This window comes from Passer domesticus, chromosome 1 (assembly GCF_036417665.1).
Source record: "Passer domesticus isolate bPasDom1 chromosome 1, bPasDom1.hap1, whole genome shotgun sequence".
NCBI lineage: Eukaryota > Metazoa > Chordata > Aves > Passeriformes > Passeridae > Passer > Passer domesticus.
Genome location: NC_087474.1, coordinates 125689580 through 125833758, shown reverse-complemented (window position 1 = coordinate 125833758; position 144179 = coordinate 125689580). Strand labels below are relative to the sequence as shown.

Sequence of the window (144179 nt, the reverse complement as noted above, 5' to 3'; positions counted from 1 at the left end):
AACTTCTTGTTTTGTGTTTCTGGACTCTTTTCCCTTTGAATAACTGTAGAACACTAAACAGGCAAATATGATATATATTCAATTGGGAATAAAGAAAATTCCTCCTGATATTAATGTTTTCCTTGGTAAGGACTGTTGATACAATCAGCCTTATGAATTGTAATATTTGTATACTTACAATGTATCTAACTTCATTTATCATGACATGCTACTTTCATACATAATACTCTCATGTGTGTTGTACAACATCAGAATAATTCAAGCCATTGAATATTCCATGTAAAAGCTGTTTTGAAGATTCAATTGTGTTAAAACTGTGAATGATTAAAGAACAAAAAGAGTAGGTGGACCTGAAGCATTGAATAGGGAACTGACTTAAGAAATGCTATGAGAAGCTGACCATAAAATGGTAGCCTATTTTTAAAAAGTAAGAATCAGTAACTTCTCACAATATAACACTGGAAGAAAACCCCCAGATCCTTCTTTCCGTACGTCTACTCTAACATTTTTTCTTCTGCTGTCTAAAATATAGGGAAGCACCTCCCCAGCACAGTTCTGGTTACCTGCAGTTGCGTACAAATGGGATTTTTTCACACCACTTTTCCAGTATATATCAAAACTGTCTCTAGAACTTGAAATTAGTATTTTCAAAGTAACTTACAGGATTTAGGCATCTACAGCCCTTGGATTTTTGTTTGAAATAACAATATTATGTTTGGTGGTTTTTTTTTTTTTAATTTTGACAATTTTAGCCTGAAATCTTCAACTCCCACAATACAGCTGTGGTCAAAAGTAAGCTTTTTTATTGTTGTTGTTGCTGTTGTTGTATAACAGTGAGTCATCATTCCATTTAATTTCTATGAAATGGACATGCATCATGAAATGAAGTTTATCTTCAAGCTCTCAATTAAATGCACAGGTATAGCCATTTGTCCTTGGACTGAGATGTTGGTTTAAATTCTTCTGCCTGATAAATTTTTTTAGATATTTCTCATTCATCATGAGTCATTCCCATGCCTCTAGGTAACTAGCTAAATGTTGTTGAAGTAAAATTACCACTTGAATGAATGTCTTGATCTAGTGTACTGGCATAACTGCAAGGCTACATAACACTGACTCTTTAGTCAGCTGGTCATCTGTTCTTTCTTGTACTTTGATTTGGATGCAATGAACTGAATTTTATAAGAAGGAAATTAAGTAAAAAGACTGCTCATGGGTTGCTTGTAAGAAGAGCTTAGCATAAGAATGTCACCTGGCTGGGCTGCAACTTAATACTTTATAGGATTGCTTGCATGTAATCGTGTCAATAGCTTGAATACGTGGTCATAAGGTTGAAGTTTCAAAGTGGTGCTACTTCTGGATCATGCCTTCAGTCCTTGTTTGAGCACTGTTGACAGAAGGCACTCAAGAAAGCAACAAAGTAGATGGAAATCTCCCTAAATGAAAGGGACTACCTTAGAAAGAGTTAAAGCGATCAACATTAATTTACTTTCACTATCAATCACTGGTAAATTTAGCTACTACCAGCTGCTGGGTGAGTTTCCTAACTACCTACTTTTACAGCTCACAGCTTATAGCAGCCCATGGGCTGTTTTAGCCTGTGACAGCCTGATTTTCTTTGGCTTCTACTCAGTCCTCCCCACTGCTTAGGCAGATCTTCACTGGTCTCACAGACTTACAGACATACTGTTCTGAAAAGTTTAACTATTCCCACTTGTAAAAGGCTAAGCTGTCTAATCTGGAGCTGTTGATGTCAAGATGCTGAAGATGTCAAGATGAACGACACCTAATGATTTTTGTCTTGTCAAATGTTTAGCTGAACTACTCTTCAGCTGCAGGTAACCATTCTATGGTAAAGATACCTGAGTGCATCCTCTGAGCATTCTCAGAGGGTCAGTTTGAAACCAGGAGGACTCCCACACAAGTTGACTATATCCCTCAGTAGCTGAGTGCTTAACAGATCTTTCCTACCTTGTCTGCAGTCAGTCAGTCAGGGTTTGTCTTAGTTGAAAGGTCTAGTCACGAGGTCTGAGCTCTTGCGTGGACAAACCAAGAGGTGGAGATAGCAAAGGAACTGTCATCTGGGCTCCCTCTGTACAGGAGTTTTGCAAAGTCACCCTTACAGAAAACAAGGAGTAAGGAGGATATGAAGACTCTACCTGACAGTAGATTAAGAGTTTTTTGTTAGGGTATTTTAAATTAGACAGACTTAGTCAAACAGAGGCTTACCTCACATAAATATTCAAAATGAGAAACAAGATGTTGTGTTGTGCTGCCTTCAGACTGATGGAGCAGTAAGGTATTCAGTGAAGTAAGTCTTAGAGTACCAAACAAACAGGAAGGTACCTGAGAAGGCCACGGATCAGAGGTTTGATTGTTGGAGAACCTGTCTTTCAAGCTGCTTATCTGTGCTAAAAATTGGTTTGAGCACTTCAAATTGTAAGTGCCCAATCTGCACAAAGTGGAAGTAATATGCTGACGACGTCCTGTGCAGGTAGCAATCAGCATTATCCTGGATGAGCTACAATATTACTAAGATGTTTTAAGGAGGACCTGCCAGAGAAGCATTACAGTAATTAACCCAGATTGTCAGAACGTTGGGCAGGCCTGAGTCTCAGAAGCTGAAGCATTCAAATAAATAAATAAATACTTGATGTGCATCACTGCTTAGGGATGACAAGTCTGAAACCAGCATCCTGAGTCCATAAAGATAATAGCTCGCTCACAGTTGATGTGAATGCATGACAACAGGAAACTTTAGAGGTGATTTGCAAAGGCAAAGGAAAAATAAAAAAAGGGGAAGGGGGGGGTTGTACCATTTTCACTTTTTTTGTGATGACTACAGAAGGCTTGAAAGCCTCTGCCCCTCCTCACATTTCATATCTTATGTGATCTGTTTTCCTGGATGATTCTACAACAGAGTAGAGGGAAAGTATAATCATGATGCCACATCATACCATGGAAATAATACTGAGTTAGGAGAGAAAAGGACAATTTTTTTTCTTTTTAAATTAAAACCACTGAGCTCTTTATGGTTTTTTAATGCATATTTTGGGGAGCAGGTAGATAATTCCAAACTCCTTTCTTAGAGGTTTTACTTCTATCTCCTTCAAGATTCAGTACTTCCACATCTACAAACAAATACAGAAAAAAATGCTAATCCATTTCTTTGTGTACTCCACAGATATCTCCCAGGAAATAAAATGAAACCTGATATTACCAGTATGTTTAGTCAAAAAAAAAAAAAAATTGAGTATAAAATAAGTGTGAAGCTGCCACTCTGTTTTGTCACACAGCAAAATAAGGAATGATGGTAAGTGACATAATGCCATTCTCTCTGCCATCTTTGAATCTGTAAATGCTGCAACATTAAAAGATGTGTGTTTAAGCTCTTAAATGAGATATCGTGTAAATAGCATCAATATCTGACACATTAGCATGCAGAAGTTGCTACAGCAGCCTATTTAGCATGAGTAAGTCAACAGGATTGAAAGAAACTTGGAGATAAAAAAAAACAAAAAACAAAAAAAACAAAAAAAACCAAACAAACAAAAAAAAAACCATAGGACTGGGGTTTTCTGGCAAATTGTATTCTTTTCTGTTATCTCACAAATCAAGATTGGTTTGGGAGAGCTCTTTTGTGACTAAAGTTATTGCTCAGCAACAGCCTTTATTGCCAGAGAGGGAGAAGGAATAATCAAAGCTGACCCAAACAATGTAAGCAGATATTCCACATGGGGTAAAATTTTGAATGATTTATGATAAACAAAGCATTCATTAAATCTCTCAGAAAATAAGCATAGATAAGGCAACAGTCACAGATGGCCAAAAGATCAATCAGAAAATAACCCAGAGGAAGCTTAGTGCCAAAGGTAATTGACATAATTATCAAATCAGTTTCTGATGGTACAAACACTTCTGCATTCAGTCTGATTCCCTGTGCTGTAGATCATTTGTTATGTCATTCTGATCACTGTTGCCCAATATAAGCTTGTAACAGTTTTGAGAAGCTCAGGTACTTTCTGGAGTTTAGTTTCCACATGATCAAAAGATGCCAGCTGGGGGCCAGGTTACTGTTTCTGGTAAGTGAGCACTCATATTTACTTTTGAGATGTAGCTTTATCCCCACTTGTTGTCCATTTTTGTATAAAAATAGAGAGCCTTGGGACACAGTGGGCCTTTATGCAAGATGTCCCTTCACAGTGATTACAAGGGAAGAAGTGCACAGACCTGGTTGTGATGAGGGAGGGTTTCAGGCTAAGCCTTTATGTCATTAGTCAGAGCAATAGCAATGTCTTCCACAGTTCAAAGATTACTGCTCAAAGTCATAATAGTGACCACTTTTCAGGAAAAAAAAAATCAGTATAACTAAAGCACTTTTCAAAATGTGAGAGACTTAAAAGTAAAAATTGGGTATGTTGCCATATCTACCAGAGTGAAGGAGAGAGAAAGGAATTCTATCTGGAGATACACACACTGCGGAACTGAATCAGAGTTTAATGTTTCTCTCAGGCAGTAGATTGCCAGCTGTGAGTAGGAGAATATTTTGTTTGCTGGTATGATCAGTAGAAATCATATGTTAGTAATTTAGAGCTGTGTACCTGCCTATAAAGTGCTTATCTGTGTACTACCCAGAATTTTAAAGTTGTTTGGAAGCATAATAGTCAAAAAGTGTTTGAGGTATTGATGGATATTTATGTCTGTTCAGCTAAGGAAAGGAGTCCACTGAGTACAAAACTACAATGTTATTTGTGTGCTTGTGCAATATAAGTGACGTAGTGTCTTAATTGTGGTACATAATTCAGAAATATTTTATAAATCTAAGAATCTGATATCTTTTGTTACTAGTGGACATTTCTTAGACCTTCACAGAAAAGAGAGTATCATTTGGAAATGCCTAAAGGAATCAAGCAAGAAGTATCTGAAAGGGAACTTTTGGGTTTTGTTTTTTCTTAACATTCAGATCCTTTATTGGAGTAAAGAAATATACAATGGATATGATGCATACAGGCAAAGGAGTAATGCTGTAAATGATATGTAATTCAGGTCTATATTCGATTTTTGTCTTTTCACTTATATTTGAAGCCCAGGCTGATCAATGATGAGTACTGACTTTTTATGTACAAGATGAAATACTGTAATTATTCAGTGTCTGGAAAATCTGAGCTGAGACCCTTTCCTGATTTCTTCCATCCTCAACCCTTCAGCCACTTTCCTGATTTATTTCTTTTAAACACAAGTCAGTAGTTTCTTCCCACATCTCTCTATCTGCCTGTGAAGACCTCCCTTTACAATCACCCGCTGCTGAGGGGATATCTCAGTTCACAGACTCCTCAGTTCCCTCAGAGCTACTGCACTCTATTATTATGTCAGTATTGTTTCCTGACACAGTAAATATGAAAACGAAATTTCTTACAAGGAGTTAGATAGTACGGTGTCCTTGCTAGGTTAGTGAATGAACTAACTCCCTCCTCTATAACTAGTAATAAATAGTAATAAAACCTTTTGCTGACATTTTAAAGAACAGTGCAGAATGCAGGTAAAACACTGCAGAATTGATTTTGCACTTATCAGACAAGAAGAAATGTAATTATATTGCATTTCCCCAAGGACTGTTTTCTTTTATCTAGCCTCTTTATTTAAAAACAAAACAAAAAACCATGTAAGAATTCAGTAGCCTTTCTATGGATGGCAGAAGGAATCCAAGCCACTGCAATTCCTGGACTTTTTTTAGAGAGGCCTGTGCTATATACCACTGTGGTTCTCTATTTGTATGCTATTATTTCAGCAAAATTCCAAATGGACCCAATTTTTCTGTGGAACTATGGGTTATAAAGTGAAGTTCTTAGATCTCCTTTGACAGACTGCTGCTCTGCAGAGCATTGTGCCACTCTGCTAAGACAAAATCAAGCAAATTTCGTCCTCTTTTTTTCTTGACACTGGTCAAGTAATCTTCTTCACTATTTTTTGGACTGCATGCATGCAGAAATGCACCTGTGTTTTATATTTCTGTAGAAGATGTTTTTTATCTTACTCATTCTTTTAACTGCATTTTCTTCCTGGAATGAATGAAATTGTAGGAGATTAACCCCTCACTGATATGAAGTAATAGATTAAAACCAGAAACATTTTTGGTTCCTATTGTTAAATGTAATTTCTCTGTATTCCTAAATTTTGCTCATGTCATACTGTCAGTTGATGATTAACAAGGCATCTTGATGCTCAGAGAAAAGATCTGTACCTGTGAAATGGTGTTGGACTAGAAAGCCAGAAAATATTTTTTATCTAAATAAAGGTGAGGATAGCTGACCCCTTGGAAATATAGTACCACTTCCAGGCCCTTCTTGGTGGTGCCAAGCAACAGGACAAGAGGCAATGGGCAGAAACTGATGCACAGAAAGTCCCACCTGAACATGAAGAATAACTTCTTTACTGTGCTGGTGAGTGAGCCTGGTTGACAGGTTGCCCAGAGATGTTGTGGAGTCTCCCTCACTGGACATATTCAAGAGCCATCTGGATGCAATCCTGTGCCATGTGCTCTAGGACACGGAGGTTGAAAGAGATGACCCACTGTGGTCCCTGTAAACTTTACCCATTCTAAAATTCTAAAACTGGTTGGAAAGATAACCACTGACCTAAATGAATGCTCGCTCTAGCCTGAGGAATAGCCAAATAAACTTTGATGCTATAAGATTTCAAATAATAAATTCAAATGCCAACCATCATTAAAAGCCAAACTATTTCAACCCAGTTATCCCTTTTAGTGCTACTTTTCAGTTTCTGCAGCATCATGGCGATGGCCCAATGAGTGGAGTTAGAAAATAATAGATTATTTTAAAAGTCTTAAAAAAAATAATTTAATTACTATTCATTTCTCCTACTTGCACTTGATAAATGAACATATTAAGCTGTGAAGACTCAGGAGCCTCCAAAAGCCTTTGAAGTGTATTAGAATTATCTAATAATTAACCTCAGGATTCACCAGCATGACTCATTGAGGTGAAGTGAAACAGTGCTTATGATGAAGGGAATTCCAGATCTGCCAGCCCGAAGGAACCAAGCCAGCTTCATTCTCCTACACTTTGTCATGAGGAGCTCTGAGCCCCCCTGATCTACCTTTTGCTGTGTTTCATTCTTGATGAGAGTCTCTTTTTCAGTGCAGCTTTTTGTTAAACAGCTGGGTGCATCATTTTTAGAAGTCAATATTGAGAAATGTTTGCCTTACTTAATATATATGCAAAAAGAAGATGTGTTTTCTCTGGACTGTTTTTCTCCCCAGTACCTGATATTAGAGAGTATTGTTCAGCCTAGGGTAACTATTAAATACTTTTTATTGATATGGTTACCTGAACTAAGAGTGAGCCCTCTCTTTAGGGTGAGAAAGCTATGCTCACAACTTCCTCTGCATCTTTGGCTATTACAGCATGGGTACCAGTCTAACCTCTGCTCTACAGAAGGACTGTACTTCAGCTCCTACAAGTACCATTGAAGAGGTGATGGTTTTGTGTTAATAAATTGCTCCCCTTGCCTTTAACTGCAAGCATAACGATCATAATAATGCAACTTCTTATTTGTGCCGGGTCAGAAGTGTTCACTGGTTTTATGTACTCAGATTAAGTAAGTACTTTCATCCTGAATTTGTAGTGTACTGGAAAGCATCAATGCCAATTGGACCGAATGGTTAATGAGGACATCAGAAACTCCCTGAAAATGAACACTCAAAACCAGGAATTGATTAAAGAGTGGACATTTAAAAACCTGGGCAGCAGTTTCCCTTGTCTGTGACTCTCTGAGTGCTTTTATAATGTGCTGTGGGAGCCCAGGTAGACGTAGACTCAGACTCACTGAAGATGGAAACAGTGATGATTCATCAGCCAGGGTCACTGTATTATTTTCATTCACAGGAGGGAGGGTGTTGACAGAAATGTCTATGGATTTGAGCAGTAGCAATACTAAAAAAAAAAAAATTACACAAGGCAATGCTTTAATCTACTGTTTAAAGGCTCCCTCTCCATAAGCATATGCTGTCTTAGAGCTGCATTTCCAGAGCCCCTTCCAGAGTAAATTAAAATAGTCACTGGAACAAGACTCAACAATACTCCTTACTTTGCAGTTTCACAGGTTTTACCTAAGTCTTTGGAGGGATTTCTAGGAAAAGACAGGGTGAGGAAGGACAGGTCTTCCTGAACCAAGGAAGAACTTACCAAGGAAGTAAAGCCTTTTGAGGTGTCCTGACAGTGCCCCATATTCTTAAACACTAAGCAGTAATTTCTCAATGGTAATAAAGGATGTCTTCAACCTATAGTCACAATGTTGTATCAGGAAAGGGGCAATATATGTAGCAATATATTATCATAGAATCACAGAATTGTTTGGGTTGGAAGAGACCTTAAAGCTCATGTGGTTCCAACCCTCTGTCTTGGGCAGAGGCACTTTCCACTAGACCAGATTAGTCAAAGCCCCACTCAGACTGGCCTTGTATGCTTCCAGGGAAGGGAAATCCACAATTTCTCTGGGCAACCTGTTCCAGTACCTGGGTTGCTCACAGACATTTGTCTTGCTTCCCCAGCAGACACCTGGGTGGTTAAAATGCCCCCTCAGGTTGAGAGCTTGCGACCAGGATGCCTCCTGTATCTGAAGTAGAAGGCTTTGTTAACAAGATCCCCCTGGGCAGGTGCCCATAGCAGACCTCAACAGCAAAGTACCTTTTGTTGGTCCTGCCCTTGATTTTTACCCTCAAGTCCTCAAAATGTTTGCAGCTGGTTTGTGCTCTTAACCTTTCTTCTCAGTCAAGGGTTCACCAACAGTGACCAACACTTTCATTTGCAAAGAGCAAATGAATTTAATTTTGCCTTAAACTGAGAGTCGAAGTCTCACAAAATATTCTGAAAGTACCTCTCAGGAAAGAGGAAGCATGCTCCCTCTCTCTGACATGACATATATCTTCACTGTACATTCACTACATTGCAGGGCACTTCCAAGTCCAGATTTTCAAGATCACTGACACGAAAAATTAATCCATGTGTTTTTCCAACACTTACAGGCCTAAAAGCATTTATGTCTTTTAAAAGCGCTGCAGCCTATCCAGGCTAAAGCTGGTATGTTTCTTCTGCTGAAGTGAAGCAGCAGATGTATTCAAAATATTACTTGTATTAGTGCAACCTGTGATACAACTGCCTGGGTGAAATTTCCTTCCATCTGTAGCAAGTCTGGCTGAGTCATACTGAAACTGAAGTTATAATTTATTTATTGCTGTCAAAGGAGCTCCCTTTCCTTTTAGTACTTAAATGCAGTGAAATGTCTCAGATGAACTGTAGTTAATAATAGTTTGTGGTCAACCTGGGGAGGCACTTCAAGCCTATTTGCTCCTATTTGCTTTTGACCACGTTCTGTTCAATACTCTCACTGCTGATGTGGCCAGTGGAGCAGGGAGAGCACCTACATTAATTAAGAGGTTCAGCATTTGAAAGACTTCAAATACGATTCAAATCCTACATAGGATTTAAAAGCCAGTTTAGCATCTGCAGTTTGAAAGCAGAAAAACGGAGATTTGTAAAGGACAAGTGGAGCCTTGGAACTGGGGAGGAGGATTTAAAATGGTCTGGTAGCAATTGGGTGGAAAATAATTCCAAGTTTACAATGTGCCACAATTGCATATGAGGTTGCTTCAAAAGAACGAATCACATTCTGGGATGTTCTAAGAACACTGTTGGCTGCAAGACAGAGGAATGAAATTATTCTGCTCTACTTGCCACTGAAGAAGACTCAGTCGAAGTACTGTATCCAGTCTAGGGCGTTGCACTTAAAGACAAATGGATACCAAGTGAAGGTAGAAGAAAGCAGCAGGAATGATCAGCCAAGGAGTAAAGTCTGAATGAAATAGCCTTATGTTTTTGATAAAAAGGAAAAGCAAGAAAGAAGGCTGATAATGACCTCTGATCTCATAAAAGTTTTTTTGGTAAAAATGGAGGTGGTCTGTCATCTCCTGAGTCCAAGAGAGGGAGGCTCAGAAGAAATAAGCTTGCTTCTCAACATATCATATTTAAATTAATAAATATAAGGGAGAACAATCTAGTCACAAGATTTATGAAAGCACTAGAGCAAGATAACAAGATAAAGGTCAGATTTCAATTAGTGAAGATTTTTTAAGGACAATTTGGGCTTAGGTGTGGTGGGTTAGGTGTAACTGAACCTTGTTCTTTGAAGGGATATGAAGAAGTTGACCTCTAAATGCCCCTTCCAACACTGAAACTTCAAAAGGGTGAATTCCACCTTCCCATTTCTCTTCCCATTTGCAGTGCTGTAAAATGGGGGTTCAGAGGTGGTGCAAGTAGACAGTTATTTAACTTTAAAGAAAATTATCTTTTGCCATGTTTGTCTCAAACATGCTGGCTCTTTTCATGGCATCGTAAAAATTGACAAGAAATTTGGACCAGGGCAACAAATGCTGCAAGATTAAGAGCTGGAAGAGATTTATAATCCAGATCCCTATAATCTGAGAGTCTGAATTCCTCCTGGTTGCCTTTTCTAACTGAAACAATAATTAAAAACATATCCTGATGCTGTGATGTTACCTTTTATTGTTCTGAATGGGAAACAAAAAAAAATAGCATTAGTCGTTTGTGAGAGGATTTGGGCATGAATTGCACAAACTTTTCACACTGTAATCTAAAACTTCTTCCCCCCACAAATTGCCCTTATGAATTTATTGTATTGGAACACTTTGCCATGAGATTAAATCATATTATCATGAAAAAAACAACCTACAGTGACCAAACTAGGCTAAAGTTTACAGCATTACTTTCTAGAGCAGGGATCTTCCACAAGGAAATCTCCACATTTCATAATCTCCACAGCCATGTGACTATGAAAAGAAACTTGAAAATGCTTCCCTTCTTATTATTCAGCAGACAAACATGGAATCTCTGACTCAGCACAATAAAGCCTTTTTCCAATCAACACAAAATAATGATTAGGAAGGCTTGGAAAGAGTTATGTAGGATTATTCTGAAAATTGCTGTCTGAGGATGCCTTAATGGGGACATGACTGGTTTTGAATAAGGATGTGTAAGTCACTATCAATTTTCATCAAGATGGCCCAGGCCTGTTTATCCTCTTCCTGTATGTGATGACACACATTGCAGCCTAGGTGAAAATGTCCTGTCCATCTCCTAGAAAAGCTTAATAATTTATTTGTAGCCCAAATCATTCTAGACTTGTGCACAGTGCTCATTCTCTACACTGCCCAGCTGTCTCTTAAAGCAGCAGTACTGCATGCTTCAAACAGCTTTGCCTGACACCCTCCTGGTTTTCATTATATTCTTGTGTTATGTTTCCAAAACAAAACAAAATGAAGAATCGATACTGAGGATGTTTGGCAGAGATATCATGACCTTGGTTACAAGTGGTACAATTCAGCAACCAAGCTGCAAAGGCAATTTCACCCCTCACCAAGGTAAGGACACAGAAAGGAAGAGGAAAAGGAAGGTTGCTCATGACATAACTGTCCTACAGGGCGTTAGGTTAAATAAATATAAGGTGCTGCTAAACTAGCAGCATCTCATTAGCTTTCTTCTCTTTTGCTGTTTGGAGTCAATCTTTGCTGTATGATAATGCATATGGCACAGGAAAACAACGTTTCCCCTTTTTTCTCTGTTAAGGAGTTTATGGCTTTACTTTACAAGACCAGGATGATGCTGCCCTCCACCAAGAGATGGCTTATGTCACACCTGAAATCACAGGTGGTCACACTCCTCAGGCTTTCTGTTGTTCCTTTGCTTGCTTTTCTGCTGGAGCAGGCAGTCCTATATTCAGCTTCAGTCTGTAATCATCAGCTCTGCATCCAGATTTTTGAGCTATTAAGGTGCAGCTGGTCTGTGACTCAGCAGTTCTGCTTGCACTAGGTTTGCAGGATCAGTTCCACTGTAGCTGAAGCTGTCTTGTTTGTGCTGTATCCAGCAGCATCCAGCTGCTGTGCTGCCAGGGATGCCATCACATGCATGCTGCACTGCTGTTGATCAGAAGCCTCCTGAAATCTGAATTACCTGTGAATTTATCCCCATTGTTGCTTTTAAAGCATAGTATACAATATTGGGAAGTACAACTCTTGCTTCTGAGGAGAGGAGGTGCTGAAGACCAAGAAATCAGAAGCAGGTGAGCATATCTGAATTAGGCAGGATAGTCTGGGACTGCAAGACTCAGCTGCAGGGAGGCACGTACAGTCTCACACCCAGACTTCCCCCTTGCATCAAATGAAATTGGTAAATAAAGAAAAAACAGACTGGCAGCTTTGATAATTATATGGGGCTGGCTAACTCCAACTATACAAGCAGGAAACCTTTTTCACATTGTTAAATTCCCACTCTGAAATCTGTGAGCTTCCTATACTCTGCCTCAGTTTCTTTGCACCAAACTACAGTTCTGCAGATTATCTGGGCATTTTCCTATCCAGGCTCTCCCTTTCTGTGGCACACTGGGATTTTTAAGGTTTTGTTCTTCTGTACCAAAGGATCTGACATTCTATAGTCTTTTTGGAAGAATTTAATGGCTTGGGATGGCTAGGACCATGTCCTAGATGCAGACTGTAGATTTTGTCTGCACATTATGAGATTGGATTAAGTGGCAATTTATAGACTCCATGAAGTTACTTCTCAACCCACATTCCCCCTCACTCTCAGTGTTTTGAAACCTTTATGCCAGTTTCTGGACTGATCAGTGGTGTCTTCTACAATGTTAGAGAGCAAGCAATATGTATGTACCATTACACGGAAATAGGTTCTAAAATTCAGAGAATCCAGGTTACCTTTTTCTACCCCATGAGTTTGACTGTTCTTTTGGATCCAGACCCAGACTATGTTCCTTCTGATAAGGAAAAAAAGGCCAGGGCATTTTTCTCTTTCCCTTTATAGCCAGGCAAAAAAAAAAAAAAAAACAACTGCATATTTTCTTACACTCCAAAATAGATTCAAATTGTCTCATGGGAATAATTTCTGGCCTGTGCTACCTCCCAGCTGTGTCCAGCATTACTGGTGAGAGAACCTGACCAAAACAGCAGCGGGATATGGCAGTGACTCGACCGTATGGACAAACACATGGCCACACCATGTGTCTGTCTGCTTTATTACTACAAATGTAGCCTGGGGGAGCCAGAGATGGCTGAGCCTGAGATATGCAGATACCAGGAGGCCAGCATGAGAGAGGAACCCACAGATCTTGAGGAAAGGGTGCATGTCTATATGAAAATGCAGACATGCATCTGTTACACAGCATATAAGGAGTGGTAGCAATGGGCACACAGTCGCATGAGCATTGGCTTTGCTAAAAGCCAGAGGAGATACTGAGAAGGTCCTCAGCAACAATAGGTTCTGATTTGCATTTTGTAGAGCCAGTGCTGTTGTGCCCTCAGTGTTCTTTGTATGTATACCAGTCTTGGCAACCAAGCAGAATATTCTTTCTCTTGCTCTAATTGAGCCCTCATTTTGCCACACAGACAGAGGAAATGCTGGAATACCTGCAATGCCAGCAGGAGCTGCCTCATAAGAACATACTGGCTCAAACTAGAGGTCCCTTTAGTCCATTTCTCTGTCTCTCATAGCCCCCCCACAGCAGATGCTCAGGGAGTAGCAGGGCATGCATCATATATCCCAAAGACAGCAGCTGAGCAAATCTGGGACAAGAAAGACTTGAACAAAGAAGTGTGTTCATCGTTTTTACAGTATGGGCTTCATCCATGTGCTCTGGCAAAGGAAAAGGGTTTTCTGTTTACGTGCATCACATCACTCCTGCTGTAAAAGCAAATGGCTCCTTCTGGCCTATTGCAATGAAGAGCAGAAATGGTACCATCCAAAGCAAATTCTGCTGTACAGACCCCCCCCACAGTTTTGCCTCTAAAAGCCTGGCACTGTGCAGGTTCTTACAAGCCACTGAAACCAGAGAGAAGCCTTGATTATTTTGTAACAAGACCTATAAGAGTAATCAGATCTTGTGGCACCTCCAGATCTGGGGATCACCCAGTCCACGTGAGGCTGAATGGAGAGCATCCTCCTCCAGCATGCTTTACCTCCAGCACAGCCCAAATAAGAAGCACAGACATCTCTTGCTCAATGTGTGGGTGTCACACATCTCACTGTGGCCCTGGAAAACCTTGCAGTTCTTGGTTCCTCTGCAACAACCATGTGATACAGTCCTGCTACCACCTTGTGGGCCCCAGTTTTCTCATTGCTCTGGGGAACTGATGGCAGATGTCTCATCAAAAATAGAAAGGTTACCTGGGGATGGTCCATCCACTTTGAAATATTCTGTTTTTTTCTCAGAAATTAGGTGTAAGCAGAGCAGGCCAAAGAGGCTTGCCTGAATATACAAGAGCTTCTGCTACTACTAAGCTTCTGAGCTCACCCTTGAGAAGCACATTCAACTAACAGAGGAGAAAGGAGGACAGAAAGTGGATGAAGAAAAGAAGAAAGAAGGCACCAATGGAATGAATCAGTTTCCTAGGACCTAATGGCAACAGCATATTTACACAGCTAAACATGACCTTTGAGTATCCCCCGTAACATGTCAGCCCCCCAAAAGATCTTCAGCAATTGAACAGACTTTACTCTTTGTCTCACTTGTAGTAGTAGTAGCAGAGAGTACTCTTTGTCTCAAAGAGTTCTTGCCCAAACATAAATGTGCAGAAAACATTTTCATCTATGTGTGCATTTCTGCTGTGGTGGCTCCCTGGAATATTTGTGCTGTAACAGCACAAGGTTGAGCTTTAACTCAGCTTCACTAAGTGGAATGCTGCAAACCTTCAAAAACACCATAGGTTTGAAACTGCCTCTGGCCCTCCCAGACAGCTTCACTATCCTCCAACACAACATATTTGCAAGAGCATGTAGTGATAGGACAAGAGGGTATGGTTTCAAACTAAAAGACAGAAGGTTTAGTTTAGACATTTGGAAAAAAAAAAATATTGTAAGGGTGGTGAGGCACTGGAACAAGTTGCCCAGATAAATTGTGAATGCTGTGTGCCTTTAAGTGTTTAAGTTCAGGTTAGATGGGGCTCTGATCAACGTGGTCTAATGAAAGGTGTCCTTGCCTATGGCTGGAAAGTTGGAACTAGATGAACTTTGGGGTCTTTTCCAACCCAAACCACTCTGTGATTCCATAAACATTCCTATAGCTCACATTATACACATAGCCAGTATTAATTGCCTCACTATAACAAGACAGGCAAAACTAGTATTGAAGAAAACAGCAAAAATTACAGAAGACAGCACTAGAGCCTGCCAGGTGCAGCCCTGTGGCTGAGAGGGAGGCCCAGTTTGTGCTGGAGGCTTGCAGAGCAGAGAGCCAGGAGCACTTGTTCGTCCTCATTGTCATTCAGAGCGGGATAGTTTGATACAACCACGCTGCCGATGCTGTTGTGTCAGAAGGCTCATTTCTCGTGTGTGCCCTACAGCCCCTGTTCCACGTGTGACTCCCACCTCTGTGCACGGGCTGGCTGTGGGGAGGCTCAGCCCTTTGTGCACCATGTCCTGCCGTCCTGGCCCTTCAGCACGAAGTCATGATGCCTGCAGTTGTTTCACGCCATTCCCTGGTGGGCTCAGACTTCTTCCTCTAGAAGAAGGAGGTGTCCATCCTGGAAGAAAAGAAGGATGGACACCTGTTTAATATCAGCGCTTGGCTGCGAGTGCCCCCCTGCCTGCTGTCAGCACTGCTCAGCGAGGTTTGCCTGGCTGCAGCCAGCATCCCTGTGCTGCACTGAGCCCTGAGCTCCAGTCTTCTTTAGTCTTCCCTGTCCCCTGTGCCTTTATGCTCTCAGCTCTCTTGTCTTTCTCTTTTCTTTCCCTGCCTCTCCCCTTTTCTTTTTCCTTTGGGACTTCTCTTTGCCTCTCCCCTTCAGGCTTCCTGTCTCCCCTCCGAGCCAGCACTTCCGACAGCAGGAATTTCAAGATATGGTACGGCTCATGCATTTTGTATTAGCTCCAGGGGCTCTTAAGCCTTCTGACATCACGGGGTTACACAAACCAGCAAGCACTGCAGTCCAGGAAAGCACCTGGAAGTAAGAGAAAAGGAGGGGGGCAAATTAAATGCTTAGCAACAGGAATGCCACACTTTTGAAGTATTAACTAGCTGTTCATTCAATCGCAAAGGGTTATTGCATTAAGAACTCACATTAGAATTAAGCAGGGGAGGAAAAACACTTGCTGGCTAAAGGCTGAGGATAAACCCAGCATTTCTTTATCACTGCCTAGGGTAAAGAAAAACCTTAATTACAATACTTGTCTTTGAATAATATTTCAGTCATAACAGCACATTTCTCAGATTCTGCATGATAAGTGCATTAATATTTATTCATTTTCTATGACCTTTAGATAATTCCTAAGGGTCCTATTTTGCTAGCATTGATGTTTTCTTGTTTTATTATGCTTCTTCTTTACAGTGGTCCAAAGCTTCATCACCATATAACAGCATCTTTCTTGTATTTGGAAACCTATTCCTGTGAAGAAGGTGAAAAAAAATGTGCTGCTGTTCTTGTCCTCAAACCTCAAAACTAATATTTAGCAGTAGAGACCTTTTGCTATGGTAGACTCTGATGGACCTCAGACTTAGTATAGAGACTTATAAAGTACAGAAATTTATTCCTGTAGAAACACTTGGGACTGGAAAATACTTGCAGTCACTCTTTTTTCACTAGTTTTCCTTTCAGTCTCAAATGTTTGTCATTCATTGGTGTGTATTCCCTTTGTCAGCCTGAATACACATCCAGCTTGCTTTTCACAGAAGGGCTGCTCTGGAGACTACTGGAGTGAGACTATGTCCCTCTGATTTCACTATTTAAAAACATACACTTCTTTAAAAGCACTTCTAACACATTAGGAATGCTTTCTACACTCTAAAAACTTCTAAAAATACTTAGAATTTGTCTTATTCACCCACTGACATTCAAACTGAAGGAGGTTTGGTGAATTTTCATAATTTAACATATGGCCAGGTGAACATTCTTTTTCAGTGTTCAGGCTACCCTCTTTTCAAAACATTTGATTTCTATGAAAAAGTTAGAATTTCAAATTATATAAAATCCTGTAGTTTTCCAGTTATAAAAATATTCAATATTCACACACTGGCACCTGGCCAGTGGATTTTGCTAAACTCATTTATGTGTTGCATTTTTGAACAAAACTCTTGTATTAAGAAGTATGAACTAGATATGATCACTAGCTTCTGAACAGTTTACAGGAAAATAAAAATCTGTAGTTCTTCACCCAATGTCTGAGTGCATATTTGCAAAAAAAAAAAAAAGAGCACTCTACATTTCTGGAAGCAAGTACATTTGAATGAGACTATGTCTCTCCTTTTTGGTATGCCAAATACTGAACTCCTAATCATACTGTTCAGTCATTGGGGATAAAAATGCAATTCTGAGAAGAGTGTAAATGCCCTTTATGCAAAGAAAAGTCTCTTATCTGCAGTAATTTTGTGAATAGGCTCTGTGATGATATCTGAAGTGCTGTGCTTCACCTACAGAAACTCTGCCTTCCACCTTTAGTTTTTAGATCAGTAATTTCCAGAATTGGAGAGATAGCTTGGCAGAGAAATGCCAGGGTGGGACATTTACTTGTATATCAGTGGATCACTGATATACAATTCTCTTTTTCAACTAAACAATTTAGAAAAACAAAAGACATTATCTTTCTGGATGGTTGTATTTCATTCATAAGCAACGTCAGTAGATAAGAGTGTATTTCTGTTCTCAGCTAAGGATGATTTCATCATGCAAAGGCATCAAAATACTATCTAGTCATGCACTTCTCCCAGTGGAAAAAAAAAACTTTCAGAAGCTGAAAGAGAAAAATGCAACAGCCTTAGTATTTAAAAATCTTCTATTGACTATACAGGACAATAGTGACATGTTAAAAATAAATACTGGCTTTGGGTCTTTTGTAAATACAAAAGATAAAAATCTCAGAATCCACATTAATTTCATCTACATTTACAAATCAAGAAGAAGCCAGACTAGTGAAGATTTCAATGAGGAGTATTCAAAGAAGCACGAAGAAATGCCTTCTGCTTAAAGCAGGCAGTAGTGTAAAGGCTAATTTGTACATGTCCTTGGATTTATGATATGATTTTCAGCTATTCTTAATATTCATAGGAGCTGGAGAATTTTCTTTAGACACTGGAGCGGTCACTATTCCCACATCTTAGGCACTACATCGATCAAACCCATTTCCAAGACAGCAGTCTCAGGTCCCTCCCAGAGCTTGGGGCCCAGATGCCTCAGAGCACTGAAATGATGGATCTCTTCCTGGGAACAGATTACTGGAGCATGAACACTGTGAATGCCTCCCTAGCAGTGCACCAATCGCTGATGCTGTATCTGGAAATGGATTTAATATATTTGGTTGTTTCAGAGAATCTTATTTCAAGGACAAACACAAGATTGCTCCCCTCAGTGTGTGAGAAAAAATATTCTGGCTGACACAACAAAACATGTTACACCTATCATGGGTACAAATATCACAGTATTTGTCTCACTAGGAATAGTCATGCCCTGGATCTCAGGTAGGAGTACCCTGATGAGAACCTACCTCAGTGACCAACCAAGTATGATGCAGCATTTGGGACAGAGCAGACATGCTTCACATGTAGTTCAGTATGCAGTACAACCTTCCTTTTAATCATGCAGAAATCTAAATTCACAGCCACTGTGAACATTAAAGAGAGGTGAAAATCCATCATTAACCCATGCACTGGCTTTCTCCTGGCTGTACTGATGAAGGATAAACACAGCAACCTTGTCTAATATTTTATTTTAATTAGAGTAAAAGTAAACTGCAATAAGCACACAACATAGGGAATTAACAGAAAATTAAACAAGTTCTATGTGTAAACCTGTAAAAACACTCTGAGGCAATTTGAATTCTTCATCAGGCTGGGGACTGTACACATATTTCCTTCTTAATTTATTTTATTGAGTGCTCATGTTTCATTCCTGAGCAGACCTGCTTGTATTGATTCGATCTCATGTTCAGTGAAGTGTGTGTGTGCAAATGCCTAATGGGAGCAAAGTCCTGAAAGATAAAATGGTCTTTTTTTGGCCAGACCACACACCCTTGGAGATTTGCCTGGCCCAAAGAGGATGTTATTGCACAAACGGCACAACCTCTTTTTGAAGCCTAGAGGGGAACTCACAAAACAACATTTGTGCATTGCAGCTGAGAAAAGCTCTAATTTGTACTGCTTATCTCTGATCCATGCACAACAGATCTGAGAGGAGGATTTTGCCCTTAATTTGTTCCCTGGTGTCTACACATTTTGAGTGTGTTAGATCAATGAACGATGCTACATTCCATATGTGCCACAACACGTAAACCAAGCTAGGTACACTGAAGATGAAGAGGAAGCATCAACTTTGAACCTCCTGTTTGTAAAACAACTTTAAACGTTAGGCAGATGAGTTTGCAAAAAAGAATTAATTAGCAATAAAGACCAAAGGCACATTCTGTGTGAATAAACAACATGGATTTAGATCTTAGTTAAAACTTGGTGCATGTCAACTAATAAGGAGGTCTGTAGAGTCTGTCAGGCTTTGCAAATCCTGCTTTTCTGAAAGGAAAAGTATTGCTGCTCACAGGAGAAAATGCCTATATAAGGTTTGAATCTGTGTGGTGGAGTGAGACCTGCAGCTCAACGATTGTGTCTTTAACTTTCTATGAGAAAGATCTTTTTATAGCTGTTTTTTATTTAGCTAGGGTTTTCTCCTGGGAGGGCAGGAGGGCGTTAGCTCAAGAATTCACTTGATAGATTTCAGATCAGCAGCTAATCTGTCACTTCAAGAGGTGACAATGACAGGAGGGAAAGACTTCCTAATTTATTCATAAAATACTTTATCTGTCGATTCCATTTATTTAGTTCATTCTTCATAGGTAAAAGTATTGAAAAAAGGAAATTAATCCTGACCTTGGAGGTGAGAAGTAGAATGCTGATAACTCCAGCTCTGGGGGCATGAGTAGGCCAGGACTTTTCTCACCCAAGAGTGTAAAAAACATGATAGACTGATATTATCTCATGCATTTTACCCCTCGAATTCCTATTGATATCACAATACCACAGAGGCTTTACTGACTTATTAACAACACTTACTGGAAGCTCATATTCAGTACAGCGAGTCACAGCCTTGTTTGTTATTTTGGCATAGCACAAAAATGCCTGTGATACATTTAGTCTGCCATTGTGCACTTGGTGCCAATGAAAAGATTACATCATGTCAGAAATGCCAGAATTTTTTGAAGGAATTATTTATAAAGTGTAAGAATTCATATCTATTTTTCAGTGAGCTGCAGCTTATTCTTAAGTTCATCACAGTCTGGAAGGAATTATTGTGTGATTTGCTGGGCAAAGAGTCTGAGCAGCAAGAATTCATTGGCCAAACCCCAATATAATTTTCTTCTTTGATAACTGTTGGAAAAGCACTTAGAATTTAATTTCGCTAGGACTCTCATGTCCTTAAATCTTAGGTGATGCAGCACGCTATTTATGGAGGTCACTATGATACTGTGCAATTACATTTTGATTTCACAATGGTAATATGGTAGAGGTTTTCGTTGCTAAAAGTTAATTCTTCATAACAGAATAGAGTCTATTTATTTAACCACTTTGAGTTCCTATAACTTCTCTTTTAATTGAAGATTTTTTCATCACCAACCTCAGATGCAATCCCTACTAGACATTACCGGACCACTGAGTCTGTGCAGAATGAGGTATGAAGATTCAAGAGCTGTCTTTCAGCTAATGGAGTCAGTTTGACCAGGAGCTGAACACCTTATTTAATGATCTAAACTATCTTCTGAGGTAGTATTTGGGCCACCTCTAGAAAAATTCAAGGTCAGGCTGGATGGGTCTCTGAGCAACCTAGCTGAAGACATCCCTGCTTACTCCAGGAGGAAGTGGAGGAGATATTCTTTAAAAATCCCTTCTGAATAAAACTGCGTAGTGCTATGAGTCTGTGCTTCACTTAATGTGGTCTTTAGAGACATTCCCAGCCTTTCTCTGCCAGATTTCAATCTTCAAAATTCAGATGGTTTGCAGTGATGAAGCATATGTAATTTGGTTCATACGTAGTTTTTTTGCAGCTACTCGAAAACTTATTAAAGAGGAAATCTTTAAAAATTATCTCTAAAGAGACTGTAAGGTATGTTTTTCAAAGGCATATAATTTTTCCAGGTTTGAGTTTGTTTTTCTGCAGCCTTTTAGGAGATCTGTAGAAAGTGCATCTTGACATGACAGTGCTTTCTTGTCAGTGTCACTTTACTTCAAAGCATGGAGATGTTAATATTTCTCAAAATATGGGAAAAATATATAACAATATCCCTTTCCTTAATTTCAGATTTGGAATGGCAAATAGGTGTTTAACTAACATATATTGAAAAAAAAAAGAACATTAGCTAGAGGCATGTATTTCTCATGAAAATCATAGGTTCTTTTTTTTCAAAACAGCAAAAGATCCTTGCACCAGCAAACAGAGAGCTACTGTGAAAAGGAAAGCATGTCACCATGTGAATTTCAGACAAATTCTTCAGTTGTTGAGATTTTTGTGTATAAAACATCTCTCCTGAGACATACAAGAATGGAAAGCAACAGTATTTTATATAGCTGGTATTGCTCAGCACCGTTGGGGACCAAGAGTTTTCTGTGAAATCTTCACATTTTTGTTGTTTGTCTTTCAGTTTTCCTCTTTCAGGAGAGCTGGACAGAGAGAAGAGTGCACAAATTAGAGGCATCCCTGTACCCACGTGGGCTGCAGTTGAAGTGCAGAGCAGGACCTTTGAGCTGAGAGCTGTTCCCTGATCACACAGTTTAGACAGGAAAAGAAAGTCTTATGTATTTCCCTTCATAATTAGACTTCAGCCTCTTGATCCACCATGTTTTCTTCATCCACCATTGCTCAAATTGAGTTTTCCAACTGTTTCCTCAATCCTATATTTTTCCGTAATTATTTGGTGTAAACCTGAAATATCTGAAATTGCTAGATGGTCTCCAGCTCAAATATTTGTAAGGCCCAGGACTCCATTTTATATAAAACACATGGGAGAAAATACAATCAGTACTGCCAATATGACTTATGTTCAGCAACTTCAGTACACACTGACAACCAAGATAATGCATGAAGATTATATTTATATCAAGGTTTTAAAAAAAAAATCAGTTTTAAAGAGGATACAAAGAAATGTGTATTTAAATGTAAGTCATGACTTAGTTATTGATTTCTCTACTGGGTTATGCATGAATATGTCATTAGGAGATGTCAGACCAGAACATCAGTAAAAGTTTCATTCTTTGAACTAAGGTAATGGCCACAGTGACTGTGAATATATAATGTGTGAGTTTATATATACATACATACAAACACATATATATATATATATATGTATGTATATAAACGCTAACTTGTCCATGCATGAATGTATGATCAGAGATGTAAATATGTAAATATGCATGTACATGTATACATGGAAAGCTAATGAAAGAGAAGCAAAACAGCTGAAATTACTTCTACATCTGCATTCACAGTTCTTCATGTGTCAGAAAGGGCCACCAGCTCTGGCCTCATTGCAAAAGTTACTCCACAAGTGGTCAGAGCTCCAAACGTCCTTGTGTCACTGGAAACCAGCATTTTGCAACAACTTGCTGAGACATGCAGAAATCTAGTTTCCATTAATCTGTGAAACATTTGAGCAGGTAATGATCATTACTGTTTATGTAAATTATGCATGTAGGACCCTGTGAGACTCTGTGAGGATCTGTATCATAAAGACAATGTATTTGCAGGTGTAAGGATCACATCTTAATTTAATTAAGTAATTAGATTAAAAAAATGGGGCATCATAACTCTTCTGCATGGGAAAATCAGTACTATCACCCTAAAATTGGGGCAAAACTCAGCAAATGTCTGGAGACAGAAGGGAGAAACACTAGGGATAGAGAGTGGATTTTTGCAGTAGCAAAGTCATGTTTGGGTTACTTTTTCAGTGATTTTATCCACTGTCTTCTTCAAAACAAATGATTGAGAATTCCAGCTCTGCCCCTTTTCTTCTACATCTCCTCTTTGCAAAGCATGTTACAGTAGAGAGCTCTTCCATCTGAGCAATTTGAAACTCCCCTTCCATGTGGGACACCAGATGAGCTGTACAAACAGTTATGATTTATCTATTTTAAAGCAGCACAACTTTGTGTTGTATCTGGCTGAGATGGAGTTCATTTTCCCCCAGCAGCCCTCACAGTGCTGTTCTTTGCATTGGTAGCTGGAAAGGTGCTGATAACACATCAGTATTTTGGCTATTGCTGAGCAGTTGGCACAGCATCAGCGCTGTTTGCTCAACCTTCCCCACCCCTCCAGCAGCTTGGGGCTGGACAAGATCCTGGGGGGGGACACAACTGGGCCAGCTGACCCAAATTAACCAAAGGCATAGACCATGCTATATGACATCAACTCAAACATAACAGCTAAAGGGAAAGGAGGAGAAAGGGGGAGGGCATTTGTTTTTTATGCTGTTTGCCTTCTGGAGGAACTGTCAGGAGTGCTGAAGCCTTGCCTTGGGAAGTGGCCCAGCATCACCTGCTGATGGGAAGTAGAGAATAAAATTATTAGTTTTTCTCTTTACTTGTTTGTGTGCAAACTTTGGCCTTTGCTTTAGTAAACTGCCCCATCTCAACTTAATTTTTCATCTTATTTTCTCTCTGCTGTTCAGCTGGGAAGGGGGGGAGATAGAGTGGCTTGGTGGGTACCTGTTGTTTAGACATGTTCAGCCCACCACACATAAATAGCACACAGACCTAGTCACAGATCTCTCTAGACTGCTGCCAGAGTTTGCCAGAGTGAAGGAAAAATCATTGCCTGTGCTTTCTCAGGATTTTTCCCTAGACATTTCAGTTTCTCTTGGGTGACTGGAGCTGTGTGATGGCCTAAGAAAAGAGGAGCACAGCTTAGAAAATAAAAGTAAGGGATAATGAGTATAATTTGTAATTTCAGATTTACCAAAAGATGTAAGGAATAAGAAGTGCCAGTATCTGCTTCGTCCCCACCTATAGGTCTTTGGCCCTAAGGCAATTCAGAGAAGAAAGTTTCTGGGAGTGGGGAGGACACTCAGGTTATGTGAAGGAAATGGGCGAGCCTCTAATGTAGCATGGATCCAAAATCAGAGTGATTTCTAGTTACTGAGGAGCTACATTAGATGCCCCACTTTGCTTTCTAAAATTCTTTGTTCCTTCTTGCAAACAGAAACTTAATTTATAAAAAGACTGGTTAAGCCAAGCCACATTTTGAGTCATAGAATAATTTAACTTTTTTTTTTTGTTTCCTACTGTGTCTTAAGAGTTGATTGCTTTATGTTGGCTGAATAGTGTTGCTCTTGGACCATTTTAGAAATACACTACTAAATGTACCTTTCTGAAAAATGCAAAATACTCACCATAATATGGAAGTGGGCCTAAGAAACTGAATGATAAATTCTATAATGAGATATACAAGTGAGGCAGGGGAAGTGGTTAAACACAGAAATAATGCATCATGCTGGATTTTCGTTTTCCTTGTTTGGGAACTGCATGATTGTGCCAAAAATAATTTTTTTATTTTTAAATTAGATAAAGAAAACCCCATTCAATTCTGCTTTCAAAATAAGTGTGTTTTATCAGTTGTATTTATATTCATTGAATTCCAGGGTTACATTTCAGAAACAGTAGGGTACTCACTTTGATGCTGAGATTAGAAAAATGTCCACTCTTATTTTTTCCAGCACTGAATTGAACATAAAATGCTTTCTGAAGATTCAGTTGGGCTTTTTCAGCCAAATTTCCTTAAGCATTCCTGTTCATTGTGGAGCTGAGGAAATGCGAAGAGGATGAGTGCTGAGGATTGTTTTCTTCTATGTCTGCAAAGCATTTTTTATCGTTTTCCTTTGAAGTCTCTGAAAGTTATCTGGTGTTTGTATTAACTTTTTTATATGAAAAGAGAAACTGATTTGTCTTTCTAGAGACCATTTTAAACATCAGAGAATGTGAAGCACAGGAATGAAATCCACCTGACTAAACAAAGCCCAGCACAATAAATGCAGACATTGGAAGGGTTTGTTTTAAATTCTGACTTCACTCTTGCAATAGTGCTATCTAAATTTACCTCCTAAATAAATGAAAACTGCAGCTCCCACTTCAATGAGAGAAATTTCTCTATGTGTGCCTCAAGGTTCCTTCTGACTTATAATGGCTGGATTTCAGAGCAGCACCCGTGGGGTAAAATAACAAAAAAAGTGCAGAAAATACAGGTATAGCATCTTTCATGATGACTAGTTAGGAACAGAATGAATTTCACTACCTGTTAATGGGTTCTATGAAACTGCAGCAAGGTCTGCATCTGTGTCTTTGATTGATCCTGTAAGGGAACACAATGCTCAAGTTAGTTTTGCTTTCAGTGAAAGTTAATCCCTCTCTTATTTCAGCCTTAACACAGGGCACCCCAACAAGTTTATTTCAGAATCTCTTAGATTTGCTTGGCCCTAAAAAACAGGAGAAAGATAATTGAGTGTATGGGATTTAGTCTTTGTAACTCAAATGTCACAGAAAGTCATAAAAGTCACGACCTTCTGTGCTTGATTTCCTGATGATATATGACACATATGTCTGCCTAATTTAGTGCTTATTAAATGAATAATGTTAATGGTTAAGGAGTATGAAGCCTTAATTAGATTTTGCAAGCAGCTAACTACTGTAGCAAAAAGAGCTCTTTATTCAGTATTTACTGCAAACATACCAGAATGTCACCAGTATAATCTGAGAAGACTAAAGCCAGTAGAGAAGTTACAACCTTTGTCAAAAACTAATGGGTTGTGTGTCATTTTTAAAAATTGATTGTGACATTATTCACAGGTGGAGATTTATTTTTATTGAGTCTTGAAAACAAATAATATTGAGAGACTTTAGATGTAAAAGAACAAACTAAGAAGGACACTCAGCAGTTTATTTAGAAACACTTCCAATTTGAACTTCTCCAGATCATTTAAAGAGGTTGCATTCATTTATGTATCTACTTCAGAATTGGAGTTGTTAGAATGATGCAAGAAATACACTTGAAATTCAGTCACAAATAACTGACCATACTACAGCTACTCTTACCACCATAACAGAAGCTATTTCCAAATATTTGTTGTCCAATATTCACAGTATTCAAATCACAGTCTGTGATTTTGTAATATTGTCCAAATTTGTACCTGGAATGCATTGTTCATTACTCACTGTTCATTTGTTAGTCATAACTCATTATCTTTTGTTAAAGTTTCAGTCAGCTAATCAAGAAGCAGCAAATATACTGTATGACCAACATCATCCCACAAATAATGATTAATCAAAATGAGCAGTTCCTGAAGAGCAGAGTGACTAAAAATCATTCAGCTAAACCAGTTATCAAAGACATAAAATACTCATGTATTGACACCAATCAAAAAGTGTTTGTGAATGAGTCATGAACCAACAGCCAATTTAATTTGGGTTTCCTAACAGCAGTCGTAAATGAGTGTTTTGACATAAAATACTAAATTTAAGTGTCATAATTCCCTTTCTTTAAATACTACTTTTGCATGCCTTATCAGAATGAACTGGGCAATCTACAGTTAGCTGTAGAATTGCCAATGTCTTTTGTGGGATAAAGATTAGCACCTCTATGTGGTTTATTAAAATCACATGCTAGTTAATGCTTCCATGGCTTGTTTGCTTGTAAAAAGCTGTAACTTCTTGTTTCCATAGTCTCATCTCAGGTTTCACTCACCATTTGGCATTTTCATATACTATTTTAGCAGAAACTCCATTTTCTTGATTGAATGATGACATTTCTGGGCTGAGAATGTGACCCCATATCATTGTTCTAGTTACACATTTAAATTGACCATTTTTGTCTGAATTCAGACTAAAGAATAATTTTCCATCCTTTAACTATATTTCAGCACTCTATGCATCATCATTTTGAAAGACCAGAATTCTCTGCCTTCAGGTAGTTCCATTATACAATGCATTAATATATTGAATGGTTTATCTACTCCAAATCAGGCTCCAGTAAGCCATGGCCAAATTATATACTGCATCTGAAAAGAAAGTGGTTGAGTTTAAAGATGTTCTGAAAAGACTGAGCAAAATATAAAGATACAGGATTTACCTTGGAGCTCTCTAAGACCTTGCCATCATCTCTGAATTATGTGATTTTTGGAGCCCCAATTTGAATTAGATGTAATTCCATTAAATAAAAATTACAGTGGAAGATATGGCTTCAACCAGTTGTATTTAACTATTTTTATGAGAAAGCTGATCATGATGCATTGTGCAGTTCTTTTTCTAGAACAGGTACATTGAGATGCTCTGAGATTCCTCTTCCAACTGATAAATCCAGACATGACATTTTGCAGGAGCCAGGAGATATAGTTAACTAAAAATTGTTGGAATAAGAAAAGCCAAGAGCTTTTAGCATTGCCTAAACAGATACTGCCATTATTTACTGAGAAAGAGAATTCTTATTTTTTGGTCACATCTGGAGATCTGTAGGTATGAGAGGCCATAAATGTAATCAGATTTATGGCCAGAGGAGGACAACACCTACTGTTATTATTGCATGATGTCTACTAATATCCTGGTAAAAAACCTTTTGCTTTACATGTGAATATATGGCATTATTGTCATACATTATGTGAACACCCAATAATTTATTAAACATATTTTTCAGAACAATACTGATATTTTATGTAGTTTTTTGAGCATCAAAGAACAAACTAAGAGCAGAATTATTTTTTTTAAGCTATAAACTACATATACTGCTTGCTATGTTGCATTACAACGTAATAAGTGTTTTTAAAGAAAAAACAGAGAGTAATACTAAGTGAAGGCTTGCAAATTATAAACTATTCACCTGTTACCTAAATATGAAGAACAAAAAAATCCTTACATGGATAGACACTTGTCAGACCCAGGGAGAATAGTTGGTCTAATGAACAGCTCTTTTTCATAGGGCTGGAAAAGATGTTGGTTCTGCAGTGTAATTCTCCTCAATTTTCCCCTCTCTCTGAGCTCTACTGCCATCATACAGAGCTATTTGTTGGAGAAATTGCCAATTTTTCCCATTAAAGGAAACTGCTTATCATTCTAGCTTTCCTAATTTCATGTAGCAGATGATACCATGCATTTAAGAGAGCTCAGAGTGACCTTTCATGCATGATTTTGATGCTATTTATTGAGAAATGCTTCATACACATACATCCTTTAAAGCAGAACAAATGTTCATATATATACAAGAAAAAAAGTCTTAGAAGCTACAACGTGTTGATGGTTTTCATTCTTTAATTCATATGGCAATATGTTTTGAAGATTATCTACAAATGTCCTACTTCTGATATTTTGTGTGTCTTTTGTTTTGCTAAGTGTTTTCATCCATGTTTTCACATGAAAATAGTGTAACAAGACTGGAAAAAAACCGTGAAATAGGATGAATTTTTTAACATAATATTAATAGCTTTTACTACTTAATTGTTTAACAATGGAGAGGTGAATGAAAGAACAAGAGAGGAAATGAAAGTACACAGTTTTTGATGAGAGAATCCATGACCATTGGCTTGCAGAGGAAATAAATACCTAATCATCATACATGGGAGCACTTGCTCATTATATGCTAAAACATAAATTGTAAGGATGTATAAAAACTCTCTTTCAATTGTCTAGCCTCATATTTATGCTCCAAGCAAAATTTGAAATTCTATGACTGCATATGGCCTAACTATGCCTGAAGGGATAAACTCAGATGTTTAGAATAAGAATTTTACCGATAAATAATGGTACAATCTGGTGATTTCAGAGCTGATGCTGGCTAACTCCAGATAAATGAATAACTCCTTTTAATCCAATGAAATTATATCATTTATGTACCATGTCACTGCAATCAGGCCACAGAAGTCTACAAAGTCCTATTAAATATAAATAGGTCTATCTTGTCCTTAGTGCCATTCTTACGATATTTATTTCCCTGTGCTTTCTACTCACAAGTGAAGACATCTCAGCTACTGAAGAGATTATCTTGTTGTTGCAATGGGCTTGTTCTTTCTCTGTTTTATCTTTATGCTAGTGGCAATACTGGAGTTTCCTGAAGCGTGGTTAGCTGTACACCCAGAGCAGCAGAAGGACACTATAGGTGATTGTCTTCTTTGCTGCATAAACTGTAAATACTTGTTTATGCCAGCAATGCCACATAGTGTAAGCCAGTGCCTTCAGTAGCTGGGCATGTTCCAAAAGGCCAAGGAAGTCTCCTGCTTGACCCACTCTGCATTTTTCCATGTTTCTCTAAAAGGAAAAGAAAGGAAAATCACTCTGCTTGCATCTGAGTTGTAAGGATCTTAGCAAGAGGACACTTGCAAATGAACAGCAAAAGCACACCTGGAGTATGACAGTCTCTTCTCCATAAAAAACGTGAACAGCTTCCATTCACAAGAGAAGAAATCCCTCGTTTTTGCAGTAAAGGAAGACTGGCTTGAGGTCTGCTGTCAGTTCTAAAGCATACATTAAAGATTTGTCGCTGTGGGATCTAACCGAGATCTCTGCAGAGATTTGCAGAAACTTGCATTGGTGTGACTGTGCAGCAGCCCCTGTGAATCTGAAGAGGTGTTAATAAAACAGAATGTAGCAAGGAATATGTTTTGGCTTTAAGATTACCAAACATTGGTAATAAGCAATAAGCCATCATTTATGGCTCAGAATTGGAGCCAGAATTTTTTCCATTTGAATGTGACTTGTGACTTTATCCATTGGGAAATTACTTCCCTGCCAATACATACCCACATATATAAAAAGACTTTCAAATATATTGCCCCGGTGCAAGCTTTGCTTTTAGGATAGAACTGAGTTCACAAAAATGTATCTGGAAGCATAGAAACCTATAACTTATATGGATATTGACAGCAGTAGCAAAATTGTGTTTTCTCAGTTTATAAATTAGGACCAATACATAGAACTTTTGCAATTATGTTATAAAATATTGTTGATGCTACTAAACAACAAAATAACATGAGGACTGTAGCTATGCTGGTAGTGTAAACATCTACTCACTAGCTGGACTAATTAATTTATTTGAAAAAAAAATGTTTCTTAGCACTGATCAGAATTTTTTTAATTTTCTAGGAAAGCACATTGGTATTGAGCATATTACACAGACAGTTTGATTTTTCAGAGCAACTAATGACAGACCATTTCAAAATCTTGGATAATATGAGCAATTTGAATATCAGTGGGAACTGACTGCAGGAAATTCTGGCATCGCTGTATAAGAGTCATCTGAGAATTTACTATATTATACAGGACAGCTTGAAACAGCAGTATATATAATTTCTGTTGTACATTGAACTCATAGGATAGCTGCAGCTAAATGCAGGTAAACAAAGTCTATCTATTTCAGATCATTTGGAGTTCACTTATCAATCACTATTAGTCCTGTGAAACTAAACCTGTGGATTTATCAATTTATGTGCCATGCAAGTGAATTTTCCCCAGTATGATGATGTTAAGGACTGTGGCTTTCACAATATGTGACATTTGCACATCTAACATGCTAGGTGGTATATGGATCATTAAAAGTCAAGGTCAAAAATGGGGTGTCTAAAACAAAGCAAAATAAAGCAAGGTATCTGTATCCACTCTCATTAATTGGGCACTGATATTTATTTTTCCTGGTCCTTCATATGAAAAAGCAGTGCATATATAGAGATATGTATTTATAGTAATATAATCCCAAGTCACTGCTCTAATGAAAATCTCTGGAGGTATTTTACCCTTCTACTGACACTTTGAAAGTAAAATAGGCATTTCTAACCATATACAGAACTTTCTGACATGGTTGTCAATGATAGACTGGATGTCTTAATATACGGAGATTTTAGAACATAATTCAAATATATTTTCCATTTTGAAGTTGTGATGGCTAAGTACACCTGCTTGCTTAAAAATTATCTGTTAGTTTGTAGTTTTCAATAGCTTAATTATCATTTTATTTTCACTGTTTGTGTTGCAGGCAGTTTACCCACTCTTCGATTAAACTTGAATATTTCCTGTTTACACATCAGAAAATATAGAAAGATGATAATATTTAGAAAACAAAGAAAAAATGGAATCTGTGTTCAGACACATTATTTATATAATTATCCTATAATTAAAGTAATTACAGTTTGTGATAAGAAATAGTCTTCATTTTTTTGAAACATTTGCAGGTTTCTTGAAGGGTGTTTACTGATCATCACAGCAAAGTGACATGAAAAATACTTGGAGCTGTTCTGATTTCTGCAAAACATTTAAGCTGCATAAGACATGTTCTTCATGAAAAAACTATGTGTCTTTACAGTCCATTAATTGACAGGCCTGTATGAAAGGGAGTTAGATTGATATTCAAAGGCATTTGTGAGCTTTTGAAAGCTTGACTACAGCCACAGCTACTCTGCATATGAATTTTCTGAATAAGAGTGGATTTCTAACAAATAACATTGCAAGCAGCAAAAAATGGTGTAAATAAAGTATTTCTTGCCTTATAATATTTATGAACTTCTAGATTCAATTTGCTTTTCTTTATAGCACCTGGAAAGCTGGAAGCTTACAAAGTGAAAGTTCTGTGTCCATGAAACTACCTGATCAGTAGTTTTGAAAAAAACCCACTGACCATTCAAAAATACTGATCTGAGACTTAGAACATGAGGCCATTACTTAGGAAGCCAACCCAAACAGCGTTTCTACCTTCCATTGATAGAAGTCTACCACAGGATGGGGTTTTCCTGTGGTGCTGTCCTGGATTTTTAATCCTGGATTCATTTTTTTTCACCTCACAAGCCATGTTTCACTCTTCACAGAACTGCACAACAAAAATCGTTATGGTCAGATTAATCATAGAAGCAATTCACATGCTTCAAATAACATATACATGGGACATATTCAGTAAGAAATACTAGTCAGCTACTACATTTGCTTGATTACATTCATGTAAATATCGATATGTGCACAATCAATATCTGCCAGAACTGTGGAGAATTAGGAAAACTATAACTCTCATAGCATGACATTTTTTTCTTTATTGTACAACCAAAGGAAAGTGTATATTGACTAGATCTCCAGAGAAAAACATCTATTTATTATTTGAAATGAGCCATATCAAATACAGAATGGATTTTTCTACAATTATAATAGACAAAGTAGAACTTGTTCGAGAATTTTTTCTTTCTTCTTTAAATATGATCTTCAGCAAAATGCAATCTTTTATTTTTTTTCCCTTTCCAGCCTCATAAGCAAGGCCTAAACACAGTGAGCACATACGGGTGTTAAAATAAAGCTTATAAAAAATTATATCCATCCAACAACCCACTCTCATTTTGAGAGTATAATGTGCTTTCACAAGTTCCTTCCTGCTATCATCACAATTATCATATATGAGCACTTTCCCTGCAGGATGGAGAATCTCAGCTAAGCACAATTTTAGGGTGCATAAGAAAATATCAGTTTCTCAGAGGGACATCCTGATGCTCTTAAGAAAAAAAAAAAAAAGTGAGTCTTACCATCTGTCTAAACTATTCAACATTTACCTGAATAAATTTGTTCTTTGGAGACCTATGAGTTCTAGACTTTGTTTTGGCCCTTTGTTCATGGCCCACAAGCAACTCCTGCTGTATCTCCCAGTTTGCAAAAAGAGACCACTATCTGTAAGCAGCCAGTGGCTCCCTACCCATCAGTCTGTAAAGCATAGATAAACTGTTTTTAAGTTATGATGCCAGTCTTGTTAGATTTAATACCCCAGGACAAATCACTTGACAGTTCATGTTTGCACAGGTAACCAGATCCATGTTAATTGAGTGTAATCGTTTTTATGCAAACTATCAGGTATCAAGATCTCTGCAATTTTTGGAGCAGCTTTCTGAGACTAGCTGCTTGGGAATAAATTAAATAAAATAAGAGGTCTGGCTCAGCTGATTTCCTCAAAAAGTATTGAGAGAGGTTAAGAGACTTGGACATACAGTGCTGAAAAAATCCTGGAGCTTAGATAGGGCTCACTTCTTGAAAGACTCAGTGTGCCTGCCCTACTTGTCAACTGTTCATAACACTTAGGGAAAAAAAATCCATTACCAAATAATTTTCAACTATTTCTCAATAGTTTAAATAATATAGCAATAGCTGGGAGAATTAATAGCAAGAAAGACTTCAGGAATTTTTGTACTCAATACTTCTACATATGAGAAGACAAACTTTGCTAAGCCTGTCTCTTCCTAAAAGTGCAGCCACCTTGGGCAGTAATTTCAATTTATAACTAATCCTGGTCTTAAAACATTTCCCTAGAATTTAAAATGTATCTTCTTGTCAAGACTGGCTTAACAAAAAAGTCCATAAAATAAGTCAAAAAGTATTCTTCCAGCACTTCACAAGGACATTTTTACCACACTACTGGCATTTAATAACACTTAAAAATATTTCTTATATTCTTAAAGGTCACAGATTATTTTTTGGGGCAGAATATATTTATGCATATATATATACACATTTATTTATTTATATTTATATTTATATTTATATTTATATTTATATTTATATTTATATTTATATTTATATTTATATTTATATTTATATTTATATTTATATTTTCCATCTTTCTTATTCCTTTGAAGAGTTATTTTTATGATTAAAATAATTGTTAACCAGAGGAGCTGAGACTGGCAGTTGTGTCAGACTAGCAATTTACACCTTCAGCAGAGGATTTGGGTAAACGACACTGTTTTGACATGTTTCTTTCACTTTGCCTTTTTTATTGGACTTTATGGATGCTCTCCTTTGTTTTGATGTTCTGGAAGAAGTATAAGATGCCTTTCCTTAAAATACTGATTTTTTTTTTTGTTGGGTTTTTTTTTTTTGTTTTTGTTTTTGTTTTTTTTTTGTTACTAGAGTATACCAGAAAACACAGAAAGGCTGGTTACAGTCAAGAATCACTATGGACCTTTCCTGAGATCACCACATAGCTGGCATCTGATATCTGTGTGCCAGAAGGAGATTTCTCTTCAGAAGGAGAGGACCTACCTTTGGAGTGCAGCTGTAAGTCAAGAATTTACAAGTCAAAGCCCTTTGAAAAATTGCTTTCTGTAGACATGAGGTAACAGGTCTGGTGTCATAACAGGTACCAACACACAAAGAAGCACTGCCATTTGTTTTGCTCTAATTATCACTCAAATGGTAAAATATTTTTAATTTCAACTCTTAAACTAATCATACAGCACATTAATGTCTTAAGTGCATTTAGAATATGGTTAAAGAGAGAGATGCTCTGAGGGACATTAAAACCTAGCTGAAATCTCCAGCTAGGAGAGGCTAAGCCCTTTGGACAAGCACAGAGAATTTTAAGACTAAAGATGATTTAGGAAGCAGTTACAGCCAGAGTATCTGCTGGTTTGGTCTTGTCCTGGTTAGTAAAGTGGCAGTCACCTTCTGTTATAACTGTTCCTTATAAAGCTAATCTGCCATCTGCATAATAAAATCATCTGTCAACAATAATTGAGTCTGCTTTTTATTCAGCTTGAAGTGGTGTCTCCATATTACTCCATGCTCCCAAACTTCCCCACTCACATTGCTGTGGTGTGTCCTAAATCCCACCAGGCACTGCACAGCTCCCGAAAGCAGCGCTTGCCCGGGTCATTGTAGAACAGCAGAGGTGTCCAGTGAACGAGAATTATTCTCTCATATCAGTGAAAATCTTGTCAATGATTTATTACACACTGAAGACCAGAATATTATAATCTAAGTTTAGAAAAGTAATTTTTAGGTCCCTCCAAAGTCTTTTGAATGGTACATGAAAGAAACCACACTTTAAACAGTGGTTCAAATTATATCTCCTCTGGTATTATGATGTGGAATTTGGGTGGCTGATTAATTTCTACTTTTTGCAGTCAAATAATTATACAAAGACCTTGGTTTTTCTTCAGAAAAACACCCTTTTTAAACTCTTTTTAGTCCTTTAACTGAAGTTCAGAGGAGTTACTTGTGATCACCATAAATTTGTGCCCAAAGAGGCAGAGTTCAGCCTGAAACTTTGAGGTACTGATATCAAGGGGAGCTCTGACAAGATATACAGTAATTGTAGGATGTATAACCATGAAACAGCCTCTGGTTATTTGGCTGAGTCCTCAGAACTGAACAGGACTGATCAGAAACCTTCTATAGTGTTTGAACCCATTTTCCCCAATTATTTTTTTTCCTTCAGTTCAGCCATTGTAAGAGTTTAAATTAACTTATTTTTGAGTTGAGATTCATAAGAAAATATCTAATGTTTTTACCTTCCCCAAAATCTCTCAAAATGTCTCAAAATTATTGAATATTTTCATTTATCATTGTAATTAGAGGCATAAGTTCAATTAATTACTTTAAACTTCTTGCATCCCGCTTCCTCTTTTCTCATATTTTCACCACCTCCTCAAACCTTGGACAAAACAGAAGACACAAGAAGTTAAGCTACCAGCAAAAAGCCTTAAAGAATTGAGTGAAAATATGGAGAAAATTTTCACAGCAGTCATCCTACTTCATTACTTTCCTAAGAGGAATACAACAACTTTTTTCTCTCTCTCTTTTTTTTTTTTTTTTTTTTTTTTTTTTCTGACAGAAGTTTTGTCTAGTCGGGATGAGCTAATGGTTTGAGGATCAGGAGATCTCAAGTGGTATTGATACTGATTCGCTGAATCATTTTGGGAATACTTTCTATGTGTCAGCACAATCATTTTGCTAATGGAAAGAGTGACCTAATGTTCACCAACTTGAAAAATGGAAGGTTGTGACAACCACAGTGATTTAACCAGAAGAAGTATTTCGCTGATGGAAGCACTATGGTTGCAAGTTTTATCATTGTATTATCATTATATTTTCTTCTTACTGTTAAGGAATAGATTTTACTTCACAGTTACTAGAAAAAGTATTTTCTAAAGCATGAGCAAAACAGTTCTTACAAGAGTTATCTTTACAGTAAGTGTAGATGGTGCACAGGAGTTTTTATTTCAGATATCTAATCTGAAAAAAAAATCCTTATTCTATTAAAATCAAATTAAATTAGAACAAACAAATGGCATTTTCCTCAAAAGAAGCAATTATGAATAAGCATAAATATGCAAATACTTTAAAGAAAGATGTTTTGCGCTGAAAAAAATAAGTTTCTGAATGTGTAAACTAAACTGATTTCAACTTTTAGAGCTGGAATCTTGGTCAGGTTCAGGGAAATTTTTAAGTCTCACTTGAAAATTTAAGTCCTTCATTGGGAGTTATGAAGGAAGCCTGCCTAAACAAATTTCAAGGTATAACGGTCACTCTTTTATTTTATTGTATGTTCCAAATATGTCTTTGCTATACATCATTTTAAAACAAACACACTGGATTTTTTTCTCTAAAATATGAATTATCCAATGGCAACTATTTCATAGAATCAATAGAAGGGCCTGGGTTGAGAGAAACCTTAAAGATCATCTAGTTCCAACCCCACCGCCCCCCACCTTAGGCAGAGACAGCTTCCACTAGACCAGCTCACTCAGAGCCCCTTCCAGGCTGGCCTTGTACACCCCCAGGAATGGGACATCCAGATCTTCTCTGCACAACCTGTTCCATTGCCTCACCACCCTCAAAGTAAAAAATTTATTTCTGATGTCTAATCTGAGTTTACTCTCTTTCAGTTTAAACTCCTTCCTTCTTGTCCTGTCACTAAATGCTTTTGCAAAATCTCTCCCCATTTTTCTTGTAAACTCCCTTCAGGTACTGGAAGGTCTCAGTTAGGTCACCCTGAACAATCCCAGTAGGAGGAATACTTCACCCCTTTAATCACCTTTGTGTCTTCCCCTGGTCTCATTCCAGCAAGTCGATGTCCTTTCTATGCTGGCAACTCAGTGTTTGGTTTCATCAAGGTCTTATCGTGATGTGGTGTTTTTTTCAAGAAATAAGAGATTAGACATTCCTGTGGCAAAGGGAATATCAAGAATTAGATGAACAAGAAACAGAAAATGTTTAAGGATGACATTGTAGAGATGTTAATAGTTATTTGCCTCAGCCAATTTTCTGTAGCACCTGCAGGAGTCACACAGGCAGAATTTAATACAGAATGAAAATACCTAGGGTAAGCAACCAGATTAGTAAAGTCCATGAGGTCTATCATGACAGGAAATATTTTAAGGGTTTGAAACGTTCTAAGTTCCTTTCTACACATTTAGTCATGCTCCCATATCCCACCTGGCTGAATAGGACTACTTGTGTTCTTGGAGGGAAGCATGTATGTAAGCATATTCTGAATTTCTTTTCCCAGGGAATTAGAAATGACTCAACTTGATATGTCAGTGTCCCACTTTCTTTGAAGTTATTAATGGTGATGTGTGGAGGTGTCTCATTTTGTTATGGGAGAGGAATAAGTGTAGAAAACAGGAAAGGATTAGGGAACAGCACTAGATATCTGAAAGATCAATTCAGTAATGATGGGCTTAACCCATCGAACACAGGTCATTTGGCCAATTGAGAAGGGTCTGTATTTACAAATCGTCATTTCTGAACAAATACAGATATTGAAAATCTCAAGGCTCTTCGTGTGGCAAACAGGAGGTGCAGAAAAATCCCATTAGCTATTAACAGGATTTGCACCCTTGTATCTCATGCACCACTTTGAACATTCACTCTCAGTCATCAGTAGTAAGGTAAGTAGTAAGGTAATATTCCAGCATTCCAAATTGTGTCATTCGGATACAGACAAGAAGTCTAATTGGCTTTCATGTACAAAGAATCAGAAGGATAAAGAATTGCTTATGGTTACATATTTTATTTAAAGCCTGGTTTTTTTTTCCACTGGACCTGTCTACATATGAGTCTTTAATAAAAAAGTTTTTTAAAAAAACCATTACTGGATCTTCAGTTATTTATAACTCAGCTTTACAGTTAGATGGAAATTGTTTCAAGTCTCAAAAAAACAAAGATATCTAAAGATAAAAGAATTAAAAAAAAATTTACTCATAAAATGGGAACAGTTCCATTACATAAAAAACCCCAAACCAAACAAAATGCATATATGCTGAGCAAACTGTTAATTTATCTGTCATGTTCCAAGAGTGTTCATGAAAGTCCAGACAGGAATCCATATTTTGAATCTCTACCATTAAATGCACATAATCAGATTTTTATTGTGATGGAATTTCTCTGGCTTTCTCTTAGAGGATTTTGGAATTGTTCTTATTTTCTATCTCACATCAAGAAATGAAACTGCAACACACCCAGCAGATACAGAGGGGTGTGGCAGGTGGAGAAATCATACCACACTCCATCCAGGAACTCATACCAATGATTCACTCAAGTCAAAATAATTTGTGTCAGATCTTCTACTAGCATAACCTTCTACCACAAGTTTTTTTTGTCAAGAAAAATGAGTGGACAGCCAGGAGTAGTAGCTTAATTCTTCATTAACTGTATCAAATGTGCTAAATATCTTGACTAAGAAACTTTGGAAGAAAAGGATGTCCAGAAGATTCCTTAGAGCACTCTCTATTTCCAGTGGCAAGCTCTTTATCCCAGTCATAAAAAAAGTCAGATAGTTGATAAGTACTCAAGACAGAAGTAGATTCTAATAATGAAAAGATGTGGTTTCATTTCTAATCATAATCTTTCATATGATTGAATATGAAGAGTTAATTGATGTATATTTGAGACAAAATAATGTTTTATTGTAAATGTTAACATTTCAAATAAGATCACTACATGCATGAAGAAGTGATGAGTAATACCTGAGGAAACCAAACCATATTTAAATGCAAGAAGGAATGTTTTTGTGACAGGATGTTTATCAAGGCTGTTCCGGGAGTCATTGCATATTCTGCCAAAATCTCGTTCATCATACTGGAAGTCCTTTTGACAGCATTGCACTGTCTTTCCTCCAAAACAGCACCTGAAGCTGTGCTTAGCCTTTGGAAACTAGGCTGAAGCCAATATAAAAACATCTAATGAACCCAGAATTTTTTTTTTCCTGGGAAATACTGAAATCCTGTTATATTCGTATTAATGAGTCTCCTATTTAGCATAAATTTTTCCCCTCAAAATTTTATCTCTGAAAATTAGTAGCCATATCCACAGATCAACTCTAACCTTGACAGGTTCTATGTCTAGTCAAGCAGGCCACTACTTTTATAAGGACACTAGAAAAAAAAAAAAAAAAGGAAAATCTAATAGCCTTCCCATGGTTTAGATAAGAAAAGAGCAAGATTTCCAGAAGTTAGCTTTTTTTCTGTGGTAGGTAGTTATATTTCAGAGTTCTTTACACTTTAAGTAAAACCTAAGTGTTACCTCCAACTTCTCTTTTTTTTTTTTTTAAAGCACCAAGTGCATCAATTTAGCTGGATGGTTTAGGTGGGCAGGATAGGCAGGATAGCACCACCCCTGGTGCTTGAAGAAACCTCATGAAGTCATTCCAAATGAATTCCCAGGAGCTGGGATTGTGCTGCTTCTTGGGGATGTGGCTCTGGCTGCTAACTCAGATGGTACATCTATCTTTCTAGTATTTGGATTCTTTCTGCCCAACAGGCATTTAAGGTCCCTAGGCAGTGCACAGGAGGACACAGCATTAGAACAGAATCCAACCCCTCCATAAGCTAAGCAGAGAAGATATAATATCACATGCATGCACAGATTGTGCAATGTGTGGTGCTCATAGTCTGCCAGTTCAAAATTCTAAGCAAAAGGGTGTTTAGGGCTGTGGAGAAGTACTTCACCTACCCTCCTGAAGGTAGGGAGACATCTGTTTTCAGTCCAAAAAGTGACTTTTGCAGCTGCAATTCAAGATTTTGGGGGGGGCAGGGCTCATTTTAGCTCTTCTTTCACAGCCCAGCCTTATGGTTTATGCCCAAGTGAATGGATGGCAGTCAGGCTTGATCCTCCTCTTTGCCTGAAGAGTGATCAGCCAGCAGTGTTATCAGGCTAAAGAGAGCTACTGCTGGGGTAATGCTGAAGGGAGGAGAAATGCTGCAGGGAAACACACTCTATCCTCTCTGCTCAGCCAAATCTGCTCCACAGAAAATAAGAGTCACAGGGTCAGGAAACATAGGGCCTGGGAACAGGAGTCTAACCCCGGCTTCAAAGACATTTCCTATCTATTATGTACCACACGTGGTAAAAAATGCATTAGTAATCCTGAAAGCAGTTGTCAGATGCAAGTTTTGACCTGCTGGGTGCTCTTGCAACTATGATATTGAGTCATGCCCCATCTTTGCAGTGCATTTGAATATTCTTATCATAAGACTGAATATGGTTAGTCTTTTACATATCAAGGCCCTTTTACAGAGCCCTGGGTAGTGCAGTCTTGGTTAAATGAAAACTGCCCTCAGCTGTTAGCCTTTCCAAAAAGTTTTGCAGACCACCTAAGGTATTTTAAGTGGGAATTATGTAGTCTGAATATTTCATATTACTAATTATCTCCCACAAATCCTTACTGTGTCCTCAGATTGTTAGGTCTGTTGTAATTGCTCCACTGCAATTTACAGAAGGTGAGAGAGTGAGTTCACCTTGTTTCAAAATCCTTTCCTATCACAAATTACTCTTTCATTCTGATAGCAATTTAGACCACTGATGGGTAAGTTTTGTTCCTTAACAGTTTGAAATAGCCCAGTCATTACAGGTCAGGAGCTTATGCTGAATATAACTATGCATGTATAATGATACAACTGGTGGACTCAAATAACAAATATAACACATAACAAATGTAACAAATAAAAAGTATAACACATAAATGTGCTTGTCATAGCATAACAAAATATATGGAGTTGGAAGGGACCCATAAGGAGTGGGTCCTCTTCATGTAGAATACCACAGTTCCCTACCTTCCCTGTAGGCACAGAATTGGTTCCCCTGGTATGAAAACAGTTTTAGATTTTTGTTATAGAGACTTATCCAGCTTAAAGCATTTTTGCCTCTGCTTGGGATTTACAGAACATGGAATTCATAGTAAATGACCATGTTTCTACTGTCTCATCAGTGACTTCAATAATACAATAAAGAGGTTTGTGCTGTTTTAAGGAATATGCAGAGAACATGGCACTTGTATTTGGATTCTAATTTGTGAACTGCTTGGCAGTCTTCTTCTGCCATAATGTATTCATCACAAGATATATTGGTTATGCAATAAAGTATTTTTAATTGCTAGCTTTAGAAATATTTAAGTACCCAATTATTTTTATCTAAAAGACTATTATGAAAAAAAAAGAGAAAAGTTAAAAATGGATATGGCCATGGCTAGACAAGGATTATGAGTGCACAAAAAGAGCACTGAGCCTTTGATGAAGTGTATAAATAATTAGTAACACACTTTAAGACATCTTTTTCTTGGTTCACAGTACCTGTGCCCATTTAATTCCAACTGAATTATGCCTATTTATTCACAGATAGGTTGGTGACCAAGTCAATGGGAAAAGTGATTCATGGTGAAGCACCTGAGGCCAGATACTTCCTGCACATACACAGATCAGACACTCACTGAGAGATTAGGCACCAACACAAATTTGTCCTGTTAAAAGATCACAGGGGACATGAGCTAGATCTGTTTGTGGCAGAGTAGTGACCATAAATGAAAGCCTGTGAGTATGTATAATAATTTAACATCTAGTTTTTACATGAATGATTTTTAGTAACAAGAGATGAATGATAAGAAATAGGAACACAAAAATAGGCTGTTCTATTTTTGCTTTTTTTTCAAAGTTACATGAATACCCAAATATCCTTTTTTGTTCTTATTCCACAAACATTGATGGGATGAATTTGGTCAGCACAAATGGATATGAACTTCAAAATCAGTTAATATATTCACTGATCTTCACTAAAAACCTTCACAAAAGTATTTTCACATTTGAAGAAACACTTTGACACCTAAAGATGCAAGCAGGGTGCCTAATGTAAATACAGTGCCTAATGACTAAAGATAAATGTCTAAGTTCCATTAGGTACTCAAATCACTGCCAAATTCTGGTCTTAGTATGCTTGTTGCAAAGAGGAACAGAGAAAGTTCTCAGGAGCTATACCCAGACAACTGTTTACCCATCTCAAAAAGGACTTTGGAGAACTGTTCTGCACCAGTCCATTGATTTGCAGAATTCCCTAAAATAATAAAAAAATAACAAATAAATATGAAGCCAAAGAAGATTGCTTGCTGACTTTGCTTCTTTTTCTACTGATTTATAGACCACTTCTGCAAAGCTTGTCCTCTCAAAGTTCCTCACAAAACTAACACAAAATCAATTCCTCTTATCAGTGTATCCCCAGTTCAGTGTCACACAGAGAGTTTTTTATACTATGTTATGTATATAACTATATATAACTATATACAGTATTGCTGTGAGCTCCATCTGTGACTCTTGCCTCTTAAGTGAATTACTCCAGTTGTGATGAAGTAGCTCCACTAAGAGAAGTCTAAAAGATGTCATAGAATTACTTGAATCGCAACATCATTTTGTTTTATCATAACAATTTTTATGTATCAACACATATAATTAAAGATACTGTACCATGCATACCATTAAACAGGATTACACTTTGGACATTCCTTATATTTCTGAGTTCATAATATACTGCTAGTGTTCATATGAATGTCATTACAGGATTCTTTGTAATACTTTAGAATTTTTTTTTAAAGTTGTAAATATAGCAGAGCAGGAAGATAGAAGGGCTGACTTCTTGATAAAAGGGCTGTGGTAGAAATTTTTGAAGATATGTGTAAAATTGACAGTCATCAACTATGTAGTGGATTTCTGCTTGTCAGTTTTGTTGTCACTTTTCCACACCAATGGGAAAAAAAATCCCTGACATGACTGTACTTTCCCTTTTAAATGTATGTAAAGAGAAAAAGCACTGTACCATGTTAATGCAGCTAGAATGGAAACACAGTGTTTTTCTTAAGTGCCTGTTTATGTGAGAGCAACTATGCTATTTGCTTTCCTTTTCTTTTGTTGTCCAAAATGTAGCAAAGAAAACATAATGGGCTCTGAATAAAGGAACTTAGAAAGTAAGCTGATTTTTAGGAAAAATATCCTCCTATCTAGCAACAACTATAAACTTAAAAGTGCTGTTTCATTATCTATTCCATGTTTCAGATTTCAGAATTTTTTTATTTTTCATTCAAAAATACTTAAGAGATTATAAGTAGACAGAGTTTTTCTTATTTTTAATAATATTTTTTCTTATTTTTAATAAATATTTTTTCTTATTTTTTAATCCTTTTTATTAATATTTTTATTTCACAGTTAAAAAATAGAAATAATTGGAAAAAATGTGGTAAAAAATAAACCATGTATAATTGTTACTTTAATTTTAAAAAATAATACTCATATTTTTTATTTTTATGCTAGAGTACATATATAATTTTAAAAGTTTGTTTTAAATTCATATTTAAATGGTTATTTATTATAAATTTAGATTTATATGGTTATTTTAATAAAGCTGTCAGCTGTCTTTAGTTTGCTTTGCTTTTATGGATAAGGATGACAAATAAGTGAGGTAAACTATATTAGGGCTCAAGTTTCAGGAGGTAACTCCTCACCATTGGCTGATAATCAGGGAAATGCCCAAAGTGGTAGATAGAATCACAGAATCACAGAATCACTGAGTTGGAAAAGACCTCCAAGATCATTGAGTCCAACCCAGCCCTAATACCTCAAATAAACCATGGCACTGAGTGTCACATCCAACTTTTTTTTAAACACATCCAGGGATGGTGACTCCACCACCTCCCCAGGCAGGCCATTTTATCACTTTATCACTCTTCCTGTAAAAAACTTCCTTCTAATATCCAACCTATATTTCCCTTGGCCCAGTTTGAGACTGTGAGACTTAAGACTCTCATTCTGTCAGCTACTGCCTGGAGAAAGAGACCAACTCCCACCTGACCACAACCACCTTTCGGAAAGTTGTAGAGAGTGATAAAGTCACCCCTGAATCTCCTTTCTCCAGACTAAACATCCCCAGCTCCCTCAGTCATTCCTCACAGGGCTTGTCTTTCCAGTCCCTCACCAGCCTTGTTGCCTCCTGGATGTGCTCAAGCCTCTCAACATCCTTCCCAAACTCAGGGGCCAGAACTGGACACAGCACTCAAGGTGTGGCCTCACCAGTGCCAAGTACAGGGGAAGGATGACCTCCCTGCTCCTGCTGGCCACACTATTCCTGACACAGGCCAGGACACCATTGGCCTTCTTGGCCACCAGGGCACACTGCTGCCACATGTTCAGCTGGCTGTCACCAGTACCCCCAGGTCTCTTTCTGCCTGGGCACTGTCCAGCCATACTGTCCCCAGTGGCGACTTGGGGGTTCAACGTTGCAGGGGGTTGTTGTGGCCAAAATGCAGGACTCTGCACTTGCACTTGTTAAACATCATGTTTGACCCTTGAAGGCAGTGTAGTGTGTGATGTGATGTGTCATCTTTTTGTTTGGGGCTCAGAAACCCTTTGGTGAAGCTGTCAAAGCTTTTTGGGTACTGATAGGCCTGGAACTGCTGGCTTTTCCATCCCACTGCTCCATACAACCAGAGTCATCTTGCTGGATATCTGCACCCAGCTGCCCTCAGCCTCCCTTGCCCAGTGACCATGCACACTTCAGCCCAGCTGCAGGGTACCACACTGCCTGCCCAACAGCACTGCTGGTCACACAGAGTGACAGGGGTCAGTGCAGCCATCAGAGAGAGTGACAGTGTCACAGAGAGGTGACACTCTACTCACCCTGCACTTCCTGGATGTGGTCCATTCCCCTCCTGGATTGTGGCACACAGGCTTGGCCTTTCCCTTACTTCTGCTTACCAAGCAACCCACACATTAAACATGTGTTGGTCAAGCCAAGAGGAACAAAGGTCCATGTTCTCACAGTCCACACATAACATTCCAGACTGTGAGGTGGTGATCTCGACTGCAGGGTCACTGTGCAGTGCCCACCAGACTCAGCAGATAAGCAGAATTTTGCACCCCACTCACTGCCTGCAGTCTCCTCTACGGGAGAAATGCAATTGTAACCTCTTATTAGTGGCACATATGCACACTCCTGCTATACTTTTCTCTCTCATAAGGCATGTTGTGTTATGGACTTACAGTTGAATTTCAGTTTGTTTTGATGTATTTTGTTTTGGTTCTTTTTCTGGATTTCACTGGGCAGAAAAAAACCACAGCTGTTTAATTGATTTTCTTTTATGGACGATATATACTCTACATTTGTTTTCATTTTCACACATATCAGGACTTTCTATATGAGATTGCCAGAGATTTTGGCCATACCTAATTAAGAAGTTTTCAGGAGACTTCTGTAGTAGTCCTAAGTGTAGCTAGCCACAAAGTATTGTGTAATTTTTCTGTAGTTGGGCCTCTGTGGCCCAAAGCCAACTGATAACTTCTGAGAAGTATCCTTGTAACCTGTCACCTCTTTAATGTCTCCAAATTTCCCTGAATAAATCACTAGAATGCAGTTTGAGAAACCAAGTATAATTGTAAAATAGATACAATGTGCAGAGAAGCTATGGATTCTAGGTGTGTTGGTCTGAAATTCCTATGTCACTGGATATTATGGTGGATGAGATATCTGCCTAAGGACCCGAGGCATAATTCATCCAGATCAGGGGCAGTAAAGACGAACTTTAATGGTTCTTACCCTGGTGGAACAGTCTGAGGACAAGACAATCAATGCAAGATGGGAAACCAATATGTCTTTGGGATAGGAGGCACATTCAGAAAGAGACTGATGGGTGCTACTGTCCTTGAAAAGCCCCAAAGCCTGAGACATCTGGGAAGAGAAAAGCTACCAGAATTTATTTAAATATAAGATTTATTGAGAAAGAGGTTCACCTAAAGTTTGAAAAAGACATAATGGCCAGTAGAAAGGTCTTGGAAATGCAGGGGGACACCATCCACTTATCCAAAGTATTAGAATACTATAAGTTATGGTCTATCAGCTTATGTTTGTAGTTTTTGAGTTTATAAGAAACACCTCAGTAGGTTTTGGTCGGAGAAAGCTGAAGAGCCCAGAAAGCTCTCTAGAAAGAAGTGGGACACAAAACCAAATGTAGAGAGTAGAGCTTTGTTTCTGATCATTGTTTCAAGGGACCTTCTGGCTGTGCAATGGTAGATTAAAGTGAAGCTGGATTTTGGCTCCTCCAGCCTGTCAGTCTGAGAAATATACATCAAATGTCAACATCTAATTAAAAATCCTATTTCTGTTCTTCTTGATCTAAGAAATTTTTCTGTTCTGAATTGTTAATTGACTAGTGTTTTTTAACAATGAGTTTTAGGATACACTTTAATCAAACAATAGATTTTGTTCTTAACTAAAATAAGGATATATTTTTACACATTCACCTGAAGATAAACCTTAATGTAGTCTAGTGCCCTGAATGCATTGTTATGTTGAAATCATAGAAGGTTTGAATTTTAAAGGGAAAAATGCTATGTATCCTCATTATTCATGAACCAATAAGGTCAGACACAGATTTACCCAATGTAGAAAACTTGAAGTATTTAAGGCTGTTGAGATTCAATAGATCCCAAGGGTAACAAATACAGCACTGCTGTTAAAGTATAGTGTCTCTTTCAATTTCTTATATTTTTCTAAATTACCATTTGTGGGAATTAACACTACAGAACAAAAAAAGGTGAAATTTCCTAGCAGTTACCAAAAAGTCATTTATTGTTTGTATAGTTCCAGATATAACTGCATTTGGGTTAAAGAAATGTAGGTCTCTTGCATTGTGCATTCCTGCAGGTTTTTTTTTAAAGTATTTGAAGGGGAAAATAATCACAATGAGTTTTACCAGTTACGCACACTAAGGCTATTTGCTATCTATGGAAAAATTTAAAAGATAATTTCTGAAAGGCAAGTTATGGAAAAATTCCTTTTAAAACATACCTTTTAAAAATGGTGACTTCATGGATTAAAAAAGAGAAAGGAACGCTTTTTCTTAAATCCCATTTTTTATTTTGCATTTTGCCTTTGTAATAAGTAATACACTCATGTATATTTCAAGTGAAAGCAGCAGGGCTATGTGAAAAAAATGTGCATTTCAGTTTGTAACTTAATGTAATATTTTTAACTGATTTTTTTTCTTTGATGATACATTTTTGTTGCATAAGGTAATGTAAAAGTGGCATAAAAATTTCCCTTTATTTTTATTTAAAATATTTGCAGTATTCCACAAAAATATTAGCTACTACGTAAGAGTTTAGTACTGAATAGATTGATTAAATAGCTAGCTGGATACATAATTAATATCTCAAGGTCCCTTTTTAAGCTTGAGCATAACAGCCAATGAGAAGTGACGCAGCTGCTTTGGGATGAGCAAAGCTTTTAAATGTTACCCTTCAACCCACACAGCAGCCTCCCTTTCTTCACAGAACTGTGTTCTCATCCATGATTTTAAAGGCCTTTGTAAATGGTGTAAGCAGCAGGACCTTTGGTTCAGCAGCAGTGATTTTTTACAGTTAAATGTGTAATTCTCCAAACGGAAGGACAGACGCTTTGGAGACATCATTATTCTTCACCTGTCTGTCAGAAACTACAGAGGATCTGGCTGGTTCAGTTGCAGTCCTTTTATCTTCAGTCTGATTTCTACAATTTTTCAAATAGATCCACTATGCATTCATCACACCATGAGCAGGAATTTCAGCCTGAGCATCACCAGTTATATAAGTTCTGGGCTGAGTAAACTAATTTCCCCTGATTTCAGTCATGTGAAGCAGTGGGTGGAAAGGTCACCCTCATTAGTGGGGAGAGATGCTGCTGCCCTGGTGGCCAACTGGCTTTGCACCTTTTTAGTTATTGATCTGGGAGCATACAGGAGCAGGCAATGGCTGCAGGGCACAGCTCAGCTCTCTCTTCTTGAGGCTCTCCCAGGAAAGCTACCAAAGGTTTCCTTCTACATCCTGGATCTCTGCTATGGGTAATTATGATTAGGCAAGTGAAATACCTAAAAATGAAAGATTCAGATTACTAATTCCTCCTGGAAACAAAAGCTTTTAGGACAACAAATCCAGGGAAAATTTTCTGGGCATATCAGAATCCCACTAGGTTAAAGTGATTCAACGTATAGTTTTCAGAAAGCAAAATCCCTCTGCATCCAATACCAAGGAAAATGTTTAATATCCATCATTTTCTTGTGTACTCTTTGTTCCTGACCTTGAATAGCTGATCCAGAGCCAATGTGGGATTCAGACCATAATGCCAAGAAAACTTCAGAGACAGTCAATACCATTTCTTCTAGAGGGTCATCCTATTCCCTGGGGTCTTGCCAGTGAAAATGATAGGGATAAATTAAAAAACAAAATTGAGGAACATCTTCAACATCCAAAGAAAAATCAGCTTATGACAGAAGCAAGAGGTAAAGCATTAGCAAATGTTTAAATAGAAGTGCATACTAATAGTGTAGGGGTTTTTCTAAGACACCATAAGTTTCAGAAATGGGTCTGAATTATTAAGCTGTTGAAAACATGACTATTAGTGAGAGAAGGAGAAGGAGGGAGAGAGAAAGTAAGTGATGCTGCTCTTTGGGGAACATTTAGGAAATTAATTTTCTAGATCACTTGGTCAGACAGCCTGAATACTATACTCCTCTTAGGCTGGAGAAAGATGACTGATTCTTCCCCAAAGGAAGGAAAGGTATAAAGACAGCTGCTTGGGAAACTCTACCCCTCCCGAGTAGGTTTCTCACAGGCTGCTTGGGCCCTAGTCCTGCTGACTGTCAGAGGTCACAGTACAAAGCAGGGAGGAGAATCCAGCAGGAGAAAAGGGAAAACTCCCTCCAGAATAGCACATTAATCTGTGCAACAAAAAGCCATGGGCAGTCATCCTCCATGGCCAGTTTGGGGTAGGCAGGACTGCCTTGTTTGAGGCAGTCTAGGAAAAAAATATCCTGCTCTCAATCCAGATTCTCAGGTTAGGCTCCTACATGACAAAGCACAATGTTAAATGGTCTGTGCCCATTGTGACAGCAAGAACCACTGAAAATTAAAGTAATACAATATGGAAAGTGTACCAAACTTCATAATATTCTGTTGGATTTAAATCCACTCTAATTTAGGTAAAAGCACCATGAGCAGGAGTCTGGATACACACACAAGTAGAAGCAACAAAAGTGTGGAAACTAACTTACGACTCCTTGATCCCATAGGATACTGGGCCATGTTATAAGGTCAAATCAGCTCCTTTGTCTTTCTTTTCTGATTGAGGAATAAATGCTTGTAACTTATCATGGGATGTATACAGGAGCAAACTGAAGGCCAAACAGAAGGAAGGCATTGAAAGCAGAGTCTTAAAAATATTTTGGTTAGTTTCTGAAAGAAATTACTTGCATTTTTTGTAATATGTTATCTTTAATATTTTCTAATTTTTAAGCATTCTTTATTATTTCTTTACCCTTTTTTTCTGTTACTTTTTCATTCCTTTTATTTTACAAATTTTTATAATTGTAATAGACCAGCTTGTGGAAGGTTAGTACAAAATAGATAAGTCATTTTTTTTAATCTTTCTTTTTATTTATTAGTGAACCAAACAGTGATTTACATAGAATAGAAGTTTTCCAGCATAGGTGTCTTGAGCTGATTAGCACTTTATTCTGCTTTCTCGCATTGGCAAGGTTGTGTGTCATAAAGCAGAAAGTCCACTTGTTGTTTTTCTGTCTGGTTTTCCCCCCTCAGAAAAAAAGATTTTTTTTTTCCTGCACAGAAACCGCAAGATATATAAAATTTTGTTCCAGTGAAAACTGATGATTGTTTTTAAAAGTATTTCTTAAAGGGGCTATTCTTTTTAAAGAGAAATCAGTGTCAGAGTTCTGTGAATGAAAGAATGAACTCTCCAAAATGACTGATGGTGTTGTCTCGCCTCTCCTTCTTGATTGGTACTTTGGTTCTGAAGCCTTGGCCCACAGACCATCTGTGTTCTGCAGAGAACTTGCTAGTGGAGCCTTTAGAGAGGAGCTAGATACCATGATGACAGTTTTTCTGTTTGATTACTGCTGTTAAATCATCTTAAAAGCAGTTAAATATTCATGAAACCTTTTACTTATCAGACTTCTTCTAGAAAGCAATTCTAAGTGGGAAAATTCTTTTTGCTTCTGAAGATGTTCTCCTTTTTAATACATGCAAATAATAATTAATAACTTATTTATAAAGCACTATTGGCATGGCTGAGGTGCTTGGGGTACTATACAACACCATCAAAACAGACTCAAAAGAAAATGAGCAAAAGTTCACCCTCATTAGAGTCAAGCCAAACACAAGAAAAATTGCAGACAAGAAAACAGGATCTGCTTCTCTAATCACATGGTCTCAACATTTATTTTTTTGAAATACAAATGATGTATTTCAAATATGAGTGATGCTGGGGTTTGAAATACGTCAGCATAAGCTTTGAAGAATGTACAAATAAGGGTGAAGTCCCTTTGTTCTTCCATAAACTTATTTTCATTTCACATATCCTCATATGTAATCCTCGCTCACCTGTTTCAAACCTTATGCATGAAGCACAGCCCCTAAGATATTCTGCATTGCCAAGTCTTTGCATGCTTCCCGTAGAACCTTCCCCAAATAAACTGGCAGAATAAAAGGTGCTCCAGGAGCTTTGCAGTAAATGTTTCAAAATGTGACCCACTGTGTACTGGGGGAAGTTATAAAGCAAGGAATTTTGCCTTTGCCACCCTTGCAAATGAGAACTGAGGGGCAAAGTTCCCTACTTGCCAGCTTTGTGGGCTGGTGAAAATCATATCAGGATAAAGATCATTTTTACAGACAGCTACAAAAATATGAATTTCAGTACCATCTGTCACAAACCTTGGAAAAAAGACCTATAAATTAACACATGGACACATATTTAATCGTTCAAATGCACTTATAAAAGTATTTTTAAACTTCCATCTGATCCATTGTGCAGGGAAACATCAGTTATTTTTTTCTGCCATATTACCAGGTATCATTTCTACAATGCAGATTTTCAGATATGTAGACTGGCTGTACAAAACAAATGAATTTTTTCTTCTTCTCTCTTAGACACCTGCCAAACTGTCACTCTTTTCTAATAGGTTAAATAGGTTATGGGGGATAAATACAGGAGGAAAAACAAGAGAAAATATGTAGTGAAAGTTAGGCTGTTATTAACAGCAGTTCTTTCCGAAAAAGCTCAGGTCTTAAACTATAGAAATGGGGAAAACAGATTAAAGCTGTTGCTTTGATGCCTTAATACAGTATCTATCTAATTTGAGATGGCACAGTTCGTAAGGAATAAATCCCCAAATATATTTGTAAAATCCTTCAACAGCCTTCAAAAATATCACAGTGTAATTTGCAGAATTCACTCTCCGGAGTCTGATTTTAGAAATACATCAATGCATAGATGATTTAAGAGAGCAAAAGCTGATTTTGGGTTTGTATCTCAAGGTGCAACATTTGCTCTAGGCAATAAGTTTCGAGGAAGCTCAGCTGGAACTGAGGACAAGTATTAATGGTGGAAGTTCAAAGGCATGGGTGGGAGCAGCAAGGATGGATAGGCACAGGATTCTAATGTGCAGTGAGACTGATGAGGGATGCACGCTCCTGTCCATCTGTACCTTGAGAACATCTATCCTAATATATCACCTGACTAATTAAACAGTGTTTCACTCAGAGGAGTCCACATTAGCTCGGACTTCAGTACAGAGGCCATATCCAGTGTCTGTTAAAATCTCATGAGAAAGTTTTGGCTTTTTCACTATTGTGTCACTGTTACATATCACACTCAGTCCCAGCTATATACAGGACTGTATGCCAGGACATACAGACCTATGGCAGGAGAATGCTGTTTTCCTGATTCACCTTCCTGAATTTCATTTTCTTTTCCAAGAAAAGTGATGCTGAGCAGTGCACACCCTTCATCTTTTAAAAAAGAAAAAAAATAAAAATTAAAAAAAAAAGCCTTGTAAAAATGAGCTTTTTCCACTATGCTTCTTGGTTGGCATTTTTGATGTACAGTCTGACCTCTGATGCTTGGGAATTCTGCAGTTCTGAAAACATTTAATTGTATGGGAGAAAAATACAAAATCTTGAATTGTCTATAAGATTGTATAACTGCTTCTCAAAAGCTGTAGAAGTAAATATAAAATCATCAGAATTCACAAGTAAGTAAAAAAAAACACTCGGTAGGAAAAATTATTCAACAACTGACTAAAACTTATGGTCAAATATTTCTTTCTCTTAAAGTCAAATTTTGTCATCATCTATTCCATAAAATGTTCTCCATGGGAAAAAAAAGTAATAAAAAATCCAGTTGTTTACTTTGTTGGTTGTTTTTAACTTTTCAGAACCTTTTGCCTGAGTAAAACTTGTTTGTCATTAAATGCTGACAGCTTCAAAAATTGTCTTTGGATTAAGACAAAACAAAGCAATTTTCTTCATCCAGTCATCTAGCATGAGTTCAAATTTAGGAAGTCAAAGTCTGTGATTTGCATAGGGTATATTTAAACAAAGATCTAGGGGATCCACATGTACTGTACATCTTTGATGCCTTGCGTGAAATGAGTTTATGCAAGCCTGTTTCATTGAACAAGGCTATTCAGTTTTGTTAGTCCCCTGAATTAGTTTCTAGGTCAGCAAAGCACTAAGAACATTAGAAAAACAAAACAAAATAACAATGGCAAAAAAGAATCTAGAAAAAAAAAACCAAACAAACAAACCACCACCGAAAACCTCTAGAGCCTAAAAGACTATATCCTTGTTATGTAAGTCTTCCTGCTCACACACTTCAAGTTAAAACACCTCCTTTGAAGAACAGAAATGGGATTGCTCAAAGTTAAGTACATGAAAAAGAGGAATCAAGGCTAAAGACTGTTTTGCCCAGTGGAAAACTCCCCAAGTTGTATTATTTCAGCTCCTATAAATATCCTAATAGGATTTTCATGCTGCATTGGAAAATTCCACAGCAGCAACTCAGTCTGTTTTATATGTAATTCATTCCCCTCCTTCTTTTATGCCTGGTCATTTTTTTATGTACAAACATGATACACAGTTTACCAAAACATTTGGTAATTGTCTGAGTGAATCAAACAGTTGTAAAACCTGCATCATGCAAAAGCTCAAGGCAACACTAAATTTTGCCCTACTCATGATCATTTTTAATGCTGCCTGTATTTGTGTAAGTCACAGAGAGCCAGCACCACATAGCAGACAAATGTAAAGTCATTTTCTCTTTTCACTGTATTATTGAAATCAGTGAAGCATAAGAAAAAACAAAAACAGAAAGAAAAGTCTTTCCCATTTCCATAGCAGATCAGGCTACAGTTGTATGTTTATTTTTGAAAAATTAAATGAGTCTGTCCAGCTGCTTTGTTTATAACTGTATATCTTGTTTTTCCTAAGTTTTTTCCTACAGTTTCCAATTTAGGAAAACCTAGAGAGATTCTTTAGATGCATTCCACTTGAAGCACCTTGGCCCTAACAAGGTACCATAATAAACCAAAACCCGGAACAGTCTCCCTGTGGACTGCCTTAGCAGAGTCACCTTCATACACCTACATCTTCATCTTCATCTCTACCCCACATTTAACCAGACACTTACCATCAGTAAAAGACAACAGCAGACACAGGATTACATGTTAAAGTCCTGCCTCCCATTCAAAGTCAAATCATTTGCTTCCTGTTGGGACACCGACCTTTCAATTCTCTGAGGCCAGACACCAAAGCAGACAGAAAGGATCTTCTTAAAAAACAATTTCCTGGGGCACAATGATACCATGATACCTGTCTTTTGGAGCTTTTGACAGGGCTAGGGTATTTTCTAAGAAAGAGGAGTTTCAAAGTGTGCGGCTCCCACTGTAGGACGAATCCATCCTAGTCAATACTTGAGTATTGAATATCACAGTTACCTTGCAGTTAAAGTTTGCAAGTTGTTTCTAGCTGATACTGAACTGAAGGCTTTTACTGCTTCAAAAGGGTTGCCAGGCACCAGCCTGGATTTAGTTGCTTTCAGATATAATGTCTTTGTCTCCTAAGGCAGGGTCCTACATAAAGGATTTTTGAGATGTTGAGGTTTAAACTATGGAGGATTCAAACAGATCAGTGCTAAAAGTGAGCCCATTTTAGAAGGAGTCCTTACCTGTCCTACTTCCAGCATGTAGGAAATTATAAATCTGGGATGTGTCCTTTAGCATCTCTGTGCCTTCGTTTCCCTGCAGAGGATGGCAGCCAAAATCTTCAGTCGCTGTGGTACAGCACAGATTGTGCAGCCTCTCCTTGCCAGACTTCAGGGATACTTCTCAAGGTGACTGCCCTCATTCATACATCTGGGGTTTTCACAATCAGAATCCTGGAATGAAAGCCAACATATTACTGTCAGTGCAATAGATTAAAATGCTGATGCTGCAGAAAGAAATAAGGGTAGAAGGTTCTGGATTCACAGACTCATTCAAAAGCAATATAAAATAAGTAGGGAAAATGACTATGTGGTACTGAAGCACAGTGGTGCCCATACTGAGAAAAAAGAGCAACCGTTTCATTCTGCTGATTTAGAGGGAGGCTGCCAAGGCACATCCAGTAAATAACTATTGTTCAGAGTCATCTGAACAGGGTTCTCTAAAAGCTGAGTTTGATATACAGGAGAAATACTCAACTGACTGTTTGTTATATAATAAGAATTGACTGCAGAGGAACGGACTTCATACAGAAACTAGGGCTGTATTTTGAGTTAGGAAAAGCTTTTTATTCTGTGCATTGAAGTCCTGGGCTTTATTCTATTGGAATTTACTTTCCCAGATGGCTCAGAATGCTGCCTGTCCTTGCAGGCTGTTCAGGGGCCAGGTAATGGGCAGTGGTGCTGCAGAAACACAAAACAACAAAGTTTCCTGACAAACATGACTAGGAGGAGGACGAGAAACAGAGTCTACTCAAGAGCTAAGTCTGCAAGCAGCTAAAAATCAATCTGAAGAGGGATGCTGTGCCTGTGAAAGTGAGGAGGGAGCACGTGCAAAGCAGTTGAAACAGTTATGGTTTTGTGCTTTGTAGTTAACTTGGTGTTAAAAAACACACAGCATTATTTTTAGCTCTTAGAAAACCCGAGCAAAATGCTCCAGGCAGATGCTATCTCTTCGGTCTTGAGTAAACATTTGGTTTTTGTCAGTTTGATGTTCAGTCATCAGAATGTGGAACTTCCTACTTTCCCTTTCCCTTTTAACTTTCCTTGTCCTTGTCCTCATTTGTGTTGTTTCACAACTTTCTGGAGCCTGCAGTTTTTAAGAGGAGGAGCTGCCTCTCTCTGAACCATTTCCCAATTCATAGGTGTCTGAGATGGTCAAATGTCTGATGCACCTGATTATCTGTCTGAAAGCTGAGTTTGATTTGTCTTCTTCAGACAAGTATTTCTCACATAAAGAAAAAAAAAGAGAGAATATAGGGGAGGTCATGCATAGAGTTTTAATTTTGTTTGCCTCCTTCTCCCCACACAGAGCTTCTCAGTCCTACCAGCTGCACCCATTACGTTGCCCCTTGATGCCAAGGTGATAAAAGAGGAAGTATGGCTGATTTGTATGTTGTTCACATTCATTCCCTGCTCCTGACTGCCCTATTCTAAATAATATAAAATGAGTCAGTCAATTTGGAGTAGAGCACAGATCACAAGATGTTGTTGAGGATAGTGTCACACATCCAGATTCTGGGAAATAGTGTCATCCAAGGTCCATTCTGGATTGTTACTAGAATCAAACACTGCCATGGGTTGACACTGAGGAAATTAAAGAAATTTCCTTCATTGGAACAAATGAGGACTCCTAACAAAACCTTGTGATTGTAACCTCTGCAAGTAATGGTGAGCAGAATGCAAGTGTTACTTCCTATGCCTTCCTGGATGTCAGAAATGTGGACTGTATATTCTGATGGATTTCAGGATAATTGACATTCTAGCATGTCACCAGCTCAATAATTGAGGTACAGCTAGATTTTTCAGCCATTTATTTGCAGTGAGGCTGAGTCCAGGACGTGCCACATTTCTGATACTTCTCACACCTGAGTGTTGGAAGCCTTGCTACCTCTCAGAGTGTTATATCCCGGGGGCATTCAGCATATAACTCCAAATAAAAATAAAAATACTACTTTTTGTTCTGGGGTCAGGGATGGGAGGAAGTGGAGGGCAAATGATTGGGGTCTGGGTAAAATTTGCAGTCTTTCCTCCATTTTTTGGTGTGCTAGAGCCAGCCAGCAGTATGTGTCTGGAAAAACATGACCAGAAAGGATTGCTGACCTCAGCAGCAAGGAGCAAGTTCATTAAGGCACACAAACCTCCTTTTTTTCTTGGATGGTACAATGTGCTGTTGACTCACATGGGCCACACAGTCTAATCCTAAATTATTAAGAATGACCCAGATCCTGGCACTCTGGCTTCTGCTGATTAACATCTTACTCTGCAAGCAATTTAGTCTAGCTTAAGTGGGGCTGCATCTTCAAATTAATTTTCAGTATAAAGATGAAAGCATCATGCCATATAACTCTAACCATGGTTCCAACAGATCCACATAGGAATTATAACATGCACCAGAAGGAATGAAAATAAATTTGCTCTGGGTTCAGAGCGGTCTGGTAAAAATAAGAAAAAAAGAGAATGAATTCACAATCCTTGATTATATAAATAGCACCTGTTTTGACAAATTTTGAATGCTTGTTTTCTCAATTAGCATGCTTCCAAAGTACCACTTTTTTTTTCATAACATAAATGACAGCATTGACAAAAAATAACACAGGCTGTTACTATATATATGTTTATAATCCTTAAGTTTTGCAAGCAAGAAATTGTTGAATTCATCCAGTAATTCATTCAGTTAACTTGTGCACACTTGCTTGGTCTTCAGCTGTAGTGCAACACATAAATATCTGCTTATTGGGTCTCAGAAAGCTGTGATCCTCAGCACTGGTCATGTACTCAGATGTGGATAATGGGCCAGTGCTGCAAGGTCCTCATTAATGACCTTGTCACTGACACAGAGTGAACCTTCAGCAAGTTTTCAGACAATAGAAAACTAGGAGGAGTGACTGATACCCCAGATGTCATGCTGCCATCCAGAGGGACCTCAACAGCTGGAGAAGTGAGATGATGAGAGTCTCATGCTGTTCAGTGAGGGGAAGTGCAAAGCCCTGGCCTGGGAAGGAACAACCCCAGCACCAGCACAGGCTGGGAACCCACCCCTCTGGAAAGCAGCTTGGCAGAGAAGGCCCTGGGGGTCCTGTTGGGCACCAGGCAGGACATGAACAGCACTGTGCCCTTGCCACTAAGAAGGTGAGAGGTGTCCTGGACTGCATTAGGCAGAGGAATGTCAGCTGGTGGAGGCATGTGGTTCTCCCTCTTCAGTCACTGCAGTCTGCTGTGCACATGTGATACTGGAAATACTGGAGAGGAATCCAGTGACATGCACAAAACTTATTAAGGGGCTGCTGCATCTTACATACAATGAGAGAATAAGAGAACTGTGACTGGCCAGCCTGGAGAAGAGACAGGGAGTCTTGTCAGCATACATAAATATCTGATGGGAGGGCATAAAGAAGACAGAAAGATTCTTCTCATGAGTGCTCAGTGACAAGACAAAAGGCAATGAGCACAAATTGAAACACAAGGAAATCCCTCTGAAGTATATGAAAAAACTATTTTACTGTGGGGATAGTCAAACACTGGCATAGATTACCCAGAGTGGATGTGCAGTCTTCATACTTTGAGATATTCAAAACCTAAATGGACTTAGACCTGAGCAACCCTCTGTAGCTGCCCTCGCATGTGGTGAGGGGTTCCATTAAAGAATTTTCAGAGGTTCTTTCCAACCCCAACTCTTCTGTGATTGCACCAATACTTTTCACACTACACCAGAAATATTGCAGCAGTATTCTTTCATCTGGTATGTATTTGCACTTCTGATGTGTCTGCAAATAACAGACACATTTTTTGCTCTTAGCGTTCAAGCTAATTATTCACTAGGGCTCTTTAGGATTTGGGTAGCTTTTACCATATTCAGGCATTAATGACCAAGAATCAAGATGCCACCTTCTGTGCAGGACAGCACTGAAAGACTCACACTCAGAAATGCCCCAGCAGGGTGGATTTAAACAAGCTCTTTCCCTAGTGAGACCATCACAGCCACTTACAAAATGAAGTGATTTAACTCATGGGTGTCTGTCCAGGATTTTCAAAGAGGCTTACAAATTAGACATCACACTTAGTCTGCAATTTTTTGTAAGACCCAAAGCAAACCCTGTAAGGCCCATAGGAAGCATGGCAAGCATTTTGATTGCACACTCCTGAAAATGAACAGGGCTGAGAACCACACCTCTGTCATGTTGAAGCGTGAGGCACAGGAGAGATGGGGAACACAAGCCCATTTTTGGCACCTGGCTTGTTTTTCCAAACATCTAAAAAACATTTGAAAATTGTCATGACCTACTTAGAAAAGTGAACAGGCTGGGAAAAACAAGTATAAGCAAAATATTTATAAAATTAGGACAAAATATACATAAGTAAAACTTACAAAAATTATTTGTAAAGCTCCTTACAACTCATTTAAAGTTTTGCTCATCCACTGAAGTCAAGACAAGAACATTACAGATTATTTTTCTGTTCAGCCAAACCAGATGGGATTCACCCATTGCAACAATTCCAACTTCCCAAAATATATTTGTCTGTTCTCTCTAATCCCTCTTTCTCTGACATTAATGCAAGAGTCATTGTAATGGGTAGGCTTGTTATGAAGAACTCAATAGTAATAAAAAATATAAAAATTGGTGTTCGTGTATTGCTCTTGTTGTTGAAGAATAAAATTATACTGTAAATTAAATCTGATTTTATGACATTTTGCATGCATATAGATCTTCATGTGAACTCAGGGGAGCATACTTTATTTGAGCTCTGTATTCCTTATACTTTTTAATTAATTTTTCTTTGTAATTCAGAATAAGTTTCTAATGGATTCGTGGAACAATATGGGGTCACTTGGGGGTGATTTTAATACCTGCAATTCCCCTGGTTATTAATCAAAGACTTTTTAGCCTTTTAGATAAATTATCTGCCTTCTGTTTAGAAGATTGAGATTAAGCATGTGAGAGAAATTGTCCCTACTGACATAATGGAAAAAAAGTCAAGAAAATACAAAATGCAACATTTTGGGTATCTCACAAAACTAGAGAATATGCTGCAGATTTTCAATTTTCTTTCATCTAGCTTCATGAAAATTGCTATAAAAATAGTAATGATTCTGAAAAGGGGTGATTTTCATTTACTGCCTATAAATCTCAGAAGCTGTCAGATCCAGTAAAACTTCTTTTACTTGAGGATTTACCATTTACAACTGACAGGTTTTTAAAAAAATTGTTTGGCTTTTTAAGCACCTAAAAAAAAGAGCTGTCCACTTAGCAAGTTTAGTTGGGGATCTAAATTTGCATGCCCTTCAACAGTGGCTATTACATTTTCATCCACTGAATGCTGAATCATAGAAACAGCAGTTTTTGTGAAATTAATTTGATTTCTCTTGACTTCATGATATCCAACAATTAGAAAAATCCTGGTTGATTTTCTGTTCACTAAAGAAATAAACCAGTTTGTTTTCCATACTTTTTCACTTGATCTAGGACAGCATAACTGTCCTAGCATAACTGTTATGTCCTCAAGGGCTACCAAAGTCAAAAGAACATACATCTGAATTGATACATTTAGTGTATGTTTATATATGCAAAAGTAAATGTAGCCTAATATTCAATCTCATAGTTCTGCTCATCATTTAACAATGATTAATCTATATCAAGAACCCTCAAAAACCAAAGAATTTAAAACAGCTGTGGACTTGACTTCAACTTTTCATATACAAGCATCCTCAAGGTGTGTGAAAATTCAGTGCTTGTCTCTAGCTCACTTCTGTCTCTCTGTCCAAATGAAATTAATCACATTTCACAAAAGTATTTCAAGTATTTTCAGCAGCTCTGTTATCATAATGTCTAAGTATTTCACAAATTTTCTTCACCTGAAGAAGGACCTGATTTATCAGTTGGCTAACCTGAGACACAGCTGCCCCCAGAGGAGAGTGGTTTGAGCTGTTCAGGTTACGTGGGGGATGTGAAGCAGTTTAGCTGCATCTGTGCATTGATCCAGCTGGCTGGATTCATCTGGACTTCTAACACATCCAGGTGACTCATGAGGCTCCATCACCTGCTTCCACTGTACTGCTTACAAACTCCAACAGGCTCCTTCAGCCCATGTTGTGCAGCAAGACACTTTATTCTTTCCACTGCATGAAGCAAAGGGTAGGCTGGTTGTTTGAAGGCATGCAGAAGTTGGTCAGAGGACCTGGGCAGCACTGCTTTCATAAATCTGAGGTTGTTACTCATTCTGCATCCTGTCTCCTCTCTTAGCCACCAACCACACATAACTGAGAAAGTAGCAAGGTAAGGGGAAGACAAAGAAGAAAGTCAGCAAAAATTATCAGCAAGAAATAAAGAAACCTAAGTGGGTAAAACCTCCCTCCCCCATATTTGGGGCCAAAACAGACCTAAGAAACATTTTCACTTTCATCCCTCAGAAGCAATTTTCTGGGAAGGGAAAATACCATGATGAAAGCCACATAGAGAAGTCAGAGAACAGACATGAGATGGACAAAACAGCCCTTGAAGACAGCTCTGCACAGGGATGTACGATGTTGTCCATAGCAAGTATTTCTTTCCTAAGGAGAGCACTGCACATCACTGCACAGGGCTGCATTTCATAAATTGGAAACCATCTTCAGAAAAAATACATTTGTACACATCATAGGGTATACAATGTATACTTTGCTTCATCATCGTGATATTGTGAATGTTACATGTCTTTTCTTCCTAAAAGAATGCTTCAAAGGTCTCAAAATTTATTCTGCCAATAAAGTAGAACGATTAGCATAAGTACAAGTTTTCTCCATGTGGTGTAGAATATGTAGCACACATTTTGCATGTTCATGGAAGGAAACAGTCAAAATATATATTATATATACATGTATTCATCTATACACCAAAAATGGAAGAAGAGAAGACACACTGGCTTCAAGAATGTGCCTGTATCAGCAGATCTTATTAAGGTATATGTGCTGCTTGTATTCAAAAACTGGGCTTAGCATTTTGTAGAGCCGTCTCATTCTGAAAGTGAAGCAATTCTTCATTTGTCATGATCCTTTCATGAACTTATGGGTAACTTTATGACATTAAACTTGTCAGAAGCATATTGGTTTAGTAATTAGAATACTAAAATGGTTATTAGGAATATCACCCTAATTTTCTATAATTCAACTCTCAGCTTTATTCAGGAGCACAAGTGGCCAAATGGCTCAGCCTCAAATGTGAAAGAGAGGGAAGCAGTGTCAGACCAGATGGCTGTTGACCTTAAGGCAAGATAGAAACGGATGGGAAAAGCTTTTCTCAGCTGTGCTTCTTCTAGGCACTGCTCCAGAAACTCACCTAGTCCTGGTGAAGGAAAAAAGTTTTACTTTTTAATATTGAAGAAGTTATGATTTTAAAATAATATATTTGTTTGTAATAACACAGATACTTTTTAAAATTCCCTTTAAGATACATAAATTAGATGACAATAGGAAAAAAAGCAATGAAATTTACTTTCTTGAATCACAGCATTGCAGGGTTTGAATCCTATGAGAGAATCATCTCTTCTAAAATCACACACTGCCAACAATCATTACCATTCTTCAGAGCTGACCATTGGAACAAAATTCTAAAGAAAAAGAACCTATATTTAAGCTAAATGCATGTTTTCCTTTTGAAATAACTTGCAGTTTGAAGGTTCTCATTCTCTACTATATGAAATGTATTATGATAGGAAGTTTTCAAAAACTGATACAAGACTTTGAAACAGCCTGAAATTGTCATTATTATTTTCATTTTTCTTTGACAGAATTTGGTATCTACTGTATTTATCCTAGTTAAAAGAAATCAGATTTCCAAATTTGAAATTCTCTGTAAAATGTCAGTCACTCTGTATCAAAACAAATGCAGTGTCTGATTCAAGGTTTGGGTCAAAGACTTTTGAAAACAGTGGAAGATGTTTATGTCTGTGTACTCTGGTTTTGATCCACAAAGGCTAAATTTATAGGCTATGAGATAAAATTACATACAGGAGTCACCTCTCTGTAGCTGTATACCTTGACCAACTCCAGTTCTTTGCTCTTGTAATGGTTTATCCATGACCTAACAGATAAACAGAATGGAACATAATCAGAAAATCATGGGTAAGTTACAGAAATATAAAAGTAAACATCTCCTCATTTATTTTCACACACACAGAGGAAAAAAATTATTTTCATATTCTTCTTGGGAATCCATTTGAAGCATTAATTGAGCATGTTAACTTGAATGTGGTAAGAAGGTCTTCAAAGTATTTTTTACCATTTTGTAGTTTTCTGTGGTTTATCTTGCTTTTCAGTAGTTCTTCTAATATTGCCAAGATATTATTCCTGAGAGTGTAATTATATTGTGTAATAATGTATGTGCTGTATTCTTTTGAGTGGGTCAAATAACCTTCATAGTGCATTCTTAAAGAATCAATGGTGCCTAAGGAGTCTACAATATATGCTGCTGACTGGGAAATTATATTTGTATTTAATTATGCACTACTGCCTGGAATTGAGAACATATTGCACAAAATGGCTTTGACTGACTGTTACATACTTTCTGCAGGTGTTATTATACACCAGGCTAACATAGTTATCTCAGTGCTATATGGAAATGAAGGAGTTCAGCACTGAGGGTGTTCTATATTTAGAGGTTCACAATTGTGTAGTTTGCTTTCCTGGTCATGCAACACCTCTCATTCAGACAGACCATACAAGCTTGCAAAAAATCATACACACCCTGCAGAATTTGATATTTGGTAATGAAAGCCAGGTCTGTTAGCAGAGCTGAGAATGCTAGTGTTTTGTATTCCCCAAAATACACTTGATTTCATGGGAGCCCTACTGAGTGGCATCAAATGAGAATCAGGCTTTGTGTGCACTGTCCCATGGGAATGTCGTGGGTTTGTTACATGAAACCCATAAATCACTTTGATGTTATCTGGACCTGTATTATCATAGGAACTCTACAGGCTGGTAAAATATGCTTCTGAATCATGCAGAATGTACTTATTGCTCCTGGGCATTGAGTCAGATATTGAGACTGCTCCCCACTGTGCCCTGAAACACATATTTTGTGCAGCATGGGTGCATATGTGGCCAGAAGGAGGCCATTATCTGTACTTTGATTACTCTTTCATTAGATCTTTGCACAGCTATACTGACAACTCTTCCTGTTTCTGTTTGAAAACACAAACAAAAGCTAGCGAGCACTTTCCATGTTTTCTCCCTGCAATATTTGAAGATTATATTGATTTGAGAAAATGAGCAAATAATGAGAAGTACTGCAGTCCAGGACAGGAAGATGGAGAACTTTTTAAGTGCCAAGACTAATAGATGACAAACATAATTTGTTGATGGTAAGAGCAAAATTGTGAGTTTTTCAGAAACAACAAAAGGTAAGAGTTATCTTCTAATTGGTAAGAAACTGAGGCATCCTGACACAATAAAGGTTTGTAAATTGCTGAAAACCAATATTTTTTAGCCCTGAATTCAATGCTCAGGCACAATGATGAGTTCAACCAAGCTGTAGAGATGCATCCCCAGATAAAAATGTTACAAATCAAAGCTAAAATCACAACTGTACAAGACAGTGACAGATGCTGAGAGTATGGCATCATACCAGGCAGAGTGTCCCAGGAATCTGAAGTCTGGGTATCCCGCAATACACGCAAATACTGTAGAGCAAAACTGGACTGCAAAAAGACAGAAAATAAAATCACCAGAGAAAAGACTATAAACTAACTGCACTGAGAAACAAAATTAGGAATTCTTAATCACACCATTAGGTACCAAGAAGGTTGAAAACAAAAGCCTTAGTAAGAAAATTCCCTTCAGGAATTATTTTTTCTTTTAAAAACTCACTGAAGCGTGAAGCACTTGCGAACTTAAGTGACTACTTGATTTTCTAAACAAAGGAGACATGGGGAGCTACATGGCAAGAGAAAAGGGCAGGAGCAGAAAACAGAGATGGAAAGCAAGAAATAACTATAAGAATATTTTAGCACCTAAAGGCAGCAGCAGAAACTGGGCAGAGATGAACCAGACAGTGAGCATATGCAGAGCAAGAGACAGACTTTTTAGCCAAGGGCATACACTTTGAATCCTGCTACAAATCTCTAAACAAGTAACTGTATGCACAAAAGTGCATTGTGTTCTTATCAGGCTCAAAAGGTTCTGCTGAATGCTCACTCCTTTGATAACTTAGCAAAGAGACTCAGATTAAAAAGTTACACAGAACAGCAGGTCTGCAGACGTGTCCATGCATCCAGCTCTCAGTGTCTGGCTAGGAATACCTCATCTGTTTCTGTGGGTCTGCCTGCTACTGAAAACATAATTTGCAGCGCTGATGCCTTATGGTGGATCTCTAGTTCTGGTTGCTGGTTTTGAAAATTGTTGTTCCTGGCCTTACTTATGAGTGCAATGTTTTTTCACAGAGATCCTCATGCATACTTAATACAAATTACTGCCATAGAAAATCCTATTTGACCCAGTGTAAGAGATTAATACTATGTTTAAATCCAGTTTCAAAAAACAGGAGAAAGGATCTTAAACCTTAGGAAAGCTCAGATGAAAATCTTTTGCTCAACTTTTTTTTTTTTTTTTTTTTTTTTTTTAGCAAAGAGCAATTCAGAACTTGATGGAATTGTGGAAGCCAAATGCTTCAAATTCTCAATTCCAGATTTAAAAAAATGCAGCTTAAAACTTGTCTGGACACAGATCTAATTCAAAATCATGACAGGCAATAGAAGACCTTCAAAGTGCTTTGTAAACAGGTAGGGCTGCTGCCCTTTGGGTCCAGCAGTTGAGTTTTTCTCAAGTAGTTTTTGCCTTTCTGGCCAATTAGCAATTGCACTGAAATCACTTACATATTTCCATTTTTTTTTTCTTTTGAACTCTGTGTTTTCCAACACATTCTGAATTAATGAATGAGAGTGCCAGCTAATTTGTACTACACAGAATCAGTTTCTTAATACTTTAAAATATTTTTCCTCTTTTGGTTACACCTTTTATCTTTTTTATCTTTTTTTTAATGTTGTTCTTAGCAGGATTGGTTTTAGTGGAATCACACAAGATGTTAGTCAGATAACAGAACTGGTTTCCAATTCATGCTATTAAACATTTCTAATTCTGGACTACAGTAATAATAATTATTCTTGTGCTCTGACTTTTGCTGTACTCATTACCACTTACCTCCTCCTTCACTCAAGTATTTTTCACTTTATTAGACTTTCCTCCTTTAGGCACAATTGTCATTTATCAAAACTCTGTAAGACTTAAAAGTGCTACACAACAAACATAAACTAATGTTACAGCTTCTGGAATAAGACTTGTTAGCATTAACCCTTTGGGTTTTTTTGTTTCTTTAACATAGAAAATGAAGCCTGCAAGGACTCATCTTTCAGTGTGTATCCCAAACCATTAATTCAAATACTTCTATTCAGATAAAATGAATTTATTAAGTAGGGCTTTTTTTTTTAAGTAATTACCCATTTTCTTCTGTGGATTCCATATCTTGTTGCTTATTCAATTTCATAAAGAAAAATAATAGTACTTTGGCTTCCACACAGTAGAGAGATTTGATTTAGAAGTGGGTTCCTCAGAAATATTTAATTTGCAGTAACTCTTAATTGCTACTATTAAAATAGCAGGTGTCAAAAATGTCCTGTTCAATGTCAAAAAGATTACTCCTTTGTATTTTCATCATATTCTGATATTATTGTGGTACTGTATTTACAGAATCAGAGAATGGGTCAGTTTGGAAGGGACCACAGCGGGTCATCTGGTCCAACCTCCCTGCTCAGGCAGGGTCATCCCAGAGCACATGGCACAGGACTGCATCCAGATGGTTCTTAAATATCTGTAGAGAGGGAGACTCCACAACCTCTCTGGGCAATCTGTTCCACTGCAGTCAGCCACACAGTAAAGAAATTTTTCCTCATGTTTAGGTGGAACTTTCCATACATTGGTTTCTGCCCCTTCCCTCTTGTCCTATTGCTTGGCATTTCTGAAGAGAGCATGGATCATCTTCTTGGCACTCTCCCTTGAGATATTTTTACACATTAATGTGTATTCACAGTTGTCCCTTCTCAGTTGTCTCTTGAGGCTGAACAGGCCCAGCCCCCTCAGCCTTTCATCGTAAGAGATGCTCCAGTCCCTTGATCAGCTTTGTAGCTCTCTGCCAGTCCTGCTCCAGGAGCTCCAGGTCTCTGCTGGAGAGCTCTACTGCGGAGCCAGAGCTACGCACAGATGGGGCTGAGGACAGGGACAAGATAATCATCAACCCACTGGCAATGCTCTTCCCAATGCACCTCAGGATACCATTGACTGTCTTGGCCACAAGGACACGCTGCTGGCTCACGGACAACAGATGTTGTCCACCAGGACCCCCAGATCCTTCTCTTTCCACCAGGTTGGTCCCCAGCCTGTGCTGGTGCATGCGGTTGTTCCTCCCCAGGTGTAGGACCCTACATTTGCTTTTGTTGAATTTCAGAAGATTCTCTGCCCAAACTATTATTAAAATGCTTAATTTATCACTGTTTTACTAGTTTTCTTAATTATTTTTACTAATGTGCTTCATTAATTTGCTTTACATGAGAACTACCTGCTCACCTTTAAATTTTTACAGTGCCTACTCTTGGTTAACTCACAGTTAGAGTTGTTCATACAATTGCACATGGTGAAGACAGTGGCAGGACAGGCAAGCCCCCATGCCTATTTCCAGTAAGAGTCTATTTGAGCTAAGCAAGAGGTTAAGAAATGGGAATGACAGCAGAGCAGCTCTGCTCCTGCACACACTCAGGCTTGGCCCTCTCTCATGTGGGATATCTTCTCATTGGTGTCAGTTACAAAGGGTAAAAATTTATCTGTGTTAAAATGTGTCATGAAAATATGAGTGTACTTTACATGAGTTACTAAACAGCCTTTGCTGGTGAGAAATTTCAGTTATTACTTACCTGAGACAAAGCATTCAATATTTCATCCGAAGTCCTCAGGGCATGGAAAACGTCTCTGCCTCCTTCCCCCCAAAAAATCTACTTTACAGAGCAGTCTTTAAATTCTCTAATAGTGTTCTGAAAAGGGGATAATTAGGAAAATATCTCTATTTCTCTGAAAATATGTCTATTTTCAGAGAAATAGAGATATTCTTCTGAATATCTCTGTATTTCTTTTGAAAAAAAGTAAAAAAAAAATAGAGGATACATACAGCATCTACAATTTATTGTGTCCTTTGCCTGGTATCTCCTTATCTTTTTATTAAGAGAATTCATGAGTGAAAGCTGCTTCTACTGGAATGTCAGTAACAATGTCAGTTCATGAGATCCAACTTTAGGAGAATTTCCTTGTGGTGCTGCTGTAAATAGCTTGTGTTGATTGGGCTTGTTGTATTTGAATTTGCTGTTGTCTGAGTAAATTACATGTTGGAAGCATAGGACAAAATAATGCATGTGAACTACTGAATTAGCTGGAGTTTTATTCTTCTTGAGCCACAAAGCCAGACTCTGTTGTTCTTTTCATATGGAAGGATACTGCAGGGAATACTTAGTGCACAGTAAACTGTGGCTCCAGCTTCACAGGGAAAAGGAGGAGAGATGCCTTGATGCTTTTAAACAGGAAACTCACCTCTCTTGGATCATGGCAGGGGGCTTACAACTAAAGGTGTTAGCTGCTATGTGAAAAGTGATCCAGCAAATTGTAGAACTTCACAACTGGGAGACTGAAACATGTCCTGAAAGATAACTGGTTTTTGTATAATTCATGTTATACAGCAGCTTCCTTGTATGATGGTAACATTTGGTAAAACTACTGGTTTGCACACATATGAAAACAAGCTCTGTTACCATGTAAGCACACAGCAATTTTTGACATGGATGGTACAGGATGATGAACTGTATGACTTGCTTCAGCTTAAAGATGAATTTTCAGGCAATGGTGAAGACAAGTTTATAAGCTCATATAGCCTTGTTTAAAAACTGATCCTAAGAATAAAAAATACTGTTTCTAGCTAAGACTCAGTGCAAACAAAAAGAAAAGAAGCCTTACAAATGAGATATAGTTCCATTTTACTGTCAGTTAATCCTCCATCAATAAATTAGATCATATTTATCCCTAGTGTAATATCTTTGTGGCTCCTGTCTTATCCATTTGTTTGTTTGTTTATTGTTTTGTTTCAGCTACCCAGAAAAAGCTTATTCCAATGTGCTTCTGAGAAAAGTTCTTTATTTCTGAAACTCTGCTCCTAACACCTAGACCTCTGCTCTGATAAAGCATTCATCTCTTTAGAAGCCCCTTATCTTCATGTTCCTCACAGTTCTGGGGTGCAACTTTTCTAAGACCATGTCTCTGTGTTACCTGTGGAGCTGGGGCTTAAAAATTTGGTCTTGGCTCTACACTCTCTCCTGAATGAATTGAATGCATCTCTCTGTTTGCTCAACATATATGATCCCACCATTCACAGGCCACACCATTTCTCCTCCTCTGCCTCTGTTACTATTTAATAAAAAATATTCTACACTTCATGTGGAGTACACCTTTCCTCTTTAAAAGTTACCTTCCTTATTTAAAAATAAAAGTAATGAAAATCTCTTTATTACAAACCTTCATAATTTTTCTTTACCTGTGTAACTATTTGATACCAATTTATTGTACAGAACTCTGATTTTTTACGTTTTGTCTTCTGCATTACTTACTGCCTTACTGCATTTTTTGGGAGAAGGGTTTGGGGTTTGGGTTTTTTTTTGGGGGGGGGGTGGGGTGTGATTAGTGTGCTAAGTAAGAATTACTTAAATTTGTTTGAAAAATAACATCTTTCTTTCACATAGATCACTAATTAAACTTAATGGTCACCTCCAAACAGTTAAGTGAGGATCCATATCAGCTCTGGATTTATTTCCTTTTCTCTGAATTTTGCTTCAGATCCTCTTTTAACTTCTTCTGATCATTTCTATTCCTAAGGGTATCCTAATTATTTCATCTATTCTTACATGCCAGATATATGATCTCACATCTTTCATCCTTCGTTTTATTCCTTCTGATACAATCAGTTAGCTCACATTCAAGAATTTGTAACTTTTTCATAGCCAAAGAAATTGTTTATGAATGTAGATGTTTCCTTTCTGGAATCATTCTGTTTTTCAACAAGGAATATTTTCCCAGTTCTGTGCCTGGATGCAGTAGGAATCAATAAAGAAGGTGCTTCTACCCTGCCAAATGTTTCCAAATTATTTTCCTGGTACTTTGTCTCTTTAGTTTTCACTCTTATGTCTTTCTCTTTTCCTTATACCACATCTGTGTTCTTAAGGTTGGAATGCTGACACAAATTTAGCAAGAAAATTCTTATGTAGGGGGTCTATTTATTAATGAAGAAAAATTATTCAGCTATAAAGAAAGAAATAATTTTGTTTGATTCCATCAGGAAAGGTGCAAGCATATCTTGAAAGACATATTAAAAATTAAAATTGTATTAAAATCTGATTTATAAAGAATATATGTAAGGTGAAAGCATTTTGTTGGTGCTACAAATTCTTTTTGAACAATGTGGTTGTTGTTTTGTTTTTTTTTCTTTCCTGCATGTAGTCATGAATAGAAATGAACCTACAAGCCAAACTTGACTTTGCAATTGCCTGCATTACCATTACATAAAATGGTCACATTTAAACTAACTTAATAATTTTAACTAAATATGTTGGCAAGTAGGATTCCAGCTTGATCATGGATTTGTATTGTTGTAGAAATAGATAATCAAAATGAAATCCATCTCACATTCCAAAACAGGCCGTCTCTTTAGAAAAGAGAAATTAAATTATTAAAGTCTATTTGTGCAACAGTAGAAGGTTGATAAAAATTTCAATAACCATTGCTTTCTATTTAGCAAGAACACAATATTTCCATAAACTTAGTATGAGCAAAAACCTCTATGTTAAATCCAGAAATAATAAACTAGCTGAACTTAAAAGGTTCTGAAGTAAGAGTTATTTCAATTTAATAGTTTTATGCTGGTCTCTGAGTACTCAGGGACTTAGTACTTTGAAACAGAATTGGCATAACAATCAGGGAACTGAATGATGTCATTTCCCAAAAGGCCAATTCAGGTTCTCCTTTTCCAGACAGATACTGTATGCTCAAACTTTGTTCTTTATTAAACAGAGATATGTAAACCTCAAGAAGATATTAATTTCAAACTTTCAAATAGAGTTAATACTTGAATTTCATACTTCTAAGGTTAAATCTTCTTTATCAGTTTGATCTGGTTGAGCAAAGAAGGTAAAAAGTACAATTTAAAAACCCCTATAATCTCCTGCCTATTCCAGCATTTTTCTTTGGCTTTATTAATCTCTTCCTTCATTTAAATTTCTCTTTTGTTCTGTTTATGACCATTCCAGTTTTCAGATAGATTCCTGGACCGCGCAGCTGTTCTTTGGCTGAAGTGATATGGAAAGGTAGCTTTGATGAATTTTCTTGGTAAATTTCATTATTTTCTCCTTCTCTGAAACACTGTTGACAAAGATGAGATTTAAGGTTTAACATTAGTTGATGACTCTTAGCTGAGGTACAAGAACAGTGAAGATACTTCAGTTTGTGTTGTTCAGTATGTTGAATTAAATATTAAATACAGAAATATATAGTATATGTGTCCAAACCAAGAATTCAAAGAAGTATTTAACTGTTTTAATTCTCTTTCAAAGGGTCTCAGAGCACTCCAGCCTAGATCTACAGATAGATGCTAGGTTCAACAGTGTCTTTGCATGATCCATATAAGATGCAAAATATGTTGTGAAAAGAAATGAATAATTAAAACGCTTCATTATTACCATAGTGCTCGTAATTGGTTTAATTTCTTTAATTTATTTGGTGCTAATTTGATTTCCTTTATCTTACTCTCCTTGGCCCGGATCAATTCCACTTCACATTAGTCTGTGCATCCTAAGATTTGATTTGCTTCCAAGAGCAGCTTCCAAGATGAATCATGCTTTGGAGGTAACTGCTTTTTCCTTCAGCTATTGAGATAGCCAAGACAAGTCACTAAACCTAGGTAAAACTCCATTTGTTGTGTAAAAAGACCATTGCCCAGCTGTGTAGTGCTATCACCTGCTGCTCAGGAAAACAAAAATTGTGTTCTGGGACCAGGTCTGTTCCTAAGCTAAGCATTCATTTCTAGGGTGAATGCATTTATACACGAATGTATCTGTACAATGTGTCCCCTGGACATGAGGTAACCACTGCAGAAGCACATCTTCCCAGCCCAAAAAGTAAAGTCTTTATTGAAGTCTGGTGAGCTTTTCAGAAGACAAGAGCCTTAGCATTTTTTCCATATTTTACTTTGTATTTGAAGAAACCACATTGAGTGGGTCACACACAAATTCACACCTGCCCACATATCCACTCACACGGAAGGGGAGTCAGCTTTGGGGATGTTTGCACTGAATGTATAGGCTGCCAACCACTACACTGAGCAAAACGTTCTGCAGCTGAAATTGCTTTGATGGCTTGAGCTGTGTGAATTCAAATACAGAAATACAAGAATATGGCCATTGTTGATGCTTGTAACTATTACCTAGTGCTTGGAAACTTCATGTGGTCTTGGAATAACCAATGGTTGCAGGACTTTCCTGTCTTTTTGCTAATTGCCATATTAATTGTTGACGTGGTTTTGAGGAAAGTGTCAATGATTACACAACAGAAAGGTGAAAATTACAACAGTGAGCACAATAGGCAATGCCAAGCTCTAGGTAGTCGTCTTGGTAGCCTTTTGTGGCATTCATTAAAATTTCAATTATCTTTTTTTTTATGCATGGCTAAGACTGGCATATTGAATTCATATAAACACTTACTAGCCATTTATGATGAGATTATTTTAGTACCAGAATTTTCCTTTAATAACTTACAATACCTTACTTGTGAGGTTGAGATCTGGAGTGTTTTTAAAGATGAAGCCTGGGAAGTAGAGGAAATTCAGAGGAATAATGCAATGCAGCAACTTAGCACTAGAGCAGGCTAGTGTTCAACTAGGCCATCTTAATTCTATATTGAGCCTAGTGTGAACTCCATAACTCTGTTGCTGATCCCCAGGTAAATGTAGATTTTGGAACACAGCAAACAGGGACCCACATTTGGAATTCTGACAGTGTGTGTTCAGGCTGCAGAGGGGTTCTTCTTCTAGATCTGGTCCCATGTAACCTCTGATCTAAAGGTAACTATTCAGAGATATGATGGTCCCTTCTCACTGTTGCTGGGAAAAGGCAGGTCTGAAGCACTGGCTGAGTAGCAGCCTCACATGAGGACAAAGGACCCAGCTCAGTAAGAATATCAGTGCTATGTATTTATGTCACCATGTTTATGGAATGACACGAGGAAAACCCGTGTGGCACTATTTGGTACCACCCCTGGAAATGGACCACAAGGCAAAGACCCAACAGGAGGGTGAACATCTGACCTATGAACCATAAGCAGCTTAGAAGGAGCTACAAATATACACAACATTTTGCAAATGAGTTGGAAAGCAAACCACTTTCCCAAGAAGCTTCCATTTGAGCTAGTGAACTCTTTATGGAAAAATAAGAAGAGTAATTTATGCACCAGGTATATTCTTTATAAAATTTTGAGAATTTAGTATCTGTAAGAGGATGGTAAGGCAAACTCAATTAATTTTTAAACAGGGAAGAGATCTTTGCTCCTATATTTTCAAAAGAAAATGAAATCAAGAGATTTATTTCATTTTTTATTGGAAATAAAATTAATTTTTGCTTGCTCTATATAACTATACAATACAGTAAAGAGTAAAAACTTATTTTAAACCACACTTTAAGTTTTATTTTTAATGGTTGTTCTCTTTATATTTTCATCCCAAGAAATATTACTGAATAATAAAGCTCCAGATCTCAGCCTAAAAATGGAACTGATCTATAGTTATTACACTGAAACAACTGTAATTATTCTTAGTTTATTAAAACTAGAGTAAATCAGTCCTAATAATAGTAAGACTACAGTAATCATATTGACTAATAGCTGCAAGTTATTATCTCTATATTTACTATACTATTATAATAATTACAGCTCAACTATATGGTTTTATTTAATACAATGCCTAAATTTACCATGACAATTTTATTTAAGTATTTTTCTATACATATTTCCTAGAATACAAGTAAAACTTCTGGTGTGAATTAGGAAAGCTTCATATCTATTTTTTAAAACTGACATTAAAAAGATTGGTAATTAAATAACATAGTTTAAAATTAATAAATTTTAGGCTTTCGTGAATGAAAATAAATTGTCTTTTGTCATGGTACAAGAAGTTTTTGCAACATGATAAAACTAATTTTTGAGACTAAAAGAGAAAGTAAATTATATGTTTTAAAACATTTGATAGATCTATTTTCTTTAAAATTCTCCAAAGATTTTTTGAAGTGGCAGACAAGCAAAACAGTCTATTTTACTATACTATCTTATCTTAGTAAAAGAAAAGTCACAAACAGTGAAATTGGAACAGAAAATGGATTGGTTCTGCATGTGTCCATGTATATAGGAGTTTGTACACTCATACAAGAATATTGTCATTCCTGCACTTTAAGGGGGATATAAGGCGACAATTTAACTTATTTTGAGAGCTGAATGTGTCTCTGTGTCAGGCATTCCAGTTTCACACATTCAGAGTCTCATGACTGTCTGTAAGGCCATTTGATTTTCTCATATTTAGCTTGCATATTCTTACACTTTTTTCCAAAGGCCCACTGACACTATTTTTGTACATCCCACACTTCCTTCTGTAATATTTCCTGCATGTAACCCATTACAGGTTATTACTCAGAGCATTTTGAAATCATAATGCCCTACTCTCTGCTCAGACAAAAAACTGTCTCCCAGTCTATGGGCATTCCTTGGGATTTTCAAGCTGGTGTTTTAGGAAATGGCAATTTCATTATCAACTTGCTCCGTAGGATTCATGGGAATGTCCAGCCAAAAGCTGCCTCCCACAGGCCTGGTGGTTAAGCTTTTAGGTCTGTACAGGTTTTCCCTACCTGAGCTCAGAGAGTGAAACTTACAAAAGCAATAAAGCTTTTAAAACTCCTGGGCTAGAATCAGACTATTTATGAGCTCTTCCTTCTGAAGAAGGGCGGAACAAACCAGAAAATAAGGAAGCGCACACCAATGCCTAAGCATGAGCCATTTCATATCCTATGGGATGAAGTCAAGAACCTCTCTTCAAGTAGGACACATCAGACTTAAGCCTATTGTACCTGAATTTTTTAGTCAAATCAGGAAGAATAGGGTATTCGTTAATGTCTTCTCTCTCTTCCATATACAACAATTACAGAGTCACTACACAGCCAGCATGATAGCCTTTCTTAGTGTGAAGAGGGAACTTATGCTATAATGAAAGGGAAAACAGTTTAAAATTGCCCAACACAAGAAAAGGAATTTTAAGGTTAGGCAGTCACTGCATTAATTAAAGATTTATTTTTCAAGCTAAGACAAGCAGTGAGACAATATGGTCAGTCATATGCAATCACAATCCCAAGCGCTTCCAGAGAACCTGAATCTGGTAGAAACTAAAGTTCCTGAATTATCTCCAGTTTAGCAAAAGGCAGTACAAATTAATTTCAGAACATCTCCCACAAAACTCTAATGTGAAATCTATGTGAAAATAACTTACACTTGAAAAAGTTTTTTTTTTCTATAATTTTGCAAGAAATAAAATGCATAGTTTCTTAGATATGAAATTTTTTACAGCTCTAAGATTTGTGGGTGTCTGAAAGTACTTGTCGATGAAGACAAATACTAAATAAAAAAATATGAACTGATAAATACAGGTAACAATAAAAGTTGAAATATAATGTATTTCTATCCTGATTTGCCTATCATTGCAGTTCTCTTCATTTAAATAATTAGTTGAATTTATTTTACTTAGCAGAGAAAAACTAATATTTGTTTTTATCAAATTATGAAAATTGTAGTCAGTAGCTATACATATGTAATAAACTGGTTAGAAATGCATGCACGTGCAAAGGTAATCAATGTTAGCAGAAAGAAGGGAAAAAACAAGGGAAAGAAGAACAAGAAGTGGAGCTGTAGGGAGTTCTGACTCACAAAGAAGCAAAATGAAAATATGGCTGTGAACAGTCTGAGTGAGCCTGTGAGAAAGAGTTCACTCTGCCATGACAAAAGAAGTCACAGGGGAACATGATGCTTGCCAGCACAAAGAAATCTAGCAACAGGAAAGAGGTGAAAGTCAAGAACCAATGTGTACAACGAGTCTAAAATAAATTTAATTCAGCAAGCGACAGAAAACTTCCCCCTAGAGGAGACCTTTGTTTTACGTTATCACAGAACAAGCAGAAACACAACTGAAGGGGTTATTGCTGTGTCTGCCAGCTGGAGTCCAGTCACTGGAGCAGACTTAATCATTAAACAGGAACCTCCACCCACTGGCAGACTCTCATGGACCAAATTCTTAAAAAAAACTCCTTTTGATTGCTTGTTCAACCACTGCTGCAGCTCTGCAAAATCAGCAAGCTGCACGGGATAATGTTATGATGAAGATGACTTATTTATTCTTTAGGCTTCAGCAGCAGGTGTAAGCCTCCACACAGACAAAAAGCTCTTTCTGCACAGCTCTCTAGAAGCACACAAGGTCTCTGGGCAGGCCCTGAGGAGCACACAGCCTATAAGAGGTCAATAGTCATGATCAGCATGGGCTAGCTCATGGGACGGATACAAAAGTACAGACGTGAAAACAGAGATGTACGTTTGAAAAACGGGTTTGTTAAAGAATGGTAATATGAGCAGCTGTGCTAAACATGGAGGACTTTTTTGCTTCCTGTGTGCCTAATTTCTCTCCCACATCTGCAGCGACACATATGATCAGGGCTTGACACCTGATACTCTTGGAGCCCTGGCAGAGCCTGTTGTTCTTCCAGGTGAGTCAAACGCATCCAGCCCCTGCCCAAGCCAGCAGCGTTAATTTGCCTGAGCTCCTTATAAAAATAGCAATGTATGAGGAATGCTGAAGGCTGCAATCTATATCCTTGAAGGCCCCAGTGGCAGGGAGTCGAGTGGCTCTGTGCTGGCATTGTCCTTGTAGCAGAGTAAGAACAAGGCTTGAATAGTGCTCCTACCTGCCTGGGCTGCAGTGCCCAAGGTACTCATGCTCTTTTCTGAATTTGGGAGGGTCTTGGACATGGATAGGTTAGTGAGCAGTAAGGTGCTGTTCAGTTTATAAAATATTTATAAAAATGTGCACCACCCCTCTGAAAAATGGGTTGAACAGTAGAGGCCCATGAGCCTATCAGGGCTGTGCCCTGAAAGGGTACACCATAGGCTCCAGGCATTCATATTTAGGGTAGAAGAAAGGAATAATGGGAGCAGTTGTGCAGATTAAGCTATTCCATATTAGGGTATGTTATGAACTCTGCTTTCTGATTGGTTAGTCTTGTGTTCTATATAAGGCATGATTTATCTTTCTCTTTTTTCTCTGGTTCCCTGCCCTCTATATAACTTTGTGGTTGCTTCATTTCATGGCCTTCTGGAGTAGCTCCCTACTGTGTACAGCTTATGTTTTTTTTGCACATTTATTGCTAGTGCACCTTTTGATTCCTCTAATTAAACTTTGTTTTTTGAGTGCTCCAGTCCCTATTTTATTTATTGTCGTGCTCTGGGCTGACCCACTCCTGGGGTTGTGCTCGCCAGCAGACACATGACCCAACATTGAACTAAATGTGCAAGGGCTGACTTTACCTCTTATTTTTCTGAACATGTTAAAAGAAGAGCAGTATTCATCATGGCATGAAGAAAGCAAAGGAAATAGACTGGGATAACTGGAAATACCCCTGTTACTTCAACATTTCAGTTTCCAGAACATTTGCCAGAGGCCATCCACACATGGTGCAAGAGGAAGGAAAAAACTGATTTTCCAGTTCAAAATGACAGAGTGTCAGCAATAAATCATGTTCCTCATTCTTAAAAAACAAAAAAAAAAAAAAAAACAAAAAAAAAAGAAAAAAGAAAAGAAATAAAAAAGATTTTACAGTGCATGTTGTGTATTATATTTTCTAGAAAGCTTTTGAAAATGTTTTATCGCATCAGTGTTAGCAGTCAAGTCTTTTTACATGAGAATGTAACAATGGCTGTTCTGGGTTAGATGAAGAGTTTATCTAACCCAGGTATCTTGTGTTTAACAGTGGCCAATAGCAAATGCCTAGGGAGGAATATAAGAGCAAGACGCGCATTGGTGCTCCCTGGGTATATGCTTTCAGCCACCAGAAATCCACAGCTCAGGGACATCTCGACCCAGAGGTGTTATCTCTATGTTTTGTAGCCTTTGATAGATTTTCTTCCATGAATTTGTCTAACAGCTTTCTGAACCCCTGTCAGCTTCTGGCATTTTAGTGCCAGGAAAGCAGTAAGGCAAGGGGGAAACCAGATGTGGAAACCATTTTGATAAAAGGCTCTTCTTTTTAGCAGAGACAAGTACCTGAGGACTAACAGAGAGGCAGCCTTATGTTCAAAATAATAGTGTGTCAGCTGCCCCAGAATCCTTGGTCACCACAGGGGATTCGTGGGAACCAAAGTCTTCAGGACTGAATCAACAGATTGACCTCTGACTGATCATCACATAACCACTATTGTAACCGAGTCACAATCTAGATTCACAGTGAAAAAAACCCCAAAAACATAGGAGGACAAACTGATTCATTTTGAAGGTGGAGGAATTTTTTGAGAAACACAGTTTTCCCGAAATTACCTAGGGAATAAAGTGCATTTAAGGTAAATACACATTTTTATGGGCACCAAGTTCAATCCTGAAGTTACTATGTCTGATAACTGAGTATTTGGGTTCTTAATATTCAACAGCTGTATCACAAAGGATTTTCTCGCATTCTGAAATGAATGGTTTTAATCAAAGTATTCATTAGGACAAAACTTGTTTTCTATAAAGGAACTACATCAAGCCAAATTCATCCTTCAAGTAAAATTTGAGCCTAAAGAAGAGAATTAAGGAAACATTTAAATACAGTTAAATACTTTTGTAGTTTCTGTGGCCTACCCAGGAGTGCTCAGATGAGTCTCCTAACCCACAGAGCATGTTCTAACATGACTGTCAGGGCTCTCTCTCAAATGCAATGTACCTGTAGGTCTCTATGAATAGCTTTTACTTGGATGGCATCTAAATATTTCTATAACCAATGCATGGCTACAAGCAGTTCTAAATGGCCTGGAAATGGCTAACACATAATTGTAATTCCCTTTTTACTCATAAATAAAATAACAAAAAAAAAAAAAAAAAAGAACATTCTATGGGAAGCTAAGAATACAATTCTTGTAATGATGAGTAGCTGTATATGAAGTCACTTGAAATCTGTTTGCTTTGGAAAGATAGAGTTAGAATTAGACCATGAGCAATAGCAAGCATATTCCTAAAATGTGAGTGAAGTAAAGAAGGAAATAAGCCAGCAAGCCAAGGGGAGCACAGAAAACCCAAATATCCCCATATCATATCCAAAAAATAAATAATTCAGTTGAGCCCCACCATGTCATTTTCTCAGTGGATTTAGTGATCTCCCATGCAATAACGTGCCACAGTACATTTTGATCTGCATCAAAATTAACAGTCAGCCACTTCTTGAAATATTATCTTTGTTAGCTTTACTACTAACAAAAATACACTTTCAATTCTTCACATCCACATAGCACATCTATTAAAGCAATCTGGGAAATTAGTTTGAGATAAACTGTACAGCAATTTTATTCATAGCCTCCCTGTATCTCACACTGTTAATCTGCATCACAGCTCACTAAATAGTGCCTAATGTTTATTGCATTTAACTGAATGTATACGATTCTGAGGGTACGCCAGGGACCGATTATCATAATTATACATGTTTCTATGGAAACCCACAAGTCTATCAGTTTTGATTCATTATATTGTTATACCTTCTAGCACTTTCTAATTATTAGGTGCCCATAAAAAAGTCTCAGTCTTGCTGTTACTATAGAAATGAGCTATAGACAGGCCTCAATTGTTAACCCTTACAGGGCAGGAATGGAAAGAAGGAAGAAATACTGCATTGGATAGAGGATAGATGTTTTAATAGGATAAAACATAAACTATTTTAATCTGCAATCTTAACTTTCTTTAATGGCCTCAATGAACTTTCTGATTTGCTTGAAGAAAAAATCCAGCTAGGAAAACAGAGAGAACAACTTGGCTGTTTGCCACACAGTCCTGAATATGGGATGTTACAGTGGTGCTGCTCTGCAAATGTCCCTCAGTGAGAATATAAGATTTTCTTGAAAGACATAAGTGTCATTAACAGAATATGGAAAACATTGTCATGTTTGGTCATTAGAAATCTATAAAAAGTCTGTTAAACTTAATGGCAATATTTGTAACCTTTTCAGTGGCCTTCAGTCTAGAACTGGCCTAACATGCCACCTATCTGGGTGATTGAGTGGAGAGTTGGTTTCAATGCTGGAATTACAAATGTGTTCAGTGGGAAATCACAGGAAGTCAAGATTTCCTCAGGTGACTTCCATAAAGGAAGAATAATCCAGGAGAAAATGTGCTATAAAGAAAGTAATAAAACCACTCTATTTTGAAGTGGTTATTGTAGTCTAAGTTAATGCTTTTGCTTATTTTGCCATATAATATACCCATTTTCCTCCTCATCCTGTATCTTCTACTGCAGCCCCATGAAACCTAAAAGTGACTGAGTGGTTTCCCTGCTTCTCTAACCTTCCTTCTCTTACAGTTTTCAATTAGAAGTGACTTTTAGTTTAGATCAGCAAAGCTTTCCCAAAGTGACAGCTCACCCTTCACACTGCATATCTATTTATTTTGGAAATCAACACACCATTCAATGACCTGAGAACAGGCCTGATTGCTATGCTAATAGTATTCAAAAATATGTCTACACCAATTGAAACAAGTAAACTAGGATTAATTCATAAAGTCAATAATAAAAAAGAAGGAGAAACATTCACACTTTTGCTTCTTTAGATGAAATATTACCTTGCAAGCTTCTGTCTTCTCACAGAAATGACCACAACACAGCTCATATGATATTTCAGCTAGTACTTCAATTTTCCTGTCTGGAGCTTCCTTATGGGGTACAACTAAAAAAACCCAAAAACAACAACAAAACAAAAACAAAGAAAACAGTGAAAAAATATCACTGCATACTCATTGTGCAATGGTCATGGCATAGAACTTTTCAGCTCAAAGTTATGTACTTTTTATTCTGAGTTAGGGGAAAAAGCTGGGAATTTGAAATATATTCCCATGTACTAAAAGACTCACATTGTGTAATTAGCTGTAATCTACATATTCAGTTTTAAATCAGACATCCACAACTTCCAGTCAATTTGAGCTAAATCACATTACATACAACAATGAATGAGATGTACATTTGCATTTATATGTAAAAACCAGCATAAAGGAAAGTCAGCAGAGTGTCATTCTATATAAAGGTCTCAGATTTCTACTACATTTTCAAGGACCCTTCTGTTCAACAATTATTTTACTACTGCCGTGAAGAAACCAGATTTGCTGCAAAACAAACTAAACCACTAAAGAGAAGATTTAATCAGATAATTTTAAAAAATGACTAATTGGTATATTAATATGTAATTTATAGGGTATATGTTCAGCTAGATTAAAATAAAAATCAGACAACAGAGAATATGAATATTTACACAATTTAGCATTTCCAAATAATATGACAATGCACAGGGCTGGATCCTCAGCTAAGTTCAATGGAGCTTTGCCAATTTACACAAGCTGGAGACTTGCATAATATCTACCTTTTCAACTCAGTTGCTCATGGCTATGCTGTATAATTGTCACACACTCCAGATGACAGCAATATGAGAGTGTGTCCAGCAGTGTCCAGCAGTGCTGCTGTGGGCAGTGAGCATGGCTGAGAGCTGCAGCCACTCACACCCCCCAGCAGTCCCATATTTCTACTCTGACCTGGTCATTCCTTTCCCATCTGCTTTAAGGTGAGTAACAGTCCTTCAAAGAAATATACAGGACTTAAGGATCACTTCCATCTTGCAGGTGAAATTGGACCTCCCGTGGTGTTGTTGGTGACATTGCCTTTGTGACAATGGGGCACCAAATTATTGCTCTGGACACACAATCAAGTCCCACCAGCCTTCATTTTCAGATATTTAGTGTACTGGAAATGAGTCCATTAAAATTAACTAGAATAAATTAATTTATCAATCAATCAATGGATGAATTATTAACTATTAGGTAATTCATTGCTCATTAAAATGTCATTCAGCATTTATCATACATACAGTCTAGTGCTACAGGATTATATTTGTTAGCTGATATATACATTTTTTAACATATCTTTAAATATTATTTCATATGCCATTGAAAAAAGCCTGTACCTAGCTATTTTTTTTCCATCTAGATATCAGATTCTTCTGAGAAATATAAAAGCTGGTCTCACATTTGCACAAATGAAGAATACCTAATAGCCAGTACATCTCTGGCACCAAAGGGACAATGCATGTCATTGATGCTTAAAGCAGCATTTTTGTGCCATCACAAATTAAAAGAAAATGTCTAGAATCTTATGTAACAATTTCCTTTTCAGGAGAATTTCTAGATTTCAAAATATTCCCTATGTAATTAAAGAGAAGCACCTTAAAATTGGTACAGACATGTGCAAGAACAAAGTAAGGGGAAAAATCAAGGGTAGAAACAAATTGGATAGATTAGTCATAAGTGTTAGATTATCACAGCCACTGAGAATTACACAGAATCTCTTGACAGCATATTTACTCTTTTTCAAAGGTGTTGAGTTTACAGACACAAAGTTTGAAGTTGTTTTTAGAAGTTAGCTGAGGCTAGCTAAAGCTACTTATCTGAAATTGCTTTAGCAAAGAGTTTTGCTTATGAATATGTATGCTGTTTTGCACAAAGTACTTTTCCAACTGCAGGAATATTAGTGTGAGCATACTCCCATCACTTCAAGCCTTCAGTTTCAGTAGCTGGTTGAATCGGTTTTGTACTACAAACTCCTCAGGGCAGGAACCTTGTCTGCTGTGATGTCATGTCATAAAGACCATGGCATGACTTTCCCTCTCCTCCCTTATCAGCTGTATTGAATAGAACTCTGAAGATGATACAGACCTATGGGGGGTTATCTGGGTTGTTATTCAAAAATTGATTTAGAGAAGCTAATGTTCAAAGTTCAAAGAATGATTTTTTCCTTAGCTATGTGGATTCAGTTCAGCTATTATTTTACACCATTCATTATTTGAAAGGATTTCATAATCAAAGCAGGGTAAAGTTCAGCTAAAGAGTGAAGTTCTCTCCCACAAAAAGACATTCAGGTATGAAATGAATTTTCAAATTTCATCTTCTCTAAATCTTCTGTTATGTCTAAACCATTGGTCATTTTTATTTTTCTATGGCCAGTTGTCTACCTGGAGTTTTGGAACGTGAAAATTTTCCTTCTATTGACCCTACAGCTTGGCTGAATACCTAACTGCAGCTTTGATATCTTTGTCAACAAATTTCTTCATTCTGCCAGGTTTTGGATAACCCTGAGTACCACTTCAAATTTATATTATGACAATACAAAGCAGAAGAGATTCACCCATTAACTACATGGACTGTGAGTGGGATTTTTAAACCTGTGAACACCGAGATTTTCCTAAACATATACATTATAATAATACCCGTATTTATATAAGTTTATATTAAGAGTTTTCATGGAAAGTAATTTTTTTTCCTTAGAATTACCCAGTGCATTTTTTCTGGTGAAGTACAGCACTTGCACCAACATTGGTGGCGGGATAAAAATGTGAAAATCAATGAATTGCTGCCGTTTCATAATGAGACTCAAGGAAAAGGGAACAAAATTAAATTCCAAGTTTACACTCTTATTACAGTAACTAAATAAAGACAGGAGATTTATCCATGAGTCTTGCATCTTGCTGTAGTTGGCAATTGACTCAAGTTGCAGTGGCAAAGGCCGTAGTTCATTTTGTGCCAGCTTTGTTTGTGTATTGGGAGACCTCTGTGTGGGGTAATGTTTGCATGAGGCTAAAATCATCCTCTTTTTTGGTGCAGTACACTAAGAAAAGATGTGTACCTCTGAACAAATTCTCCTACTTCTGCTACAAGCAAGGAGGCACGGTCTGAAGACAGCCAAAGGGAAAGGAGGGTTCAGGATGCTCAAATGTTTCATCTGCCTATATGTGTGCAGGAGGGGGAAGCAGTCTGCTTAAGTGAGATAATTCTCACGTGATGAATGAAATTTTCAGTTTTAGAGCTGTTGGATGTTATTGACCCACTGACAGTTGCCAGGCATAAAATGAGGGAGACATATTTGTCATACAACCCTTGCATTTCAGACTGGATTTCACCTCAGCCTTTAAAACTAAAAACATACAGTGACTTGTATAGTTAATAAGAATTATGATCATTCTCACCCTAACTTCATGTAGAGCATCCAAATGAGATTCAAAACCCACCTCTAAAGAAGAGTCAACTACTGTGAACCTAAGACTAAGGGACAGGCACTTGAGAGGAAGATGAATAGTGCTCACCAAAAATCTTTTTGGCTCTTCTTTTAAGAGGAAGATAGAAATTGCACTCTTTAGCAAGAAGACCAAAGACAGGAACTGCACACACATAGCAGAAGCCTTTGGCAGCTCTAAACTGTGCCCATAGATTCATGCTGCCTCTCCAATACACATTGCCCTCTTCTGCAGTGATCACCGGCAGCTGCCATGCTGCCTCTCTTCTTGCTCCCCCAATGCCTTTACCACACGCACATTTCCTTGTTTAAGTCTGTTTTTCCCTGGGCTCTTGGGACTCCTTGAGGGCCCAAGGCTAACTGCTCCTTTCTAAGCCCTCTATTATCTGCTACATACCAAACTCCTTCTCCTGCAAGCCCTACAGATCTCTTGTCTGCCTTTGTCTCTAGCTCTAAGTCTACTTAGCTCAATCTTCCAAGTCCCTTTCTGTCTCTCTCTCCCATTTCTCTCCCTCTCCCCCTCTCTCTCATGGCTTTCTTTCAGGCTGTTCTTTGCTTTAGGCCTCATTCTTGCACAGTGTGGTGTCTCTGCCTAATCAGCCATGAGGCTCATTACATTCAGGAGGCCTTTGCTATCTGTTTGGGTTTTTATAAAGTCTGCTGTCACCATGGTATCTTACTGTATTCTCAAAACTGTGTCCACTTGCTGTTTTTTGTATTAATATACATACGTGTATATTATAACATTTGGTACAAACAAGCAAGAAGGTTTTGCTTGGGATGTTTGCTCTTCTAGACCTTTCTCAGTTTCTTGTGGTTGTACAGATAAAGCTCTGCCATTCACGCATGCATTTTGAATCTTCATTAATGTCAGGTCTTCATTTCTATTCTCCTTGTCATCAACATTCATCTGTCCTCAGCCAGGAGTTAAGAGAGCATTTTTGAATGAAAGAATTGTAAAACTATTATTATAGCAGCAGGCAGAATGGCAGCATAATTAATAAAGGTGCTCAAGCAAAATATTTAAAATAATTTTTGTTGGAAAATTTGTTCTTTGTTGTTTTGACAAAACACTCTACAGGAGTGCCACTTTACTTGGATTATTATTGCTTCTTAGATGGATTCATTTCTTCTGTACCCATCCCCTTGCCGCCCCCATTTGATTCCTTCCTGTTTGCTCTGCAGCCATGGCAACTCTTCGCCCCAACTGGAGGTTGGACATTTGACCAGCAGCATTAGGTCTGCTCCACTGAGTCAGCAGAAAGTCAGGGAAAGGGGGAAGCTGACATCTGGACAGCCTTTCCTTCTGTGTGCATGTACATCTGCTTTACCAAATTCTGCCATCCCAGGAAGACCAAAAGGGAAAATATCTTTCTCTCTTTTTCCTTGCTTTCCTTCTCTTACTCTCTCCCCAGGACCCAGAGTACCTGGCTTGTGAAAATTCTTTAGGCTGCTTCAAAATTTAGTTGTGTAGCAAGTGCCAGTCAAAAAAGAATTGCTTCTTTGGCTTGTGTCATTTCTATGGGAAGAGAAAAGACAATCATTAGCTTAAAAAGGGTCATGTTTTTGAAAGCATCAATACAACTTTTCACTAAAGGATCTTTAAATAATTTCTATTCAATTAACTAAGTCTCACCACACTGCTCCAGAACTGATGTTATTGTACAGATGGAGAAACTAAAGGAGATTAAGTGACTTATACATTGTTATGTAAATCTGTGACAGAGCCAGTCACAGAACCCAACAATTTCCTTTAAAGTCATATGACGTTGTATTTACATTTGCAAATTTAGCATTCTTCTCCAGGAGTCCATTCATAAAGTTCAGTATAAGATTTTACTCCTCACAGTAATGGTCTTCCTGTTTAGCATGACACTTAAGCACATGCTTGTCATCAAGCATGAAAATTGGTCTGCTTAAGGGATTTTTGTTCTAGTTATTCTACTAAAATTTCTGGTTTAATGAAAATTGTCTATCTTAAAAAAAAAAAGGCGTTTTCAAAATTTTTCATGGAATATTGATTTTACTAGATTTACATTCTCAAAGTAAAAAGCAAACACATCATTCAGAACTTACAAGCAGATATATTGAACTTTTTTTCTCAGCATAAGATAGTCCATCTACTTAACTCTATTTTTCTTACTTTGGCCTTATGCACCAATAAAGTGCAAAGAGCTCCATTCTGTGCTGGTAGCCAAAGGCCAAGAGACAACATTGTACAGCCTTACTGTGTATGAAGGGAAAGAAAAAAAAATCACTTTAAATATATCAAATGCTAAGTTAGTAACAACTGAGGGGATTGAACATCTCTCAGGAAAATTGTTCAGCACCAAGCAGAATTAGAAATAAACCATCATATGATGCTGTGCTTATTTGACACATTGTACTATTTGGAGTTTATTACTTAAGGTGCTTTGAATTTCATATTTAGCAAATTCTTGGATATACAGTAATGCAGCATGATACTTCTATGCATCCTTCTAAATATTTATTAAAAACGAATGCTCTTGTTCAGCTAATTAATTATTGACTATGTTTTCCACTTTCTCTCTTTATTTTGCCACTACATACACTAGTACAGTATTTGCTTTTTTCACTGTATTATGACACTGGTGACTCATACTCAATTTGTGACCCGTTGTGTCTCCCAGCTTTTTTCTACATATCTGAAACCTCGTCTATTGCCTCCTATTTCCTGTTCAGTTCATCATGTCTCAGAGCAGATTTATGTATTCCTGCTTACTGAAATGTGTTCATTTTTTTCCAGCTGATTTCTTCAGATCAATTTAAGTTCTAATTCCATCTCTGGCATGCTTGCAGCCACTCCCACAGAAGTATTCCCTGTAAATTTAATAAGCAAACTGCTATATTATGCATCTTCCAGATTAATAATGAAAATGTGGAATAGTGCCAAACTGGTTGGTACTCAAAATAATTTTTGATCCGTTTTGCACGTATCTGGTGTCAAAGAGTTTCATCTAGCTTCCTTATGAGATGCCTGAGACAGCATTTATTTAAGTCAAGAACAGTAATGTCTACTGTTTCTCTTATATCCAGTACCCTGTCAGGACTGTATCACAGCTGAACTGGTGTGACATGGTTTGTCTTTGAACCATGCTGATTGCACACCTTTTTATATACTCTGAGGTGCCCATAAATAATTTGTTTAATTATCTGAGACTATCTCTCACAGAGAAGTGAAGCTGGTTATTGTAGTTTCTTAACTCTCTTTTTACCTTGTTATTGCAGTCTTTACATATGGCCTTCTCAATTCTTCTGAAATATCACCTCTGAAAACACTTGTAAGAGTTGCTTTAGCTACATGTACAGTAGGAATTTCATTACATCCAGGCATTTGAAAATGTCTGTGTTATTTTTGTACTTTTCTAAATGGTTGTCTTAGCCTGAGATTTCATAACTCCTTGGTGTTAGTAGTACTAACTCCCTGTCTGCTCGCAGAATTTGTAATGTAGACATAAGCAGAAATTAACAATGTAAACTAGTTTCAGTTTTTCAACCTCTGTGAAGTAATGGTCTTAATTTCCTTGTCTTTCTCCTACTTAAATGGCTTTCCTTTCACCTTTCATGTATCTTGTAGAAAGTTTCTTGGTTTGTCCCTTGGCACTTCTGAATTTGTCTCAATACCTTTTTGCTGTTTTTCATGTTCATCTGCAGTCATTTGAGTGACTTCATACTTTCTAAATTCTTTATTTTAGACTTCTACTAAAGAGCTGATGATTTTACAAGATTGGTCTCTTAGTCTAGTTTCCACTCTTCCTCTGTACTGAAGTTTTTAATACTAATTTTTTATAGGATTTTTTTTTTAAATCTGTAAACCTCATCTTTCTCTGAAACTATTAAGGGCTCCCTATTTGAAATGCACTACTTTTATATTACAGGGTCACCTGTCTCCTTCTCTTAAAGATCTTGAACTCTTTCATTGCTTTGCCACTGCCACTTTGCCTTCAGTCTGCACATTTGCAGACTCTCTTTGAATGATCAGAACCAAATCTAGAGCAACCAATCCTCCAGATACCTTTTTTCCCCCATAACTTGCATACAGAAAGATACGTAAAAGACACTTCAGAATTTCTGAACCACCAGAATGATTGCTTGGGTTTTAAGAATGGTTATACATTTGAAGGCCACAAACTCTGTCAGCTTCCCCTAAGGAAAGTCCAGCTTTCCAGTGAGCTGCTAACACGGCATTGGTCCCTCAAGAATCCTACTACAACCTGGATTGTTGAGTTAATGAATTTTCAAGCGTCTGCACTTGATGATGTAGACCATAATGAAGATGAAATCAATATTAGCATGTCCATGGTCTACCATAGCCCCATGAAACTGGCAAGAAGTGAAGATTGTATGAGGTTAGATATAAATTAATGGGGTTTGTGCTGATAATGTAGTAAATATGATACAGATTTTTGTACACTATTCAAGTAAAATAAAATTACCAATTTACACTGTAGAGGATAGCTGTAGTTCTGGTATGCTTGGCATTCACTTTTACATAGTGGCTAACATTTCTGTGTGTAGGGGCAGTAAAATCAAGGCTTGGATAGCTAAAAAGTCAGCAGGCTACTAAAGATCTGTGCCCTAACCTTCTGTTTGATACAGTTTGGTAGCAGGTTAGATACCCTTAAAGTAATCTCTTTTGAGGCATTAAATACAATTGATAACTTCATGGTCTCACGTGTCTGCATATTTACCTCCGTTTTTAAGTACCTGAGGTACTTTTCTTAAGGACTTTGCATAACAGCTTCATTTTTCATGAATAATTACATCTGCACTGCCCCATTTTCATTACTTTTTCGTTCAACATTAGAGACCCAAAGTACCACTTACGGAATGAAACACCATTTTTCTGTGTTTTCTGTGACACACTGAATAGAAAATTTTATTTATATCTGCTCTTCTAGAAGACAAAATAGCTGAAAACTGCAGTCATTCTCAAACTTTTTGTCCTAGTAGAGTAGACTTTTGGGAGTATTATAGGTTTGAGTGAAGACTAGTACAGTATTAGATTTACTTTTTAGAACTGAAGAATAAAAATACTATGGTTCTTTAAGCCACTCTTTTATTCTTCCCAGCCTCACCAACTAGCCCGTTAGGATCTCAGTTTGGGAACCACAGTTTAGATGGAAAGGAAAGATTTTCAAGGTAAGAGAAACACCTAGACTCAATCTGACTGAGCTCCAAGTGTCATGGAAAATCTCTTCTTAAACTAGCTAATTCTGTAGCTGTCTTTCAATACTGGGGAGGATTAACCCTGGGAAGATCTTGCTGATGCCACTATGAATAGTGGTAGTACAGAAAGAATGGAATGTCAGTGCAGGAAAATTAAAGAAAATACTGATTCTGCTTTGCATGGAAATGCAGGGTACTATTCCAAGTTAAACTATAATTTATATTCCTCTCCAGAATGCCTAGCTCTTTTCCAGGGTCTGATTTCTGCTGTCTGTTAATTCTTGATAATTTTTTACCTTCTTGACAAGAAGTAGAATGGATATCAAACTCCTATGTATTATGCATCTCAGCATTTTTAAATTCAAATCCAGATATTGTGTTCTGATTTTCTACTTTTGCTGTATAATTGGGTCATCAGGTTTTCCATTAAAATGCTTAACAGAACATTGCAATTAAACTCCAAATCTATTACCTTTTGCCTGAGCATGTTTATAATGTTCTTCTTTAGTATCCTGGATGAAAACATTTCTTTAAATAAAAGATTAATTAAAAGAATAAGATACAGTTTCTATAGTAATTCACTAAAATAATTTTTAAAAGTCATGAACACCATAAAATGAATTAAATTCATCCTGCTACATTTTGAGAAATATACATTAATCCAAAATGGCTATATTTGTACCATACTTTGAAATTGGTACCCATATATTATTCTCAGAGTATTCAAGTTTCTTAATCTAGTTTGGAGTTGACTGATCATTACGATTAATCAGTGGTTTGCTAATTTAAATTTAAAAACTGTTAGAATGCCATTGCAGGGTTTACATCATGACTAGCAGATATTTTTTTTTACCTCACAGAGATGATATGTTAGCTGCTGTTGGAAATGTAGGCTGTTAAAGGCTATTATTCTTAGAAAGGAGGAATGCTTAATTAAACAGCTTTGAAAATGACTGGTAAAGTCTGTCCTTTCCCACAAGAGGAATGTGTGGACACCTCGGTAGGATTCTGCTGTGGGCCCCACTGAGTGCCCCAGAGCTGTCCTCAGAAAGGTGCTGGAAAAGGCAGAAGCAGATGGCCAGGTACACAATTATTTCAGCCTGGAATATAGCAAAATAATCAGCCCTCATAAGGGCGTCATTGAAGCTGAACTGATTTGGAGACTGTGAAACAACTTGCAGAAGACCAAATTTCCATCAGTGTGGATTCCCATCTGAAAAAACAGAGGGTTTACCAGGTGACAGATTTAAACAACAAATAACAGTAGATTACACACACCACTCAAAAAGCTTCAAGATAAAGTGAAAAACCATCCAGGTCAGAAAAAGCATTTAACCATTCTATGAGTCTCTGATGACTTTAGCAAAGCATGCATGAGTTTCAGCTGCTGTATTCTTACCTATATAAATATTGCATAAGTAGAGATGTATGTACATGCAGACATGTATACACATATATATGTATATTGTAGGCATCTGTGTCCAGGCACATGTGCGCAAGTAGGTGGGAGGGAGAGTTCTAACAGAAAAACACAGAAAGGCTCTTCACTTTGTTTGTTCTTGGTAGAATAACCATAGAAATAAATGAGAGGTCTGTAGTTTTAGCAAGATATAAAAATTGATTTTCAAATTTGTGGTAAAGAGCTGGGGCAATATTTTACAATCAGATTAAAAGACAGACACTTCATAGGCCCCAGAAGATTCCAAGAGAAGATGGACATTCATAGGCATTGCCTTAAAATGTGCATATAGAAACACCCGAGAAAAACCTTTTTGTAAAACTGTTTTTATGCTTAAAAACAGAATTACAAAATGTGATGTAATAAATTATTATTTTTATTTGACTTAAAGTAATAATTTTCCTCCCTGTGTTAAGCCCCTGTGAATAGTGTCCTATACAGCTACAGTTTTGAAGAACTTAACACTGAGGGGAAAAAACATCTGGCATTAACTGACAGTGAATTAGGCTCATTGTTACTTAGGAAAAAAAAAACTTTGGAAATTTAATCCCTGATGTTCTTGGTATCCCAGTTTCAAAGAGTATCTATGAAGTACAAAAAATGGATTGACCTTGAAAAGAGAAAATAAAGATGGGTGAATTTTAGGCAGTGGCATTGAATCCCTCTTGCTGTTGCAAGCCCAGCTGTAATTGGAAAGCCGTTCTGGCTCTTATAAACATTCAGTCAGAGAATTCTGATAAGCTTTCTTAATTTACTCAGATCAAACCTTTTTAAAAAACTGCAAACCTCAGGACAATGGTCTTGTGAAAATGCATGTTGCTCAGTGCAGTGTTCTTGCCAACTTACATGCTAATTTACTTTTTTCATTAACATGTGAGTGAAGAAGATAAAATAAAAAAGATTTGTCAAACCAGAGAGTTTGTTGAAGGAGACTGACTTTAATCACTCAAAGTTATCAGAACCAATGTCAGAACTATAGAGGGCAGTTCTAGTCAGAATCAGAGCCATAGTCATCAAAAGACATTTTCTGGACCTCAGAACTGAAGCTATGCAGCAAAAATAGAGCTCATCACATTTAAAATGTGACTCTTTTACAATATCTACTACCTGATGCCAAATCAAAATATAGGCTTAATTTATCCTGTTAATAAATAACTTCATTTTCCAGCAGCATAATGCCATCACATAAACAAATGAACTACATTTTAAAAAATATGGTTTAGGTGGTTGTAGTATATATCAATGGCTATAGGGCCCTGAGTCTTCTCAAAGCCTGGTTTGCTCTTAAAGGATGACACGTCCAAGCACAACCATCAAAATAGCAGCTATAGAAAATAGAGGTGTGACAGCAGAGTGCTTCCATGAAATTCCTATGTTATTTGTGACAAAACCGTATCTTAACTTTCTCTTACTCCCCTCTGCAATTTGTTACTTTATTATAACACTCATGAAGAGAAAGCTGACAATTCATTCCTGCATTCAGTGTTTGCAACTGTGCACTGCAGTGTCCACTCCACAAAATGACAATAACATTTTCAAATCAAACTCTCCTTATGCAGTAGCATTAACCACGTATTTTGTTTGCTGCCTTTTATCTTAGATTCCCGCTCTTTTGTGCTCTGCAGCAGTCTGGGGAAGCACCAGTTCAGCCATCATCATTATTATGTACTTTTATTTATTAATCACATTCATGAGGTGTTCGAGCTACATTCCAATCAAAATTGTGAACTTGTCCAGAAGATGCAGCAGTCATGTCATTTTGTATCAGCAGCTTCTCTTTTATTCCAATACCTCTCTGACCTTCAGCAATAGTGTCATGTGCTTCTATAATGGTTCTCATTGCTTCCTTTCTCAAGCACCACAGCTCCCTAGAGACTATCTGCATGGAAAGATAACTTTAGGAGCCTCTAGGGGTCTGCTTTCTGTTTGCTCCCATACTGGCTAAAAACCAGTAAAAATCCCATTTGTTCAAATCCATATTTTTTTCTCTTTCTTGTATTTTTTTTTTTTTTTAATTTAAGAGCATAGAGCAACACAGCCTCTGCTTTAAGTTTCTCAGCAAAGCTACTGCCTAATTACTGCCTGCTGGGTAGCGCAGTTAAACACAATCAGTCAGAAAGCCTTAAAGATACAATATCCTTTTTCATGAACTGTCTGCTTGTCAATTTGAAGTCGCCCTCCTGCTTTAAATCAACCAACCACAGAGCTGTTGTGAACAGCGACTGATTTTCCATGCAGTGCTGCAAAACAAAATCACACCGTATCCTATTTTTAATGGCCACAGTTTTTCAACTGCATAACAAGAGGTAGCTGGCACTGCTGAGCTGAACCATATCAAAAATGGGTTCAAGTAGAAATAGCACAGAATCCTTGAAGAATACAAGTACAGACCCAATTACATGTGCATTGTGATGCTCAAAGCCAATTACAGGCAAATAACAGTGAAGCATTGATTCCACCTTCATAGCTGCATTGTAGACGTCGGTTGTTTTTATTTTTTTGTATCTATAGGACACAAAGAAATTATTTTTAAGGCTCAAATCCTATACATTATTTTATTAATCCACTGTATATTTATGTACATAGGCTTTTAAAAACACCAGCTTTTATCAAATTCACATCAGTGTGGGCAAAGTGCTAGAGCTTTGTATTTCTGTAGATATTTTTCTAATTGAACTTCAGACGTACAGGTATTAGGAGCACATGCATGGACACAGCACATAAGCTTTTAAAGACTTGGCAGAATGGGCATTTTCTAACATGCTTTGGACATTGGATAGTCACTCATGCTTGCCAATCTGACCTGTTCCCATCCATGCAGTTAAGCTATAAACCTCTTGGTAACTAGAATTTTTTTTTTTTATTTACTTGGTAACAATTTAAAATACAGTCAGTGAAGAAAGTACAAAGTGTACCTAGATTGACAAACAGCATGTAAAATCACAGTTCCAGTACAATTTCGATGCTTAAGTCAATACCTTCAGTATTGCTATTATTTTCAGGTACATTCTTGGTTTTTACTCCATTCTAGTGATATTGTGTACCAATAAAATGTCACAAGTATAAAAACATTTTTAGACCTTTTAGCATTTGTCATCCTAATTTAAATGATCTGACTTACAAATTTTTTTGTCTTTTTGAAATATATTTTTGTAACCATTTACACTCTGAACACTACCAGAAGGCAGAGTAAAGAGATTGCCCCATACAATGGGCAACATTTGAACATCAACTCCACATCAGTTCTAGTGAGTGGGCAGAGATAGGAGGAAATGGAAAGGGGAAATGTGGAACAGACATTCCACCATCAGACTGGATGGAATAAAATCTGTACCAGTAGTTCCAGCAGGAGCTACTGGAAGTTCTCTCTTGTACTTTATGTTATTTGTTCACAACCTCACAAAATCTGATTTTCTTCTAAGAAGAAGCATGTCCTTCAATTTATTAAATTTATAATTCTAGATTTAAAAATAGTAAGTATATTCCTCTTTAAAATACTAGGGTTTTTATTCTCATATACTTCAATCTCAATTTTTTTTTCTCAGTCTCAATCAATCTCAAAAAAAATCTCAAAATACTCAGCTTTGCATACACATTAACATAATCTTTTTGCTGCATACTCCATTTGTTCAAAACTTATTACATATTTAATATAACAATGAAGACTCACATAAAAATGTAACACCCCCCCATATTTTGAATAATTTGTACTAGCAATAATGCATTGATTGCAGATTACAGTTAAACTAGCATTAACAGAAGATCTACTGATAGGAGATATAAAATCCCAATAAATTAGGAGGAAGGGTTTCACTAAAAGAGCACACAATTTTGGTATATATTAAAATACATACATTAATTAATTATCAAAACTAAACTTTAGAAGGACATATATGTAATAAATCATTTAGCTTCCACAGAAGGTCTTGACTGAAGTATTTCTGATCTATCACTAATGCTAGCTAAAAAGCAAGAACTATGGATATTATTGCCATATAATTAGTTGGAAAAGTTAATACCAATGTGCAAGCATGGAACTAATATTAAAATGTAGATACAGAAAACGACTATTTTAGAGGAAACGCTAGGAAAACTAGTGGGATTCCTTACACACTCACAGAAACACTCTTATAGTAGCACTCTAAGAAAAAGCAGCAGTAAAGAGATTTGTATAAAGGACTCATAATAATCTGATTTTGTGGTTCTGAAATAAAATATCTTTGATTGAAATATTTATTACTTTTAGAAAACATTTCAAAGGACTGCAGGTAATGTTAATATTACACATCCTTGAAAGCAAGAATATATGCCATATTTGTTTAAATTTTTCTCTCCAAAATTTCTAACTTTGCAGAAGCTGTAAAGGGTGAAAGGGAAAAAAAACCAAGTAACCATCATGTATAAGTTTCCTAAAATTTTCCTAGGCTGGTTTTGGACATTCACAGGCCTACAACAGAGGAATGCAGCACAGCCAGAAGGCATTTCCCTACTACAGAGCCAACAAAGGCATCAGGCAGAATAAAGGGATAAAAGGCATTGACCAATCTGTCTCTCAGTATGCAATTAGTCTATACCACAGATTCATAGAATGGTTTGTTTTAGAAGGAATCTTTAAAAAACATTCAGTCCAACCCCCATGCAATGAGCAGCGACATCTTTAACTAAATCTGATTGCTCAGAATCCCATCCAACCTGAGCTTGAATGTTTCCAGGGATGGGGCAATATGATTTCAGGTGGTGTATTTCAGAGACTAGGACAATTTGGGAGAAGATAATAGTTCAATAATTTGGACCATCCCTTGATTTCTGTGTATGATACATTTTGGAGATCTCCTACTTGTTTGGCTACTTTGGATCACCATGGGGTTCACACGAAAAGCTGGGAACAGTTCTCTAGTCATAAGTCTCAAGGGTCAATTTAACTACCAGGAAGAACTCTTGAGGTGTTCTTTCAGGTTCCTTCAAACCACAGCTGTGGTAGCTAATAAAGTCATTGTACTCCAATTCTGTAGAAAAACTGTCCTGAATTATCCATTTAGAAGTTACTTAAGGATGCCTGTAGCCTATATGGGCATGACAGCTTAAAAGAACAATCATTAATTCTTTTAATTGCAAACTGCATTCCTAGAACAAAGCAATGGAAACATAGTCATTTCAATTTATATGAAAACTCAAGATTTTGCATTATTTTGCTGTCACTTAGGAAAAAAAATCAAGGAAAGGCTGGCACAAATGTAAAAATTTGCAAAATACCAGATTTTACATGGTAAAATAATTACCAGATTTACTTTTGAAGTCACACTATACTGTTTATTAAGGATGAGGGTTGCAATTCAGGACAATGAAACTCTCTTACATTTCTTGAATTCTAGCTTAAAGCAAAAATGGAGAGTGTCTTTTTAAACTATGAGGGTATGCAGAGGAACTATGTGTTAGAAAGGTTTCAGCAGCACACAAAATAATTTCTAATAAAATATGAGTGAAAGAATATGATAAAAGAAACAGAAACCACAGTGACTCCCTAAAAAACATATTTTAAAGTTTAGAAAGAAAAGAAGATTGCCAAGCTCTTTCCTTGCCTAAAAGGTACTCTTCAGTCATGCAAGACGCTGAGCAATTTTTTTCTTATCTGTAAAAGCACTTAAGCTGGAGCTTAACCTGAAGCATGTGAGAATACTACAGCAATCAGTAACTTTTTAAGTGCTTGAAGGTAAGCAACTATTAGTGTGAATTTCTAAATAAAGCCATGGTTCTCAAATTTTTTGAAGAATAAAGTTTCTATGTTATAACTGAAAAAGTCTTTCTAAAGCGCTGTCTTGCAGTTATAAAAATAATGGCTACAGATCAAAAGAAATGAATACTTGTCTCTTGGTTGTCAGAGGTCTCTGCTCTCCCTTGAAAGTGCTGTCTGTTGGGCCTATGGACAGAGATTCTGAATCCTCTCATTAGGAAGATCTTGGATGAGTCCCAAGACCCTGAAATATGCCTGTGAAATCATTAACCTTCAATCATGTAATGATACGTCTGTAATAGGAACAATGAGTCAGATTAACTTTTGAAATTACTAAAGACAATAAAAATCTAATAGCTGAGTTCAAAGATTCAGAAGCATTATTTCTCCTGATCTTAATTTACAACATCTTCTGGAAACGAGATTTGAAAGGTAGCTGCTCATTTCCTCACTCATGCTATGAGCATCCTGGAGCATGATGCTTGTTTACAACCATTTACTCATCTACATACCATGTAGGAGAAATTATGTAATATGGTGGTAATAATTAGCTTTGACTGCAGGCAAACTCCTGAATAAAAGGCTGTATTCATGGTATTAAATAAATGAGGGGAGCTGTGACCTTTTTTATAACTTACTGGGGAAATTTTAGCCTTCACAAACAGTTATAGCTATTGAGGAAATATTTCTCATACAATCACTTTTTTCTTCTTATTGTGGATGTTAGTGCTACTGTTTAATTTCATACAGAGCAGCATATTGCTAAGCACATCAAAGAGGACAACACATATTCAGATAAGTATGATTAGTGCCATTATCTTAATGACCTGCTTACAAGATTCATAGAGTTAAAATCAAAGGAATAATAAAAAAGTCAGCAATTGTGTGTTTGGGGCTGGTTTAACTTTTTTTTTTCATTATTAAATGGGATTTTTGCTTGAAAACACTGAGAAATTAATGAATATATCTGCAGATAAATATTTATTTTACTTTGAGATTATAAAATTGCAACTTTCTAAAAATCAGATGATTCTATTTTTTGCAGCTGGGCCATTCTTACTAGGAATTAATTAATTTAATTTAAATTTAGGCCAAATATGATAATATCATGGGCTTCTTTTTTTTAAACAAAAAGTTTACTTATGTAGGTAAAAAACATGTGACTTGCCGTCCTGGGTCAGGATAAATTCCACCTGTTGTAGTATATGATTTGGAAACACTTAGTACTCCAGAGGGAGTTTCAAAAATCCTGCAGCGGGCTCATAAAAGTTATCTGCCTTATACCCTAAGTCTCTTCCTAATTAATAACAGAACCAAGACTGCTTTTATCTCAAAGTGCAAAGTTTAACACTCATTATATCACATGCTTATAGCTAATTAGGCTGACACTGGACTGGACTGCTCTACTTACAAAGTTTGATTCCTTTCTTAATTTTTCTGAATTCTTGATCTTTATAACATCTAGTGGCAATGGGCTTCACAGTATTCACATGGTGAAAAAATATTGTAACTTTAATTTTAACCTTATTGATGTTCTCTTGTGTATTAGGAAAGAGGCAATGAATTCACATTGTACCTCCTGTACATGTTTGATATTTTATTCACTGCTTTCATGTGTTGCAGGCTTACAAATCCATCTGTCAACAACTTTGCTACATCAATGCCACAGAAAATTCTAGGTCTGAAATGGCAACATCTTTTTCTGTGGCATTAGTTGTTATGAATGGACATGAGAGCTTGAATATTTAGCAGTATACTCCTTGTACATATTCATTCTGTTTTTATAGTTTTAAGAACCTTTTGTAATTCATTTCCACAAATAGAGTCAAGAGTTTCTTTTGCAAGGAAGCTTCCAATTGCTGTTGCTTTCAGTCCAAGAAACAAGAATACAGAAAAGCTATATAACAGAAGCAGAAATAAAAATAAAACTACCAGAGCATTAAACTGTGGACTGCATTTATGCAGATAATCAAAACTGATGTGGAAGTTCCAAGGCTGAAGATAACTCATACCCTTTTTCATGCACTACTTAGTGGCTCATATAAACAGGCCTCTTCAACTGCAATAATGTTGTTGGTTCAGAAACAATTAATAATATTGGCATCCTTTTTCTTGGTCACAACCTGACAGATTAAGGTGGTTATAAACCAGAAACGTTCACATGGTGGCTAAAGGATGTTCACAGCTGTGATGAATCCTTGGTCTGCTATTACTGACTCAAAAGCTGCTTTCTTTCTAGAGAATATCAGTTCCAGGGCAATAAACCCAGGCTTTCATGAGTTCAATATTCTTTAATGACTTTTTAAAATAATTATTTGAAATTGAAAATAAAAATGGATTGTATTGAATTAATACCGTGCTACAACAGGTTATTTTCTGTAGGCAGGAGTATTACAAAAAAAAAAGAAATACGAATGCTTTGGATCACTTCAGATGAGAATATATATAGGTGAATAAATGCATTACTATACACGTGATTTCATACAAAAGGAATATTTTAAAAATTCCCTTATAGAAAAATGTGATATTTTCTCTAAACATTTCAACTCAAATAATGTTTTACAGGCTTTGTATATGAACCAAAACTGGAAAGCTCTTGCCAAAAGCTTTCTGGTCTTTTTATTGGCACTGCAATTGCAGTTCCAAGCCTAGAATTCAGAGTGGCTACATGGTACTGAATTTTTGATGTGCTGATTTCAGACTGGCTCTATTTTGAGAAGGATGTCTTTTGTGCAACTTTTGAGATAAAACATATGCAGATAAGCCCTTTTGGATGATGTATTCAGTGGTGGAGTGATCAGTCAACATTCATTTTGTGGCTGGTTACGGTACTAATTTCTGCATTAAGACCAAATTCTTGTTTAAATTCAGTGTTTCAGGCAGCATTCATACACTGACTCACTGAATGTTAAATGAAAGGCTAATTTGAAAGCAAATGATAAATCTTCATAAATTCGCTCTCATTTTGCATTCTCATCCTACATTTCCTACCCAATCCTTCCTGGGGTTTTATGGCTTTCTGTTTGTTTAAAAACATTTCTATACAGAATGTTGCAATTTTCTGTTGAATGGAGAAGGTCTTTAGGTCTTCATTCTTGGTCATAGTAGTAGCTATCATTCCCTCCATGTAACACTAAGTGAGAATACAACTTTGGATTGAGAATGTCAGGGAAAAGTGAAATAATTAACTTTCAGTTTATATCCTAACATGCATTACCAGTTTATAATTCCAGCTATTTTGGTGGAGTAAAATCATCTTTCTTTTACTTCCTGAGGCTGAATATACCCAAAACAACTGCTTAAACCTCTGTCTGAATGATGATGTGCACAGGTACATTTATGAATAGTTTTTATTATCTCTGCTTAATGGGTTTGAGGGTGCCTTGGATTCTCTTATATTGCTTTAAATCCCATCCATTCTCTTTTTAGACTCAGCAATGATAAACAGCTAGAGGCAATAACTGGATAGTCAGTCCTTTTGTACGCCCTTCCTAACCTTCACATTCCATGGACAGTCTGCATGCACTGCAAATTGCAGCCAAGTGGATGCAGTCAAAGTAACAGGCAGGAGACGTAACTTCCCCAGCACCACCCTGACAAACAAGGGCTGTTCCTTCTCAGCAGAGAGAAGTCTCATGCAGTCTCTTTTATTTACTGTTCTTTGTTCCGTTAAAGGTCATTTCTTTTTACACATGATTTGTAATTCCCGTCTGCATCGAGTGTGTTTCCTTTGGAAATGACCTATTTATAATCATAATAATGCATTCCACTTACATATTATTGTCCAATAACGGGATGCTTTGGGCTTTAACAGCACTGCTTCATTCACTTCCCGTCCAACAACTATTGAGGCATGCCGTTATATTAAACTATAACATATATTCCTCTTTAATACCCTGTTGTTTGACCAGCTTTAGATAAACTGCATGCATTACCTGATTGCTTATATATTCAAGGATAATCTCATGAAGCCTCTGCTCTCTCAGAGTGGAGTGCAGTATCTGCCAGGAAAAATAAACCATGGAAAATTATTGACTTGATAACATCCTGATTCCCAGACATTGTGATTTTAAATATTTAGATTTTCTTCTAAACAGCAACAATGCGATTTGAAAGGAATCCTAGGAATTTCAGCCACTGAAAAGGTGTCAGGGAAATTGGTCTTCAAAATTTTTACTGAAGAAGTAGAAAAGTGTTGTGGATCCAAAAAATCTCTCTAGTGAGAGAACATGCTAGTCTGGTATCTAAAATACTGACTATTATATGAGGTATTTGGGTAAGATAGAATATTGTGGTAGTTTCATTTTCTTTTTCTTTCCTAAACCATTTTTAAAAATTTTAATATTTTCACACAGGGGTAGAAATGAAGCCATTGCTCTTGGAAGAGAAAGGAGGAAAACAGAAATTATTTTACAGGACTCTGAAGTGGTACTGAGTGATACTAAGACTTCTCAGATGTTTTTTCAGAACACAAGATTTAAACACAAGAGAGTACCAAGATTGGTCACTTGGAATGAGCTGTCATTCTGTTTGTACCATCAGTTCAGAACAAACACATAAAAAACCCCACAGGTAAATATTTCTCCCTTTTCATCTATTTTTGAAGAGGAATCAACCCATTATACAAGATTTTTATTTTTGTCTTATTGAGCTAACTGTGTTATAAATTTCCAAAATAAACAGTATCCAAATTACAAGGAAATTTCTTTGTTCATCATCATATTAGCATATTTTCTCAATAGTTTTATTTCTATCATTATTGAAATGCTTTTACCTACTGCAGACTATTTTTATATCTAGTTGTTTATGTACAAGCAGCTAAAAAAATCCAAACAAACAAGCAAACAGACAAAAATATAAGGGCTTTTGAAATCGAAAGATTTTAGGAAGGGCGCACAGGAAGAGCCATTAAGATATATTTTACAAAAGTATCATCTGGAATCTAACAAGGGTACTTGAGTAAAAAGAAATTGATGCAAAATGTTTTTAAATAGTGAAGAACCTGGACTCTTCAACCTCATTTTAAGTGTTCTCTGTCCGTTCTTCATGTAATATGACAAACGGATTGTGTACTACTAATTTCAGAGTACTCTGTTCTTCTGCCTCTTAAGGGTGAATAGGCTACTAAAACAGAAAGGGCTTTAGTTTATAAAGTGTCAAGTATTTCCCACTCCTTGAACATAAAATTTTCAAACAAGATCTTTGTGGCAAGCATAAAGTTCTCTATTTGTGCATCTTGTACAGCTTGTTGGCTCATGATAAAATATTTTCTGAAAATTTCCCATTTTAAATGTGCCTATAAACACTTTTATGCTATGATGGCTTTCTTTAGAGTTGGGATATCCTCTGCATTACCAAATACATAATTATGAGTGTTGGACTTGCTATCTTCTCAATTCCCAACATCTGAAACCTTCACAGTCTCAGCTGTTATTTCCTTTTCATAAAAAATGCAATCTACTCCATTCCCAGTTTTTGTGCATGTTCTCTTCTACATATTTCAAAGGCTGGTCTCTTTTGGTAAGATATGGAACCACTGTTTTGCAAATTCTGCTTCCAGTTTTTATTTCCTTTACATATTTGGATGCAGAGGCCCCATATGGCCTTATAGCTCTCCTGTACAGCCCAGAAGAAAGAGAATTGTTTATATTCTTGCTTCTTGATCTCCCCGTAGTGAGGCTATAGGAAGACCTGGACCTAGAACCACACTCCTTCTCTACACCCTAGGAATTTACACAAATGAAGAATGAGGACAGATGTGTAATTTTTATATTGAGCCTTTTTCCTCTTCCTGTCTTCTCTGGAGTATGTTGTCAAATAATTTGCTTCCATTTTGGGACCTGGAAAATGACTTTCCTACTTTGAGCTGCAATCAAAACCTGCAGCTTTCTGAATTTCTGATGAACACATTACCTTAACACTTGCCTTTCTCCAAATTGTTTCCTGGCTCTTGGACTATTCAGCATCCTTCTCTCCTTTACATTCATCTGCTTGTGAGGTGCAAAATCTGTAGTCATAAGTCCCCACTTTCAATCTTTGCATTCCTCTCTCAGCTATTACCCACCCTATTTAGAGAAGGTAGAATTTTTAGAATTTAAAAATGTATGACTGAGGCCTATTTTAAAAATAAAAATAAAGAATACTTATATCTCTCCAGAATGAGATAACAAGATATTAATACAGAATCAGCAATGGAATACCTGCTGCTTTTCAGAGGATATTTATTACATCACCAAAAGAAGAAGAAGGAAAGAAGTTCATTCCCAAAGGGAACTGACACTTAGTGGTGTCGAGAAGAAAAGTGTTTGAAAACATTAATGGTGTTATTATTTTAATTTTTTTGAATTGAGGTTTCTGAACACTAATGACTTATTAATCTGGGTATGTCCCTTACAATGAGTTAAAAGTAAACCTCCAAAAGTTTCACACCAGAAGTTAGAAGTCTCTTAGTGCATGTTTCAGAGATAATTACAGCCCATGATATATTTATAGATTTTTATGGGACATTGGAATAAAAATCATGAGCAAAAAGGAAAGGAAGGATGAAAGAAATATTTTGCTATCACTAAGACATAATTACTATGTATGAGGAAGCAAGACACATTGTCCCACCTGATTTTCCTAAATACCAAGGAGCTTACAGAAACATTCTGCTTTTCTCTACACTAGTGATAAAATATTTTGCATTTTCAAAGTTAGAAACAAAAAAATATCTTTATAAAATTACTGAAGTGCACAAAGGAAATTTTTTTTGGTCTCCATAAGTCTTGAACAGCATGACAAAAAATCAATAAAAAGTATAGATAATGCAAGACCAAACTAAAAATGCTACCACTTCCTACAAATCTTGCTACAACTATTATTGTGCTTTGGCTTAGGAAATATACAGATAAGTTATCTGATTTTCCTGCAGAACACATTGATTTCTCTTAAAGATGTCTTCTAAAAGATGCAAAAAAATTTCCAGCCAGTCACGCTTCAAAAACACTTATTAAAATCTATGATTGCTATTGCACTCCCAGTCAGCCTTGTCTTCCAGAAAAGGAGCAAATGCCAAACAAGTCCACTTGCTTACTTACTTGAAGGGAAAAGGGGCTAAGGAGAATGTCCCTTACTGAGGTGAAGAAAGCTAACAGCTAATTGGTCACAAATTGCTGGATGCATTTATTTGCCTGATCATGGTTTTTATAATCTGTTTTGGCTCTAGAATAAAGGACAAAAAAAAATATCCCAGATAATAAGGATTTCCTTGCGACAAAAAATTCATACTTGTGACAAAAGATTCATAGATACTTCTTTCATTTTATTGGTGTTTGTCTTGTCTCCATTCTCTTATCTTCTGGCTTACCTTGTCTGGAAAAGTCAGCAACTTCGAAAAAAATACCTAGGGACAGCTGAACTTCCCAAGAACGTGAAGTACCAGCCTAGGACATATTATGATAAGAATCCTTTACCTTGTGCTTCCTAGACATCAAGAATTGTAGGAAGCTAATTTTTACTCCTTTCCTCACTACCCTCAAGTTTTATTGATATTTCAAGCTCTTAGAAATAAAAGCAGCATTCTAATCATTGCTCTACCTAATAGCTGAAAAAAAATGTTCCCATACTGGCTGTCAGTCCAGAGGGAATTTCTTTTGCTGTCTGAGACAAGGAGCTCCTATGTATTCCACTGATCGTGTAGGAAGGAATTCTCGTAGAACAATTTGGAATGCCCGTTTCTTTTGCAAGGAAAAACAACTTGATGATCTCAAAGGTCTTTTCCAACCTAGTTTATTCTGTGATTATTCTGTGAAAACTTTGCTACTTCTATCTCCCCTAATAGTTTTTAAGCATACTGTATGTAAATTGTATAGTTATTGCTCTGTGCAAGTACAAGACACAGTTCTACATGTTAGATTTGGCACAAACAATGATGATGATGATGACTTCATGCTCAACCTTTGTCACAGGTCTTAGCCAAATTACTTCCTGTTGTGTAAATACACTCAAAGCCAATGGGAATGCTTCAAAAAATCAAAAAAGTGAGGAATGTACTGCCAAAAAATTTGCAAGACTGCAGAAATAAACCAGAGATGTAAACCTAACTCTTTTGTTGGCTTTTGGCACATTAATTATTTAACAGGGCTTTGAAACAAATACTTCTATTGCTGTTTAAACAATTAAATAGTTTTGAAAGTTTTTTATCTTCCTTATACAATATAGGCTTCTCAGCTGCTTGTCTGAAGCCCATAAACTACTTTAAGAGCCTAATTCACTTAGAGTATTCTATGTGTTAGCAGAATGATGCATATTACATTTGGAATTAATTCTGAGCTGGCAAAATAGTAAGAAAAAGTCTCTCATCAAAAAGATAATAATTGTGAGATATTAAAGAAGGACATAAGGCTCCTTTGCAAGATATTTTACTTCTGAACTAAAAATACAGTTACACTTTTGTCCTATTTTTACCCTCAAATGACACTGAAATATTTTTATTAATAAAAAGTAAGAGATTACAGAGACATAATATCACAGAGCTTTTATTTAAGAATTAACCATTTATTAAACAATACATTTCCTTTCAATGCTACATATGTACATAATTAATTTATACAGGGATTTACCTGAAAAGAATAGTCTTTGAAGATAAGTATTTTTTAATTGATGGGACTTTTAAAGGGATGTAACATTTTAAATTAAATTACATTAAATGCTTTTGTGTTTACTCTGCATTAAACTCTATTTTATTTATTGTCATCTTCCCAGCATGGTCTCATCATGGTTGAAGAGGGCTGCTAATGCTATTTATATTATGCTGCACTGTCCTCTAATTGACCTTGTTTGTGCAATGGAATGGCTGCTTTTCTCAAGCTGCCAGCTCTTTATTGCTGCATTTTGACCATGCACTAGTGGCTCTTTGTGCTGCTTTTGAGTTCAAGAATCAATACTGCATTCCCCACAGCCAATAAAGGAAGCTGACAGCATGAATTAACTGAGTGTAGCCAGTTGCATGGAGGGCCATTGTCTTTAAGGAAAATCCGGACGATTACAAGCCTCCATTGCTTAGTGGAGATTTTAATGCAAAGCGCGAGGTTGCTGTAATTTAATTTTGGCCTGCTGCTCTGACACACTCCCCTTTTCTATTGCTTCATGGAGTCCAAGCTATTAATGGCTGCAGACCAAAACACATAGGGAGACAAAGGCAAATAGTCACAGTTGCACAGTAACAGCAGTTACTTCTGATTTAACAGCAATTTTTCATTTGCATTTAGTGGAATTGACAGAAACTCTTTTTTTTTTCATTCTCAGACTTTTCCCTCTTGAATTCATACATGTAAAATAAGCAAAATGAAAGCAAAACATTCAAACCACAATGTGGTGGTATGTCTTGAACTGACACCTAAAGGAAGTTTGCACATGGGGCAAAACTGGAAGTGTATGCAATGCCCAGGGCTCTCTGCCCTCTAGTCTTACTGAATCATCTAGTAAGGGATGCTACACTTAGCCACAGCTGCTGCAAAGTGTTGCAAAGAAGTATGCACAAAAAAGGCATGGTAAGGAAATGGAAAGTTAACAGTAGGAGTTCTGCTGCTAAGAGCAGAAATGAAATCACTTTTTATTTTAAAATGAGTAATGGCTTTTATTCAAGATGCTTTGATATTGAAAACTGTAGTTTCTTATGACAGATAGTATTGTTGATTCAAATGGATTCAAGCTCAGTTATTCAAAAGGACATGTGTTATGTACAAACCATTTAACTCAAGCTTTTAACTTGTTTTCTCTGTTGACAGTAGTATGAGAGATTGTCTGAGAAGTAATCTTTCTAAAGCAATGCCTGAAAAGTTTTATCCACTTACAGCTTCTACAAAAAAAAATATCCAAAGCTCTTGATTCCTACTGCCTGTTTACCTGCCATACAAATGTCTCGGGAATTTACCTGAAATGAAAAGTTGAGGCTAAGCTTAATTTAAAGGATATTTCACAAAAAAAAAAAAAACCAAAAAAAACAAAAAAACAAAAAAACAAACTACAATGCTTTTATCTCTTCTGCCATTGGCCATTGCGGCCATCAAAGAGTTAATCACCTTTTTCCTCTACAGCCAGTGTACAGTAAGGAAGCATTTCGGGAGGATGAACCACCCCACCCCAAAGTAGCAGTTAGAGACAGCTGATGGACTATGATCAAGAGATATCTATTAGCTAAGTTAACTTTTAGGATGGAAAAATGAAGTGGGTTAAACCCCAGATTAGCTTATTTTAAATTATGCAGTGTGATGAAGGGAGTGAAGAAAATAATAAACAAGAGCTTGACTAAGTATTTCTTTATTCTTACTGACACTGCTTCTAAGGTGTGGGAACAGAACTACACACAAATAATGTAGGGTGCATAGGAGCTGTTGGGGCTTACAAAAGGCATGTTTCCTGCCAAAATTCAAAACCCCAAGGGACTTATTCCATCAGCAAAGCCAAGAGATAGGAACTCTTCATCCTGGAGATGGGAGCTAAGAGCTGATCTTACATTTTAGGAGATGCTCATGAATGCTCAGAGTAATTTTCCCTGAACCCTCGTATTTAAGGGTCTTTTACTAGCTACTGTTTAACTGTTCCATGACCATCTCATCTTGCAGTCATGTGCCACAGCTCTTCCTCTCTGAAAAGACACATAAATTTACCTTTCAAGAGATCCTTTTTGATAGTCCATATTTTGCACATATTCAAAGAGCAAGACGTAAATAACACTAAAATTTTTCCTAATGTGGAAAGTTTAAAAATTACCAATTCTGAACTCAATTTTTCCACAGTATAAACATCTTATATAACCTATAATAGAGATGAAAAAGTAACCAAAAAAACCCCCCAAAAACCAAAAACAAAACAAAAAAAAACAAACCCCAGAACAAAAAACACCCAAGGTAATAGTAATTTGGAATGACCCACAAGTGATCATTATCCCTTGTACTGCAAAATGATGAAACTGAAAATCAGTGGATCTATGAAAGAAAGGATCAATAGATACAAGGAATAGTTAAGTACTGTAAGGGAAAGTACTAAGGGGACAATAAATATAATCTAGGCAGACAAGCTGACTCATGGGGAGGAACTCAATTCTGGATGTAACGTGGGCTTGACCTGGCTCCAGCCAGCAATAATTAAAATTATATGACACTAGAAGGATCAGATGTAGACCTTAAATGAGTTTTTAAATACTCTGTTGCTCACTAAGAAGGCATGTTGAACTACTAGGCAAGTTCAGCACTAAGGTACCCAAATATTTCCCCCCTAGACTAAAAACAAAGCTACTTGTGTTTATTATTGGATGGAAGAACATGGCACCAGCTGTTGAAAAATACCATCAGTCACAAATTATCAAAAGTTACATCTATTCACAGAAGATTATTTTACCAGGCTAACTTTATTAACAAACTTGTTAACCTTGTAAAAATGTTGACATCTAGGAAGTTTGGAATCATTAGCAAGACCCAGTTTTCAGGTAGAAACAAGGGCAGACCACACCTAGCTTAACTTTGAAAATAATATATTGCTAGGATTAAACCAGAAAATGATATGGAAGTAAGGTAAACTGAATTTGCATTCTTCAGTTCAAAAGAAGAGTTGCTTTGATACCGCTGTGGTGTATTCACAGTACATACACGTGTTCCTGGGAATAAATGTTTATTAAAATTTTACTTCTCTCTTTTTTTTTTTTTTTTTTTACTGTATGCTTTTTCCCACAGTCAGATTTTCAGTAGTGAAGGTATTCCAAGTGCACTTTATGTATGTTGAGATTTCAAAGGGGAAAATGAACATAGAATTTGGCAAAACAGCAGTTTTATAAATGCCAGTAGTCATCACAAAATTCTGTACATTTAACAGGACAGTCATTTCTCTTTCTGCCACTAATGAGAATTGAATCAATGACTGTGTTTGCATGCATCACAGAATATACAGTAACTCAAGCAGTGTTCATTTTTAAATCACAAGCAAATTAAAACCTATGTTTTGCAGATGTGTTTATTTGTTACTTCTTAAAACCTTTGAAGTTGATTTTAGCTAATGAGGCTAAAAAGGTATTGCTCCTGCTATTGTTTTAACCTTTTTACCTATCTCACAAATATTGATTTTGCTTAGTATGCTAAATGCAGTACAAACAGGCTGAAACAGGTCCCACCACAGATGCTGTGCCATTTCAGTGAGTACGAATAGTACTTACTAGAAAGGTGGAAAAGAATATTGGTACATATAATCACTACACAATCAAAAAAATTTTAAATTGCCAAGAGAACCAAGGGTTCTTGTCTATCCCTCAAAACTACATAATTTGTCTAATTTTTGAGAATCAATGCAGCTCATTCTTGTGATGCCTGAAGGGAGTGTGGTGAGTTTTTGGTATAACTGAAGGGCATCCTTCCCTCAATAAGAGACTGCCTAGAAAAAATATTTTAGACTTTTTTGATTAAGCTTTTAGGTGTCTATCTTCAGAGCCTGAAGCAAAAGGTTAAGGCTTTATCCCTATCAACACACAGAGAAAAGTGATTTCTTATTTAATGACTTATCTGTCAAGGTAGATGAGAAGCACATATGCATATCAAATTATCTATTTTCTTAAAATAATTTATAGGCTGTATAAAAGGGTTACTCACTATACTTGCTACCAAAATGGATATTAAAGATAGCCATATGGTATGAGTAATACTTTTAGAAGGGCTTTAGGAAGGGGAAAGAAGAATATCTTATCATATAAAAGCCATGGAGAACCTAGGAAGAGAGAATATGATCAACTCATTTAGAATTTGGAGAGCATATTAGGGTTAACACCTCTAATGATAACTGCCACTTGAGCTTTCATAATCAAATGCTTCAATTTGAGGTCTCATCTGAAAGGCAGATCACATAGAGAATAGTCTGAAACTCTTTAATTGCCTTGTATAACAATACACATTTTTAAGTAAGTGAATGCATTACAGCTTTGACTTTTGTTCTGATCATTTTGTGTTACAAATAGAAGCACACCCATCGTTCTTCTCATCGGTTAGAAATTTTAATGTTGGTGCATAGGATATTCACTCTGCATAATTCTTTTTACTCGTAATAGGAAATGTCTGGTTATGCTTTTTACACTGAGAAAAGAACTGAAGCCATTGTCTCTGAAAAGACTGCCTTTGCTTTGGGTAAAAAAACTGTGTCAGTTTGAACTGGCATTTGTGTCCTTTGCAAACTACAAAGCAAAATTGTGTCTGGAAAAAATGTATCTCAGCGACCAGTGTCCACTTCTGACATTTTATGTTAATAAAATGTCTTGCACACAGCTCTTATTTAGACTATGGTGAGTTGCCCTGAATGTGTTAATATCAGGAAAATTGCTCCATATTTACATTTGCAAGACTGAATTTGGCTCTAGGTGGGGACACATAGCTGGTGTTATGTAGCCTCTCATCAGAGGTTTTGGAACATGTACAGAAGCAATGTTTAGAAGCAAATGAAGTGGTAGGCAAGCAAGAGCTTTTGAAGACAGTGGCAAGTCTAACAAGTTGACACTAATAGATAAGCTTTAATACTAGTGCTGTTTGTTGACTTGTGCAGTGGAGACCCAGCCATCTTTTTCTGGCTGTTTCCCATGTACTAAATGAAGATACTGCCACCCACTTCTTGAGATGGTGTGAGATTTAATTAATAGTGTTCTAAAGCATCACATGAATCTTATTGCTGCTGGAAGTTGTCCACTGCATACATTTGGTATTTTGGATCAGCTAAAAGTATCCTGATATCCATGTTTCCAATATTAAAGGAAACATATTATTACAGAGAAGGTAGCAAGAAGTAACAGTTTGGGGAGTGTGTCACAGAATCTCATTGATTTATAGAGGTATCATGTGGACTTAAAATCTCTTCTTCCTTGCACTGCTTGTATCCATCCAAATAATTATGGGAAGCATATGGCTTTAATTTTAAACACTGGCACAAATTTCAGTCATGTAGTTTGTAAGTCACAGATGATATCCAGTTCTAGAAGGATGATGACATCAGCAAACCAAGGATTCCTTTTGGAGGAGCAGAGGAGGGCACAGGGGCAGCGTGGCCCTGGCTGGATCTCATTAGGAGGAACTTTTCCAAAGGATGTGCACAGGAGACTGTCTGAGGGAGCACGCAATATTCAAAGTATTGGGGCCATGAAGAGTGTTCAGGTGGGACAGAAAATGTATAAAATCTTTTTATTTTGTAAGCCAGAAAAATAAAGACCATGATAATCCCAATCCCAAAATAAAGGGATTTCTACCCCAAACAGTTCCATTCACATCAGACTACAACTTTGGAGAGGTAGAACTAAACTGGTGCCTGTGCTTGGCCAACTGGCCTGAAGAGAGACACACACTGCAAGACTGTATGGTTTTGCTTGTGCTAATCAAAGTACATAAACAAAGTTACAAACCATTCAGCTTATAAAATACAATACAACCTTCTCTTCTAAATGCTAATAAAAACTTAATTTCTTCAACAAATTTTCCATGGTAAAAATGAAACCAACGCTTCTATTAAAACATTATTTTTCCAGAAAACAGATAAAATCTGTAATCCAAAAAGTTGATATTAAAAATGTGTAGTGGCTTTTTGACTTGTCTAGTCTTCCAGAAATTATTTTTTTGCATTTTAAAGAAGCCTATTGCCCTTAATGATTTTGGTTTTCATTAGATCATGTAGTATTGATTTTAATTTTTTCCTCATGACTTTGAGCCAAATTCTGTAATCTTGCCTTTTTTATTAAACGCTTGTGGACATCCCTCTTGAGCTAAAACATCATGTGGTCATTTGGTTTCCGAGGTTTTTAATAATGCATTTTAAGCACAGAATATGTTTGACTGGAGAATTCTTTTGTGCCACCATTTTGTTATTGCCTTTTGAAGGCAGAGAAAAACCCTATCAATATTTTATTGAATATAACGATCTGTGTGGTTTTTGTCTGTGAATATGCAAGGCAATGAACCAGAGTTGTCTGAGACAGACCAGTGTCAATGCTGTCAAAACCAATGCAGCACCTCCAAATACAGGCAGTGAAATGTAGAGCAGAAAGCTCACTCAAACACTTTTTTATTGAAGAGTGTGCAGTTTTCAGGCTCACCTTAACCCCATGCTGCCTACCAAGAGTGCCTGGGAAAAAAAATGAAAGACATTTTCAAAAACAAAGCAGGTCTTTCTAAGAATATTTTGAAATAAGTTTCAATGATCTGTCAAAGGTGCAGAACAGTAGTAAAATCTACTGGATGGAAAGAGCCCAGTGAAATATACTGAATAAATATTTTTGTACTGTTACTTGGAAAAAAAAAAGTGAATTTTCAGTTTTTTTAAGGCAAAGGTAGAAAAAATCAGATGATGTCAAATATTGATTTAGAACTTTCACACTCATCATTCAAATCTGAAAATGTGAACCTTCTCTTCTTTAACCAGAGTGTAAGTTAGTAATTCAGGCTGTAATTCTGATTATTGCATTCACATTATTGCATTATATTCAACAACAAAGAACAGATAGCTATTTACTGTGCATATACAATGCATAACAACTCTCTGTCTTGAAAAGCTGATTATTTACAGCTTCAGTCCTCATTCATGTTCTTAATTTTACAGACTTGAAGAGCTGCACTGGCAAAAGATATATCTACCTCCATCTTTGACAGATAAATTCTATTTATCCAATTCTATGGATAATAACAAGGTGAGTGCTTAAGCAATAAAGGTAGGAATTAAGAAAAGAGCAGGGCTCTAATAGGAAGATATTGCAGCCACAGTAGGTGCATATCAAGTGTTTTATAAAATCCTAAACCCATCTAACACATGAGATGAAGAATCTTAAGTCAACACAAGCCTATTGCTGCACAGTCTGTGATTTTACATGTTGTACGTGAGTACCTGGTTGCACATCTGGATGAGAGAGAAGCAAGTGCAGTTTAAAAAGGAAATCATATACCAGGAAGGACTGAAATTATCTATGACAGAAAAAAAATATGTAACAGTGATGCAGAACTGTAATTCATGCAACATGACCTAATTATTTTAAAGGAAATGCTAGCAGCATTTTAAAAGCCTGTGGAAACACAATTGTTAAAATTTAATGTTGGTGTTTCCATGTATCAGAATTTATGGAAATTTGAGTGAAATTTTCACTTCTGTTTCATCCAGATCGACTCTGAAACAAGACTGTGACCTCAGTAGGGTTATTCAATTTAATAAAAATTTTAAATAAAATAAATAAGTAATGCCAAGTCATAGCTCATTTGCAGGACATCAATCATACATTTGTAACTTGTGGATTAAATAAGTACAAGGAAGAAAAAATAACTCGAGGCCCAGCAGAATTCAACATCCTATATTTGTTCTATTAATTTCTTATATGAACAAAGCACATTTTCTCAATCTAACCCAGAAATTACCTGGCATCCATCCACAAGTGCAGTACAATTCAGTAAGATGCATTTTTCAGGGTCCTTTTTAATCTAACAATAAATGAGTAGAAAATGCCTGGCATATCACTTTTAGTAAGGTGTCCTCTCTGCAGAGATGTGCTTCAAAGTTTGGCAAGATTCAGCTCATCTGATACCATCAAGAAACTGGTATGAAGAGCCAGTTCAACAGGCACTCTCTGACTTCTCACTGCATGCTCTGCACAGGCCTGCAGGCTCTCCCTGCTCTAAGTAGGTGACCAATTTATTGGCTGCAGTGAAAGAGGCAGCACATTTGACATATCAACCTATCTGCCTTTCAGCTACCTGTAAACTCCTTTTTGTGACTGTAGGACAAAATAAACTTGGTTGCTAAAGTTATTGCTAAGTTATGGGCAACGGCTCATGAACCAAATCTTGCTTTCATAGAAAAGACTTCTACAGACACCTGGATAATTCAGAAGCTGCTTGGGCTGGCATAGCAATGGGATTTGACACTGCCTTTCCACTTGAACTTGAGTGATTTTTACCCAGCAAGCAGAGCTAGTGAAAGAGGTTGTCAGGGAGGGAAGGAGAGCCCACATTATGCAAAAACATCACAATATGCAGTTTTCCTATTGATTGAATATTAAGATGGAATGAGGTTTGGAGGAGAACTGCTTCTCATTTCTACTACTTCTGTGATATTTTGAGAGCTCTGTGTGGAACTGTGGACTGGATTTTATGCTCTGAGGTAGTTTGCATCTATCATCTATTACCTAGCAGCCATCTGAGATGACCATGTCTAGCACCACATGATAACAGGACATTGTGATGTCCATTGCCTCCACTGATGACACCCAAATGATCATGCCCTCCTCTCAACCTGAAGAGATAATGCCCTTGCAGCATAGAAATTAATGTGATTCCTTGTGCCATGGCACCGAATAAAGTCAGTGACGAACCTTTGCTCTGCAAAGAGAGAGCAGATAATTAGGTAGTAAACATCATTGTGACTTTCTCCTGACCCAGAATAATCCAAACACTTCAGCTGAAGGAGATCTCTTCCCAAAATTGCAACACTAATGATATGAGCTAAATATTGACACATATATGTACAGCTTGTCCCTCTGCATACCCAACTGATGCCATTTTGAGTTTTGCCTTTTTTCCTTATATATTCTCTGTATTCTTTACACATATATTTGTAGCCTATTGTATATTAGTGGCTAGTTTTCCCAGTAATTTTCCATGCCCTTTCCCTAGGCAGAAAGACAAATCTCTCTGTAGGGCCCCTATCCTCTCTTGGTTCTCCCTGGCTAACAAGGTTGATAACAACTCTTCAAGACACATTTTCATAAACAAAATACAGATAGTACCAAGAGGGGGGTCCAGAGAAAGGGCATGACCTGGGGGTTAATTACATCGGCACTTGTCCTTCTAACTGGTGTTTTTTGTCAATTATGCTAATTTGCCAAACTTATAAAACAGTATTCACCCCTGTGGGGAGAATATTTTGTGTGCATTCTTTCATAACTGTCCCTGAAGCTCCAATAAAAATCCACTTTTGTATTACCTACTGTATTAATATTATCTGGAAAGTGTGTGTTATTTAATTTCTAGGTTTGAAAAAGGCATCACAACCCTCCTCTGGCACAAGAAACAGTGAATGTCATCCAGAGAACAATGCCATGCAAGACAACACTACAAGGTTTTATCTCCTCAGAGGTGGGAAACTATTTTCAAAGCTTCAAAGACAAGCTTTGCCCTCCTGCTTAAGTGGAAGACCTGAATTTGGTCAATTAATGATAAATAAAATGAAAGAGATAAAAGGAACGTGAGGACCCTTTAGCTTAGACCTTATAGTGGCATCCTTTGCTGAACTCACCTTGTAGCTGGCATTACTGCTGAAATGTACTGACCTGTCTACTTCCACTCAATATCTGTGACAACATCTTTCCATTATTCACCCTTAGGGGTGTATTTAACTAATGGAGAGAGTTTTAGTGCTCATGACACTGAGAGACAGATACCCATGGCTATAGTCAGTCCTGGTGTAGCAACTGTCCATGAATTCTGGCTCCAGTGTATGGGTCAGTTAGCATCAGCTTACAGATTTCTGAGCTTTAATTTATTTATTGAGGCCAAATTACTTCAGTGGGAGCTGCAGCTATTCAACACTTCTCAAATCAGACAATTTTATTAGGAACCCTAGAGAAAGCAGTCAGTATCTGGGTTTTAGGCAGAGAAGCTTTTGTCCACTGAGAATGAAATTGGTGGAGTAATTTAGGCAGGCATTTTGCTCTTGGCTCCACAGGTTTCTGCTAAACATACTTAGGTCTGACCTGTACCACACCACAATTGACTCAGTCTTTGGGCTTTCTTGACTTAATATTGACAACACACCAGTTGTGTGGTAAATATGTTTTACAAAAGGAACCAGATTCAATCTGTGGTGCACCAAGACAGTGCCTGCCATTTGCTGAATGCAAAGTGCCATGATAGTGGCAGGGGCAAGCAGAGCATCAATGGTATGGAAACCACGGGGTGGTGAATCAGTGTCCTTGTTGCTTTGCTAATGAATCAGCTTTTGGGAGGAAATATGTGGCCCACAGTGTGTCTGGTGTTTGCAGCTCTGGAAGATTTGTTAAGTTTAGCAATTTAGTCATGATTAATCCTGCAGGCAAATATACGCAAATCAGAACAATAAAATCATTTAGGTTGGAAAAGATGTTCAAGGTTATCAAGTGCAACTGTTAACTTAATGCTGCCAAGTCCACCACTAAGCCATGTCCCTAAGTACCACATCTGCACATCTTTTAAATACCTCCAGGGATGATGGCTTTGCCACTTTCCTGGGGAGCCTGTTTCAATTTGTGGCAACTCCTCCAATAAAGAAAATTTTCTCATATCCCTCCCCTGGTGCAATCATTTCCTCTTGTAATTTCTTCCTGCTCAGGAGAAGAGGCCCACCCCCACCTGGTCACAGCCTCTGTTCAGGTAGCTGTAGTGAAGAAAAGTTCTCCCTGAGCCTTCTTTTCTCCAGACTAAACAATCGCAGCTCCCTCAGCTGCTCCTCATGAGATTTGTGCTCCAGACCCCTCTCTAGATCCATCGTCCTTCTCTGGACAGATTCCAGCACCCCAATGTCTTTCTCTCTAGTGAGGGGCCCAGAACTGAACTCAGGATGTGAGGTGCAGCCTCAGCAGTGCCGAGCACAGAGGGAAAATCACTGCCTGGTCCTACTGGCCACACTATTCCTGATCCAAGTCAGGATGCCATGAGCCTTCTTGGTCCCCTAGGAACATGCTGGCTCACTAGTCAGCCAGCACCCTCAGGGCCTTTTCCTCTGGGAAATTTTCCAGCCACTCTTGTTCAAACTTATTGCGACCAAGTTCAGAGCCTGTCGTTTATTGCCTTGCTGGATCTCATACAATTGGCCTTGGTCCGTCAATCCAGCCTGTCCAGATCCCTCTGCAGAGCATTCCTGCCCTCCAAGAGATCCAGAACACTCCTACCAATGTGGTGTCATCTGCAAATTGATTGAGGGTGCATTCAATCTCATTGTTCTGAACATTGATAAAGACATTAAACAGAACTGGGCCCAAGACTGAGCTCTGGGGAACACTTCTCTGCCAACTGGATGTAACTCCATGTAATCACTCTCTGGGCCCAGACATCCAGCCACTCTTTCTTTACCCAGTGAAATTTGTCCAAGCCATGGACGGCCAGTTTCTCCAGAAGAGCTCTGGAAATCCATATGAGGGGAAACCAGAATACAAAACACAAGTGCCAAATTGTTAGTCTTCTTTCTCACTTCACTCCCAGTGTTTTCCTGATTTTTATTTTTCTGATAAAACTGTATTGCAAGTAAGTCTCTGTCTTCTTATTATTGCTGTTATGATGTGAAAACAACATAGATAAATCATTTTTGTGTGTTTTAACTATCCTAAAGATTCATTCATCCTGGTGGAAATTATTACATACACTTATGTGCACACGCACCTCAACTAATTTAAAAATCTTTCCAAATAAAATCTGGAAAGTACTTTCCTCTTTATACATTTAGAAACAGGCTCATTTTTCTTCCCAATTATAGCAACTACACAAAGAGGCAATAAGTCTCAGAAGATTTGTCACAAATCTTCCAAGTCCGTGACACCAGTTTCAAAGAAAACCATTGGTTCCCTTGAAAGCACTAGTCTGCAGCTGCCTGATAAAAGGCCACAACCCAGTACAAGGTAATCATTAGGCAGACATTATTATTATTTTCCTAATTAGCCAAAAATCATTGGATTTCCTGTGGCTTCTTCCTGCTGAGCAATCATTTGATCTTGCTTGTGTTGACAAACATACAAGTCACCAATTGTGCCTCAATTATCATTTAACAAGGACAATGTTTTCTTCTTCTTGTGTGAGGAAGAGAAGACTAAGAACAAGAAAACAGCCAAGAAGATTCAGAATGTAACTGTTCTTTCTTTTCACTTCAACTGATCTAGTGACAAACCCCACCAAATGAACAAGATGTGCAGAGAGCTATGAAGTCACTGTTCAGATCCTGGAGGGGAGTGTTAATGCAAAATTCTACAGTGAGCCTCACGTAAAATAGACTGAAAATATTTCTGCTACAACTGAAATGTAGAAGAACTCTGTGTTCCCAAAAAGAGACCCCACAGCATTCCCCCTGCAACACTGTCTAACTGTCAAAATGTGGCTAAATTTAACAGAGAGTGCTCAGGGCTGAAAAAAAAAATTGTGAAATGTAAAGAGAGAGATAAATTTGTACTATTCAAATCCCCAAATTTAGTTTGAAAGGCATTTCAAAACTCAGCTCCCTATATAGGGAGTATTTTTTTTAACTAAGCGCAGGAAAATCTGGTGTAAGGAAGTGTATATGTGGAAGTTTATTTATAGTTATTGCTAGTGATGGGTATGAAATATTTTTGGTCTAGATATTTCTCTTTCAGTAAGCTGGTCTTTAGGCTGCTCAGACAATGTTGAAAAAACCACTAATGCAAAGTAGACTGTTATACCAGTTCCTGAATATAAAACCAAGCACTGTATTGTTTCTAACGGATTTCCAGCATGTTTCTCAAAATTTCTTCTTGGTTGTTGCATACTGCAGCTCTTTTACTTGGCAGTTTAGCATATCACAGCATTTTTTTAAAATTCATTTTATGAATTAGTATTACCATCCCTCCAGGGAGGAAATAAATAATGGAATGCTGATATAGAGAAAATAATCACAGGAAGCATGTAGGAATAAGAAAAAGCATTTTAAAAGGTGTAAAATTGTTAATTTTCAGTATGGATAATTTAGAGGCAGACAGACAGGTATCTCAGTTTCTATATATGACTTAAAATAGGTAAGGCAAGCTGTTGAATTTATGGTATTAACATCTGTGGCATCAAGAAAGCTTCTATGTCAACCTTTAATGTCTTTATATTGAAGAGTTTTCACTACCTAAAAAAATAAGTAAAAACAAGAACAGGCAGGGATGAGTATGAAAAAGAATGCATTCTACCACTTTTATAGAAAAGGACAAATATATCATTATTAAGGCTTGTGCAAAAAAAAAAAAAAAAACAAACAAAAACAGACTGAAGGGCATCTTCACTATTTGCTTAACATGTGTTTTTTCTAAGGAGATAATAGTGATTGCCTTACTCTTTTATTTAGAGGGAGTTTAAATTGCCTTTTCAAAAATACAGTTTATAGGTTGAATGATCTCAGATACTTTGTGAAATTACAGATGTGTTCTTTTTATTGAAGCTTACATATCCTGCAGCAACAGCCCTACCTTCTCTTTGCTGTACTATTGCTAATAATTTAGAAACAGACATGCCAGTTTTAATTTTAAAGAGACTGTATTTTTTCCTCTGCTTCAATAAATCAATCTTGTACTGCAATGTTGGAACTCCTTTAAATAGGTCAGGAAAAAGTGTGTCCTTAATTCACCTCATGCAGCCTGATTGCTGATCACCAATAACTTGATTAGCTGCACCACAAGAAATTATTTGGTTCAATAGATGCAAACATGACCAACCACATCCAAAACATCAAAGTCAAGAGGATTCTTCCTTTTCCCTAAATTCCCTGGAGCCAGAACAGCCTGCTGGGGGACTGTGCTCCGGACATCCTGTCCCCTCTGCCTTCAGCAATTTATTTGTCACATAAAAGGATCTGGGGCTGAAATTTTTAAAGGAGCTACGATTACAATCTAAGTACAAATACAGAAGTCACTGCCAAACAGAATATTTGGGGCTCTGACTAAGCAAACTCTGGAGGAATCATAGCCACTGAGCCCCGCAAACAACCCGCACTGCCAGGATTTCCTCTTTGACTGTCTGAGATGGTGGGCACTTTTAAAGAATTTGGCAAGGACATTCCTAATAGTGCTCAGGCTTTCAGTTCAGGGATGTAAGGATTTTTCCCCCAAAATGTGTTTAATTAATGAATGTTTTTTACAAAAATGTGAGGAAGGCTCTCTATATCTTTGTTGTTTTCTCAGGCAAAGACTGGCTTGCAGAAATGATGACATTTAATATCCCAGCTTCTCTACTCAGCATGTGTGATAAAGCAGAGCTCAATGAAACATGCAGACATTACATAGGAATATTTATAGGTGGACTGGCTTGGTTTACTCTATCCATCCTTCACACCTTCTGCACATTTGCTTCTTGTACAGTGGGCTGCATTGACAAGCCTTGATAAAGCACTTAATTCCAGCTCTGCATAGGGGAGTCTATATGTTCACTTAATTTTAAAATTTTCTCAGGCAAGTATTTGGTTTGGAATGGTTTCCTGCACTCACCCAAGGCAAAGAAAGCGTATTGTGGGATGGAGCTGAACACCAATAGTCATGCAGTGAATGACAGACATTAAGTGCTCACCATGGCATGAGAGAACAAAAAAATCCATAATTGTTTCAGTTTAATAAACATATGCAAAAAATTGGTTTAAGAAAATAACAGTTTGGTTATAAAGACTTTGCTATCTAGTTTTTAGAATAAATTATTGATTTCAGATTATTATCCTAGATAAGAGCAGAGATTTTTGTTTGTTAAAAGGAAAAAAAAAGTCAAAGAAAAATCCCTATAAATAAGTATAAAATAAAAATAACTTTTCTGACTCAAGCAAAACTAAACCTCATATGCTGTGCCTTACCACAAGATTATTATTTTTTATTTTCTTCCTGGTAATGCCACAATTCAATTTTACAAAGATAAAATTATGACAAAATTACTGTATGTAAGGAGTAAGGTTCAGAAAAATGCACATGAATGTCCTTCTGGTTTTGATTTTGCTGTGAAATTCCACTTTTCTCACTTTTGTTTTTGTTTTAGAAGCTTACTGAATTTTAAAGATTTCCTATCACTTCATGCATAGAAACTTTGACAGTGGTAGTTCAGAATGTGAAGAACAGCAAGTTCCTAAAACAACAGAATTATGCATCTTAAATATGATTGAGTTTAAAAATGCCAGAAGGACATGAAAGCTCTTGCCTGACAAAGAATAAAATTGATAGCTTGGATGAATGCAGCATAGCCACAAAGGACAATCAGAGTAAATCTATAATGGGCTGAAATTCAGTGAGAGCAATAAAGGGGTCACAGTGGTTTGAAGGAAATGACAAATAACTTGAATTTTTTTAAAATCTATAATGATCTTTAAAAAAAAAAGTATATTTACTCTTGTATCACTTTCTCTGATATTACTATAGCTGTTACACTGTCCTTCTTAACATTCCAATGACACATATTACAAGTGTGTCATTGCAAACAAAAGAAAATTATTTTATATATTTATCCTAATTTCTGAGAACAGTCTACATAGAAATAGAGAAATTAAAGGAATGGCAGATGGTCATATCAAAGGACATGGTATTTACCATAGGTAGACTTTTATTCTCCACACGCACTTGTTTCCCACGCACAATGAAGGCACAGGATATCTGGACATCTCTGAGCTTGGATGCCACATTTGCTTCCTGAAGCAGGACAGATTTGTTGTCAGGGCCCTTGGCAGCCAGTCAACCCCCTGCAAGAGTTCAGTGTCAAAACTGAGGCTGTCAAAACCCCCAAAAATCTCTGTCCTGCACCCCAAGGCAGTTTTGTTGAGCCTAATTTCCCATGCATATCCCTGACCTGTAACAGGGGCGCCTCCATGGGTACCTCAGCTTGTGAGCACCTTCCTCATCCCCAGGGCCCTGCCTGCACATCGTGGGCATGTCTGACCCTGGTTATCCTCACTGGGCCTGATCCATACCCCAGCCCACAGACCAACCACCCTGTCCCAGCCTCAACCCATCCCCAGGGAGATGCTCAGGGCTGGGCTTCCCTGATGCCTTCCAGTTTTCCTGCTTCTGACTGGAATGATATGGGATGGGCTGCCAGGACCTGCCATGCCACCCCAGAGGGCCCCTGCTGTTCCCCAGAGAGATCACAGTGCCCAGAGTTTCTCTTGCATAAGTAAATTTGGGGGGTGTGATTCACGTTGAGGGTTTCAAAAGAGGTTATTCTCCCTGTCTACTCTGTTTTGGTGGCACCACCTGGAGAGCTGCATCCAACATAAGAGGGATGTGACTTGTTGGAATGAGTCCAGAGGAGGCCCCAAAGATGATCAGATGTCTGGAGCACCTCACTTATGAGGCATGGCTCAGGGAGTTGGGGTCTCAGCCTAGAAAAGTGAAGGCTCTGGGGAGACCTTGTAGCACCCCTCCAGTAGCAAAACAGGCTACAAGAGACCTGGAAAGGTATTAGGGGAACTCTCCTACACTCCTACAGAGAGGGACTGTTTACAAGGCATGTAGTGATAGGAGAAAGGGCAATGACTTTAAACTGAAAGAGGATAGATTTGGGTTATGAATTAGGAAGAAATTTTTCCCTGAGACATTGGAAGAAGTTTCCCAGAGAGGCTGTGGGTGTCCCCGACCCTGTTAACGTTCAAGGCCATGTTGGATGGGGCCTTGAAAAACCGGGTCTAGTGGAAAGTGTCCCTGCCCATGGCGAGGGTTCAGAACTGGATAAATGTTAAGGTCCCTGCCAACCCAAACTGTTCTATGAGTCTATGAAATGTCAGCTGAAGACACAGCCAGGATGTGCATGCAATGCTAACCCCAACACTACCAGTGCTGTTGGCAGCAAGGCCTGCAAATGCCTACAGTACAAAATGTAGTTTTCACTGGGTTGGATATGGGACTTTCTGTCTGCTCAGACGGACTACCTATCCTCTCTTTCCATTTTGAAGACAGACAACACAGACGAGGCCTTTTGGTGGTCTGCCCCCCTTTCCCAGGCTCTCTTCCGTACTCTGCTGGCTCACTTCTGCCATCAAACTGTGCATGGGAGAGGCAGAGCAGACCCTGAACCTGGGCAGAAAGGGCAGGCAGCCACCAGACTCCTTCCTTCCCCCACCTGAGACACCCAAGGCAGGTCTGGGACCAAGCATGCACCAGTTCTGCACGACTGAGGCAGCAGAGAGGTGTAAATCCCAATGAATGTGTTGTGCAATCACACATTGGAAGAGCATCTGCAGCGAGACAGAGTATCAGAATACCAGTGCTCACTGCCTGCTTTTAGTCTCTTTTAAAATAAGTCACTGTTCTCATACTATGCAATGTATTTAGACAGGGAAAAAAAGTGGTTGTCAGAGACAACAGTTTAATACCTTGTAGAAAAACCATGAGTTGGATGAAATACAATCCATCTCTTTTCTGTTGTGTTTTCTCTGCTGATTTTTCACCAGAAGTCTAGGATTAATTTATCGGATGATGTGAGATATTGCCCATTACCCACCAGCTGGAAAGGACCAAAGCATTCAACAACTGGTAAAGAAGTGTATTCAGACACAATATTCACAAATGTACCTTTCTTTATGTCTTAACAGTTATTATTTAAATAGCAGATAAGTCACTGAAATTTTTATTTACTTGTTTGTTTTAATTGTCTCAAGGGGAAGCCATTGGTACGTGTGATCTTTAAACTGCACAGCTAAACTTTATCTACTTTGTAAGACAATTGTGCTTCTGTGAAACAGCAGAGTGCCAGGTAAACCTCCTGAGTAAGTGAGCTGCCATTACTGCCCCAGCTGGTCACTGCAGTCACTCCATATTGGATAAATGAATGGGCTTGAGGCCTATAGTTGAAATTATTATCATTGGGATTTTTTCTGACATACACTCTTTAATAATTCAAAATCAAAAGTTTGAAAATTATCCTGTGTCTGTGTTAGCAATAGTATCCATCCAATTAAAACATTTGGTAGATTTCATAAGTAGCTGCAGCTGCCTTAGTTTTGATATGAAGTGACTGCACCAAAACTGGATCAGCTATAAACAGCAAGAACACGTCTTGCCAGTGTGAAGAGAGCGGAGGGTTCCTCATAAACTTGGATTTATCTCATAATGACCTGGGAGAAGACAAGGTAATAGGATAAATACGGCTTCGTTCAGTGGGATTGTGGGCAGAAAGGTGAGCAAAGAATCTACAGCAATTTGAATGGTGTCAGAAAAAAAAGATCAGCAGATCTATGATGTCTGGAAGATCAACAACGCCCTGAAAAGCGACAGGCCAAATTGCTATCAAGTAAAAGGTCAGAAGGAAGAAAATCACTGGAACAAAAAAAGACAAAAAACCTTTTGGTTCCATTTTTGCATTTGCATTGACTTTTAGGCATATATTTTTAGTAGACAAAGGGGAATAGGAACAAATTATATAGATTCTTAACAAAAGCAGTATAAAAAATATATGGATAGTATGAAAATGAAAGGAAGTCCATCTTGCTCTTGATAATTTTCTAGTCATTCACCAATGCCAGTGAAGTGTCATCTGGGATCCAGGTAAGTTGTGCCCTTGAGATTTTGTTCTTGTTTTGCCTTTGTCTGCATGACTATATGGTCATGCAGTTTCATAAACTTTCTAAAATCTATCTTAAAACAATTTACTTTTGTTGCCTGGGGTATACTATTTGGAAGTACACTAGATTTTTTTTTTTCTTTCCTAATCTAAATTTATTAATGATAAATGAGTGTTCAGTCTGATACTTTTCAACCAGAAATTGGTTTTTTTGGAAACACTGAGATAAGACTATAAATTAGATTTGTTAAAGAGAAAATCTACACTGGAAAGCTATGAGTCTGTTGCTAAAAGCAGACAGACATGCTTTCCAAATATACCAAGAGAATTGCACAACTGTTTTCCACAGAGAAGCTGTGGGATTTGAGTACATTTTTATGCTCTGAAAACTCTGGAAATGTTCTGCATCCCTCTAAGGATATACCTTCTCCTCACCACCTCTCTGAGGAATCTCGTATACATAGAGAAGGGGAAAGGTAAGGGAAAATCCACAAAAAATTTCACAAGGGAAAATGCTTTGGGAAAGAGGCACAATTACCTGTCACCATCTCCTGGTTCTGTTTTTGAATTCTGAAAGAACATCTATGCTTTTTACTCTTTCTGTGTCATGTAAATAGGTCACAAGACTCTGTGTCTGACTTTGGCAAAAGCCACAGAGGGAGGTCAAGCCATCTGAGCTCAGAGGTTTGGCCCTAACTCATTAACTTGAAGGAAGTCATCTGGGTGTCTGTTGGGCTGCTCTGTGCTTAAAACTGGTTCTGAATTCAACTCCTAAGGGATCAGGATGTTTCGTCCTGATCATTCTTTTTGTCTCCAGGTTCTCAATGGATTCATTGTATATGACCACAAGACTATAAAACAGCAAAGTTTCTAAAATCATGCCAAAAGCACAGAAGGAGGCTGACATCTGTTCAAGGTGGTCCATGCAGAGGTCATGGCCAAACTGAGACACCTTACTGCAAAGCTGCTCTGTAACCTACTAGTGCCATCTTGCTTGGCCACCCTACTGGGAATTTCCAAAGAACTGACTTGCAAACAGGTCTTTCTACAGGGCATTCACCCATACCACATGTCAACTCAGAGGCTGACCCAGCTCAAAAGACCTTTATTATGACACAGACCCAAATATCCTATGACAATTGCCTTAAAATAAAAAACTGGGTCATTCCTGCAGTCATATTCATGTGAGTGATTGTTAGGCACTGAGGTAAGTGTCATTACAGGAATGGACTATTTTCATGAGCAAGTGTTTAAAGCTCTCTCCTCAGGAAAGTTGGTGCATCACTTCAGCTTCTCTCTTCTTCTCACAGGGCCTCTGTTTGGTGTAACATTGTATACCTGAACTATAAAGCCCACCTTTCATGTGGTCTATTCAGTTTTCCAATTGACTTTTAAAGATCTTTGTCTAAAGACGCCGTAAGAGATTTGAACTCTGTCAGGAATGCCCCCTGTGAGTTCAAATCACACTACTTTACCCACTAGGCTCATTACAAAAAGCAAGTTGGACCTATGGCTTTCTGAATTCACCTGAGAAGCTAAGATTGGACCACAATAAAGAAGGGCAGTGTAGTTCTCTTGAACTACAGGCCCAGGTACAGCTCTGTTAACATCCTCAGGAGTTATTGTATCTATAGATAGAAGGAACAATTTTCACATGCAATGCCTGAAACTCAGGTGCATGTATCTCTGCCAACTTTAAATACTACATTAAACACAGCTTTATGTGTCATGTGTCTAAATTTAGATACCCTAGTTTTAAAGATGAACTTATACAGAGGTCAATACATATCCAAGAGAAGACAGAAATGCTCATTTAGAGTACTTTTGACTTCTTAGAAATACTTTCTAAATTGTTATAAAAGGCCATGGAAATATTCTTCCTACTTGCATATGAATAAGACTATCTGGTAAGAATAACATTTTCAGAATTTAAGGGGGTGATCTTTATTTTCTACTAATGCCAATTTAGTAAAGTGTCTTCTTGATTTACATAATATCATGAATAGCACTTCCTGAACTATTCAAAATAGAGAACAGGATAACCAGAAAATGGCTCCAATTACAATCATCACACAATAAAACAGTGTGCAGGCAATAGTTTAGGATTCCTCACAGTCTTGTGCATTATGTCACTCTCACCTAGACAAAAAACCTGGAAACTGCTACCAAATCTGTGCAGTGGTACTTCACACTTTTTCTATGTGGTTGAAAATACCTCATAAAGTACTCAGCTAAATCACAGATAATTAGGCTCTGTTGTTTAATTCAGCACAACATAATGCTATTATATCACTTCAGCATAACTGGTCATCTGGTTTTGTGTAAGAGCAGAGTCACTGCTTAAAAAATGCAAATGAGAAAGCAGTCCCATCATGTGGAGCCAATTCAGAGTATTATGGTTATAATAAGCAGAGGAGATGAAAGGTTAAGAAGTGTGAGATTTTTATCAGGGAACAAAATCAATTCACATAAATCAAATGCATGTCCATTGCTGCCTCTGTGGGTGTGTGTCTGGACGGGAGGGTTGAAAGCTCCATTTTTTGTTATTTCCATCTCGTAAAAGGAAAGCATGAGCCAAGTACTGATCTCATCTGTATGCTCAAATCTTACTGACTCGTTCAAACTCTTCTGAAAAGTTTGCCAACAAAAAGCTGACATGCAAGACAAAACTTTAAGAAAATCAATGCCAAATAATTGCCCAAGCCATAAGAAGGAATAAGCTTGCCAGTATGTTATGTTCTACCAACACTGTGGTGAGCTGTAAACCTAAAATCTAGGGGAACGAAACAGCTCTTATTGTGCATAGTAGGCTTTATAAAACAGCAGGCAGCACAAATCATTTCTCTACTGCAGTTCAATAGCTAGTCATTCCTTCTCTTCTATATTCAATTCTGCACCAGAGCCATGACTTAAATGCTATGCTGCTGTCAGTTAGTTGGCTGTCCTTTCCTGGGCTGCCAAAGGAGATGCTTACAAATGAAGCTATTGCCCCAGTAATCAGGAATCTCCTGGTGGGACAGTATATGATAAATTTTTAAGGACATGGCTGCAGCACAAAACGTGCTATATTTTACATCCGACATTGTCACACAAGGTTGTTATCCTTTTTCTTCACTTTTAAGATTTAAGTATTGTTGGACAAATAAAAAGTGTCAGAATTGTAGGAGACCCAAGGTGTACCTTGCAATGTAACACTGTAGGCTTATGGATAATATCAACTACAAATTGAAAGGATACAGATAACCTAATTCAATTGAAGCAAGTCTAAAAGGCATACTGAGTATTGACAGAGTTTATTAATTGCCCCAAAACTTGCCCTAAAAACATGGAGTCCTTTTAATTCTGTTCTGGAACTTTTTTAATGCCTTATCCAAAGCTAAACATCATCTCATATTTAAGGACAAGCAAAAAAGCTATTGCTTGACATGTGTGCATGGTTTAACTGATATTTCAGGTACAAGCCTAACATATGAGGTAGTTGCAAATTTCTCAAAGTGTCAAAACCACCAGGGATAAAACTTATTTGAAAGTCAATATTTCTTTCAAAGAATATTGGTTCCAAACATGAAAGCAAGGCCCAGATACCCACTTTCTATCTCCATGGCAGCCACAGAATCTAGGTCTAGGTTCCACCAGTAATAACAACCCCTCCTCACAATCTTAAAAGCAATTTTACCATAAACCACTTTAGGAAAAAATATTGCTCACTGATTAAAAAAATCTCTATTGTCAAGACCTTTCAAACTGAGAAATAAGGGCTGATCAACTTATTCAAGTAAAATGGATCATGATACAAAAACACAGAAGGTACTCAGTACTGGACAAAGCAAATAGTACCATGGATTACGCTGCAAGAGTGCCACAACATCAGCTTGTGCAAGTCAGTGGATACAACAATTTTTGCAGGTGTTCAGCAGTGATATTTTGCTTCTTGTCATTGCTTTGTAAAACTATATTAAAATACCTTTGCTAGTAATATTTTTTCTTCAGTATCTGACTTCCTCTCTTGCAGATAGACTGGTAACTTCAGGTGTTCTGATGTGAGATCTAACAGGAGGAGAGCCAGTTTTAACACCTAAAACTGAGTGCTGATGGTCCAAACTACATTGAAAGACATAGAGGGAAAGAAAAAATTCTGTTGTGTAAGACAAGAGTTATAAGTACTCAATAGATGCCAGCTCAATCTTTCAGGAGATTTAGTACAAGACTCTTTGCAGGGAATAACCTAAAACTTACACTCATTAATATCCTTAAGTTCACCGGGGCATATATACAAGCGTCATCAGATATGGAGAAGCAGAAAACGGAGACCTTGCAAATTTTTGCTTGAAACCAAAACATTAGGAATACCACCATGTTCTGTGATTCTAACCATGACAACATCTGGAAATTTTTAGAACTTCTACTTCAATTTCTATTCAGCTTTCAGGTTGACTTTATGGCTCAGTATTTTCTGACATTTCTTGTAGTATTCTTGCAAACTCTATGGAAAGACACTTATTTCATTCTTGACTATTTTCCTATTGCTTTATGATTCTGAAAAATATACTGATAATAATCTCTGTCTTTTCTATTGCCACTCTGTCTGCCTGGCAAAAATTTCTTAGCAATATATTCAGTTAAGATTTTAGAAGCAAAGATGTTCTCTGCATCAACAAGCAGAAAAATTATTTTGTGATTTTCCTCTACATATTTGCTACTCTGATTAAATCAGTAGATGCATCCTTGAATTCTCATGAGACTATCAAAGAGCTTAAAAATGCAGTAACATGTAGGTTATAAAAGCCAAACTATTATTCCAATAGGTGTTGAAATAAGTTTCATCAGTTCTTCTAGTTACTTCCCACACTTCTTAGCCATGTTCCCTACAAATATCATATCTACAGACACACCACAAGTTTATAGAGATCGTGATTTATTCATGTGAATGGTCCAGGACAACTGTGTTGAAAGACATACGTCCATTTGGTTAAGCATGAAGTAAGACAAGAAGGGAAGAAATTTTTTGAATAGACAACCTGTCTTTAATAATGAGTCTTCAGCATCAAATAGCAGCATATGAACACTCTTACTGACATTTTAGTTCAACATCTCAAATATGACAGACCAAAGACATAATTTATTAACAGTTGGCAGTCTGGCACTGACTGGGGTCCAACTTTTAATGCAGTGTGCTCTGATTTTTCTCTCTGTTCTTTCAGATTATTTTGACTTTCAGAAGAGCTTTGTCATTTGCTAGTATGCTAATTCTAGACTTACTCCTCATTGCATATTAAATACACTACTTAGATGATTAAAAAATATTTTTCAACATTACTGTAACAGGAAAAAATAAGAATAAGCAATTTTAGGCAAAATTTAATTCTTGTGTCTTAGCTTCCTTTATCTAAATAGGATTAGTTTTTTTGTTAGACTTCTCATTGTGTCCAGATAGATTCAGTGTTGTACTTAAATTATTTTTAGGTCAGATTTCTCCCCAAATGTTTCAAATGTTCAGCCTTGAGACTGTGGCAACCTACAGGTCTTTCAAAAATAATAGATAGTGGAATGCTACACTCCTTTTTTCCCTTCCTGAGATTAAAGTTTGAGCAATATCTCACACAGAACAGTAGGATTGTAAAGTCAAATGAGGATATAAATGACAATCCTGAATTAGATAAGAGCTGAGACTGCTTATGAACTCACTGTCCTAGCCAAGCAGAAAAGATCAGGTAAACAATCTCTCATGGGGCTTCAGATCTTGGACAGGCTGCATCATGATTTGTCAATATCTCTTCATACATGCAGAAGGACCCAAATGACTTCAGAGCTTTAGAATATTGTCCTTTGACTAAGAAAACCCATCTCCATTTTTGCAAGGAATCAATAGGGAAAATGTAAAGGTAAAGCTCAAATTATTCAGCAAAAGGGGAATACAGGAAAAAAAATGGATATAATTTCTTTCCTTCAGAGGCCAGTCTTTTTTTTACTTTTCTTTTTTTTTTTTTTTTTAATCATAGGGTATAAAAAATTTGGCTCCTAAATCCTGAAGTTGACTTACCACAAATTTACTGGCCAAACAGTTCTCAGATATCCTAGCAATGCCATGGGTTCTCATCCCTGGGCAGTAAAGAATAATAAAGACAAGTGCAGATGAAATATGCATGAGTGATAAATTCTGGATTTGCCACTCTGGCAGCATATTGCTTTTATGACTGAGATCCAGGTTACTTTAAGCCAGGCTATTTCATTCAGATTGCAGAAGAAAGACTGTGAAAAAGACTGTTAACCTATTTTTCTATACTGATAGAATTTTTCTATACTGATAGATGAAACAGCTTTGAATCAACAAGTTTAGGAGAGTTTGATTTGATTTTTTTTCATTTTACAGGGAGGGAGTAAAGAACATCACCAGTGATTTTCAGTGAGGTGGATCAATACAAAACAGTAGGCCAGGTCCATTAAATGCTTGAGGTTCAAATATCTATGTTTGAAATGTCAAAGAGCACCACAAGAGTGAGTGATACAGTGAACATATCAATTAAAATGCTTTGTTTTTATCAAATGCTGGCAAGACATCAGTGCGTTTCTAATTCTTTAACTGTTTATACTTGATTTTAGTCTTTTTTTACTGGGTGTACCTTGCAATTGTTTTTTTAATGAGAGATCTTAACAAACATTCTTGTAGACATCTATCTGTAGTAAACAGAAAGCAGGCTTGTGAAGATCCCCTCACAATTATATTAACCAAGAAATTTTTTTGGCTGGTACAGTATAATGCTTGAGAAAAATTACCTTGAACTTTTGTGTAGTGGTCCAGCCTGTGCACTCTAAGACCAAGCTATCTACTGGTGTACAAAGAACCTACGGGACATCTGGACTTGCGAGCCTTGGGCTGAAGCCCATTGATCTTGATCATCAACACTTTCTTTCACATAAAAATTTCAGGTCATTAAAAATCTTCCTTAGTGACCTACTGCCTAGCGCAAAGTATTGTTCCCTTCAAGGGAAGGATTGTTTTCTTCCTCTAATTCATATCCCAGCTTCAGAAGCTTTAACAATTATCTGCTTTAATACAATATAGTTTCCCCATCTCTCAGCAAAACTGTGATGTTCACAAATATACTTGAATAGGAATTCACTGAATGTCACGTGGCTATGAATATATGAGTTTTAGAAAGCCATTACAGAGGGAGTTTCCAGTGTGGTGACACAGTACAGTGTGAGTGATACAAGTAAATAAGCTTCTGTTTTAGTACTCAACAAAAACCAGACATCTATGAAGTCACACTCTGCCTAATTCAGGCAATATCAAGAATGTGCATATGTCCAACTCCCTGTGCTCAGCCATCCATTCATTTTTCCATATGTACACAGTGTACTTACATCAAAAATGGTTGTACACCCTCAGGAAGTAAGCCCTCCAAAAATTTGAATATATCATAAGACTGGAGTCAGAACTGTCACCTATGAGCTAAAAAGCAGATTTCTGTTGCTAGTGGAATACAAGCTATGCATTAAAAATCTGCACTGCAGATAAGGAATCTGTAGTAAAAATGGAAGGAGAAATGCTGTCTTCATTACTTCTATATATAATTTATTTTAAATCTTAAACATGCTTTATACTTCTACTTGATAGGAGCTTTGAAACTAAGATTTAAATCTGATAACTACACATTTGTAAAAACATACACTAGCGAATGTGGTTTTCAGTTAAGTTTTTTACAATCATTGTCTGTTAATGACATAGCATATATAAAAATGTTGGATTTTAAATTTATCTTATTTCACACTAATATTTGCTTAATTTGCAAATGAAGCCCGGTTTGAATACAGTGGAAACATCTTACACAACAGAGGAATTCAATGATACATATATCACTGTATAAAGAAATATTTACATATGTGTGTGTATACACACACATAAAGATTTTGGAAATTCCTCTCATATGCAAAGATTTTTAAAGTATTTCTCTATGTTACATGGTCTCTTGACAAGTCAATGTGTACTTCTGCATTTTCACAGCATAAATGCACTGCCCTAAAGTACAGAGATTGTAGAAGTAGCAGAGATATTAAGAGATGGAAAAGATATCAGCCATCCAGTGCATCTTCCAGATGATACAAGATTATTGTCTGCATCATGTTTTTTCTTGTTTGCCTAAGTCTAGCTAGGTATTCTTCCACCATATGCTACAGATTATTACACTTCCTAATGGACATCACTCAGCTTTTAACTTTACATCAGAAGTTTCCTATTCTTTAAGTCATCCTCATCTCTCACTTTATTCTTTTGTACTACTCAATCTCATCTTGTCTTCAGTAACAGAGATGCTGAATCCTTCTTTCTTTTCTTTCTTTCTATTTTTTTTTCCTCATCACTCCACCAGTTTCCCTTTATCTATATCATCATTCATGGCTTTCTCCTATCCCCTTTCAAGTCTTTCACATCCTGTGCCCTGGCCACCCTGTCATTTTTCATTCAATGAAAGTGGATACACTTTCTTCCAATCAACATATGGTGATGGTCTTCAGCACCAAATTAATAATTTTCTTCGAAGGTTTTCATGCTACCTGTCTTCCCGGATTCTCCCTCTTTTTAGCTCACTTGGAATGTGCTTCACACAAACAGAAAATCCTCATAATTTCCCTCCTCTAAGCACTCTTTTATTGCCACACACAAAAGGTGTGGCAGGGAGAAGGGCTGTGCTGATTGATGTAATTGCCTTTTGTGCCACTACTGTCCTTATTATTTTCTATCCCCATGCTCCTCTCTCTCACACCACTTTTTGACAACCTATGGACCCTGTTGCCTCTTAGCCATTAAGGATTTTGGAGCAAGGTCAAATTTTTTGGTGTTTTCCTCACTGATTTCCTGGGCATCAATCAAGGCTGCTAGACACCATTTCGATACAAAATAGAAATACTAATTATTAATATTCAATGACCTCTTATATTTGGAAACTTATGAATACAAGTCATGCTTACCATGCACTATAAGCAAGACAAAAAAGTATCATCCTGCTGATAGCCATAGGATATTTCTAATAATCTTAAATTATAATTTTCATATCTAATCTAATGAGGGAGAACCTTGTTAGTTATCTTCTTTTACTTTTGTTGCCCTTATCTCCATTCCTGTAGACCTTTTGAGGTGATTTGCCAATTCCTTGTGGTTCCACATTAACTACATTCCGTCCTCTAACCTGAATATTCCCCCTACTTTAGCTAAAGGAAATCCAGGAGATAAAATATTAGAAATTATCAGTAGTTTGTAGCAATACCTTTTCCTCACAGTCTGAAAGGAAAAATAATGAGAGGCATTAATAGCAGTACCACTACTTCACCTGGAGAATCTGGAAGTGACCAGTGTCAGTTGTAATTGATTTTTTTTTTTTTAATTAGGTCAGGAAAACTTTCATGAAAGAAACTGGAGCTGGACTAGCAGTGTTTGTGCTGCTTGGACTTCCCACAAGTACTACTATTCACTTTCCACCACATTGCTTGGCACTACTCAACTCTGAAGCTGATTGATTGAACAATTATCTTTTATTCAGGTTAAATATAATTAAACTTATTAGAAAAACTAAGATATCTGAACAAGAGCAAGTCACTTTCCAATATCGTCACATATGCAGGGAATTTCATTTGAGGAGTTTGCAGTAATATGGGAATCAGATTTGAGTAAAAATATATGGTTAGTTGGAATAGAAGAAAACTGAAGAGATGTAAAACCATTCCAAAAATTTTGTGGAAAATCAGCAAGAGATGTTACCCATGTCATGGCATTGCTTGAAAAGGCTTGAAAAAAATCCCTGGGAGAGAGTGTTTTGTGGCAGAGTGCTGGGAAGAGCAAGTCTTGAATCATAGGAAAATTATCTCCAACTGTTGTTTCTCCCGTGTTCAAAAATCCAAAGCTTGACACACAGTAACATGTGGCATAGAGATAACATAAGTAGAATAACTGACTTGGCATGAAGCTCCATCTAGGCAATGTAACTCCCTTGGGATTAACAGGATCCCATTAAAAATAACTTATTTTCTTCTTTTCTTTTTTGGTTTTTTTTTTTCTTTTTCTTTTAATGAAAGACACTGCACATCACACTCAGCATTGGCCAGCCCCTGAGGATGTTGTGAGTGACAACACTATGTCATATTACATGGTTTATAGTGCCTAGCACAATGTGGCCCTCAACCCTGAAGGAGGCTTCCAGATTCTACCTAAGGGCAAATAAATTATAACAAATACATGTAAATAAACAGTCATTTAATGGTAGTCAAGACATATTGTTATGCTTTCTCCATCTTAAAAACCTTCACTAAAAAGTATTTTGAAGCATTTTCAGAGGTTTTTTTTTTTCTCTCTTTCCTTATAAGCAATATCAAAGTGACATGCCAGAAGATGCTGCTTAGGCTATCATGTCATATTTCCTATGATGCCAAGGGAATGCTTTCTTTTCTGGCCCTTCCACAGCTGGGGGCAGGGTAGCCTGCAGGGTTTAGCAGGAAGGGCAAAAAGCTCTTTGAATATTGCTTTTCTCTTTTTTAATTTTACACTGCATATTGCCTCATGCTCACTTGTCTGAGGATGCAATATGCAGAGCCACTATATCATAGTTTCAATATGACACATTGTGAACCTTCTGGCTTCCAGTCCAGGAGCCAAATGGCATTGTGTATTCCCTCCATTTGGCCTCATTTTCATCTTCCCCCTTTGCACCCAGGCTGACAAGAGGAACATATGAAGCTTTGTCTCGCTGCTGCATCTTGACCTTGACCTTACAGCTTTAGAAAAGGGTACTTGCATGTGCAGGGCTGCTATTGTCTGCAGCCGGGTCCCACTTTCTTTTGACATTAAGCGAGTAAAAGGCCACGTGACAGAGTCCCTTCACAGCCCCAACATTTCTGTCCTGTTTCTCCTTTGCAAATGTTTTTGTATTGACTTTATTTTTCCTCAGGTCAGGCTTACAGCATGTTTTGCTTTTTTTTTCTCTCTGTTGCTCCTATCCCCCTTTCCTTTTCCTACACACACGCGCGCGCTCATGCACACGCAGACACGCGCGCAGACACACACACACACACAGAGGAAAATCTATATGTGTCAGACATTCAGCAAGGGAAAGACAAAGGCACTGAGTTAATTACCCATCATTTACTGCTGCTGAGAAGAACAGATGGTAGCAGGCGATATGTAAATGGCAAGGGGCAGTGAATTATTCGATTTTTTTAGATTAATCGTCGATGACAAAGGAAGTGATTACAAGCTGTGACATTTATACAAATGTATAAAGTACATAATGCTAGGAAAAAAAGGGCTTAATATTATTATGAGGATGTCAGGCATGTGAACACCATTGTCATAATACAAAGCAACACATTTTGTGAGATCCAAGGATCTGCTTTTCTTTGATTTGCAAACTTTAGTAAGTCCTAGCCTCTGGAAATATATATTTCCCAAAATCAATCCACGCCTGACAATCATGAAGAAAAGAGGTTTGGGTGCTTTTGTATATTTCCCACAATGCATAACTCTGCCTGGTCTTAACAGTAGAGCTTATGAGGGATGAAGCTGATGTCGAATCAGTGTGGATTGTAAAATAGAAAAAGGTGCTAATAAAACACATAGACAGGAAATGGAAAATAAAAGGAAAGGTGATGTTTAAGCTGACAGGCACTCTGTGAGGACAGGAGGGCAAACAGTAAGGTGGAAGTGAAGACAGAAGACAGTACTGTTTGTTTACTGCATGTCTGAAAAATAATCGTTTTAGAGACTTTGAAGGTCAGAATGACATAATTTCTAGGCCAGGCCTTGCTGTTTTTACACAAACATCCAACCTGCTCATCCTCAAGGTAGTCTACTGTATTTTCTGCTGTATAAATAATTAATCAGTACACGAGGAAAACAGATGCTTTCTTTTGCAGATCATAGAAACCGCTCCATCATCAAAATGTCTTCAATCACCTAATTATTAAATCTATACGGTGCTAATAATACAGATGGGAGATGAAGCCAGTGAACTGCAAATTTTTTCCCATTGAAGCATCCAGTCTACTGCATTCCTCGTTTCACATCTTGCAGTGAACTACTCTCTGTAACATCAGCAAGGCAAAGAGAGAGGAGAGTTTGGTGGCAAGCTTATTTATCCCTCTCAGAAATACTTTCCAATCAAGCAAGGCAAAACATCACCAAAAAATTACTGTGAAACACTCCGCTGTTGTGCTTGCTTTGTTGATTATAGAGGGGTGAGGGAGGGACAGAATAACAGTATATTAGTCATCAGTATTGAGTAGTACATTGAAATCCAGCAATCCATTTAATATGAATATTTTCTCAGGAATAAAGTACTGGCTGTACCAATATGCCCTGAAGAAAGAGAAGAATAAAATGCTGTAGCACACCAGTATTTCCAGCGGGGTACTATCAAAAACCAGATACTCAAGATTAGCACCAACAACTAAGCTATTGGTTTATAAGCTCTTTGACTTCCTTTTAGATAATGTTACCTCCATGAGATGCAGTTAATGCAATAATGTCGTTTCCACTCTGTTCAGTGGTGCATATGCAAGGTTGGTTAGTACATTTGTCTTTCTCTAAGCAAACATAGAATGGACCCCGGGATAAAAACAGATATGCAGATATTGAAACAGTTGAGCTGTATCCATTTCTCCTCACTGGAGACACTAAACTGAAAGCATCCCAAATCAGTTCACATTGCACATATCATGTTATCTATTTATTTCCTTGGGATGGGGGGGATTATGAGTTAAAGTTGTAACCTGGAGGTGGGGAAAGTCAGTCATTTCTCTCTTACAAAGCTAGAAAGCAGAACAAGATTTTCCCTTCCTGAAAATTATAGAGAAGGAAAACATCCTTCCTATTGAGGAACAGTGATTGGGACATGACGTTGTGAAAATATCTAAGTAAGTGTCAACAGCAGTATTTCTTAACCCTCCCTAGATAAGATTAAATGGTTCCAGTGAGAAAATCATCACTCCCTGCTCCTCCCCCACCTTTTTTTTTTAAACAAAGGATGGATGATTTATGACATGAGCATGAGCGTATACAGCTTTCTTGTACCTATAGATTCATATTTATGAGATTTTTTTAAAAAACATCATAGGTAGACCATACGTTACTGCAGACTTTCCATTATTAATGTGTTAATGGATTCCAAAGGACAAAAAACAACATCAAGAGGGAAACATATGTTTTTATTTGGAGAAAATGGCTGAATCTGAATCTGCACCATATCTAGACATCTATTGATACACATTCCTGCAACACAACAAATTCATGAAGGAAGAGAAAATAAAATATCCATGCATTTCTACAGCTTTTCACTGCTTTAGAGATATTTATTTATGAAAACCACAGGTAGTCATTATTTATAGTCCTGATCTTTTTGTTCTTTCATTTTTTTTACTAAAACAAAAATGAAATTGGAATTGATTTTTTGAGGGACATTTATACTGAAAGCAGGATCATTTTATATTTTCACAAGTTGAAGTCTGTATTCATTACTACAAAAAAATATAAGACCAGCAAGCTAAACTATTTTCATTTGCAGCCCATATTTATTTTATGGGAAGCTTGTCACTGCACCATTGCATAAAAATGTAATTTAAACTACGCTTGACAATAAAATGAACTTCCGTGCACTGTTTTCACACACATTGAAATGATACACTGGATATATATTTTTCTTATGTATGTATGTATGTAAACACACGTTTGTGTAGAGAGGGTTTTTTGCTTGGTTAGCTGTAGAGTTTGTGTTTAGGCAAGCGCACCTAACAATCACAGTCTCCCATTAAAAAGATATGCATATATAATATTTATATGCAGATGTGTATGCTTGCCATCATGCATCCACAAGCATGTTTGTTAGTGCTGTTTTCATTTTTTCGTTCCAGTGCTGTCCACATTAAAATAACGGTGAATTCCTTCTGCTGTGTTTTGTGGAACATATCCACTGCAGTCTATCTAACCTGTGAAAGCGAGATATGCTGGGAGACCAGCATCGTTTCTGTCACTGGGAAATGGGGAACAATAACTAAAAAATGGAATGGGAAGGCCTGTTGTAGCAGTGAAGGGGTGAGTCAGGGCATCAAGACCTTGTTTAGTGAGAGAGGTCAGGCGCTACTGGATAGCAGTTAAACACCCCAAAAGACTCTAGGTTATTTTTCATTTTATTGTATGGCCTCCTACAGCTGAGCCAGTAATATGTTCAATCTTAAGTGGGATATAATAAAAACTCCAACCAGCTAGGAGAGCAAATATTTTCCCTTAAGTCACTTTCATGTTTATTAATGCAGATTTTCATTTTTTCATTAACATGCATATCTGTCTTTGTGTTATGCTTAAAATATATGTTGTAAGAGCAAATATGACTAAAAATATTTGGTAAAGAAGTTACAGCCATAAAATTTTATTTTTGGTAGGTTTTAAACATTGCAGGTCATTTAAAATTATCACACTGCTAACATATTCCTATTCCTAAAATACCTCACAACACTCTGGACTGTGCCTTTCTGAAAGCAGATAAGCAAGTCCACCAGCATCAGTATTTCAAAACACCAAAACAAACCAACAACAAAACAGATAGAGTAACACCTAAACGATGCCCCTTTAGGCATTTCTTTCAATGCACTTCAGCTGACTCCACTTTTATATAGGTTATAGGATTTACTATATCAACCTCACCACCCTCTCCAAAAAAAGTCTGGCTCCCCCTTCTTTGTGACTTAAATCAAACCAATAGAGCCCTCTATTGGTAAAACCCCAAACAGCTACCAAAGTTTCTCTGCAATGGGGATCCTGTGCCATCATGTTCCAGCTGAAGTAAATGGCAGATGTTTTTAGACTTAGACAGCATTAGCAAAAGGCCCTGAGAGAAAAGGTCTATGTTATCCCCCCAACTATGAAATTTCATTTTTCTTCTTATTGCAACTGACTTATGCAAGTGCTAATTTTGACATTTGAGCACAACATCACATAAACCTGTAACACACCTAAGAGCATTTTGTTCTCAAATACATTTCATTTTCTGGAAAGGATGAAAATATATTACACCTGGCCCTGAGTCAATATTTCTGCTTTGATAAGTACAGGATTTTGACTCAACTCTCAGAAGGTTTTTGGGACATCATCTTCTGTACAGTCCTACAAATTAATTAAGGCCTTGGGTACATTATAATTAAGGGGCCTAAGGCCAAGTCACGGCAGCAACCTAAACATGCATCACTTTTTTCATTAATGGATGAGAGGAAGGAAGGAATGGAAGTTGTTTCTGCAAAGAAAAACAAGGAGCTAAAAGGAGGAAGTCTTTACAGAGAAGGACTGCTAGGGGGACTTCAGAGATATATTTCTCAGTTCAGACAGCCAATGTTGGAAACAAACATTGATAAGTCCTTATGATTTGGCTCATAATTTGTATCTCACAGTCTATATTTCACAGCCCAGTTCATGAAAAAACTGCTGCTGGTAGTCACACGGATCCAAGTACTTAAAGGCGCTATTGACTTCACGGACCTCTTCTTGGGGCAGGCTGGAGGGAGGAAAATAGACTCTAATATGTATCTGGGTTTTCCTGAGGTAACTGTCCATATCTTGGCTTTAACATAGTGGGATTTCATTACTCCCTTACCTATTTATGTATTTACATAAAACTATTAAGATTAGCACTTTGAGATTATGAAGTGGTTGTGTTCACTGCTTAATTATTAAGGAAAGGCACTGGCCTATCCAAAATTGAAAATTATCAGTTCTATTTTGTATATTAAGAACCAAAGCAAAAAAGTTGATTTAGGCTGCCACTAAAGTGATCTGTGAATCCACAATGTGGCTAGACCTGTCCTCCATTTTTGGAAATGGGACCTGGTAGGAGAACATGTTTTTCTCCAGAGCTTAAATGGAAGGAGGTTGGTGCACACCAAGCACTAACCCAGAGATGGAGATGAGGCATGACCATATCCAACAAACATGCTAAAAACCTTGCAGCCTTCCTGGGTGTCAAAGCTCAGATGTAGTCTATGATCAAGGTCACAGGGGAAGGCCTTAGCAGATGCAGCTCCTGAAAGCAGAAAACAAAGTCTGGTGCTTCCAACTTTTTGGCAGCCCACATGGCCTCTGGCTCCTTCTGCCAGTCCCACTTGGTCTAGTCATGTTCTCACTGAGTCCAGAACTTTTCTGAAAGTCAGCATCAGTTTTTCCAGCTGTCTGTGAAGTTGATCTGATACATGGAGGTCTGTCCTATACCTGCATTAAGGCTGTACGGGTAATATTAAACCAGTAGTAAACTCATCCATCTTCACACCCCTGTGAGTCATTCCTTCCTCCTTTCATGTCACTCATGCTCTACCCTTAAGGTCAAACCATGTTCTTTCACCTGTTTACTCCATGTCTGTTGCTTTTTTTCTGCTTTCTGTGGGCAAGAAAGGAAAAAAAAATTGTATGAACAATTCTAAATGTACAAATTATGTACAAACATCTAATTGCTCAAACAGTGCAGAAGCTTCTTTCATTTTTAATTTTTTTTTTTATTTTACATGTATGAATTCTATTGAGCAACAAGAATTAAAATAAGCTGTGGATGTTCAGTCTACTAAAATGCACACAAATAATGCCTCCTTTCCAGTTAAGTTTGGGTTGATGCATTTCCGATGTCTTCCAATCACCTTTCTGTGTGACACAAAGATAAACTAGTTCTGGAAAGTCATGTCATCTACCAGGAAAGGTGACATTGTCAAAACATGAGAAGTCCTTCAATGGACATTTTCTGCCTTTCTTCCCTAATCGATGAACACAATGTATACAGGCATCTTCGTATAACTGTGTGACTCAGTGGGAATTATTTAAATTCTATTTTGGAGAGACAAAGCCCTGCTATACTTCTGTCTGAGTGCTCGGCTATCTCTGTAAGAATTACGTGAGAAAGTACGAGGGGAAAGGTAGAAGAGGAATAAGTCCTTGTGAATGGTATGCCAACCTGCTATAACAAATCAGTCTACTACTTTGCTTGCAAGACTCAGGTCTTGCAAGTGCTGCTTCAGTCTAAGCAAGTTTCTTTGTCTTTCCCTGGGCATGGGATCTCTTCTGCTCATTTTGGCAGCACGAGGATGTGACCAAAAAGGGAAAGAGAGCAGAAGCTGAACTGATGTGTCTCATTGCATTTTTCCTCTTTGTCTTTGATGCTGTATATTGATTTTCCTTTCTACATTTGCCAGACTACATAATGGCCTTTAAAACATCTAGTCTTGCAGAAGTGATTTTTTTTTTTTTTTAATTCACAAACACCTACTATTTAACTAGGCAAAGAAGCCTAATTTTTCTACGAAGAAGTAATGACTTTCTAAAAATTATGCCACTCCATGATTAAACAGAAGAAAATGCCACTGTGTTAAAAACAGCTTGCCTCACACCCCGAAGCTCTTGATGCTATAAATAGAGGAGGCTGGCAGCCTCCAGCTCGCCATCTTCCACTGCACTGACACGCCGTAGTGCTAGCGAGGGACGTGATTGCTGCCTTCACCTGAGGAGAGAGTATTCTGCTGTCTTGTCAGTGTCTGCTGAGAAAGGTCTTCCAATTGGCTGATTTCTACCCTGTTAGGAAAATTGCAGCTGTCCTTGTTAAATTTCTTCCCTTCTTTTTTGCCCAGAGTGACACAGGTAACAGATTCGAATGGATAGAGTATGGGTGTGACTGCTAAAGAAATGCAATAACAATGACATTAAAGGGAATATAAATTCAAATCCAGTCTTACATGGAAAAAATAACAGGAATAAAATTAAATTAATGCAAACACTGCATGTAATCTCAGATTTGTAATGCACAAGAAAAATAATTCTAAAAAATAATTACAGGATACAACCTTACAGAGGAAGACACCAAAATTATTCTGAAATTGTTTGACTGTGTATATAACTGATGAACTTATTTTAAAACTGTAAAATAAGAAAGGCAACATGAAGCACACATTGCAAGGTTGCACTTGTCCCAGAATAAAATGAAAGAAAGGTGTTGCCAGGTGTCCCCCCTGCGACAAAACATTGTGGAGCAAATGAAGGTTAAATCAAGTAACCTGGATGTGATGTGTGCTCAGATCTCACCTCTCTGAGTGCAGGAAGGCTCATGTGCTTCAGCAGACATGACCCTTGCTTTCAGACTTTGCCAGCAGGGTGCCGAGAACTGGGACAAGGACAGGGACTGGCTGGCAAGACGCATCACTAAGCAGCCCCCAGACATGTGCAGAAAGGTCCTGGCAGAATAGCCTGCCCAACCCTCCTTCTGAGGAAGCCTTCACCCCTGCTATCACTCCATTTGCTCCCAGGAGGTTTCAGAGTTGCTCTGTTGCTGCTCTATTCTCTTCCATACACGACCTGCTGGAATGGGCATGCAGAAAAGTTTTCTTCTCCCAGACTGGGGTATAACCAGCTTCAGAAGGCTTAGACACATCAGTGTCAGCAAAATCCAGGAAGAGTCAGAATTTCAGTGAGCAATTTACTGACAGCAAAAGAAAATTCTCTTTACTACGTGCAGTGACAAAGCACCAGGCAGAGGCAGCAACAGAGCCACAGATTTCTTACTTGTGGCACCACAGCAGCAATTGGTGAGCCAGTTCAGCTCAGCCCCTCTGCACGTCTCTACAGTGTTCCCTGTCAGGGTCATGCTGCAAAATATGGCTGCTTCCAAGAGAGGAAAGGGGCAGGCAGGAAACCGCAGCCGAATTCCCCACGGATCCCAGGCGGTTTACAATTGCCTGTTGGTAGGTGGGTTCTTCACGGTGTGCCTGTTGCTTAAAGGTCAATGCATGTCGTCCTTAAAATTTCAGGGCACATTTGTGCTCTACTGCATGATTTTTAGTTCCCTTAGAAATTGGCACAGGGGAAGTAGAGCTGACTTTAGGCTCTAGGAGCAGTATCTGTACCAGAAATTATGACTAGTTTTTCCCTTAGGACAGGTAATTTTCTTTTCCAGCCCCCGCAGACTTTGTGGAATCTTCTGGTCAGCTTAGGTAAGAAGATACCAAGCTGGAAATTTTTCCCTGCTACTTTTATTGGTTTACATTGAAATCAACATTGTTTTAACATGTTCGTGAGGTTAATACACTGCAGTGAGAAGCTGAGGAGGAAAAAGAAGGGCAGTGACCAATTCACCTGCCAGCTTAATAGGCTGTTTGGATAAGGCTAAAAGCAAACTGTGGTTTTGACTGCAAGCAGCAATGTCCTCAGAGTCAAAGATGTTATTACATACTTGTGATCAATATATGTTGCAAAGCAATGTCCTTTTCTTCCTGCTTTAGCCTCTCAAAAGTGCATATCTCCAAAACACTAAAATAAGTCACAACATTGATAATTGTTCTAAATTATTTATGTATCATGACTACAATATGAATGTCATGAAGCCTAAAATTCAAATTGTCAACAAGTAAATCATTCAGAGAAAGGATAAATAAAACATGATGACAACAGATAGGCCTGAATCAGAGCTTATAGGACATACAAACTGAAGTTACCTTGAAGCTTGGAAAGTGTAGCAGTCTGTATTGCCTATTGAAACAAAACTATTCCATAGGATTTTGTTGGTCACAAAATATTTTGGCAAGTAGCTCTAAACATTCTCACCTTCTAATTGTCCATAGAAACTACTCATATTTAACCATTAACCCACCCCTTGCTGAGAACTATTGCATTGATCAAAAGAAAATTGACATTTAAATCCATATTTTTATTTTAAATAATCTTTTGTTCAGTGAAGATGAGACAAAGAAAATCCAGAAGAGACAGCAATGGTTCTTTGTGTCATCATTGATAATCTCATTTTAACAACCTCTCTCTTTACTTTATTTCCACAAACCTGTCCTTTTTTTCCTGCTTCCAGCTCTTTCTCAGAAAGTGCCACATATTCCAGCACTCTGCAGTTTTTCCACTTCTACGTGAGGAGCACAAACCATTTATCCCTATTAGCCATTTGTGCAGTTCCCATCAGCAAGGTTCAGAGAGACTGAGAGACTCCAAGTCCTATTGCCAATTCACTAAGTTATCCCATGCCAACTTCTTTCTGTGCCTAACTTTGCTACTCTCTTTGGAACTAGCCCTTAATATTATTTTTTTTTAAATTTCACCACATACAGGGCCAAATACAGAAGAAGTAAAAAACAGTGAAAAAGTAGATCCACATAATATAATAATATCTATAAACCACGTAATATAAAGAATATCTATAAAGGTATAATGTTTCAAACTGCTTAGACTGTTTTTGTGTTACATAAATTGTGTTATTTTTCTTAAGACAATGTTGTGATAAAGCTATTACTATATGACCACTTATATCCTGTTCTTATAAAATTCACTTGTCATTTGCAAAGTGATACTTATCCTCTTTTGTTTTATGCTGTCAAGGAGACTGAAGTAAAGGCTGCAGTGCTTTAAATTCCAGCTTTTAGTTTGGGAAAATACCAGCAAAAAGACAAATAGAGTTCAGTAAGACTGCAGATATAAGTGTCTGGAGCACCCAGGTGAGCTGTGCCGCTCCATCTGCACTCTGCTCTCTGTGCCAGGCTGCTTGGCAGAGGAACGGAACGGACAGGACCCTGCTGTCCAAGCATTGCAGAAGACATGAATCTTGTCAATTTTGGACTGAATTCCCTGCCAGTTATCAAGCAAGCAGCCAGCAAACTGCAGCACAGCACACAGCACTGTGCACACCAGCGTTTCTGTGCCTCACTGCCCTCCCCTGGATGGCGCTTGTTAAGGCATTTCCGTGGGCTCCCCGTCTCCAGGTGCTGCAGAGACCATCGCCACCAATTCACAAGCTGAAACACATTACACCAGCTGAATCACAAGCCTCTGTTTACATACAACATATCTTAAAACAGCTTTGATGTGTGACTCAAAATGAAATCTCTTTCACTGGAC

At 37.4% G+C, this 144179-nt stretch overlaps 2 long non-coding RNA genes across 2 annotated transcripts; one reads left to right on the top strand and one right to left on the bottom strand.

Moving 5' to 3' along the window:
- Positions 1-27923: 27923 nt before the first annotated feature.
- On the bottom strand, positions 27924-121552 carry LOC135279901 (uncharacterized). Its single transcript, XR_010347050.1, has 10 exons — positions 120979-121552; positions 120319-120467; positions 99974-100039; positions 80169-80272; positions 63783-63855; positions 62165-62237; positions 54148-54357; positions 36878-37006; positions 29443-29659; positions 27924-29349 (listed from the first exon to the last, which is right to left on the bottom strand). It is a non-coding gene; the product is annotated as an uncharacterized LOC135279901 (long non-coding RNA).
- Positions 120910-124924, top strand: LOC135279907 (uncharacterized). Its single transcript, XR_010347055.1, has 3 exons — positions 120910-121182; positions 122175-122256; positions 124101-124924. It is a non-coding gene; the product is annotated as an uncharacterized LOC135279907 (long non-coding RNA).
- Positions 124925-144179: the final 19255 nt, after the last annotated feature.